This window comes from Amphiura filiformis, chromosome 11 (genome assembly GCF_039555335.1).
Source record: "Amphiura filiformis chromosome 11, Afil_fr2py, whole genome shotgun sequence".
Classification (NCBI taxonomy): Eukaryota; Metazoa; Echinodermata; class Ophiuroidea; order Amphilepidida; family Amphiuridae; genus Amphiura; species Amphiura filiformis.
In genome coordinates, this window is record NC_092638.1 from 7,430,570 (window position 1) to 7,574,748 (window position 144,179).

The following is a 144,179-nucleotide window of genomic DNA, read 5'->3' on the forward strand; positions in this document are numbered from 1 at the left end:
TAAATATTTAGCCCTTTATGCAGTGGCAACGCTTGGCTGAACACATTACAAAAAGTTCTGTGTACTTGTTTATGGTGCCAATGACACTGCTTCATACACTATCAGGATCCTATTGCTGCCAACCCAGAGGTACTGTGCACCACAGCTACCCTGTGGCTACTCTAGATTACCAGTGCAGCAGTACCAGTAAGATTCCAATATGTGTACTCTTTAGTAGAGTACTGCATGATTTTGGTATTAAAACAGACTTTCATAATTCTCAATTATGGTTAAATGCATGTGAAACTCACAAAATAATTTGTCAATATTGGTTATAACTTTTTTGACCCCCTTCTATAAGGTATCCAACTTTTTTGGTACTCCCCGTTTTGAAGACCTAAATTTTTTTTGACCCCCTCCATTTTGCCCAGCATCCACCAAAGTATTTATGAACAGAACACTCCCTTATTCGCCATTCTCTTCCATTGTCAAAACCCAGCACATGAATCAAGTCAATCTGCAATTTTGTACCCACCAAATGCAAGGATAATTTCAGAATTTTATGAATAAGATGACAAAGTTACTTAGCACTGGCATGCGGGAAGTGTTATGGTATAGCCCTGATTAACCCCTTGGGCACTACTACCTTTCCTATAGAACATCTGATTGGTTACTTCTGCTGATATAATTATCAAGGTAACCAATCAAAATAGAGCTTTTAGATTGTCAAGCAATCTTTCCCAGGGGGCACACAATATAAATTTTGGTAGGGGTGTACTATGCGGTGCTGAGCGCCAAACTTTTGGGAACTAAAAACTGGTTTTCAGGGCAAAACAGGGGCTTGATGAACTGAAATTACAGACAAATAATAGGATGTGGAGCTAAAAAATTCCACTTTTTTTTCTCCAAATTTGAATTTAAAGAGCTACAATTGTCAGAGTTTGAGGCTCATAAAACTGGAGCAGAACCAACTGTGGGTCTTAAGGAACTACCAGAGAGCCTTTACATGCGAGTGGCTGCTGGGGCAATTTTAAGTGTAATTCCCTTCATCTGATTGGCTCAATATGTGATATAGATGATAAAGCCTTCTTTGCAACCAATCAAAATAGTTCTTAGAGGCAGATAATTGGTTGATAGTGCCTATGGGATTAAACTGGGTGTACATTATAAACAAAATGGTGGGTAATAGATTTACACCCACAATTTCACTACATAAACATCAAATGTGAAATAACTTACAGAAATTTTTGTATCTCATCTGAGTTCACTCAACTGTTGTGAATGTTGGTTGACTTTGGTAGTAGTGGAGTCATATTATGATCTATCATATGACGTTGATCCACATAACTCCAGAAGTTTCCTACAGGTTGTTGGTTGATGGTGGCTCCTCTTGTCTTTATTAAGATCAGGGATGTTGGTTGCCATGTAAACAACCTCTTTCATTCACCTTGAAACTATCTGTCATCCAGTCAATGTTTGAGTATTTTTATGTGTGCGCTAACTGGAGTGGATTCATGCTTCATTTATGATTTTACTACAATTTGTTTAACTAATTGAAAACGTGGTGTATTAACTCACCTTTCTATTACTGTTACAACATTCCACATTAAGGGCACAGTGGTGCAGCGGTACAGGCTCTGCCTTGCAATCGGTGGATTGCAAGTTCAAGCCTCTTGTGCTCTTGGGCAAGGCACTTTACCTTACTTGCCTCTCTCTACTCAGGGGTGAAATGGGGAGCTGTTATGAATAGTGTCCATTGAGCGCCGCCCATAGGTATGAGCATGCCTTGTGCATTGTATGGCAGCTGACATATTATAATGACAAAATAAATGGAAAGCATTTGGTACATCAGTTTTGTTCACATGTGAAAGGTGCTGTATAAATACCAACATTTATTTATTTGGAGAGTTCCTACACCAAATCTGGAATGTTGTTTGATGACTGGGGTTTTATGTGCCATCTAAAAGGACTGTGCAATTGTTTTTGGATCATAATTTATGATATTATTAATCTATATCATTAATATCGATGTAAGATGTAGAGTTAATACCCACTTGTGTCAAAATAATTTGAAATCTTCCAGACTTAACAAAAGTTATGAAAATTTGTGTGAATTGAAAATTTGCAATTTCAAAGCGATTAAGCAGGGCACAGAAATGTAACCTGGGTTATTTGATTGGAGGGGGGGGGGGGGGTACATTGTGCAGTCAGCCTTAATAGGTCATGGATAGCTGCCCTATGCCTTTGTCCATGCAATCATCTGGTTTTGAAGTTGGTTACAAAGAGGCTTCCAAGATATTGCATTTTTATCATATTTTTGTTAGCTTAAGGACCGCTACATACATATATCATGACATTATTTCAAACATGAAGACTTTTATGGTGAATTTTATACAACTTCAAAACATTCAAAAGTAAATTTCTCATGAAAACACCTAACTAGAAAATTAATAATATGATAAGGTGACCTAATAAGGTGCAAAATAGAGGTTATCATTTGAATGCGATCTTTGTATTTTTAAGTTTTTCATTCATTCAAGTATGAGATTATCCATAGTAAACAGGGCAAATCATCTGTGAAATTCAGGTCATTCAGCATCCTAGCAGGATACCTCCTTGACCGACGTGGGTAGGTAACAATTCCAGCGTCAATTCAAGAAGTTGATTTCTTCAGAAGTTAGTCTACCAGGACAATGAACAGGAATGGTGCTAACACATCACCCTGAAGCACTCCAGTAGTTACTAGAGATACTTCCATCTACCATAACAACACTATTGGAGTCCTTGTAGAGCATCTGAATCTTCTACACAGGGAGTGTGAATTTCAAATGGGGATACCTGAATGGGTGATTCTATTTGAAATCTACGCTCCCTGTGTGGGAGAATAATGTCATGTATTCCATAGGGGTGTACATGTATGGATTTCAAATAGAATAGCCCAAGTTCTTTGTGGCAGGAATGACCTAAAACAGCAGTACCAAAATTTCCAATCTGCATTGGACTGAGCAGATTGTCTTTTGAGAATAAACTTTTTCAAACTGTCAACAGCACTTATTTTCCTGCAAAAGGCTATTCACTGATCCCACTGTCATCTGAAAATGAGGTTCTACCTGCAAAGTGCGTGCTGTGTGTGCGTATGACTGTCAAACGCATGCTTTAATTACTGCGTATACCCTTTGCAAAAGAAAACGAAAATCGCAAGAAACAAAATTACACATTTTGCACATACGTTTGCAAGGAGAACCTTGTCTTGGTAGCAAGATGGCGGATCCGTGCAGAGGGCAAATTCCAGTTGAAATCAACATACCCCCTATGGAAGACATGACCAGCTACACAGGGGTGCAGATTTCAAATGGAGTCGCCCATTCAAGTGACCTCATTTGAAATTCACACTCCCTGTGTGGGGATATTGAGGTCAAGTCTTCCATAGGGGTGTATGGATTTCAACTGGAACAGCCCAATCTATTTTTAACCATATAAAATTCAGTAGTTTTAATAGTCTAGTAAGGAGCCAATAAAGGTTTATGTTGCAGACCCGCAGACAAAATACAAATTTCACAAAAGCCGTATGAAATAATACATTTAGCACAAAATTAATTGTAGTTTATTAAGCACAAAAATGTATATTTATTGGAAAACAAATTCAGAGGTAGCTCCGTATTTTGCAAGAGGCAGTAATACAAAAAGACCTTTACCCATCTAGTCATCTCCATCTACCCATAGCAACAGCAAACAGTGGTACATGTACTAACAAATGAAGCTTTTCAAAATCTTGTTTATTGAAAAAAGGGTGTTTTTTTTTGTAATCCGAGTTTGTTAATTTGTAAGTCTATATATGAAACCTCTAAGGTATTGATACACTGCACAAAATATATCGTCAGCCTGCTCGCTAAATGCCTAAGTCATTCTTATATGTTTCTCATTTGCAATTTTGATTTTCTGAGTAATAAACCCATAATTCATCAAATATATAGCCGCGTTTTTCATTAGCTTGTGGAATACATCTCGTTTGATGTATTCCACAAGTTATTGAAAAACGCGGAAATTTGATGAATTATGGGTTTATTACTCAGAAAATCAAAATTGCAAATGAGAAACATGTAAGAATGACTTAGGCATTTAGTGTAGCAAGCTGACGATATATGTCAATGACCACCACCATCACAGCATTTCCCCTAATGTTGGGCAAAAAAAACAAGTTCTATTGCCCTTAAAGCTCTGAATTCAGGGTTGGTGGGTGAATTTGTGAAATTTAAAACAAAATGAATTAGTCAAAAATTTTCCAGCAAAATATGAGGTAAATGCTGATTTATAAGGTTTGTTAAGCTTGTTTTTGGACTATAACAGACTTGTGTGATACTAATTACAACCAGGATTTTTTTTACTCATGCATGCTTATATTACATACTATCATTTTCACCAGAATTAATTATTTTATGTCAAAATTTACAGGAAAGTAATTAAACTAATAACCAGCTTCATTAAGCCATAGAGGGTTTTAAGATTTGTGGAGTAAGTGAATAATTTACTTTTTGCTCACACACTTTTGGGGTAGAGATAACAATAAAATACAAACAATTATCACATGCCAAATCTTTAAAGTACTGCTACAATATTAAATATATCCTAAAAATTTATCCTAACATTTCAATTTATCCTAAACTAAATTCACCCTTAAAGGACTCTTAAATGTAAAACAAAGTTATAAAACCCTGGTCAATTAAAATCAAGGGAGGTCACCATGGCCAAAGCCTCTGTGGCCATTAGACTTGACATTGGTCCCCCTCAATTTCAAAGCATTCTTTGGTATATAGTGGCCTTTGTGCCATTGAGCACAGTGGCCAAGCGGTGGCCCCGACTCATAATCGGAAGCTTGTAAGTTCGAGCCCCAGCAACGCATCGTGTTATAGCCTTGAGTAAGGCATTTTATCTTGATTATTCCTCTCCACCCAGGTGTATAAATGGGTACCGGCATTCTCAACTGCTGGGAAGGTAACAGACTTGCTATGGAGGAGGTGTAGCGAGTCCCCCACCCCCCATCCACAGCAACATTTCACGGTGGAGTCAGGCATAATCGCTAACGAAAGAGAGATGTAGACTCCATCCTGTAAAAATGCAGATTCAACTCCTTTACACTTTAAAACTTTTGAGCCCTTTGCTCATCACTGGCCTTGAAATTTAGTGCCCTTGAACTCTTCTGAGACCTTGTTGGTTTTATGAGAAATGGTTTTTAGACACAAGTCTCCACATACCTGAATGATAACAAGTGAAAAAATGCACTGCCCATCCAGTATTTGAACCTGGGACCTTCAGATCGCCAGACTGATGCTCTACTAACTGGAGGAAGGAAGAGTAGTACAGACTGATAGTTTGATAACAAGTGATCTGGCTCACTGTGTATTTGGATGCACTCTCAGTCATTGGAATCAAAGTTGATATTCTCAATATATGCTCAAGAAAATATGAATAATATTGTGTCAAACCAGAGGGAATAAACACTTAGTGTAATATCCGTTTACACTCCAATGTAAAGTTTCACTCCACTTCCGAGCAGTACGAGTGATAGATGGGTCAAAATATTCAGCAATCCTGATCGACAGAATATTTAACAATAAACAACTTCTTTTGCTTGACTTCTTAAGATTTGGCAAGATATGCACAAGCATATTATATATCGAGTGCTCAGAAACAAAAGGACGTATGTCCAATTTTTTCAAAAATTAGATTTTGGAATCAACATTTTCAGAATGAAATTCTTTTTCCAGTAACAAAAAGACTCATCTCCAAAATCCATCTTTTTCAAAGTTATAAACCACCATAACAAGCTCTCATCATCTTCAATCACAATTTTCTCAAAATGGTCAAAATGGACATAAGGCCTTGTGTTTCAGAGTCTTCGATATGATTAAGACATTACATAGTACTCTGGATGATAAGGATGTACAAGTTTTTTATCGTTCCCCTGCAGTGGCCAATGCACATAAGGACTGAACTAGCAACCTTTGGATCTCGTTTGACCACTATGCCTGGAGTATTGATGAAGCATAGATTAAGAGAGTGGTCAGCCCACTTTCCCAATATGCTTTTCAGTGTAACAGTATAACTGAATAATGTGCACAAAATCCATTGAACTTTCAATTACTTATCACTTTGTTTGACATAATATGACCCCTAAAGTATTGTGAAACTATCCATAGCTCTCAGTATTTAAGCGGTTTTTACTTGTATACTTTACTTTTTTGTGTACATTTGGCTATGGAGTAAAGAAGATCTTTGCAATGCATGATGGGATAGTCCCTACAACTGCTGTGGGTCAACCCATATAAATGTTGAAAAAAAACCCAAAATATTCCCTGTGCACCAAACCACTCTGGGGAACGATAAAAAATGCATACATATATAAATAAATCTGTATTAAAAAATATCTGAAGGCACATTATATGTTAGATCCTTTCAAAAGAAGACCAATCTCTTCAGCAATATTAAAAGATTATCATTTGCAATATTAAAAGATTATCATTTGGTGGAAACATGTCAACTGATAGTATGGTAGTAGATAGATAATTCACAGGTGACATTGCCATGTAATTATTCCTGTATACATGTATAGATCTGTATTAAAAAATATTTGTGTAATTATTAAAGCACATGATAAACGTTGATCCTTTCAAAAAAATAACCACTCACAAATCCAGTGTAAAGTTGCGCAAGCTTTAAAATGATATATCACTTGTCATAACTGCTTGGGAAATAGGTGCTCAAAAATCAATTTTGCTCTTGAAATTCCTTTGATTTCTGTAATGCTTATTGGTCCATATCTCTGAATGAATAAGCACTGGCGACTTTACACTGGGTTTGTGGTGGATGGACACAGACAGAAAATTCCTGAATATATGTCTGTATTAAAAAAATACTTGAGTGATCTTCACGGCACACATTAGATGATCAACCACCTCAGCGAATGAACACAACTACAAAAGATTATCATTTGGTGGAAGCATTGTAAGGTAGATAGATGGTTCCTGTATTCAAGTGAATATATAATTATATACATAATACTTGGTGCATAATTATATGTCTGTATTAAAAAATCTTTAAGGAACATATTAAGTTGATCTTTTTAAAAGAAGATCATTCTCTTCAGCAAATGAACACAACATCAAAAGATGGTGGAAACATGTCACCTGGTAGTATGGTAGATAGACGGTTCACAGGGTCGCGTCCATATAAATTATTCCTTGATGATGTTTGGTTTGAAGTCTCTTGCTGCTGCTTGAGTAAGCACCTCCCCATACATATCATATCGCCCTGTCATCTGTAAAGATAGTACAATAGATTCCATACATTCTTTACAAATTTTACAAACTTTTTGATCTCAATCTTATCTACAACAATGTACAGAACATGACATGATGAGTTGTATTATTGTATGACTCATTGCAACATGATCTACACCAAAATGCATGAATCTTACACAAATGTGATCGTACACAGCCTTGGTCAATTTGTTTTATTTTGTGTTTAGAAATATATATCATAAGCTTTAAAATGGTATATCATTTGACTTCAAACGATATCCAGAAGCGGGGTTATGGATTGTTGAACTCTGCTCCTTCAACAAAATGGTACCTTTTTTCGGTTCTACATGTGTCTCTTTTTCCACATTGCTGGTAATAAATATCAAACAGTCATAATTGCCGGTCATTTCAAATCATCCTCAAGTCAAAGAGGTTCAGAAAAGTACTCTCATTGTTAATTGTTGGTTATCTAGACAAAATACAATGCTTTGTAGCCCACCACTTGAACAGGATTTAGCCAAAGCAAACAAAGACTAGAGCTATTTAATGATTCTACAGAAATAAGTAGAAGTTTATTATCCTCTTCAGCAATTGATTGGTTTAAATGGTGCAAATGAGATACTTGTCACAACCTATGAATACGACCTTCACACACATTTTACATTGTAACTCAAAATACAATTTGCCGACTTTACGGCTCATTCGTAGTGTGCGGCCACAAATAGGGGAAAGGTTATGTCATCAACTTATGGTAGAACATACTTTAGTTGTCTGAGATTATTCAGAGAATGATGGAGCATGACTTTGGACAGCTTATATGAGATAACAATGGTTAAATGATAAGATTATGTTCCACCTTATACTTGACATAACTACATTATTTACCCTGGTGTTATCCCAAACATGTACCTCATTACACTACAAGTGTTTTTACCTGCAAACACCAGCGATCTCGCACCTGTCTGCACAGATTCAAATCCAGTTCAGTCACCAGCAACCCATCACGTGTACGACTCAACCCCTGCAGAGAGCAAAAATTTTCAAATTGTTGATACCAGATATTATGATGCAATATTCACTTTATATATTTCATATTATTACAGATAGATTAGTAAATTACACAGCATGTAAAATGTGTCCAATGCCCGAAGGGTGGTTCTTGGGCTTTCATGAAAAAAAAAAAGTTTTGCAAAATGACCTCAAGTGACCCTAGACCTCACACCTGTTGATATCACACATGTCAATGTACCTACGGGTCATTGTGTCCCATTGAAATACATCGAAGCAAAAGAACATTATGGTAAACATTTTGGTCAACATTTGTGCATTATAGACACACATTGGAGCTCATTTTACAGCCCTGTTCCAAACTGCATTTGGCAAAAAATACCTGCTATAGAGTACTTACTGGAGTTCTGCTTCCATCTGGTGCTGCTATATAGCTGGAACCTGATGAATTAATAACAAGAATAGGGAAAGAATGATATAACATCCAACTATGGGAAAACCACACAAACACAATCAAAATTTGATATTTCCAAATAAGATTTTACCGTAATAATTCCTAAAAGCTGTTGGTCTTGTATGTAGAAGAGTCATCCCTGTGCATGTTTAAGTGTCATACCTGTACCACTCCCTCTAATGGTCTCAGACAGAAATAAGCTAGCTTCACAGGAGGCTTTCTTGGGTTAAGCAAGGTTGCCAAACATAGCTTGGTGTTCTGATTGGATAATTGAATCATGTCATAAAAAGTTGTAAAACTTCCAACACCTCATTCACTCACCAAGCCACGGTAGCTTTGCATGATCATAGCCTGCCTCTGTTCATTTTACGTGATTAAACAGTGCATGTCATCAAGTGCAAAACTTCCTCGGTATTATCAAATTCTTGATCATGAGAGCACATACTTTCTTGCTGCAAACACTATGTCAAGTGCACTTTTTGTGGAATAACATGATTGTTACTTACCATTGATTGACTTAGCCTAGAGATGGCTCTATTTGAAAACAGTGATTGGTCAGTTCGTAAACAGTCATGCTTACTCTATAAAGTATGATTATTGCGTTGTATGCTCAACACAAATATCTATGTGGACCAAGTGGGCACAGATGATCAAGAATTAGATATTTTAATTATAGTAGGTGTAAGGACCAACAACATATATAAGCAAAATATCTAATTCCCGATCTGGAGAGCCAACTTGTGTATGTACAGATATTTGCGTTGAGTGTACTACACAAATACCACAAACTGAGAGAGTAGGCACAGCTTTCAAGAATTGGTCAATCACAGTCTTCAAATACGATTGTCGCTAGGCAAGGTCGAGGTTTGGTCACATAGGTTGTGCGATTGTGTTATCCCACAAAAAGTATGCTGACGCAATAGTACACTGAAGATATTTCCTCTCATGATCGCAAATTAGATATTTTGCCTATTATAGTGTGTGTCGTCATATTTTGGAATTTGTCAAACAAAAAGTGTGAACTTACCATAGAAATGTCCAAAATCATGATGTGCTGCAACAGCAATTACAAAGAAAGAAATATCAAATTTAATTGAATTGCTCATTATTTTTCAATTGGTTTCTATTTTTCACTCATAATTACTGAATTCTTTTTTTTTTGACAGGGCTTGTGCTGGCCGAACGCCTACCCATTTCCAAGGGTCTTTTTACCAATAATAGGGATCCATTTCTAAGGATTTTTATCCTGTAGGTCTATATTTTTCAATAGTTTCAATTTTGTTTTTACATACATACATACATAAACAACATTTAATAGGGCGCCTTTCCAACTTGATCAAAGCGCCGTAAAAACAAAGCAATAACAAAAACAGAGTCAATATGATGGATAAAAATGAGACTTCAACACCTTCTTGAAACTAGGCAGTGTGCATGCCTCCCTGATGGTTCTTGGGAGGCTGTTCCAGAGTGTGGGTGCCGAAACATAAAATGATTTATCTCCAATGCGATTTTTCCCGACATGAGCGGTGAGAAGAGTAGTATCGGAAGAAGAACGTGTCATGGGTCCTGTAGCAGGTTTGAGTTTATGAGTGAGAAAGTTTGTGAGATAAACTGGTGCATTACCCTGAAGACATTTAAAACATACATGCATATCTTGAATTTGATGCGCTCCCGTATGGGCAGCCAGTGTAGAGTGTCCAGGAGAGGTGATGGGCTATCACGTCTGTCAGCACAGAAAATAAGTTTAGCGGCTTTGTTTAGGAGAGATTGTAAACGGTCCAGGTCCTTTGATTTGGCTCCATACAGGAGTGCATTGCCATAGTCCAGGCGTGAGAGAATGAGACAGCGAACGACATGATGTTTTGTGTCCTGATCAAGATATTTAGCGATGCGACGGATGTTCCGTAAGTGAAAGTTGACAGAAGACATGAGACTGTTGATGTGCTTAGTCATGGACATATGATCGTCGAAAATCATCCCCAGATTGCGCATCAAGTGCTGGGCTTAATCCGTTCATTACCAACTTTGAGTTCAACAGGAGAGAGTTTGTTCAGTCCTTGGGTGGTTCCAGCAATGAAAAATTCAGTTTTACTGTGATTGAGTCTTAATTTATTCACAGTCATCCAATTGCTGAGTTCAGTGATACACAATTCAAGTTTTGATAGAGCAGTATGACATGCTTCTGGTATTCTAGGGTCAAACGAAATATACAATTGAGTGTCATCAGCATAAACATGGAAACTAAGTCCATGCTTACGTATGATATTAAGTCCATACTTAAGTCCATGCTTACGTATGATATTACCAACAGGAGATGTGTATAAAATAAAACCCAATGGTTTTAATTGTCAATAGAGACCCATGTCTGAGGTTTTTTTCTTCAAAACATAGGCCCATGAAAAACTATCAATTTGAACAACACATCCCTGATCCCTTATGTTTCATATAAGCCCCCCCCCAAAAAAAAAGTCTGACTCTGGTGCAAGAGATACTGGATCTGATCCATGGCGAAGATGAACACATTACAGAAATATCGTAACACTTCCATAAGAGATAGGATTGTATTTCTTTTACTCAAAAAATGTGCATTTTCACTGTCAGATTTTAATTTTGACCCAAGCAGATGAGGCAAAACAAAGAAAAGTGCCATTTAATACCAGTTACCAATGTGTGTCACTTTAACTGTGACTGAGGTCAGTCCTTTTGATGTTTTATGACTTTTCCCGCACGCTATTTTAGAAATTTAGAAAGAAAATGATGATTTATTATCCTCTTTTGGTTATTGACTGTGTGACTTTTCAGGTGCTCCCTGCATTATTATATCTTACCTTTCTTGCCATCTCCTGATGTAAATTCATCTGGAAAGGATTCCTAAAAAAGAATGTAGAGGAGAGGATGGCTACTTTAAAAATCATATAAATACCAAGGAAATGCTAAAGCTGGATAGTTGTAGAATGAAAGCGAAAAACACACAGGACGGGCCACTGGTCATTGACTAGTGGGTATCATCAGTCAACAAACATTCTCATAAAAAGGATTGAGTTAGGCACTGGTATAATCAGAGGTTTTGTGCTCAAATCCCCTGGCATTCTCATAATCTCCATGATATCTCTTCAACAAAATTGAGGTATTTATCATTTCTTGTTCTTGAACGATATGAACAACATATTTGATACTTACTATTTCCACTCTGTTAAAAGCAGCTATGAAGTAGCTATTAGCAAATGCTGCATTCCTCACTTTGATTGGCTCAATACATGGTACAGCCCTCGTTGTAAACAATCAAAATTGTTCTTAGAGGCCGATAATTTGGTCAGTTGTGCCATAGGGTTAATGAAATGAAAAACATGTATAATACTTACTGTTCCAACCCTATTGATAGCAGCAGTGAAGTAGCTATTAGCAATGGCTGCATTCCTGGCTTCTATTGGCCACAATGGCTCACTGAAAAACAAAAGAAAATCATCATATAGTTTACATTATCACAATTAACTGGTTTATTGAGCTTGAGGTTCAGGATGAGCAAGGAATATGTTTTAAACTCCTCAACCTGAACAAACACCCACAGCCTGTCAAAGGTGTAGCGTCATATATAGGGGCACCCAATCAATTTGAAAATTGGGTTTTTGGGTGTAAATGCAATGGAGGAAAAAAACATGTAAATCAATACAGCATTGATTTGCTAAGAATTGAACAGGGCACCTGTCTCATCAAATCACTCCAATAGCTCTTTGAAAGTGTCAGGTGTCATCAAAGTTGGAACAGATAATAATATAAATAATATAATAATAATATAAACAGCTGTTGCCAGTTATTGCACCGCCTATTTCTTTATTAGTCTATGCTTGATCCCTTTTGTATCCCAAGGGAAATGGTGGCCATCCTTAGTCCACATTGTAGAAGGCTGCAGAATTAGCCTAGAGGTAGAGGGTGGTCATGTAGTTTGGTGTGCTATCGGTCGGAAGGTTGTAAGATCATGAGCTTTCTCATTTATCCTCTATCCCACTCATTGTGGCCCCAAACATGCAGACACCAGAGTGGGTGCATAGCGTGCCGTGGTTCGGAGAGTCACATAAAATGGTGGTCCCATGTACCAGAAGAGCAATATCAGGACATGCAAAAGTTGCAGGCCTTTTTTATAAAGAGCAGGGGATCAGCCCAGGCCTGTTGTCTGCCACACTCAGCATTGAGGTCAACTTGCGCTGCCCTTTGGGGCTTGGCAGCATATCGACCTGTGGTGCGCTTTGAGGAATCTGAGTATTCAGAAAGTGCGGATAAATGCCGTTTTATTATTATTTTTATTATCAAGCAAGCTTTATTATACAGCAAGCTTAGTGCAAGTGATTAGCAATATACATAGTGCATTTACAACACTGACTCATCTTACTATAAATAGGGGAATATTGTGGGGGTGTGGGTGTGCGGGTATGAAAGTTAAAGGCTCCGTCAGTTTCGATCTAAGCCAAATTCATATGGGAGATTGAGGAATATACCGAGACGGTAATGCGAAAAGTTTGTTGAAGAATTGGCCTCAAAATCAGTGAAAATATGGGTAAAAACGTTTTTTTTGTTATGAAAATCGGTTTACAGCTACGCGTCACTGCAGCTGGCCGGTAGCGCGTCGGCGCCGCGGCGTAATGGTCAGACGACGCCAATGCGCGCAGTAAACGGCGACTTGCGTAGCCAGAGACCAGTGGACATGATAATACAGAAAGAAGGAAAAATAAAGGACAAAAAGGTACATGGACGGGTCACGGGATTATGGTAACGAGTTTTAACACGTGTTAAAACACGTCCGCAGACACGCTATGAGAGGACGTAATAAAAACGGGGGAAAGACGTGTGTTGTATAAACAACATGAAGCGGTACTATAAAGAAGAAAAAATTAAAATGAGGACAAAAAAAGGTATGAGTAGGCCTAATAGGCCAACGGGTTAAAGTAACTAAATGAAACGGGAACGAAACAAGAAGGAAAGAAACTAATCAGGAAATGTAAGAAAAAAAGAAGCTAAAATAATGAGAACAGAATTAAGTAAAAATCATGGAAACGGGAAATCACAAGCAGCAAATAAAGAAGAAGCTAAAAGGGAAATGTAAGAAAGAACAGATTTAGAAAATAATGGGAACGGGGTTAAATAAATAAATAACATGGAAACAGAAAAACACAAGCTAAGCAGAAGAAACTAAAAAAACCGTAAGAAGAGACAGATTTACATAAATAAAATGTACCTTTTCAATGATTCTACATGTACCTGTTCAGTAATTCTTCCTGTTATAGTGAACGCTCCTATTTAGGCCTACTCATCTAGCGGGTATCCCGCTAGTTAGAGTAAAAATAGGCCAAGAGAAAAAAATAGTGCAGCAAAATTATTTTGCTTAGCTTACCTCAGCGATCCTACCGTAGCAGATGGATTAAACACAATCTCAGCTCCATTCAATCCATACGCAAGCCAGTTCAGTGGATGATGACGACCAAAACATATATTTATGGCAACACGGCCTAAACACAGAACATAAAGACAAGAATTTCTATTAGAATTGATAGGACTGTGCTTCAAATTATGTGTTGTATCGTATCTTCTGAAAAAAAAACAGTCACCTTAACAAACTGAAAACCAGTGAAGTCAATTATTACAGTATTTTGTTCAAAGACATAAACAAGTTTGCATGTGTTTTTCTTGTTGCATTGGGGAAAAATGCATTTCATATAATGCCAAAAAAAACCAGTGTGTTGCAAAGCTTGCAAAGATTTTAGAAATCCAGTGTGGAATGTGTTTTTCTTTTTTCTTTTTCTCAAACTAGGTCAAAATAAGTTTGAGATGCTTGAAGCTTTCAAAACTTACATTCTTATACATATAACGATATAGTTTCTGTTTCACTAATAGAAAGTGCTAATCACACAATTCTACCAAAAAATCCTTTAACATTTTTTACTGATATCTTTGTAAACAAAAAACAAAAACACAGGACAAAAATTAAATTAGCTGATTTCTTCATGACAAATGCACATCGCAAAACGAACATGTGCAGCAACTTTTAAACATGCTTTTTTTTTTACCTTAGACTAGTTCATTTTTTTTTTGGCCTTTTTATACAAAAAGTCTGCTGTATCTGCCAGTTTCATTCTGTTGCTCTTGTTCACTTTGCCATGTTATTGCTTTTATGCACTTTGATCTTGGTTGTTACAGATAATCTGGCTGATAAGTATGGTCTTTGATTTGTTTTTCTATTCCTGTTTAAAGTTGTTTCCTGAATAAATAAAAAAATTCTGTTCGTACAAGACCATGATATGGGAATATAATAATTCCTTTTCACTTGCCAGTTTATGAATAAGATTGCCACATGATTACCTTATCAACCAATTGAGTGCCATGAATTTCAAAGGATAATTTCAGATATTCCTTGTTTTTTCACAAAATTAAAAGAATTTTCCCAAAAATAATGAAATTTCAACCAAAACTTAAAATTTCATTTGGACAATAAACTGGAAACTAATAATCCATTTTCACTGGCCTTATTTATGAAAAATGTTGCCACATGGTTTACATTACCAACCAAATTGGGTTACATGAATCAAATTTAACCTGGATAGATAAAAAAAAATCCTTCTAAAATATGTGCTTAAAGCATGCTGCAAACTCCAAAGGGTCAGTACCCACTACAAAAGCAATGACTTGCTGTGGGTGCCATTTCTCTGTTTTGCCAACCCAGTATGCTAGTACCCAATTATTGTATTAACTACCAAATGCCAGTCTCATAGTGTACAAAAATTGGCATTAAAATGTTTCTTTTTTTTGTCATCACAAATCAGTATTACTATTTCCCCGCCTAAGACTCCAATGCGGTGATTTCTTATAAGTTGTTGGCCAAAGGGCTCAAATTTATCATCAACTGGGTTTTTTTTTTTTCAATTACAACACAAACTAGACTTAGCTGTGGTCTAAGACCACGAACACAGCCGTGTTGTGACCCCTTAATGACCTTTGACCCCAAAATATATGAAAACCCCATAGACATTGGCTAATGTCAATGTATGTGTGCACGTGGCATCACTTTGCCATGTTATTTGTGGCAGAAGGGCATTTTGAAGGTTTTTCGTCTCAGACCGGAAGTGACCCCTTAATGACATTTGACCCCAAATAAAAAATACCACATATGAATTGGGTAACCACAATTCATGTGTGAGCATACTGTTACTGTCCTATGTTTTTCTTATCAAATAAAAAAATTTGAAGGTTTTTCGTTTTTTTTCTGAAGTGACCCCTTAATGACCTTTGATCACAAATCTATGTACACCTTATAGACACTGGGTTATAACATTTCATGTGTGCAAGTGGCGTCACTGTCCTACAGAATCTGTGGAAGAAGATGCATTTTAAAGGTATTTCGTTTTATACCGGAAGTGACCCCTTAATGAGATTTGACCCCAAATAAAAAAATACCACATATACATTGGGTGACTGCAGATCACGTGTGAACATACCGTTACTGTCCCGTGTTTTACTTAGCTTATAAGGTTTTTTTAAGATATTTCGTTTTTTACCGGAAGTGACCCCTTAATGACCTTTGACCCCAAATCTGTGTACACCCCATAGACACTGGGTAATAACAATACATGTGTGCCAGTGGCGTCTCTGTCCCACATAATTTGTGGAAGAAGATGCATTTTAAAGGTATTTCTTTTTATACCGGAAGTGACCCCTTAATGAGCTTTGACCCCAAGTAAAAAAAAAAAATACCACATATACATTGGGTGACTGCAGATCATATGTGAACATACCGTTACTGTGCTATGTTTTACTTAGCTAATAAAATTTTTGAAGGTTTTTCGTTTTATACCGAAAGTGACCCCTTAATGACCTTTGACCCCAAATCTGTGTACACCACATAGACTCTGGGTAATAACAATGCATGTGTGCAAGTGGAATTCGCTGTCCCACGTAAGTTGTGGGAGAAGATGCATTTTAATTGAAATCACGTTTTTGACCCTGTGACCCCCTGCGTGACCTTTGACCCCATGAGTTTCATGTGACATGTAGGGGCATGGTCAATGATTATTGTGACCAAGTTAGGTCAAAATCGATGTAAGCATGTGAGTGCTAGAGCAAATGTAATGGTTGACAGAAGAAAGAAAGAAAGAAGAAAGAACCTGTAAGAAAAAAGACACAGCCGTGACTAACGTCACGGCTGTGTAATTTGGTGATTTCTGACAAATTGTGGTCCAAAGCAGCCACATGTGAGTGTTTATGAACTGTTTTCCTCCCAATTGGGTGATTTCTAACAAGTTCTTGATCAAAGCACCCAGCTGTTTTTATTTTGCCCAAGTAGACGCAAATTGGCTGCTATATCACAAGTTGCTGATCAAAGCACCCAAATTTGACATGTAGGTAGTAGTTCCTTTGGACTGAAACTGAGCTCTTTAAAAAAAATATTTGCCACCATCTTGACCCTAGTGTCAGCCATTTATTTGGCCCAAAATAAGGCAACCCTGAACAAACAATAAAACTTGGCACAACCTGATATATTTCACGCAGCCACAACTGAGGCAATCATTATTGTGCCAACTTACATGAACAACAAAGCAGCAATCCAAAATTTGGCTAGACATTCTGTATCAAGATTTTTGTCGTGCGGGTAAGTTACTAGTATTAAAAATATTTAACTTTCAATAAATTTAAGACATTGAAGCTGTAGAATCAAATCAACAAAACAGCCAAAGGTATGTCATCTCATTTGTCATTGTGGCCCCTCACTGAAAAAAAAAAGATTTAAAGTTCTAATTCCCACAGTCGGCAACAAGTTTTCTTTTGGGACTGATAAGGCAAATTTTCAGATTTTTACTACCTCCCAAAAAAAAACACCCAATCATGCTGTTGCCACTTACAACAAAATTTACAAGCAAATTCAGTACAAATTTATTAGTGCCTGGTCTATTTGTAATCTCAGATTATGGCTTTCTTAAAAGTGTCCTGATTCACTGCTTCTTCCATTGACAACACCCTCAATTACTGGGTGTGACAGTGATCATAGTGATACAAGCAGTGTATTTCACACATTCTAGACGCATCGTTCCCGGAACCACCGCTAGGTGGCAGCACACAACGAAAGCTTTGATGGAACACCTTAATTACTTTCATATGCGAAGACCAAGTAATGCTCTGAGATGGCCCAGATATCTATGATGTAGCCACAATTTTGACATTGTAGCGCATGGAATGCCTTAGGATGGTTTCAAAAGGGTTGGAAACGCTGACAAATATACGAAACAGCATAGATCTGGGCCAAAAAAGTGCATTTAATCAACAGCTCTACTAGACCCGTGAGCCGGGTATAGTCCCCTTCATCTGGCCAGACGCCACGGCATCTATCTCTAGTTCCGAAAAACTCTGGGTTAATTATTATACATAGCAAGTGCACCTGTAGCTGTAATGGCCCTGTAGCTATTAGGGCACCACCAACTGCATGATAGAGATACTGCTTGATCCCTGATGACCCTTTTTGACTTTATGACATGTTCCTGACATATCAATGATTCTTTTTACCATGTTTAAAAAAATAACATTTGACCCCATACGACCTTTGACCTTGAGTGACCTCGGTTTGATTTTGTTCATGCTCCTGTGATATGGAGAATACTTTTAGCCAAATTGGGCAGTTTGAAATTTTGTCCCCAGATGACCTTTGACCTCGGATGACCTGATGTAATTTTTTTCATGCTCCCCTCATACGAAGGATTCCACCCACCAATTGGGCAAAGTTTAAATTTAGCCCCTAGATGAATTGACCTCAGTTGACCTCAATTTTGCTTCGCACATATATTCCCCTCATATCAAGGATTCCACCCACCTGATAGGACAAAGTTTGAAATCCATGACCTTTGACCTTGACCTCCAATGACCTTCAAAACCACATGGTCAACATGCTTTTCCTAATACCTATCTATATCCAAAATTTCAGTGTGATGCACAGCCGGACAGACAGATAGAGACCGCTTAATGGCGCTTATTATTTTATTAGTACTAGTTCACCCGTAGCTGTGAGAGTAACTGATAGTGATGCTATTTAACCCCTGATTACTCCTTTTGACATTTTGACATGTTAATCATATCGAGGATTCTTTTTATCACTTTTAAGACCAATTTGGCATACTAACTCCATATGATCGGACAAAAATAGAAATTTGAACCCCTGTGATGACCTTTGACCTTGGTTGACGTGCTTTTATTTCGCGCATATATTCCCCTCGTATCAAGGATTCCACCCACCAAGTTTGAGCCTGATCGGACAAAGTTTGAAATTTGAACCCTCCGTGATGACCTTTGACCTTGGTTGACCTCAGTTTTATTTTGCACACATATTCCCCTGGTATCAAGGATTCCACCCACTAAGTTTGAGTCTGATCGGACAAAGTGTGAAATTTGACCTCTCCGTAATGACCTTTGAGCTCAGTTGACCTCAATTTTATTTCGCGCATATGGTCCATGGGGCCAAAGGCGGCAAATTTGAAACTGAGATAATGGTAAAAATATGGAGGTAAAAAACAATAAAATACATAAGAAAATAGACATCAAAAAATGTCATAACTTTAGAACCAAGTATGCTAGACCTTTGGTGTTTTCAGTAAATGGTAGCTAATTCTATATATAAAGTAATAATTACAGTAACTACTTGGGTTAACTGGCTGTTTTATATTTTATTTTTTCAGTTACATTCATTCATTCTCCAACAAGCCACAAGCTTACTTTCAAACATGATTTGGTCAACGATGGTCATTATCATTTCCCTATTCCTTGCACCGCTAGTCCAGTGTCAGGCTAAACAACCCACTCCACCTTCAACTGACCAAAACACAACTAACTGTAACCTGTGCTGCCAATGTCCAGCTGAAGGAGAACCCAAGGGAAATGGTCAGAATGGTGTACAAGGTGCCCTTCCAACAGCTGGTGGTAAATCTGCCTTTACTGTGAGATTATCAGGGGAAACAGCAGCAAATCCACAAGCTGCGATATTGCGATTTGATCAAGTTGTCACCAACATAGGTGACGATTTTGATATTAATAGTGACATATTCACTTGTCGTATTCCTGGTACCTATGTCTTTCATTACACAGTGGCAATCATAAACGCTACGCCTGGCCTTACATTAGCCTGGTGGTCAATGGAGGTATAAAGGTTTCTGCCCATACTGGCCATATTCATCACGCTTCAGCCAGTAGTATGGCAGTGGTAGATTTATGATGCCGTTTGGTTACAATTTTCTTTGGCCATCCACAAGCGAGTAACAAGTGAAAATACCTTCCCATTTGTGTCATTCTCTGGCTTCCTCCTTTATGAAAATTAAAATTAAATTTTGATGATGAAAGAAATGATTATAATCATCTGATTAACAGCATTTGTGTCATAACGAAGATACCTGTACAATTTCCAAAACAGCAATGTTATTGTTAACGTACATTCAACGTACATGTATGAAGTTCCAATTGTGACATATATTAACATGTAATGTGTGAGCGTGCTTCTGTCTAACAGCACTCACACATAGGCCTACATTTATTTGCAAGTGTTGGTTCATCAAGGTTTAACAATGGCGTACTCATGTACAAAGAAATTGGAAGAGTTGTTGAACATGAAGTATGGTGAAGTCATGTTACGTCTTTTTTGCTCTAATAGTAATACAAAGCATTATGATGTATTGGTTAACTTACCAAACTGAGTTTCAAAAACTTGATGACCTGTGTTTCCTTCCATATAATAAGTAGACTGCAAGAAAAAATATTTTTAACAAAGCAGCTAGTTAACAAAGGTGCATATTATCTTATAGATGCATAGCTTAATGCCAATGTATCAGTAGCTTTCTTCATACTATAACAATTACATGTAACATTGTAAATACTTAATATGGAAACCAAGATTTTCAAGAAAGGCCTATACATGTTACTATACATGTAATTCATTGAATTTGGGGATGTATTTATTCATATATCCATTTACAACGCTTTTAATTTGCACTTTTCTTTAGCAATTTGAGCCGTGAGAGTTTCCTGATAGGCAGAATGTCCTAACACTATGGTCGGTATGTATCCACATGACAGGTTTAACGTAGGATCGGGTCCAAGTAACATTTTTAAACACAGGCTTAATGCTGGTTTCATACTTTCCTGCTGCTTGCCACTTTGATACGATTTTGCTTCACTATGCAGCTGAGGCAGAAATGCTAGCGGTGACCAGCGGCAGGCCAATAGATTGATCACTCCACCGCTTTGCCCTAGCGGCAGCATCGCTTGGAGTTCAATTCAAGTAAACTCGGGAGTGGTGCTGCTCTGACGTATGAGAACATGATATAAAGATTTTTGGTGATGCTGAGTGGCAACATTGGCTTTCATAGTCATGCCGCTGCCACTCGGCGGTGTGCCACTCAGCGATGTGCCGCTCCACTTGCAGAAAAGTCACGCCGCTCACTGGCAAGTGGCAGAAAGTATGAAACCAGCATAAGAGGTTTAACATTAGCCAGGGTCAAAAATACCACAGAAAAGAATGTCTGTGTTTTAGATTAGCAGCCATCTTGAAGTTAAGACTAAACAGTTTCACATTCATTTTTTATTTAATTGTGCAGCTCATACTATTAATCTGAGGTAATGCACTTAACTCTTGTGACTAAATGTCGAATGTGCCAGTGCAAATTACTATTTTAGTCAGTTCCACTGAGTACACAAGGATACTCTATTGGACTGTGTGTAAAGTTAGACACAGGTTTCACTCTAGTTAGACACAATACTGTTACCTCATTGAAGTCTCCCACTCGTGGGATGTGATTCTTCCTGGATTTACCCATCACAGCTCCACTGTTAGAAATCACAACTGTATAAAAAAATAAAATGTTAAAGGATTAAATATAGAATGCATTCATAGAAATACAAAATGTGTCAGAACTGTAGAAGATTGGGCAATTGAAGAAGTACACCAAGAACCAGGAAACAACAAAACCAAGTAAACACAATGAGGACAACTGCACTGGAATACTTTTTTTGTAGACCTACACAGTGGCGGTGCCAGGAAATTTTTTCGGGGGCATTGGGGGAAAAGTGAATCTCAGGGGGCAAAATCAACAAATTTTGCGCAAAATTGCAGCAAAAAGTGGTATTGTTCGTAATTTTTGGTTTTTACTGGGGGGGGCAACACAGGGGGCAAGGGTTCTGACTGACAGGGGGGACAAGGGTCCCTCCCCCCGTGGTGCCGCCACTGGACCTACATCTGTTACTTGTTTTGATCACATGTTTGTTTAATTTCCATTAACTTGTTGTAGCTTTAGATGTTTCTCCTCATCAAGTTGTTATACCTTTCTCTCTCTCTAATTTTCCAAAGTTGATTAATTGAATGCAACAAAATATTCATAAATTATGTGAATCAAAGTTTGCTATATGCATAATCCAGAGGTACATTAAGTGGCCTCCATGAGTGACATACAGACATAGTGGAATCAGTACTCTTTAATTCTACATCATTGATATTTACACATATATGAGAAAAGTGAGCATTAAGGGGTACTACACCCATTGCATTTTTTTTGCATTTTTTTGCATTTTGTGAAGAAATGAGAAAAAGAAATTGGACAAAGTGGTATGCAAAATGAAGGGGCAAATCTTCTCGTTCAATTGGTGGCATCAGTATCAATGACGCGTACATGCTTCTAATGGTATAAGCCAAAAAGTGGTACATCACTGATGTTTTAAATTCACTTCATTTTGGAAAGCTTACTATCAACGGATTTCGTTAAAATTTTGGATATGTGTTGCTAACACATTAGGGAAATAATGTTGATATGTAAAATGGGAATAAGTGGTCCCTCATTTCTTTTATGACTTCATGAACTTGGTGCTCCACAACTATCAAAAAAACGAACCGGTTAAAATGCTTCTATTTTCAATGTTGAGCTATATTTTGTATTTTGAACTTGCGACACTATGTCACTGAAACACATAGGTAACAGGTTACCACAACCACACTACAAAAAAAAAAAAAAAAGATTGTATTTTTGTCACCTATACCACCATATTAGGTAGTTTGCCGAAGCTTCATTTTGTGATTTTGGTAACTATTTTATATTTATTTGCCCAATCCATCTCAACTAGGCAATCTAAATTGTACTCACCATTTACATCCCAAGGTATTTTAGTATATCCACCTCACACATTTCCATTATATATCCAGTAACAGACAAAATATCAAAATTGATGCCTCATTATGACATGTATGATATCACAGACTATCACATGTATTCAAAATTGATGCCTGAATTTGACCTGAACCAATTGACCTATAACCTGACCTTTGCTGACCTTATAGCCTTTTTTAATCTCGTTTCCTACCAACACATTATAAAAGATACATACATGGTGTAGTATTAAATTGTCTATGTGGAAGAGATTAGGCCTATTTAATTTATTTAGTGTTATAATCAGTGAGTACATTTCTATAGATAGTATAACAAAGGATTTAATGTATTCTATTCATGTATTCTACTTGGACATGTTCAATAGAATAAATTATGGTTTGTTATAAAACACACATCTCAGTTACCAGGATACAGTAAACAAAAAAAATATATAGGGCTAAAATGATTTTCTAAAATGGTTTAAAACCACTTTGTATGTAGAGATATTTTATAAGTTCAGGACATGAGATGATGAACATATTTATATACTTCATAAATTTGCAACAAAAAAAAAGAAGATGGGTACTGATGAAAATCAGGGTATTATATCGCCTTAAAGGATTAACAAATATTGGAATAGTTAATCTTAAAAGTGTCATTGTTGTTACTTACTTGATTAGAGTGTATATACACAGTACGGCTGTCAGTACTAAACATTTAAATGTTTAAATGCCTGGGGAGCTATTTAAACGTTAAGAAAAATCGCTAAACGTTTAAACGTAAAAAAAATTACTTGTTATTCAAGGTTATAGATAGATAGAAATCTTTCTTTATTGAGGGTAAAACAGCTTCAGTGACAAGCACTGCTTTCCAAGCAGGCCCTCATACAAAGTACATTATAATATATACAGACATAATTAAAATTTACACAAGATGTACACATTAAAAAAAAAAAAAAGAAAGGTATCAAGTTACTAGAAATACAACAAAAAGTTATGTGATAATAATGAAATTGAATGAAAATTACAATATACTCAAGGATAAACTTTTCAAACAGGAGCTTGGTAAATTTTTGATTTGAAGTCTAGGTTGGAAACCAGAGAAATATTGCTACTAAAAAACAAATTGCCATTTTTTTTAACAAAGTTGGATAAAGTTGTACATAACTTTTGCTTCTATTGAACAGTTAGGGACACATTGAATTAGTATGCATTGCAAACTGTTCAATAGAAGCAAAAGTATTTAAAATGTACAACTTTATCCAACTTTGTAAAAAAATGTTGGCAAGAATTTCTTTTTTTTTAGTAGCAGTATTTCTCTGGTTTCCAATCTTGAATAACAAGTAATTTTGGGCCTATAACTTGCTTTTTTGGCCAAAAATGTTTTTTGAAAATTTATTTTTTATTTTTACGTTTAAATAGTGCTGTAATCGATTGTCGTAAGTAACGATAGTCGGAAAATACATAGACTTCCGACATGTCGAAACACTCAATGTCAGTATCGATACACAAACGACATGGCACACATGCTTAGATTATCTCAAATCAGGTCTCAAATTACCGTCAAATACTCAAATTACCGTCTCCCAATTTAGTTTTAGCTGTTAGGCTTCAATACACTTGTTGTTAACTTGTTTCTGGAACTTACTGATAATAAAATTGGTAAACTCAAATCTGTGTTTCAAACTGCGTGAGTATCGATAATAGTATCGACATGTCGGATGTTTGCCTCAGAAAGATTAGCAGCCATCTTGAAGTTAAGACTAAACAGAAAGCTTATCGATTACAGCACTACGTTTAAATGGCCGATTTTTTTACCGTTTAAACGTTTAGCCCATTAAACGGAAATCGGCAGTGTTAGTATACAGTGATACATTGTCACCCTGTTCGGTGTTGAGCGAGGTCTACGAGGTAGCCCGCTTATCTCCGACTCTGCATTTCAAATGTTTACAGAATGATATATTTACCTGAAGTATTCCAGAGTGTTTCACTGTGAACTGCATCTCGCTCCAAGATAGACGATATAATGACCATGTTATAACGTTTGGCCAACTGTCAAAATCAAAATAGTAGAATAATATTACAGGTATATGTACATGTACCTGAAAGCATTCAACAAATTACAAATGAAAATTCATGCCTACAAATGTATGTGTTAAAAGTATTCTGTCCAAAATTCCAAATTGCCCTTATGCCATCAATATTTTTACTCAACTAATAGCACTCTTAACGCGGGTCTATTTTTTGGCACAGTGGTAAAAGCCTAACATTCCCCGCCTATTATGAGAGCTGATCAAACTATAGAAGCACTTTTAATTGTTATAATCAGGTCTCTACATCACCTGCACAACTGTGGTGGGAAACTTTGATGTCAGGTGTGCAGAATTTCAAAAAATATTATATTAGTTTGAATAATTTAAATGTCCTGACCATGTTTGTAGTCACATGTGAACTACTGGCCTTTTTGGCAATTGTAAAAGTAACTTAAGCCTTTGTCACAGACAGAATGATATTATAGGATAATCAGGAATCGCCACCATCTCTATTCAGGCATGGTAATAAGTTTGGGGGCATTTGATCAAAGGCACAATTTCAAAAGCTTCATGGCGAAAATCACTGATTGAAGAGACACAAACATGTTGCCTATTTATCAAGCACTCAAATACCCCCAAATTTCACACCATATCTGATGGATAATAGGATGGTATATGGAGTTTGAATTCTCCTCCTCTATTTCTGTGGTCTGCATGAGATTGGTTATAACTTAATTTGTCACTTGTTGATAGAGACATTGGACTCAATGATGCATGTGCTGAGATGTGTCTAATGCACAAGCCCCACAGAAGGGAGTACATTTGACACATCAACATTCAATGCAAGTGCATTATTGTGTTCACCTTTTCAAGCAACAAGGGATCTACCTTTTTACCTGTTTCATACATGACAAAGGATTTTGGAAATTTCTTCTATTTTTTATTACAAACAAAATACTCAAAATATCAGATTAGACTAATATCAGTGCACCCACCCTCAACCAAAATGAATCAATCCTGCAAGACATCAGCGTACAGTACATTATTAGTATGCCAAACTGCTCGCAAGTGCACTTATACAATATTCATGTACTCTGCACAGGGTCTTAGCTAGCAATTGAGGGTTTCCCGTCATTTGAATAAATTTGCCTGTCCTAATTTGACCTTTAAAATATTTACCAGACATCTATAACCCATTGGGGGGTTCAAAGAGTTCAAATATGTGCTGATATGGCCTTGTTCTACAATTTGGGTCTACTAAAAAGGGCAATTAGCTTTTCAAAACATACATATTTATGATATAGCATCTGTCAAAGGCATTAATTTTGCCCGTCCCAGGAGCAAACTGGCCGTCTAAAATGACGGCCAGACGGGTGGCTAGCTAAGACCTTGACTCTGCATACTTTTTCAATTACCGGTACCTTTTCTGATTGGCTATGTGGTGCTAAGAGCATATGAACTGAATTTAGGGGTATTCTAACAATTTTTTGAAATTTTTCTCACCTCCTGACAAAACTTTGTGGTTGGTCCATCTTCAGCTGATTCAGCAAACTCAGTCCATGGATGTTTTTGTCTCGTACAGAAGGCAAATGGCATATCTAGGAAACAATAAACAATATCATGTTTTTCTTCAAGAAGTATTTGTTTGACATTTTTAGTAGATATCCACAAAAAAACTTATTCCCAAAGTTTCAGTTCATTCCGATATTGCATATAATTTGCGAGTTATGCGTGATTATGTTTACTCCATATAGGCCACTGTATTCTAATTTTGTTCTGTTAATAGAACGTACATACAAATTTGGCGATATTTTTGCCAAGCGCATGAATCTGCAATAAATATTTTGCATATAAACATTATGTGGCCAGAGGTTTCTGGTTTCTTTCTTTTCTTTTTTCAAGTGGGGAATGATGCTGTGGATCCCAAAATGCCCCTCTAGGGTGGTCAGGTGACCGGAGAAGTGTAATCACTACACTGAATGAAGACGCCGTGATGGCGTCACAACCTATGTCGCTGCTCAATACAGACTCCGAAAAGGTAACTTTTTAAGCTTATATAACAACAACAAACACACGAAAATATGTGCTTACTCCATGCCTCCTGGAAGCAGATGATGTTGACTCCACAGAGGGCTGCAGCTTCTACTATTTCACTAATTCTGTTGTAAAGTGATGCAACCTGAGAAAAACAATAACCACAGTTTTACTTGCGAAGCCAACTTGACAGTAGGTACATGTATTATGATACAAACCAGAAAAACTTACTGAAGAAATATTGTCACTTAGGGATTCAATCATGTTTCACCATTGTTCATCACCGTTTCACCATCTGCGCGGTTTACTTTGGGAGGGCAGCTTTAGCTGCTCGAGCGAAGTAAACCACGCAGACGCACCGGATGTGAGTTGTTAAACGGTGATGAACAAAGGTGAAACATGATTGAATCCCTTTCAACAACGAAATAAAGCTAAAGTCTTTGGTTCAACTCGTCAACGCTTATGCGCGGTTGTGTTGCAAGTCAACTGACACACCTCCAAGATTGGAATATTAAGATTTTTACTCCCTCTCCCCTCTAGTGGGAAGTATGCAACTTATTCAGACAGCCAATAAAGAAATTGCATGCCACTGGTTGATGGGCAGGGGAACATTTTCACGGGTACACCCCGTTAGTCCGAAAATCTAATTGAAAAAGATGTCAACCCTAACCCTAGCCCTAATCTTAACCCTAACTGACAGTGATTCAGATTGATGGTTTTGAACTGACGGGGAGATCCCCATTTTCACATAGAAAAGTATGATAGAATAATAGATTTTTTGAGGGGTAAGGGAGAATGGGATCCTCTGTTGTCATATTTCTGCTATTTGTCATTCCTCACATTTTTGGCCAGACCTTGTCCCCACTCCATTTAGGATTCACTGATCAAACTTATCACATTTTGGGTGCACAATTTCCTCAAATTTAAGGCTATACAGGGAAGGTTTACAGTAATCTGGTAGGGTGTGTAGGGCAAGTTACTCCATGAATTATACAAGGACGGTCTATAGTAATATGGTATTCATTAGTATGCCCAAATCAAATGATATGACGACTCACCTGATCTTTAATTGGAGCTGTTGTCGGCAGGACAATTTTATTTTGGATGACACCAATACGTACAATCTTGGGTTGCCTCCGCTGTTCTGGTTTTGCGCCGATGGCATATCCTTGTAACTCAAAGTCATGCTCTGAGGCAAGTTTGGTAGCCTCACCAGGTAAATCTAGAGGACTAAAAACAAATGTACAAATAAAACACAATAAATAAAATAATGATAAAAACCAACATAAGATGCCCATTTCAGAATGTGTGGAATTATACAAAATGGTTGGTCATCACTTATTTTGTTCTTTGGTACCTGCAGTATGCGTGTATTAATTACAAGTGTGGCATACTTTTGACATTCCCAAACACTACCATCCCCATCATCATTATTTTTTTACCCAACAAGCTTGAAATTCCTCTGGACAAGGAACTTACTGCTCATTGGCTCATTGCAACCTGTTAGTTGAACCTGGCTGCAAAGGTCAATTGTGGAATGTCTAGGGTGTGCGCTTCTAAGCATCAAAGTCCCCGAGTTAATGTTTTAAATGGTTTATGGAATGATTTGAGGCCGTAGTGGTCAGCGACAACCTGTAAATTGTGCTAAGGCTTGTGGATCAACATCTAGGCATTGTGCCTCTGCGTAGTGCATTATAAATCATTGTTTTGATTGGAGCTTGTGTAGTATTTGTCATTGTCATAAGTACCCAAGCGGTCTTTTCTAACTACAGAGTAGTTAGGGGGTACAATCTCAGAATTGCTAACACTATCATCCAACCAAGATTCAGTACCAATCAAAACATCTGGCTGATGATTTTCAAGGCAAACTGCAAGCTCAGCAACTTTGTTCCAAACACTTTGAAAATTGATCACCAATAACCTTGATTTGTTGACAAGTCTACTACCCAGAGCTATAGACGAATCCAAATACACGCATTCCTACACCTGACTAGCAGCCTTTAGTTGGGTCCCCGTCGGCTACAATGCATCCAAAATGTGAAATGATTCGGCCTTGGCGGAAATTTTAAACTGCATTCCATCACCCGTTTTACACCTTCACACAATGCAGTTCCAACAGTTGTGCAAATAAAAGCCGCCTTACACCTAGAGAAGGTCGAGGAGGGTTAATAGAATTAAGAATAATACAATAGAGATAATTCCGCAGGTAATCCCGTCGCATCTATTCATAGATACAAATGGATGAACAAAAGGACTATGTATGAATAGATGCGACAGGATTACCTCTATTGTACATATTATTCTATTAACCCTCCTCGTCTTTGCATCTTCTCTAGGTGTTAGGCGGCTTTTATTTGCACAATCGGGTGCTCAAAACACCAGGTTGGTGCTTGCGGGAAACTAAAGATGGCCGACCAAATCCTGACCATGACTTGGCTCGTTGGATTCGTCATACACAACCAACCACTTTGCTGCAGAAATGAAAATGGAGATTTAAACACTAAGATAAACTGCAGATTTTTAGCTTTAAAATGACACCTTACTTGTTGAAATCAGATACAGTAAAAATGTTTTATGAGGCAAAACAAGCTCAACTTTTTTATTTTCTTCAAATTTTCTCATTTCTTTCATTGTTATAAAGCCAGCCACAAAGTGGTCGATTTTGATGTGATGGGTCCACAGAGCCTTATTAAGCTCCATGGTTGGGTCACATTTATAAAGAAAAATAAGTGCAAATTTTGGTTATTCCTTCATGTGATTTTACACAAAATTAGGGTTAGGGTTAAGGTTAAGGTTAAGGTTAAGGTTAGGGTTAGATTAGGGTTAGGATTAGGGTTAGGATTAGGGTTAGGGTAAGGATTAGCTTACACGAAATTATTACATGGAGGATTTTGCACTCCACTTTGACTTGATCCCTGGTAAAACTTGTACCCCGGGTATCCAGGTAAATAGCCCAAAAATCACAACTCTATTTATCATATGGGTGTCTATTCGTGCAACGGTGGGGAGGTAATACTATACATGTAAGTATGTTATACATTTCGTGCTGTGCACTGTGCTGCACACAAATTCAAAAGCGAGGCAACAAAGCACTTGCAGGGGAAAAGCAACAGAAATTCCATACAATGCCATAACTTTATTTAAATAAGAACTTTTAAACTAGGGGGCTGTGCAATAATTAAGAGCCCTGGGAAGGTAAAATTGGGGTGGGGGAAAGAAATTTTTGGCAGCCCAAAGGGGGAGCAAGCAACTTTTGGCAAACTGGGGGGGGGGCAATTTTTGGCACACATTCGTGGGGCACCTTTTAAAATAAAATGCTCAAAAACTAACGGAAATGCTTTAAAAGCAAAATTTCCTGCTCACTGCACTCGCAACATAGTACTATAAGACTATTATCTAGACCATTTAAGGTTTGCAAATTGAGATGCCAAAAATTTGGCATGTGCAGAGAAAAGTGGGGTGGGGGCAAAGATCTTTTGGCAGGCCAAGCAATTTTTGGCAGGCAGAGGAGGGAGACAAGAAATTTATCCCCCCCCCCCGCTCATAATTATTGCAGTGATAATTAGATGTTCACTGTTCGTATCTCTGTGCTAATTAAGAAAATTAATGTTGTCAAGACATCCGGGCCCTACTCTCAGTAGTCAGTACTCTGCCAATGTTTGGCTGGGTAATGGTAGGTCTATACATGAACACGGCCTTTTGTGCCTAAATTAGTCATTGTGTAAATAAAGCTGAGTTTATACTCAAGGGTTAACTCATCATCAGACTGAATCATTGTTGTTTACAACTGCACAAGTTACAAGTTATGTGTGTAATGTTAGTGAATGTTGAACTTGACCCACAGAGGGTGTCAGATATAGGCCTACATGTCGCTCTTGAAAAACAGCGAATCATACACATGCTCAGCATGCAAATATGACAGCGATTTTATACTGACCATGCGTGCGAATCAGATAAATTTCTGAAAAACCGATTGAGTATAAATTATACAATGTATTAGCTAGAAATGACCGATGATTGTGTGTTCTCAACTTAATCTCAAGTGGGTTTTATTAGTGTCTGACCGATCAGGTGCTTATCTGAATCGGCCGATTGACCGATCAATTCCCTCTTTGATCTGCCGATTCGATCACCGATTACCAATTCCCCAATTGTAAACAATGGCTGCCTTCGCCGTGAGTAAATTTCACCCGTATGTTGAAAGGGTACTTGTACACAAAGTATTACCATAATTATGTATGCTCTGAGCACAAAAAACACACTCCTGTATTCATTTAAAATACTTTATTTGTCCATGATTATTCTCAGTTCAATTTACCTTTTCCCCCTGATGTCCGAGTCTGTTGAATCATTCGATCGCCCCATTTGAATATTGTGTTTACGTTCAAGTCAGTGTGAGTTTTGCACACGGCTCGTAGCTCTCTCCAATCTGACACATGTTTAACCCGAAGTAAGAACTACAATTGTACATGTTCATCTGTTAGCCGTACGGTGTACGTACATGTAGATATGCGGGAAATTACATGATTATCTCAGCTGCGTGCCTGAATCACGGTATGATTGTAGGTTTATCGCCTACAAAGCTTAATTGTTCTTTTGCTAAATTTTGCTTGATTTAACTAGTCTAATTCGAAGAAATATACCAATAAATGAATACTTGTTAACCTTCAACAATTACTTTCATGATATTGGGTGATCGGTGCATTACATCGGTGGATGAAGGAAAATCGACCGATGCAGATCACTACCGATAAGCTAATAATCGGTCCGATTCGCGATTCGGAAGCTACCGATCGGTCAGTCTCTAGGTTTTATTAATTAGCGACAACGAAGGGCCACTGAGGCCATAACCTCCGGACGTGCCCTTAGACTTGATGCCTCAGAACTGCTTCAGGTTTTTAATCATTCTTCAGCACTAAATCAAATGACATTGGTGTCTTTGCAAAGGATTTTAATAATTGTTGATATGGCCTTGAATGGGTGCCCTTCAGAAGTCCTAAATTTTTTGAGTCCGACTCGGAGCCCTGGCCTGACACATTGTATTGCTTCGATCAAGCATTGAAACTTTCAACTTTTGTACTAGATTGTTCAAGCATGCTCAATAAGTTTTTCAATGTTGATTTAAAAACGGATACTATATGGCTAGAGTTCTCTATAATTATTGATTGATTGTCATGATGATGATTGTTACAATTTTATCATTCTAATTTATACAATACCTGAATGCGCCTCCATATAGAATACGATTAACTTCTTTTAGTTTTTCAGCAGGAATATGCTCCTTTAAAATATTGTCGATATTTTCAGTTTCTTCTGCCATATTTGCTTTCGAAAAATACAGCTTCTCTTTAAAATTGCAAATGTGGCAATGTTGTTTTGTGAAAATTGATAGCCTACGGACTTTCTGTACGGTACAGACAGCCTTCTCCTTCTCATCCCTATTTTTCCTAAACGGTTGCAAAGTTCGTGTTATTTCTAGGCTATGCGCTGAACTGTGGTGGTGAGTTGAGGCTATACAGGAAGACATCGCTTCGGCGTTCCCAGTTCCCACAATTCTGCCTATTGAAGCATGGCGACTTTCGCTACGTGTTGCTAGTGTTACAATTTCAGCTAAAGAAACGCCTCAAAAGAGGATTTATTTCAACTTGACAAGCGTTACGAATAGACCAGGACACATATTTTTTCATCTGTTAGTGAAAACGGTAAGGTGTCTTGATTAAATATTGTAGAAAACATCGTCAATATTTGGACTCTAAAAATTCACTTGCAAAATCATTAAAATCCAATGGAATGGATGGTAAATTCAGTTGAATTGCAAATCACATTGCGCTGAATCCACAGGATCAGAATATTGCTTGTAAAATAAAACTGTCCGCTACAAGCTTTGCACCGCCGTGTATAAAATGACCTATATTCTTCAAACATAAAATAATGTGACTGAAGCATGTGAAGGAAAAACATGATTTTGGCTGACGAGCAAATTTCACAATGATCTGATAAATGCGCTGTGGATGCGCTTCATAATTTACAGGTGTGAAACTGACTTTATACCACTCGCTCGCTTTCGCAGAAAAGTGAACCTTGTGGTACTGGGGCATGACGTCATGGACGTGTGCAAAACTTCCGACGGGCGCCATTTAACCCGTTTTGTGATTGGTTGCAAAAACCATTAATTGCAATCGTAAGCCAATCAATGAACGCGACAACCTTTTACGGTACGGTATTAATTAATGTGACCCCCATGTGACCCGCCAGTAAAGTACATCTAACCTGATTGGTTTACAAAACTACTTTGATAATTGCTAAGCCAGTAAGCATGCTCGATGCTTAACAACCTCGTAGAGAGGCGAATTCACGTGATCCAGCGATCGCGTATAATGCACAAATCAATTGTAGTCCCGGCCCCCCAGGGGCCTGGCAATAGCGGGTCCGAGCCGGGACTTGGCCGGGATGTAACAGCTCAATGTGGCCCCGCAGTGCGGGGACGTAGTGGGGGTGTACGGGGATGTAATGTCTCTCAAACAGGCCGGGATCTACCCCGGGAGTGTACCCGGGACGTAATAGAAGAGTACTCACAACTGTGCTGGGTCGTATGCGGGGAAACACTCGCGGGGACTTGAACATGGTGCCCGGGGCTAGGGGCGGGGACTTGGCCGGGATGTACCCGGGATGTACACAGAAATAGTGCCCGCCCTGCGGGGACTAAGCCGGGACTGTAACATGTTTGTAACAGTTTCCAAAATTACATCCCCGGGTAGGTCCCTGCTATCCCCGGCCCCCGGGGGGCCGGGACTACAATTGATTTGTGCATAAATTCAGCTTGACAACTGCATGCTCGCGGGTGCAATAACAATACATGGACACAATCACTGACATTTACACAATAAATTTAATGAATTATTTATGACATGCATGGGCTGGATTTTACGATCGAAGTAAGGTTTTCGGCCTGTCCCTGCGTGAATCCTTAGTTTTCAACATCGCTTCGGCGTTCCCAGTTCCCACAATTCTGCCTATTGAAGCATGGCGACTTTCGCTACGTGTTGCTAGTGTTACAATTTCAGCTAAAGAAACGCCTCAAAAGAGGATTTATTTCAACTTGACAAGCGTTACGAATAGACCAGGACACATATTTTTTCATCTGTTAGTGAAAGCGGTAAGGTGTCTTGATTAAATATTGTAGAAAACATCGTCAATATTTGGACTCTAAAAATTCACTTGCAAAATCATTAAAATCCAATGGAATGGATGGTAAATTCAGTTGAATTGCAAATCACATTGCGCTGAATCCACAGGATCAGAATATTGCTTGTAAAATAAAACTGTCCGCTACAAGCTTTGCACCGCCGTGTATAAAATGACCTATATTCTTCAAACATAAAATAATGTGACTGAAGCATGTGAAGGAAAAACATGATTTTGGCTGACGAGCAAATTTCACAATGATCTGATAAATGCGCTGTGGATGCGCTTCATAATTTACAGGTGTGAAACTGACTTTATACCACTCGCTCGCTTTCGCAGAAAAGTGAACCTTGTGGTACTGGGGCATGACGTCATGGACGTGTGCAAAACTTCCGACGGGCGCCATTTAACCCGTTTTGTGATTGGTTGCAAAAACCATTAATTGCAATCGTAAGCCAATCAATGAACGCGACAACCTTTTACGGTACGGTATTAATTAATGTGACCCCCATGTGACCCGCCAGTAAAGTACATCTAACCTGATTGGTTTACAAAACTACTTTGATAATTGCTAAGCCAGTAAGCATGCTCGATGCTTAACAACCTCGAGAGAGGCGAATTCACGTGATCCAGCGATCGCGTATAATGCACAAATCAATTGTAGTCCCGGCCCCCAGGGCCTGGCAATAGCGGGTCCGAGCGGGACTTGGCGGGATGTAACAGCTCAATGTGTCCCGCAGTGCGGGACGAGTGGGGGTGTACGGGGATGTAATGGCTCTGGAACAGACCGAGATCTACACCGGGAGTGTACCCGGGACGTAATAGAAGAGTACTCACAACTGTGCTGGGTCGTATGCGGGGGAAACCCTCGCGGGGACTTCGGCCATGGTGCCCGGGGCTAGGGGGCGGGGACTTGGCCGGGGATGTACCCCGGGATGTACACAGAAATAGTGCCCGCCCTGCGGGACTAAGCGGGACTGTAACATGTTTGTAACAGTTTCCAAAATTACATCCCGGTAGGTCCTGCTATCCCGACTTCGGGGCCGGGACTACAATTGATTTGTGCATAAATTCAGCTTGACAACTGCATGCTCTCGCGGGTGCAATAACAATACATGGACACAATCACTGACATTTACACAATAAATTTAATGAATTATTTATGACATGCATGGGCTGGATTTTACGATCGAAGTAAGGTTTTCGGCCTGTCCCTGCGTGAATCCTTAGTTTTCAACATCAAAGATACTTGCGATGACCAGTTTTTTGCGGACACTTTGATAACAGGCAAATTTTATATGTCATAGGGTAGAAACGATACACAATTGTACAAAATATACATTTTGTTATACATTTGTAGGCCTAAAATGTTGTGCACAAAAATGTGTTTCCGTACATTATGCAAGTCTTGGGATGTGATACACGTAACGTGAAATCACCTCTCGAAAACCTCAACATGGTTGTTATAGGTATGCTAGGTGAATTCAAATTTGCCATCAAACTGCATCATTTTTTTTTTATATCACTCATACATAAATTCTAGACATTTCATTGGTTGATTACCATTTGCCATTTTTACTATCACCCTCTCCGTGTGATAGTCTTTACCATCATGTGCTCTGGCGTTGCCAGCGCCTGCAAAGCCGCCGTGCGCTGACTCTTGGACTCGCCGATTTAGTTATGGGTGGACCCCAAAATGTGAAATATATCACGGCAAAACATGGTGTTATGTTGATGAAAAAATGTATTTCCTACCTTAAATAGTATTTTAGTGATAGAATTTATGCATGAGTGATATAAAACAAATATTAACTGTCTTAAATTTGTAATGGTGAAATATAATCACTTTCGGTGAAAGATGTATTATTCCATTTCACTCGCCGTTCCGGCTCGTGGAATGGAATAAGCCATCTTTCACCTCGTGATTATATTTCGACCATCACACTTATAGACAGTTAATATTTGTATAATATATCAAATTAAAGCCCTTGAGTAAAAAAAGCCAAAACTGAAAACCTTTTTTTCATAGCACTTTCCGTAGCAAAGTTACATGTACATCTTGTCAAATATTGACTTTCATCAAAAAGATTCAGCTAGCAAAATTCCCAAAAAAGCATTTAGGTGGTGTTTCTAGATCTTAGTCTCATGTTGATAGCAGCTTTTTAATGGAACTGCTATCAAAATCCTCTAAAATTCCATGTGCGAGTGACTTATCACCATAAAAAATCATATATTTGGGTTAAGTGAAGTATAGACAACATTACATATTTATGTAGGTTTCCTTGACCGGCCAGTTCTTTTATATTTCTATGTACATGTATAATATATGTATTGTGTTCTAGGCGAATTTGGCTGACTAGCAAATGTGTTAATTAAGGTTTGCCTGGCATACCTAGTTGTTACATGTAGAAGTCGAGCATTGCAATCTCATCTACAGAATACCACACCAAATCTGAGTATCGAGAAATTTACATAAAATTGCGTATTTTTAGTTAAAATGGATGCTCATTTCAATAAAAAAAAGCCTCAAATATATGCAATTGATGCATTGTTTTATAGTTTCAGTGGGTGTACAATATTTACTCTTGATTCCAGAAAAATACAGTGCTAGTACATGTATACAATATGAAATAATTTAGATTGTTTCAGGACAAAATGCGGAGAATTCAATTTACAACTTTCGTTGGTACCATTCACTTTTCGTTGGTACATGTAAGCTTTGGGCTACATAACTTTCGTTGGTACATGTACAATTTACTTTTGTTGGTACATGTATACATGTACATGTAAGCTTTGGGCTACATCCAAACAAAAATATATACATCCACAAGACCACAACCCACTCCAGCCATAAAACACGGCCCTGCAAGGTGCTAACACTTCAAAGTGTTCATAGTTCTGGTCGCTTGGGTTCAACTCCCCACACATAATATGTATCATGTTCGCTCCCATCTAGCGATCAATAGCTAAATAACACACAAGTAATCCAATTCAATACACAAGCTCATACGCATGGGATTCTTTGATGTCAGCTGCAAACAATAGAAACCTTGATCAATAATGAACGTTGGTCAAAAGACGAGCTTACTGAAGTGAAAAATTTTGTACATGCAGAATCATGCATATTGGCTTGAAAATCATAAAGCGATTGCTTGATGAACTCAAATGATTTCATTAGCATTATTTATAAACCATATTTCAATATTTCAAAATGTTTTATATGCTTTTTGACCCAGAAATGTATGAATTTGATGGAAATCGTGATAAAAAATAAAATTTTACTAGTCAGATTCAGAAAGAGAGAATCTCATTACACACGTTAATTACATCACAATCCAAACAATAGATGGTCAAGTTCATGGAGAATGTTACAAATTGTTGCATGTTTGCTATCTCGTTTTTTCTGCAGGGAATATGTTTTATCATTAAAATCGGATATGGAAAACTATCAAAAATACAGCATAAACGGACATCACTATTTGTATTCATAATAGTACAAATTATAAGAATTATACAGAAGTGACATAACACTTAGAGAAGCTGTATCTTGAAAAGGAAATTGCTCTGATGCTTAAATTTCGGCAAGGAAACTCAGGTGAAATGAAGAAATGTATTTCTGATTGATTTTGTGTGCTTTTTGAGCGTTAAATGTTTCAAAATGTCAAAATGAACAAAATGCGAGTAACTATGATGTCATCAACATGACAGTAATATTCATGAGGTGTAATTATTGCTTCCTCAAGAAAAAAATGGTTAACAAATGGTTGATTTGCATTGCACGACCTTCTAGTAACTGTATCTACAAATTTGTGAAAGTTACTTGTATATTTTTACCGGAAACAAGCTTTTTCTATGGTTACTAACCAGCTCATTAGCGTGGTTCATCAGACATCTTTACCGCGGGATTACTGCCCTCTGTTGTTGACAGGGCTTCGAATTCTTATCAAGGTGATATGAGAAGTGTAGAGCCGTGAAGAGGGGGAAGAAGTGATTAAATTATAAACAAATAAATAAATAAATTTAAATGAAATAATATAACATTTTCAGAATACATTATTTTAGGGTCTATGATTTTAGAGACAAATAATCATGCGGAAACAAAATCAGAATTTTTTCTTTCAGCATGGTTAGTAATTGATACCTGTGGGAGCATCTTTATGAAAACAATTTAAACACTCTGGCACTATACTAATTGCAGTTGTAGTGGGTCAGCAGTCAGATGAAAATTCATTTCACTAATGATCCGAAAGATTGACTTTTGATTGCACCAAGTAGTGCGCGTACATAGCTATTTTTAGCAAAGCGAACGTTTGTTGTTTTGATTAATTGATTGACCATGTTTGCACGTTTGCATAGGGCGTCATGATATCGTTTTCAGCCACACGGAGACACGGACTATCACTTTGTTTCTTTTTAGTGGTTTTGTTTCCTTTGTAGAAACTTGTTCTTTTGTTTAACGACAGTACGACTTCTTCTCAATTTGTTTTTAAAATCATTTTCAATCATTATTTAATTTTGTGTTCCTTGTTATGTTTTTAGTTTTGCTAACTTGAGATGCTTGTGTGACGTTGTTTTCCTGTGTGCATACTGCGGTTCGCGGTTCCACTTTCTCATGTTGTTTGTTTAATTACCGTACCCGGGTTTTATTATTACAGTTAAAATTTACTCATAATTTATACTTCTTGAATTTCTTGTTTTTACGCTGTTTTCCTAACATTTTGCACCGCAATACTTTACTGTTGCAAGGCGTGGGCCTAGGCCTATACACCTTCTTGCAATACAGTTTGGTTTTGATTCGTTTGGCTAGGCCTTAGGCCTACTAGTCTTTCATCTTTCATTGATGTTATTCACAGTTTTCATATTTTTTTACTTGGTTGTTATTCATCTTTTAATTTGACTTACCTGTTTGATATGTGTTTTTTCGTTTGTTTGAGTAGGCCGTATTTTGTTTGTTTTTTAAACATTTTTTCTTTGCTTATTATACTTGAATGATTGGTCACTTATTTAAAGTAAATATTTAAATAAGTTACTAAACAATTAAAAAGTAAACTAGTAAAATATAATACACGTAAATAAATAATAATATAAAACTAATAATAAATTTAATAAAAAGCGTAAAAATTAAATGAATAAAAGTGGGGTCCTAAAATAAATATTAGCTATAAAATGACCAATCATTCAAGTATAATATGCAGAGAAATATGCTTAAAAACATACAAATGCAGGCCTACTCAAACAAATGAAAAAACATGTAAGCAAACAGGTAATCAAATTAAAAAGGTAAATAACAACCAAGTTAATGATAATTATTAGCATTCTATTATTGATTATTTTACATAGGCCTAGGCCTACGAGTACTATTCATTTTTTAGGCCTAATACACATGTTTACTTATTTACTTTCTTATTTGTGTAGTTTTTACTTGTTAATTTAATTAGGCCTACCTATTATTTTATTTACTTGTTTATTCATTTATAAATTTATTTAGTCAGTTATTTACTTAATTAATTTTACTTGCTTATTTCTGAACTTGTTTATAATTATGTATTTTGTAGGCCTATTTACTTGTTTACTATTTTCTATTATTAATTTATTATACTATTAACATATATTTGAAAAATAATAATAAAAAAAGAAAGAAAGAAAGAACAAAAATCCCTAATATATCCTAATAAAAGCCTACAATAAAGCTAAATTGAGAAAAATAGCATTCAATCTGGCAACAGATCATCACGCATTTTTTTTACGGAGTACCTCTAGAGGTACTCCGCTATAGTCTGTCTCTACGGGAGGTACACCGTGGAAAACCGGATAGGAGTAGTCCACGGATTTTTGACTCGCGTTACGGTACACCGCTACAGAGTAGCCCTGGGGGTAATCCGGAGTAGCTCCAGAGTACATCCAGTGAGAAATTGGATGTGTACTGTACAGAGGGTAGTGGACTATAATATTTGTTTTCATGAAAATTTCGTGAATCAGGTGCACTTGCAAAATTCACAAATGTTCATGCATGCAAACATATCATGATTTACAGGCCTATAATGATATTTTGTACACTTTTTAATGCAATCCAAAGTTTTGTTTAAAAAATTTGTTTTTTAAAACACTACCCATTGCATACATACATTGTACTACTACCACCATGCATATTTTGGTTTGACATCTGTCTCCTTCACTTGCATTAATACACATATGGTTGACACTGATCTGAGTTATCTGCTTAGTCATGTCCCATTTAATTCACATTGCAGCCTTTCAATTTTCAATTTAAGCATTTAGGGCTATAATTTGTGGGTCTTCAGTTAGTATAGCATAGTCATGATTAGATTGAGATGTGATATCAATAATATTGTAGGAGAGAATATTTTCAGGCCATTATTTAGAGAATAAACAATATATGTGACACGGTCAAGAGGAATGAGTCGGATGTCACTAATATTGATTTTGAGATTTTAGCAAAGAAAGTGTTAAAATTCTTTTGTTTTATATTGTTTTCAGCGATTGATAAATTGACGTAACTTCGCAAAGAAAACTTGTATCAGCATGAGGTTTTCAGTTTCTGAAAGCTCTAAATGTCCTTTTTACAAACATGTGTAAAACTCATTTTTGACCAGGGTCGATATGTGACTCATTCCCCTTGATCATGTCAAATATATGATTTTTTTTGCTATCCTACACAACACATATACTATGCTTTACCATTGTTTACTGTGTGATAGACGACAAGTTCATGTATTAGTCCAATATTTTGAGTGTTGCGCCAGCATCCACTACGATGGTTACTTCTTCATGTAATTATACACGAAGTTAGGGTTAGGATTAGGGTCAGGATTAGGGTTATGGTTAGGGTTAGGATTAGCTTACACGAAATAATTACATGAAGGATCGACCCATTTATTCTCATTCTTAGTTCAATATCATCTAAAATAATAACACTAAGTTATTTCAGAAAAATTAAGTTAACAAATCTCCCCTTATTCTGAAATGAACGAAACACTAGTTTTAGTTGTGCGTACTGCGAATTACACCCGGGGGGGGGGGAGTCAGTCCCATTGTGGCCTGTACACCATCCGCGATAATCAACTTTTGAAAAGCACCCTAAACACGGATTTTTAAATCGGTTAAAACCCTTGGCTAAAATGATACCCTAAACAGGGATTTTATTCCTTGCATCAAATTTCATACCATAAATTTCATTTCCGCGTATTAGCAATTGCAATTTTGCTACCCTTTTTCCCAATATTTCATGTTTTTGACACCCTAAACGTGTTACGCACGTATCGTGCCTACCCACGAAAAACTACCCTTTTTACGCGTTTTCATTATCGCGGATGGTGTACAGGCCACAATGGGAGTGACTCCCCCGGGGAATTACACTCTACAACTGGCTACATACGCAGAACATGGCAATGACGTGACTGCTGCCGTGTTACTGTGTGGTAGATGGCATATCAAGGAACCAATGAAATTCAGCGCTTCCAAGCTAAACCAGCCAATGAACCACTGACTAAGAATATCCAGTATTACAATTTTTAGCAGTTAGGTTTAGTGTGCATGAACAATGTACACGTGCAGATGCAAGATGACCTTAAACTTAATTAGGATTAGATTTGGGTCAATTTCAATTGGAAGGCCAAGTTAAAAATATTTTGTTGGATAGCATAGGCCACAGTCTGTGGATTACTGTTTTGGTCAAAATATAAAAATACTAGAAGTGAATATATTTTGCACTTGTGTGTGGGGGTGTGTGTGTGTGAAGGGGGGGTGCATTTGTTTTCACCAACAAACGTGGCCCCACCTATGACATATCACTCATAAAGTGTGGACCCACAGCAACCGTGGAGAGTGGCAGAGGGTGTTAGATACCCTAATAATGCATATGGGGTGTAGGTCCCCCATATGCAGGTATAATACCAGGTCCACAGTTTAGCAGTTAAATGTATATCTTACCACAAAAGTCCCACCTTTCAATAGCGAAATGTTAGTCGTAGAGTTCCATGGATACACTGTTAACTACATAGTTCATTGTAGGAGGCTCATAGGTTCCACTTTTGTTGGTGAAAATATGTAGGGGTGTGTGTGTGTGAGTGTTTGTTCTTAAAAGCACCATCAAATTAAACAAAAAGACACACTGTGGACACACAGAAACTGTGGACATCTGCGGTTTCTGGACAGTGTTTCAGATTTAATTATAGTCAAGGACTGCATTTGCCCGCATAGGGTCAAGCCACAGACCCTAGAAAGAATTTCTTTCAAAGGTCTGTTGTCAAGCTGCACTTGGATAGTGAACTTAACTTTTAACCATGTAGCCTACATGTTAAGGGGGTACTACACCCATGGCCAATTTTGTGCTCATTTTTGCATTTTTCTCAAAAATTATAGCGCATTGGTGACAGGTAAGATGTATATTATAGGGGCAAATACTACAACTACATGTACTGCACTGAAAATTCAGCAACTCAAGGCAAGTAGTTATTGATTTATTGATCAAATATTGGTTTTCCCTCATTTTTGACCGTAACTCCACAACTGTTGTCTGTGCTGAAATAAAATTTCCAGTGCAGCAGTAGTTGTAGTCCTTGCCCTATAATTATCTTTACTTGTCACCAATGTGCTATAATTTTGGAGATAAATGCAAAAATAGGCACAAAATTGGGCAGGGGGTACAACTCAAAATTGTGTGTGTCCATAGTTGGATGAATATTCTGAGCATGTGTCATCGTCCATATCTGCTGGTGGCCGACAGATGAAATGTAGTAGGGGTGCACAGGTATGTGTGTGATTGATTAGACTGTTCCAGTTGAAATACATACATCCCATATGGAAGACACAATCTTAAGCTTACACTCAGTGGGTGCAGATTTCAAATGGAGTCACCCATTCAGGTAACGATTACCCGCATTTGAAACTCACACTCCCTGTGTGGAAGATTAAGGTTATGTCTTCCGTAGGGGGTGTATGGATTTCAACTGGAATAGCCCATAGTGCCTCCAAGTATTAATGAGCCTGCATGAATTATTCTTTAGAAGTAATGCAGAGAATACCTAAGATGTTTTCACAAGTCATTTCTCTGTTCAACATTAATGTTGGTGTCTGCAAGACTTGTGTCTGTTCTCATAAATATTTGAAATTTTGTCTTGAGGACTGTATTATTTATATCATATAATTGATGTGTTGTTGCTATGCATGTAGGAGCATGCATTATAAGCTATTATATCAGTGAATAAATGTTCAGGGTGGACCAATATAATGCAAGCATATGAATGGTTGGTTTGTGAGCATTTTGCTGGTTTTGTAGTGTCATGCTTGTCATGCCGGCTTTGTGATTGCCGCCTGCAATTAAATGCAAACGACAGACACCAATTGGTATGCTCAGTGGTACTGGCTGGACTATGAAATTTACCGCTCTGTTCTCATTGGCCAAAATCATGTGCAGTGCCAAACGTCACAAGTGGCACCACACTGAGTTGACCTGAAGTCAATTCCTTTCTGATTTACCGCTCTGGGCAAAGCAGCAGGGTGATCAATTTATTCGCAAGGCGCAGCTTGGTCACCGCTACCGTTTCTAGTGTGATTGCGCAGTGACACGACCAATTTGAAAGAATTTGACCCCTTTGGAGGACAAAATGTGACCTTTGACCTTTTTTGCATATAACTCGAGAACCGTACATCACAGATAGGTTTTCAAACTATACTTTTTCTGAATCCTTAATGACTAGAGTAGTTTTCAACAAGATACATGTGAGCAATTTGACCCCCATATAGTTTTGATGACATTTTCCAGCCATCTTAGAAAGAAATTTGTTTAAAAGAAGCATATCAAAAGCAAGAAATCTATGCCAATATCTGTGCTTTTCCGGAAAAATGCACAATAGGTTTGATATGCTGAACCTATTATTAGATCCATTTTCCCAGAAATTTTTAGTATGAGTTACTTACATGTATATACATTGTCTTCATTTACAATTTGATGTATCTAGATGCAACTTATATAGCCGCATATTGCTAAAAATGTATACTGGGATGTGCTGAAGGAAGCTTACGGTGGATGAATTGGAGCGCAATTATTTTATTTCACAGTTTGGCTGGTTCCCACAAGAGTCACACATGTGACAAAGCTATACATTGTAGATATATAATTGGCTGGAAATCGGGGATTATTATAACATCAACAGATTACCGTACTAGGACTGTAAATTTGAGAAATGACCCATATACCAAATTAGGCTTAGAATCTAGGTAAGCATGAAAGTAAGTGTTGATTCAAAACCAAGATGTTCCACTTTCATCAGTTGTTGGAGTAAAAATAATATCATCTAGATGATTCATTACCTCATGCACATAGAAAATAATCAAACATTCATTGAATGTTTCTCCCAGGATGTTTATGCTAGCTACATAACTACATATTTAGACCAGCATACAGACAGTTTGTCAATTTTTAAACGCTTTCTACTTTCACATTAATTTGCTATCATTGCCTTCCACAAGTTTTCATCATGGGCCTCAACCCTTGCATTGATCAAATCAGTTCATAGATTTGTAACCAGACAAATCTATATCAAATTACCTGTTAACCTAGAGCCTGATGTATGTTTATACCTCCATGGCAACACACCGCCAGGTAAATTTTAATGCACCCAGTGTTTTTTCCTCCACAGCTGAGAAAATCCAGAATCCTTTGCAATGTGATTCATCCCCTCATTTCTGTAGATCCTTCATGTAATCATTTTGTGTAAGCTAACCCTAATCCTAATCCTACTAAAAATGCAATCCTAATCATAAACCCTAATCCTAACCCTAAACTAACCCTAACCTTAACCCCGACCTTAACCCTAATTTTGTGTATAATTTTCCCCGCTCATTTCATCAAAAGACACTCTCATTACTTTGTACAGGTTCCCTTTGTTTTCATTTTGAAAATAGTTAAAAAGTTAAATCCTTCCCAAGCCTTTCGGCCCATTGGGCGGTGCCTATCTCCGTTTCATAACCCTAGGCCACATGTCTGCAAGCAGAAAAGCTACAGTAGGGGGTTAGTCCACTGGTAGCCATATGTTTAACTTTCCCTACTCCATTCTTTCAATGCCGAACGCCTGGCAAGAAGGCATTAGGTACCATTTTAAAGCCTTTGGTATGGCCCGGCCGGGATTGGAACCCGCGACCTGCCGATCGTGAGGCGGACGCTCTAACCACTAGGCCACCACGCCGGTTAAACATGGGTAGATATAGCAAAGAAATAAACATTTTGCAAGATGTGGATGTGCTCTGTTTATTGAGGTATGTTTCGTCACTATCAACCCATGTTGCCCTAGAAAGCAAATCAGTACAGAAAATTGAAATGAGAGAAATGCATTATGGGAAATGTAAGATAAGATATCTGCCTCCACAGCATGAAACAATTCTAAATATTATCATCCACAAGCCACGCCTACAGTCAGAACCAAGATGTTTGTCCTCAATGATTTTCTGTAGTGAAACTCTGATTAAATCTCTGTGGACACAGATTGTACAACATTTCCCCCCCCCCCCAAACAAATTGTATACATGCACTAGTCTGTGTCAAAGATGGCTCTTGAGTCTTGACCTTTACCAAATGGGCGAGCAGCAAATTAAGCAGAGTGGTGAATGCGCAACAATGAGCCAAGAAGGGTATTTTTTCATAGGAAATAACCAACATGCCTCTCAGAAAGGCTGGTGAGCCACCTTTTCCATTCCTCTATATTTGCAAAAATCTCAGGGGGGGGGGGGAAGGAATTTCAAAGGTAAAAGTAGTCTAGAAATTACAACGGTAAAGCATGGTAAATCATGAAATCTACAGGTGTATTTGGTATTTGGGGTCGGGCCAATATTTGGGAATTGTGGGATCCCTACCTGATGTACATGTGGCATTGCAACAAGTGAAGTTAATATTTCCATGCCAAGTAGATGTGTGGTTTCTATTCATTAGATTAAAGTTCATTTGTCACATGAAATTTACTGGCAAATTAATGATGAAGATAAAATATAGGCAGTTGTATAGGATTGGTGCACTTAAAATGCTTTATATAGGGAGTCTGGAGGCTACAAAAATGTTTGAGGCTACAAAAATGTTTGTTTTACACAGAGATTATATGTCTGTAATTAAAAAAAGTATAGATTGGAAATGTTGAAAATGTAAGCCAGAAGTTTAACAAAACCTTGTGGGTACTTGAATTTTGTTTGACAGAGCTGAGTGTGCTTCCTGCGAAAATTTTACTCAAAAAATTCCTGCCTGTCAAAAAGTCCTCCCCTCCCCCATCTTTTGCACACTATACTAAATTTTTGTGAACCCACTTTTGAAACCTTTTATGGTAACAGGAAATTTTAATTTTGCTATAATTTAATGTTTCTATACTGTTTTCCTAAGCTTTTATAGAGTATTTTGTTTAAAAAATGCCCCCTCTCTTTCCACTTGCCAAAAATTGCTTTCCTTCTCCCTTAGACCCTCCCCCCCCGCCCCATTTTAGCCTCCCGATGGCTCATAATTATTGCACAGCCCTAAATACATCCTAGCATGCAGGACTAATTACATGTTCATGTAAAGACTAAACATTTAGCACAAAATGTCAATACTATCTCTGAATAAATAAACATGGTTGTTATGTTTATAGATCTGTTACTGACAATCCAATATTACTGGTGTATATCTGGCATGACTATATCAACTAGATACACATGTTGTGCTGTTTAGCTATATGTTTGAACTAAAGATGTCTGAAACTATGTACATGTCTGTATTGTCATATCTGATGCAATGAAGCTGAATGACTCTGATCAGAAATCACTTTTCAATTTCATTATATATGAGCCATTCTCAATGCTTTATTTTGCTGAAAAGCCCATTATAATTAGATTTTACGGTTCCAGAGATATGGCCCTTAGTGTTGCACAGAACAATCAAATACAAAGGAAGTTGAATACTATTATTGGCTGTTAAAAAAAAGGTGCAGTGATTTATAGTCCGCTACACACAGGCACAACACCTATAGACGTTGATCCACAAGCCTCAGCATACTTTACAGGTGTATCTCAAAATCAATATTCCCTACATCCGTCTAATTTTGCTTGATCACATCATTTGTAATTGAATACCTGAGTGGAAGAAGGGCCCAACTCCATCAAAACTGTTTTTGAGATATTAAGAAAAAACTTAATATTTGGACAAGTTTTATAGACAGAATGTTTTCGTCTTCAGTGGACCTTTAATACATGAACATACAATATTACATACATTCGAAATTATATATGATGTTTCCATGGCAACGGTACAGGTCTTAATACTGAGCTGGAGTTGGGCCCTTCTTCCACTAATATACTGCAAGTGCCAGTTCTGTGTTATAAATAGCTACAGAAATTAGGTAATCACCATTATGCACAAGTAGAACTCATGTAATATGTTAGCAAGAAAGTTTATTGTAGTGAAAAGCAGATTTCATGGATGAACAAAATTTCTCTTTAACCCTATATTTGTGGAAGAAGGGCCCAACTCCATGGAGTTGGGCCTTTCTTCCATGAAAACCATGATTAAGTGTACGTGGAAGACTATTTAGAGAGTGGATTTTGGCTCATCTTTCACACACAAGGAAGAACAGTCTGCTGGCAATAAAATGCTGGGTCTAACTCATTTTGTAAAAAATTGGAGTTGGGCCCTTCTTCCACTCAGGTATTCAATTGAAAGTTTTTACATATTGTAAGAAAATTAGGGAGACACTAAGATTATTGTGAATTGAAATAAACCTTAATTAAAGAGACTTTCACAGATTTTAAGTTTTAAACATTTTTCCACAAATTTAGTTTTATGGTGACACTACTTACTACTTACGCAGTTGAAATGTCCGTTATAAAACAAAATATCGTTTTGACATGTTCTATGGATCATATCATCATTGATTGCCTTCAGGCCCCATGCTGGGATTCCAATTGTAATTATACTTTTTATTGGGGTTGTAGCTTGTTGAACACTTGATATGGCATGAAATTGACAAATCAATTTTGCTCTGATAGAAATAATGGCAACTGCCATAAACACACAAAATTTACACCTGTAACGCAGTGCATGCAGCAGACTTATGCCAATTTTTGAAGGAAAAAAAATCCCAAGTGAAATTAATTTCTTTTTTCAAGTATGTATTTTGTATGGCTTCATTGCCGCTCCCAGAGTTCCTTCAGTATTAAAAAAACTAAAATTGTTCACTTTGCCTCCCACGCCCTTCCCCCCAAAAAGTTTCTGCTGCCACTGGTACTATCATTTGTCAGGTTTATACCCTATTATTTATTCCTAGTGTTTCTTCATTGGAAACTTTTTGATTTTGTGGGAAGATGAAACGTGTGTGTTGTAAAGTTCAGCCAATTTAATGGGGCGGTAATGCTTGGTAGTAGCTGTATGATGTAGAGACAGACAGTGGGACGTGAATTGATAATGTTAAATGTTTTTGGTCTACTCTGTGTAAGACAGCGTTCAAGCTTTGACTTGCGTTTGGCGGACAGAATGGTGGAAACTTAATGTGAAAGATATCCTACTTAAAGGAACATTTTCTAGGGCGAAATTTTGTGTAGAAACTGAATCTGACATAAAAAAATACATAATTATCAACTTGAACATTTTCCCCATAGCACTGTACAGGCATATTTCTGCCCGAAGTCTTCAAATTTGAGCAAAAATTGGTGCAAAAAAAATAAGTCCTTCAAAATGGGGATACTAAGGGCTAAACAAAAAACATGTTGCTCTAGAGGGAGGCATTGGTAAGGGCAACATGTCTTTTGTTTAGCCTCAAGCCTCCCAGTTTTGAAGGACTTATTTTTTTTGCAAAATCCGTGACTTTTTTCATGCCCTCAAAATGCTTAGGGGTGGGGGTAGCATTTTGCAAGTTATTTTCTTTTCTGTATATCTAGCGTACTTGTTTGATATATCACCATTTAGCTATTGAAATACTGAGCAAACAAACACTTAAAATATCCCTATAGCTCATACCATTGTGGAGATATGGCCTTTTCAAATCGAAAATGATGCGAATATTGTATTTTTTTCTAAGTCAATTATCACCCGAACCCTCAAGTTTCTGCCCCTGCTACAAAAATAAAAAAATTTATGGATCCCATTCAATGCTTTTAATATCACAACTGTACCCTTGTTACACAATTAGCATAGACAATTAGGCACTATTTGATAGTTTTCATGTTCATACACTCACAGGAAATCTGCAAGTCAAAATTTTTGTCACCCCAAAACGGCTATTTTCGGCCAAAATCGGACATAAAATTGAATTTTTCTTGAAATCTATAAAAGATAGGGAGTTTTAAGTGCCAAAATCTGAAACTAGATGATATTTTACCCTTGGAAATATATTTAAACAATCAAGAATTTTTATTGTTTTCACCCCTAAATACTTTTTTCACATGCGTGTCCGCCAAACGTAAGTCAAAGCTTGAACGCTGTCGTAAGATGATGCTAGAGTGTAACCACACTTGACCAATTTTACAAAATAAGCCAGACATTTTGATGTATGTGACATTCATCATAGTCTTATCTACAATGTGGAGGCACAGGGGTAGGGGTGTCACAAAGTGATTTGCTATCCACTCGCAATCTCGCATTGCAAAAAGGTACTGGCGAAAAATGACACAATTTTCATCATATGATGGAGTTGCCAATTCAGAGTTGCAACGAGTCAAGTCATTTCATGGGCGAGTCGAGTCATTTCTAGCAATAGCTTGAGTCAAGTTGAGTCAAATGACTGGAGTCACTGTACAATCTCTATGGGGAAAATTTCAAGATCCGAGTCCAGTCATTCCATTTTTTGAAAAGTCGAGTCTTAAGTCATGACTTGTTACAAGTCTGGTTGCCATGTTTTTCAAATAGTGAATATTATCAGGTGGTGAATACCTTTTCATCAACAAACATTTATAAGATAAAGATCCCTCACAACATAAATAGATTGGATATTGAATGCTTGTTGAAAGTATTATTCAATGTTCACTGAAGAAAGTCTAAACCAGCGCTTCTATGTTTGTTACCATGATCATACATGTAGTTCCTGCTTTTTGTATACTTGAACCCAGCATTTGTTTGTTCTGGTTTACTTATTTCCTTCTTCATAACAATGAGTCAGTGACATACTTGCATAAAGCTGTGGAAAAATTACTTGTTTGTTTGGATCTGAAATTGCAGTTTTGTATGCATGGGAACATGAAAATGTGTAGATTTTTGGAATACTTCCTATTCTTTATATTCACAGTAAAGGGTGTAACTTTTGATTTTTAGGGTCAAAATTTCAAACCACTTTTAAAAATATGTTTCTGTTTACTGAAATCATGCATAGAAGCAACTTAAATTCCAGTAAAATAATGTTTCAAGGCTTAAACCTTTTGATTTCTAATAAAAATTTGACATTTCCATAACATTTTGGTTAAAATCTAAGAAAAATGTATTTTACATAACCTCAGAAAATTATGACATGAAAGCTGGAATACATGTGAAATCCCATTCCAAAGTAAGTCAACAGATATAAGTTAAATTTTATACCATGTTTTGCTATGTTTGTAATTGCAGTTTTGAAAATTTTTAACATCAAGTGTCATTTACAATGGAAATTTCCAAACCTTAAACATATTTTTAAAGTTTTAATTGGGTTCCTAAAATAATTTGAATGTCTAACTTCATGTACAAATACTACTTGATGAAAGGAACCTCCCAGCCAAGTTTCACAGAAATTGGAGTTATTTTTAGAATTGGCAATTCAAGCGATTTGTGTTTCGGAGGCTTCAGTTAACAACACAGGTGATTATAAAAGTAAAATATTTGGCTAACTACTACAAGTTGACAGAAAAAATAGGTAAAAAATATCACAATTACCAATTTTCATGCTTTGCTTCTAAGTATTGAATTTCAGTTGTGACAAAATTAAATTATCACAGCAAGTCATTTTTTTGTTTCGCAGGCTTCATGTTAACAATTGTTAAACATTGCAGAAGTAGTTTTTTTGAAAACAACAGTGTTGGGATCATCTAAGCTGTTATTTTCTTGTGTGTATTGAATCAATGATTCTATGCGGCAGATATTGTAGATTTATCACATGTTAATTTTTTCACCCATTTGTTAAGTATGGTGTTTTTTGCATGTGAAGCCTCCGAAACAGGCTTTTTGGGGTATCAGTATATTTTTCAAACATTAACCATAATGTCAAAAATTTTTTGAATTTATGACATTCTGCACATATCAAGTAATAATTACAATGCAGATATCAGTATGAAACACACCAATTTAGATATGCATAGATGATAATTAATCTTATTGTTGTTTCGGAGGCTTCATTTGTTTCGGAGGCTTCAATTGTTAACGGAAAGTTTGTATTGGGTCCCATTTTCAAACGGTGATATATATCTCCACGATTTAAAAACATGTGACTTGAGGATCTACTTTGCTACATTTTGATAAATAGATTGGATGAGCTCTTTTATTTATATTTGCACAAGCTTGCTGAACAGTTTGTTTCGAGGCTTCAAAAAGTTAACGGAAAAACGGCTCTTTGAAGTCAAGATTTTATAAAAATTTTAAAAGCTTGCAAATCGACTAATTGTTGTTACCCATTTCAAGTTAAGATAACAACTGTTATGAAACCAGAAGAAGTGAAGAAATAACCAAGAATTATGAACCAACTCTACACCCACAAAGTTTGTTAACAATTGTTAACGGAAAATGAAGCCTCGAAACGACAAATATCAAGTCCGGTTCTCAAAAATACAGGGCTGTTTACAATTAAATCTAATGTGGCAGTGTTTACTGAACATATGACTGTACTTTCAGGATAAGAAAAATTATCCATGAACTAACTGAAGAAAACACAGGGTTTACAAAAATGTTACTGTTTTTTATAGTTTTTCAAAATGGCAATATTAAGTACATTTAAGCCTGCTAAAACTGAACGCAGTAACTCCCAAAGCTGATTATGCTACCCAAGGTAGCTGCTAACTAGATGACTTATGTGGCCAAAAATCATGGAATTCTGTGGCTTTATTAGAACACTACAGATTAAAATGTTAAAAATCCAAAGTTACACCCTTTACCGTGAAAATGACCATATATTACCAAACTCTTTCCTTTCTCCCAGAAGCTTCAAAATATTTTTGGTCGGGGTCTGAGCAACGGTCAATCCATTTTTCCATGGCCTAAGCTTGTACACAAGGAGAGGTGATTTGTATGACTTCTTTCTATGTAATTTCTACAGACTGGTCAATTAATATTTCTGATTTGTATGTTTATTTCAACTGTCATGTGGAGACAACACTTGGGTCCTGATGGGGGGACTTGTTAGTCAGATCTTATTCAAAGAATGGGTGAAGATGAAAAGATTATTTGATGTCAAAATCATGTTTAAACTGTAAAAAAAATATTTGATCAATGCAATCAAAACTAAAAAATACAAATGTCAATATGATGAACTTGGATAAATCAGTTGCAGTTGTCGCGATAAAAATATTAAAAAACATTGAACTTTGCAGAATTTTCTGTTATCAGGCCATCAGGGTTAGCATGCTATTGTGTGCTGTCCATGTCTACATTGATCATATCTAGATAAGTGAACTAAAGTGAAAGCGAACTCGAATAAAACATGACAGGCATAAATACTTATTTAAAGGGTGCCTGGGGCAATTCTGCAAACTTCATAGAAGCATACTATTTCAATTGTGAATAAAACCTGTTTTCATCTAAATTTAGCTTTTTAAATGATACAAGAAAACTATAAACTGTGCAGGCCTCCAGAAAATTTTCTGCTTTCTGGGAACTTGATGACAAGTGCTGGAAATTTTCTGTGAAATGACTGAAATATGTGCACGTAACGGACATTACGAGCGCGAAGTCCTAACGGCCAGGGGCCAGGGCTCGCTCAAGTGCCCTGGAAGCTCGCAGGGTTTAGATGCTCTCTTGTGTAATCTGAGCCTTATTTTGGAACAGTTTTCTATAAAAAATTTACACCCTTTTTCAGGATCATGATTCATTCCATTCACAGTTAATTTGAAAAAAAGGAAAAAATTAGAAAAAAATTACAGTTTGTTATCCTTATTATATGCAAACCATTAACTTGTGTTTACCTCTTCATCTCTCACATATTGTAAATGCATGGAAAACCAATGCATCTATCATGATATATGAAGAGGTAAACATTAGTTAATGGTTTGCAAAAAAATTGAATTTTTTTTAAAATTTTTTTTTGTGACCTCATATTTTCTGGGAACACCGTTCCCTTGTTCCGCGGTTTTTAGAGGCCTGAACTGGGATGAGATAATGGTCAGGTCTTTCTTCAAGAAAGGCTCACAAAATTCATATTTCTTTCATAGCATATATGGAGTGCTTAGAGTCAGATCAAAGTACATGCAGGATTGAGGGTGACCCCCTCCCATTTCACATATATTTTTACAGCTCTTGTGGATAAAATAAACTGGTATAATTTGCTACATTTTTGGTGGGGTCTGTTTGCCTGTAACAAAACATGTTGTGTTGTCAAAATAAATATGATGTTGCAAATTTCATTTTGTTATTTCATGGTGTATTAGTTTTAAGGGGTACTACACCCCTGGCCAATTTTGTGCCTATTTTTGCATTTTTCTCAAAATTATAGTGCATTGGTGACAAGTAAGATATGTATATTATAGGGGCAAGGACTACAACTACTGCACTGGAAATTCAGCAACTCAAGGCAAGTAGTTATTGATTTATTAATCAAATACTGGTTTTCCCTCATTTTTGACTGTAATTCCCTAACTGTTGTCTTTGCTGAAATAAAATTTCCAGTGCAGTAGTTGTAGTCCTTGCCCCTATAATATACATCTTACTTGTCACCAATGCGCTATGATTTTTGAGAAAAATTCAAAAATACATGTAGGCACAAAATTGGACAGGGGTGTAGTACCCCCTAATAAAGGAAGAAAATGAACAAAGACGTTGTTTGTTTCCCTCAGCATTCGAACCCAAGACCCCTCGGGTGCCAAGCATGCCATCGGCGTCCGGTAGCACTGTGTTCGCTGGCTTGACCAATGAATCGGTGTGTATGACTTTGGGTAATTGTGTCATCAAATCACATGGAATGCATGCATGCACATTGGCTCCGTTTTGTAAGATATTGTAAGATTTAGTAGCGTTAAGGTTAATGTACATGTACTACACCATAAAGTCCAAATAAGGGCATAAATCCGGGGGGTGTCACTCTGATTGTGGCCTGTACACCATCTGCGATAATCAACTTTTGAAAAGCACCCTAAACAAGGATTTAACCCTTGGCTAAAACAATACCCTAAACAGGTAACACACACCTCTTTTTACACCCTAAACAGGGATTTTATTCCTTGCATCAATATCATATCCTAAATTTCATTTCTGCATGTTAGCAATTGCAATTTTGCTACGCTTTTCCCCAATTTTTCATGTTTTTGACACCCTAAATACGATACGCGCTTATCATGCCTACCCACGAAAAGCTACCCTTTTTACGCGTTTTAATTATCGCGGATGGTGTACAGGCCACAGTGGGAGTGACCCCCCACAGATAAATTCCCACAAAATCTTAATAACTCTTTAAAATACCACTAATTGCTAATCTACTGTATAAACAGTTCTTGATTTACCAGTAATCTGGACTTTTGAAATTGACAGTACCAATGTTGATCCAGCTTGTTTAAATTGGTTGAATATTAAATGCCAACCAAAGAGGCAGATTTTATGAATGCAAATTGCAAATAATTTCACCAATTTCAATATTATGTTGACTGTGATTTCCTGTCTATAATATTGAATAATTATGATTTGCTGTGTATATGCATAGAGTGTGATTTGTTGTGTAATTGCAGGTGCATACTTTAGCAACCCAACCAAACCATGCAAATTAACAGTTCATTGGAATTCCATATAACAAATTACAAGTAAATCAATACAGCCACCAGAAATTAAATATCACACCTCCGATTCATCCATCTGTGAATCTAACTGCCTACCTATCTATACAAGTACAGGAAAAAACACAGGCTTCCTCGTTTTCTGCTACTTGAATCCGAGTCAATAAAGAAAAGTCATCATTTTGATGAACACGGCACGTGGGTCTACACCGAATGTAGACAAAATGTATGCACACAGGAATGCAATGGCTCCTTTTTGTGTATTCATATTTTACTAACTCTGAGCAAAACTCGCCCGCAAATTATTTTCAGATATGTCACTTCTATGAATTTAAGCGGAATTCCAATTTTTTTAGAGTTTCCTAGCAAAAATCTGGTGTTTTTGTTTTTTGCATTTTAGGGTAAATATTTGGGAAAGAATATTTTTCTCTCTTTTTGATTTTTCTTTTTTTCATGTGGTTTTCAAGAGTTCCTGGACATAAAGCCAAGTGGTAGGATCATTTGGAAACAAGTAAAATACAGACTCAATGGTACGCAGAGGGGGACAAAAACAACAAATGTAGGCAAAGAAGTACAGGAACCACGGGCGGATCCAGGCATTTTCAATAGAGGGGGCGGTGAGCTGCTGCTGCCGCGGCTCAGCGTCCACACAAAGTCAGGCGTCGCTCTGCAAAAATTAGAGGGGGCGCGCACCGGGTGCGCCCCCCTCTAAATCCGCCCCTTTTGATAACCAAAAATTACCAATTACAAGGCCCACAGAAGTGTTAAACTTGCAAAAACAACAAGGATCAATGGGAATACAAAAGTGCACTAGAAGAAGTGATGAAAATCACTGTGCACATAAGCAGATATGATAAACCAAACAATGAGTGTATGCACAAAAACAGGCAAGGTTCAATGGCCAAAAAATGCCGATTCAAGAGCCCACAGAAGTGTCAGGAAAACAGTGCAAAAGTACACTGAAAGTGATGAAAATCACTGTGCACATAAGCAGACAAACAAAACCAACCAAACAAAAAAACAACAAGTGACATGCTGTAGTTTATAAATAAATTCAAGTCAATCACTGAAGGCAAGTTCAAATAGAACTCAGTAGCAAACAAGACAGCAAGCTCAGTGCAAAATAAGCTTTGTCTTTTCTAAATAAAAGCAAGTTCACAAACTTATTATAACTACATGGTTACAGGAAAAAACACAGGCTTCCTCATATTTACCACTTGAATCTGAGTCATTAAAGAGAAATCCGTTATTTTAATGAACACGGCATGTGTATTGGTCACACCAAATGCAGCAGAGATGTATGCTTAGAGGAGTGTAATTGCTGCCATGTTTGTACTGAGTACACTTGGAAAAAAGTTGTTAGTAAATTCATTGTTTGTCCCAAATTTCAAGAAGTTGATGCCAAATTTGCATTTCTTTATCCCCCCCCTCCATGTACATGTAATATACTGCGCCAATAAATTATCCTTACACTTGGAAAAATAATCACAATTTCAAAACTGAACAATATTGGGGTAAATTTGTTTTTGTAATAGATGCAATATCTAATCCTGCATATTATGACACCACATTGAATCCAATGTGACCTCTAGAAGTAAAGTTACAAGCAATTGAATAGACGAGGGTCCAGTTTTAAAAGTGACAAACTGGCCTATACAAGGCGCAAAACGATTCCAACAAGCGAAACAAAGAGACAACACAGTTTCTTCAATGAAGCGTTATTTAAAGCAGTTTTTATTTCAGTTTGTACTTCTCTATATTTTTCATAACTTTCATTTTATTTGTCAGTTCTTTTGTTTCAGTTTTCTTTTGTTCCTTTTGTTTAAAATTAAAGCCAAACACATAAATTAGCCATTCACCACTCTCAAATCTTTGTCTAATCAAATGCTTGTAACTTTGCTTCTTGAAATCACATTGGATTCAATGTGGTGTTATAATGTGCAGGATTAGGTAGTGCATCTATTAAAAAACAAATTTACCCCAATATTGTTCAGTTTGGAAATTGTGATTATTTTTCCAAGTGTAAGGATACTTTATCGGCGCAGTATATATAAAAATAAAGGCAAGTTAGAAGCAAAGTATAAGTGAACCAGTTTGGTACCGGTTTCATATTCACCCCTTGCACGGATCCGCCATCTTGCTACCAAAACAAGGTCCTCCTGCAAACGCATGCCCAAAAAGTGCATTTTTGTTTCTCAAGCTTCTCTAGCAACATGCCAGAAGGCTTTACCAGATAATTCTTGCCCTCTACCCCCAATTTTACTCTCCCCAACTCTCATAATTATTGCACAATTCCTAAAAGAGGTCTGAAGAAGTCATTTGTGCAAGGCAGCTATTATTCTATGTGCATCTTTGGTGCGTACACCTACAAACCAGTTTGACTTACAGGCCCGGGATGTGCGGTAACAGCTAATGCAATAATAAAAGTAACAAATGACTGAAATGGTGAGGGTTTGGATTAATAGGAATCCAATGTGTGGAACTAATATGATGTACATCTGACAAATTTGCGCTGTAGGGCTCTTTCAGTTGAAATCCCTATGCCCCCAATGTATTAAGACATTCATAACCTTTATCTCCCACACAGAGGGTGTAGATTTCAAATGGAGTCGCCCAGCGTTCGAAATTTTGGTTGTCCGTTCGCCAGGGACAACTAAAAAAGTCGCCGGACAACCAAAAATACTGATTCGGTTGTCCGCCGGACATCCATAAATCTGTAGCCAAGTCACCTTTGTAGGCCTACGGACAACCAAAAACTTAAATGTAGACGGACAACCAGAAATTTCTAATCTGGTTGTCCGTGGTTAATTCAAACACTGGAGTCACCATTCGGTCGATCCTTCATGTAATTATTTCGTGTAATCTAATCCTAACTCTAACCCTAATCCTAACCCTAACCCTAAGCCTAATCCTAATCCTAACCCTAATCCTAACCCTAATCCTAACCCTAATCCTAACCCTAAACTAACCCAAAGTCTAACCCTAACCCTAACTTCGTGTAAAATTACATGAAGGAATAACCCACCATGGAGGTAACCTCCTTTGAAATTCACACTCCCAGTGTGCTAGATTAAGATCATGTCTTCCATAGAGGGTGTATGGATTTCAACCGGAATAGCTCATTTTGGCTAGTATCATATCAACTCGCATGTTAAAAAGTGATATGCTGATGCGGATTGTTATTGTATGGACGTTATTGACGGGTGGAGTGTGATGCAATCGAGAGAGATGCATATAGTAGCAAGCTGGTGGTATTCTTGCTGATGGATTAATTTGAGTGAATTTTGCTTTATATTCCATCATTCCTGGTATCTGTCGACTCATCTGATGCTAAAATGATATGGTGAAGTAGTGTTTGTTTGATTGTTTATAGCGTTGACAGCTACATATAGTATAAGTGACAATATCAAGATATATTGCCTTGTGCTTGGTATAAAGCTGTTATATGCTGTAGGTGGCGAGTTTATTTTTAGTTGAATTTTATTATTGCTAATTGCCCGGGTGATAAAATGATGTGAGGGAAGAAAGTTTTTATTTCATTGTAGGGATATAAATAACCGGTGGAGTCATAGAATCAGAAGATGGTTTTTGCTGTGTATGGTTATGATTGGTTGAAGTGATGTGGCTAAGAGTGGATGACTGTAGGCGCCAATGGGAGCAAGGAAATTGATAGAAAATTTAATTGTTGTAATCCAACTCCAGACAAGTTATTTTAAGTCATGATTTTCTTAAAAGTAGAGTTGACTGTATTTCACTTTTACTAGTTTCCCCTCATTTTGGAAACATTTTATCATGTCAAAAATCTGGCTTTTCAGGTTGATTTGTATCACACATAGGTTTTTTGTAGCAAATTACTTTTTAATCGAAATAAGTAATTTTAATTACTTATTTATTTTTTGTTTTGTTTTCAAACAGCCAAGCCTTAACTTAAAAGTTAAGGCTTAGCTGTTTGAAAAACAAAACAAAAAATGTGTCAAAAAATATGGTTATATCAGGTTAATTTGTATCATACACAGATTTTATTTGACAAATTGCTTTTTAATCTAAAACAGTAATATAGGTCTGTATAAAAAAGGTGTCTGCAAAATATGTTATTAGAAATATAACTCTACATACATGTACATGTAGTGATACTGTAGTCATCATGGTTATTCTCTTTTAACTTTGGCAAAACTTGTTAGCAAAAAAGAAGTGCTCGTAATTAAGACACACAGTGAAAACAACATTTTTTAATGGTAGCGAAATGTGATATATGATCAGTTTCACTGGAACTAAACAATGGATACATGTACATGATGCACCTATGAATCACAGCTAGTTGTGCCCCAACATTGCTTTTGTTTTATGTTACAATGATGCACAGACATGTACATGGCTTCACAACTGGGCTAATGGGAATCGCTAGAATCATAACATGTTCATCTATCAGGACACAGTTCTTTAAGCCCAATACATTTGTACATTCATAGAATGACCTCTTGAAAATTTGGGTACAAAAACTCATACTCTGCAACATGAGGTCAAATTTTGAGCTTGTATTGTTAAATGAGGGTTGTTGGACTATGCCATTGACAGTGATGCCATTTTGGTTTATAGCGCATATCGCTTGAATCATAACATGCTCATCTATGAGGACACAGTTCTTTAACCCAAATACATTTGTACATTCATAGAATGACCTCTTGAAAATTTGGGTACAAAAACTCATACTCTGCAACATGAGGTCAAATTGTATGCTGGTATTGGTAAATGAGGGTTATTGGACTATGCCTTTGGCAATGATGCCATTTTGGTTTATAGCGCATATCACTTGAATCGTAACATGCTCATCTATCAAGACACAGTTCTTTAACCCCAATACATTTGTACATTCATATAATGACCTTTTAAAAATTTGAGTATAAAAACTCATACTCAGCAACATGAGGTCAAATTTTGAGCTTGTATTGTTAAATAAGGGTTATTGGATTATGCCATTGAGAGTGAGAGCATTTTGCTTTATAGCGTATACATGTATAAAGCAGATGGGCATGTGATGAGAAACTATGACAATCAATAACTGGCTGCTGTGATATATGCGACTAACCAGCTACATGTAGCTTGCTGAATGAAGTTGTACAATGTACAGTCCACACGGTTGATTGTATATGAGGGTAGCTAGCTCTGTTACGTCATGCTTTGTAGAGATACCTTTACTAGGGTAACGCTATTAGCAAGGAAGGGAGGCAATAGGAAAGTGATGAAACAACAATCAGTGCTGGTTGTGATGAGCTCACCCGATCCAGCCAGCCGGCCAATGCAGCCAGCCAGCTAGTCGACTGATTATTATTTGTGATACTATACTGATAACATGTGCTGAGGCACGTGGCTGTTGCTAAAATTGGAATGGGACTGTCGCTAATTTGAAATCAATAGCCGAGTGTGTTAGATGTTTATCAGAAGAGACTGGTGTATGCACTTGTACTGATATCGCTGAATAGAGGCTAATTGGGGTAGTGGTTCTTCAAATGGAATATGCCAGGTGTGGTAGAATTGATGTGTAATTGTGTATACAATGGAGACCATGAGTTAGTGCTTCTTTATTTATACTGTGTGAATTGGTATCATGTACCGTGTATACATCCACCCATTGAATGGTGAGATAGTATTGGCATGGTAGAGTTGGCTTGGAGGTGGTTAGCTGAGTTTACAGGTGAGTCTGGTTGCTAGCAACTGATCTATTGCATGCGTGTATAGATCTATGCAATACCTAATATAAAGGATTGTGATTGTGTTACACCGATTGGTCGTTTTCAGTGGGTGGTTAGGATTACTGGCATGGATCCTGACCGATGGGATGACGTACATTGGATTCAGTAGCGGGGTTGGCCCCTTGGTTGCTGCTACATGTTACTAGTTATCTACCTATTGTGTGTGTAGATGCAATACCTGATATAAAGGATAGTGAGTGTGATTGTGTTACACCGATTGGTCGTTTTCAGTGGGTGGTTTAGGATTACTGGCATGAATCCTGGTAGATGGGATGACGTACATTGGATTCAGTAGCAGGGTCGGACTGCTGGTTGCTAACTTGTGATCTATCTATTGCATTCATGTGTATGTGTGCAATACCTAAAATGAAGGACATATAGTGAGTGTGATTGTGTTACACCGATTGGTCGTTTTCAGTGGTTGGCTAGGATTACTGGCATGAATCCTGATAGATGGGATGTACAATGGATTCAGTAGCTGGTCAGATTATCTATTGCATGCATGTGTAGATGTGTGCAATACCTAATATAAAGGATAGCGAGTGTGATTGTGTTACATCGATTGGTTGTTTTCAGTGGGTGGCTAGGATTACTGACATGGATCCTGATAGATGGGACCAGGAAAGTTGAAAAAGACAACTTGAGGGAGAACGGAATTATATCCTTGAGATAATCCCGTAGGTAATCCTGTCGCACCTATTCATAGTCCTTTATTCTCAAGTAGTTACACATCTACTTGAAAGTAGCCTTTGATGTGATGTGAGTTGCCGACTACGGTTGATTAATTTTCACTCCAGAATTGAAACCATATCCAATGTTTCTATAGAGAATCCCTTGAAAGTATGACACGTGTGTGTTAAGTACCTGATGTTGCTCTGGAGGGATGCCACACGTGGATACTATAAGAAAGAAATGTAGTTTTGTAAAGATTACAAAAAAATCCGCCCATTTTGGAACATATATTAATTATTTAGGAGAGTGTTTTAGGATTTTGTTAGAAAAGGGATGATTTTTGATCATCTATATTTTATTGTTTTATGTATTTTCCTGTCATTTCCTGCAAACCTAATAAAGATATTTTGATAATTGAAAATAGGCTGTATCATAAATCGTAGAGGTTGAAAGCGTAACCAAGCGTGCAAAATTATTATTTGCCATGGAACTTCGGGTCATATTTTATTTGAAATAAACTGGATGTTAGGATCTGCATGCATGGTATGCATAGTATTGATGGTATACAGACACTGACCTTTCCCTAAAACTAGTAAGCAGCAACTTGTGTATCACACCCGTCATGGGTTCGAACCCTTTTGTTGTATTTTATTGTTAAACCTAAATAGCGTGATTGCTTTTGAATGAGCGGCAACACACATATTTTGTTTGAGGATAGCTGGATCTATCTCCTTTCTTTACATCTTCTCTGGATGGGACATATTAATGGATTCAGTAGCAAGGTGAGACTGGCTCAATGTAGTTGTGCGAGAAATTTTAGTTGATCGACCCTGGTAGGAATCTTGTTTTGCACACATATACATCTGTGCCAAATAGCAGTGAGAATACATTATGTTCAGCAGTGTTGGAAATCAACCAACTTTTCAAGAGCCAGTTTGGCTCTGAGGGTTTGAAATTTACTGGCCCTCATCAATTTTCATGGTTCCTGAACGTAAAATTGTCAAATTTAACCCCATGAGAACTACCTGTCGATTGGCCAAAATGAATATTGTGTTGAATTTGAAACCAATCAAAAAGGGCATTAAAAAGATCATCTGCAAATGCAAGTTTGATCATAAATAGCTAAAAGCCTAGTCATAATTGGCAATTGAACCAATCAGAAAAGCTGTTAGATGACCAGTAGTGTCCAACTTAAGGAAAACATTGCACATCAGTGATATTATTGCCTAGTATTGCAAACCAAAATATATAAAAAATGTCAACTGAAAGTGAAACATAAATAAAATATTGTCCAAAAAAATACAACTGCAGCCAAAAGGGGAGCTTTGCACTGCAAACACATGATGTTCTGTACTTCTTATATATAGCAATAATAAAATCAGATATGGGCCAAAGCTATCTATCATAAAATCTTGCAAGCTATAAACCAGGTGCATTGGAAGCTGTTATTGCATAGAATTATCATTGTGCATCACTCGTTATAATGCCGCTAATGTACAAGCTGTACAACATGCCTTTCAGTGTAGTACTTAAAGCTGCATAAGTTGTACTTCCCAATAGCATGATATGCAGTCATTTGGATAAAAAGTCCTTTATTAGTAGTGTAGTTTGTTACATTGTTTTATAACCAGTTTTAAAATGCCTCTGGTGTTTCCTAGGACCTTGATTTTGAACAGGGGTGGGTAGTACAGTGGGTTTTCCTTCTTTTTTTTCTGTAATTTATCCACTGTACATGTAGTACTTTTAAGCAGATCCAGATTCACAATTGGACTCTTCAGTGGCGGTGCCAGGAATCTTTTTGGGGGGGGGGGGCAAAATCAACAAATTTTGCACAAAGTGGAAATTTTTGTAATTTTGGATTTTTACTGGGCGACAACAGGGGGGAAAGAGTTCTGACTGGGGGAATTTGCCTCCCCCCGGTGCCACCACTGGGACTATTCAGTAAAACTTTCATTTGAATGAACATAGCATGACAAACTCACGCATACACTGTATGACAACGCTCTCACAGAAGTCAATTCAACTCTGATTGGCAGGTAGTTTTCTGATAATATCTTTTGATTGGCTTGATCAGTATTTTCATCTGAAATATGATCACGTTCTGCTGTGTTCATTCAAATGAAATTATTACCATAGCGTGGAACTTTATACATACACGAGAAGAGATTTACAAAAGATGTTACAAGAAATATAATTGCATAACAAAATATAAAAGTACATACATGTAACGTGGTTCAGAATGTTTTTGTGTCGCAGCAATATACAAATTTGAACCTATCCAGTATTCCAGGATGTTTTACTTCAGATCAAATTACCACTCATTTGACAATTCAGCTAGGCATCTCAAGAATATGATCCAGACATTTCCCAATTAAATATGCATAGTGGATATCAATTATCATGTCAAAAAGAATATAATATATGCCAGGATATTGTGAGGATGGGTACTTGGTGAGTTAAGAAGGGGGTGAGTTGGTAAAAAGGCGAGCTGAAATGACGAGTTACCACCCATTTGACAAGACTGTATATTCCATCAGCTAGGCATCTCAAGAATATGATCCAGACAACTTTCAATTAAATATGCATAGTGGATATCAATTATTATGTCAAAAAGAATATATGCCAGTATATTGTGAGGATGGGTACTTTGCGAGTTAAGAAGGGGGTGAGTTGTAAAAAGGCGAGCTGAAACGACGAGTTACCTCACGTACCTCTGGCAGACTTAATCAGTTTTTTACAAGAAGTCCTTTGGGCAAGTTGTGAATGAATGGAAAGTCCTTGCGGTGAGTTGGTTGTTTCCGTCATTCTGTCAAGTTCATGCGGCATGATGGATATTTCTTGGAAAGTCCATGAGGCGAGCTAGTCGCACTGGCGAGTTACAGAAACACTAGCGAGTTCCATTGACCAGTTATGGAAGCACTATTATGTTTTACCAGCGAGTTATAGTCTGTAGAAAATATATAACTATCTCGAAAATATAGAACTACACACATACATATATATATATATGCCAGAATATCTAGCTTCTGTAACTCACTGAGACTTGCTGGCTTTTCCGTACCTTGCCTAAGATACTAAATATACAACTTCATTGTAATTGACAACAGCGTATAACATCATGATGTGCAATTCGCCATTTTAACTCACCTTTTTCTAACTCGCCTATTTTTCAACTTGCCCATAACCTGCTCTCGCATAATATATACATGTACATAATGATGAGCTGTATATAGAGGAAAATGGATTTGGGGTCATTAATATAATTTCTTTTACATCTGTTGCTTAATGCAGTTATACTGACAAAACTAATAAAATCTCTGAAAATGGATTTGATTTTGATGGCAGTTCAACAGAATGAAATCAGCAATACATGTATTTATAACATCCAAAATTTCATACGTTCCCAATTTTTGGGAAGCATGGTGCAATAGTTAGGTATCTATTCACGTGCGGTACATCATGTCCTAGGTTCAATTCTTGGCAGTACAAACTTGCTGGGACTGGGGTACCATATTGAAAAAAAAGTATGAATTTATTGCAGATATGCAGATTAGGCTCAGCCTTTCACTCTCCCATGGCTCATGGGTAACTGTTCCTGCCGGTTCAATCCCATGTACAATGTATACAGAGTCGTAAAAAATATTGCAGTCGGCTAGAAAAGTGTAGGGTGAAACCCCAACTTTCTTCATCTTTGCAGTTTCATCCAAAAGAGCTAGGGCCCATATGGAAGAGAAGCCTTTATACTTAAGATCAGGGGGTTCTCAACTTTATGTAACCTAGGGCCATAAGGAGTGAAACACATGAAAACATAGGCTATATGTTTGAGGGCTAAATACACAAAAAAAGCGCAGTGATTTTGAGGGCACTAGTGCAGCGCTACACACGGGCACAACGCCTAGACATTGATCCACAAGCCTCAGCACACTTTACAACAGTTTCTTACATTTTCTTTTTACATTTTAGAGTTAGTAAAAATATATCGCAGTCAGCTGGAAAAGTGTAGGGTCAAATGTTGAGAATCCCTGAATTAGAGAGCATATTTTGGCCACACAATTTGGTAGAAAGATGATAGTATTATTATAATTTGGCCGTTTAATTGTTTATCTGAACAAATTGAGTCACTCCTTCATGAAATTACACACAAAATGTAGGGTTAGGATTAGCTGAGGCTTTCTTTTACGAAATATAACATGACGGGTCAACCACAAATTGATTTTTAAAATGTACGCTGACAACGATGAGATCTGTTTAATAAATACAGAAAACGGCCATTTATTTTACTTGCTACATATCTATGTACTATGGATACTATTATGTTATATTATAGATAAAGATGCAGATGTGTTCAAATGCAATGCTATTCACTGGAGGTTAACTTCGATCAAGCATTTTAATATTATTAATGCTTTCATTAGTGTTAGTGCTAGCAAACTCACTGACAAGTCAAACAGCTATTTTTGAAAGGTACTGTTTCCATCAATCATAGTATAATGCATTAACTCAGAAGTGATGAATGTGAATTGAAGAATGTCCTCTGTGATTTAAACACAGCAGAGTGAAGCTGTCATGTTATGTGCGTGTAAACAGAGCTGATTGCTGGATGAGCGTTATTAGTGTACTTGAAATGTGGGTACTATCAATTGTCTGTTCCGTATGTTGCAAAATGCAACTGAATGGTTAACCTTCTCTCCCCATGGGTGTTGTCGGCTGCAGACGACAAGTTCCAAATTTTCTTTAAAAATCCAAAAAATTTCAGAATTGTACATGTTCATGCCCATATTTTGAATCGGCATGAAAAATGCATTAAAATGAATGCAAACAAACACAGTATTCACTGAACAGTTTCATCTGTAGGATTGGTTTGGTTATCAAAGTAAATTTAGGTAGACAAATCCAGTAAATAACTCACGTTCTTTAGCTTTCGCCATCTCGGATGATGGCTTTCTCAAAAGTGACTTGGTTCATTGCTTCTCCCGCGGAAAGCGGCTGTAGCCTCATTCCCAGAGTGTGATGGTGCAAGCAGTGAGTCATATACGTGATCTAGAGTGTATGAGCCTATGTCCCGGTTCATGGTGGCGGCCCCTTTCTCCTGATCCATATGGCCTCCCTGACTTTTCTTTTCAACTGATTTGCTTCCTTGTCAAGTATTGTAGCTCCCTCCCAATCTATAACATGGTTGTCGGCAGCGACATGGTCCGTAATTGCTGATTTGTTGAATTCTGTGGTAGATTCTTTCCGTCTTGCGCTGGTGTACTTCTTGTTTTCCGCTTTTCTGCATCTTTCTGGTGCTCTTTCAACCGTGTGCCAAACGCTCTCCCTGTTTCACCTATGTATGATTTTTCACAACCCTTGCAGTCGATGTTATAGACCACCTCGCACATCTGGTTGGTTTCTCTCTTATCTTTAGGGTGCACTAATAAGCTCTTAATAGTGTTATGAGGTTTCATGGCTGTTGCGATTTTGTGCTTCCAAAAGATGCGCTTGAGCTTCTCTGAGAGGCCTGCAACGTACAGTAAAACTACCATACCCTTTGACGGGTTATCATCGGTGCTCTTCTTTGAACTGTTACTCTTGATCTTGCTTGTTGACATTTGCTGCTTAACACGGTCCATTGCCCACCTTGGATAGCCACAGTTTTGAAGTGCGGTTCTGATCTTCTTTTCTTCTTCCTTTTTATCTTCCTCCTCTGTCACTATGCTATCCATTCTGTCAAACAGTGTACGAATGACCCCGAGTTTCTGATGCAGGGGATGTTGTGAGTCAAAGTTCAAATATTGATCCGTGTGGGTTTTCTTTCTGTATATAAGAAGCTTTATGCTGCCATCTTGTTTACGGACCACTAATGTGTCAAGGAACGTATGTATGCTACAATCCTTCTCCTCCTCATACGTGAATTTAATATTCCCCGTTTCGTCCACCTTGTTTAGATGTTCAGTTAGTTTCTCTGTGGTGTCCTTTTTGATGACCTCAAGCACGCCATCCACGTAACGGCGCCAGTATTTTGGTGCACAATCGAGTGGAGCCGTGGCAATCGCTTGCTGTTCTAGCCATTCCATGTATAGGTTTGCCACAATCGCACTAACGGGACTACCCATAGCTGCTCCAAACTTCTGGCGGTAGATGTTACCTCTGAAGGAGAAGTATGTCGTCGTGAGAATAAATTCTAAAAGCTCCATGATGTCGGTAGCATTCAGTCGGCAAAATGCGTTCGGGTAACGTTGTGTCTTTAGTAAGCCGGTCTCTTATGATCTCTAAAGTCTTGTCTATTGGTGTGTTTGTGAATAGTGAGACCACATCGTGAGAGTTAAAAATGTCTCCATCATCGATGAGTACACCTGTAAGCTCTTCAGCGAGTTGTTTTGAGTTGGTGACATGATGTTCGGTTGTCCCTACTAACGGCGAGAGAATCTCTGCAAGTGCCTTTGATGTTTGGTACCCAATACTACCTATGTAATCCACAATTGGCGGATCGGGTCACCTTGTTTATGTATTTTGGTGGTGCAATACAGTCTCGGTGTGTTTTCTGCAGTGGGGTACAGTAGCCTATATTGGCCCTCCTCAATCTTTTTCTCTGCCTTGAGCTTTTGTAACATACCAACCAACTTCCGCTTGTAAGTAGGTGTTGGGTCTTTCTTGAGTTTTTCATAAGTTTTTGTGTCACTTAGCATGGTTTCAACTTTGCTTTCATAGTTCTGGATTGTTTGCACTGCTGTGCATTTGCCCTTGTCTGCCCCCATGATGAGCAAATCTTTCGATTTTTGGAGCTCCTTTATTGCCTTTCTCTCCTCTTTAGTGATGTTAGATGGAGGAATTTTAGCTGTTTTAAGTGATCCCGCCACTTCCATACGGAGGTTTTGTGCCTCTCCCGGTGGTAGCTTGGCACATGCCGACTCACAAGCGACAATAAATTCATCATGAGGAATTTTGTTGACAGATACAGCAAAACCTAACCCACGCGCGAGTAAGCTTTCTTGGGGATCAGTAAGGTCTTTTTCTGACAAGTTTTTCACCCACCTTTCACGCCATTTCTTCAGATTGGTTCCACTCAAGTCGAGCTCTGTGTTCTTTTTGTCTACAAACTTGGCTTGCTCTTTCTTTTTTAGCCTATCCAACTTAGCTATGTGTCTTTCTTTCGTCTTCTTTTCTTCATTTTGCCTTTTGTTTACGATATGATTTTCAATATGGCGGCGCACATCGGAATCATGCTCTGTGTTGTTGTTTACAAGCAGTGTTTCTAGATCGTTATTTTGCAACTCCCGTTTTCCCTGGAGATATTTAATTTTATTACTCACGACCCTGATGCGTTCGTTAACCAGCTCTTTTTCCGCTCTTTTAATGATGTTTCTAGCCTTCTCGGTGTTAATGGGGCAGCGGATCTTTAGACTCGATGGTGTTAGTCCATTATCTTTACATCTGTGTGTAAACGTCAAGTGTTGCCGATGGGAAACACAGTATTGGTTCAATGGTTCTTGAGATAGCTTTTGATATCTTGAGAAAATATCTCAAAACTTTTTCCATTTGAAATTTACACCCCCTGTGTGGGAGATTTAGATCAGGCCCGTAACCAGGGGGGCTGAGGGATGCCCCCCAAATCCCCCAAAGTCCCCTTTTTGACCCCAAAAGTCTCATTTGTGAACCTAGCGAGCGAAAAAATAGGGTTTTTATGCCTTTTTGGTCAAAAAAGGTCCAAATTTTTGAAAAAAAAGTCCACTTTTTCAAATTCCACCCACCCATATTTTGAAAAAAAGTCCAGTTTTTCAAAACCAGCACCCCCAAATAAATACTGGTTACAGGCCTGATTAAGATCATGTCTTCCATAGGGGGTGTATGGATTCCAGTTGGAATAGCCCAATCAAGTGGGTGGAGAAACTTGAAACAAAAATTAAATGTGGTAGGTGTTATATGTACTCATGATATTTCATCATTTTCAACTTGATTTCCCAAGGCAAGTTTCAAAGTAAGAAGGAATTGAACAGTATCTATGAATGTGCAATTCCAGTTGAAATTCATACACCCTCTGTTAGAGGCATATACCTTAATCTCCCACACAGGGGGTGTAGATTTCAAATGGAGTCACCCACTCAGGTAGCCCCAATAGATTTAGTTCATGTCTTCCACAGGGTGTGAGGATTTCAACTTGAATAGGCCAATGTCTTGTTATGTCGGATCAATAACATATGTTATGGACAAAAAGTATTTGAAATTCTATTTTCTTGAAATTATATTTCTTACTGTGTGAAACTGGATATATTTTGATCTTTTTATTTTCATTGCTCTTCAAATGATTGCTAAAAGCAAAAGCAGGATTGTTGTACCGACCATGCTGACACTAAGCTTACAGAAGGGTTGGATTTCTTGGGTAAATCAAATCCGGGGGTGGGGTCTTTGAAAAATGTGTATGGGGATGTGCCACACAGACTTTCTGTATACCTACTTTTTGCTGTTTTTCCTACCTATCTGTATACAATTGTTCACAAAAGCACCCAAATTTGCCCTAAGACACTTTGCCAAAATACTCCCAACTTTTTAGATAAATTTCAGAGAAATACTGGAGGAAGATCAGTCGGTATTAGCGGGCAAATGCTAAAGGACTGCCTTTTCTACTGGGCTTTTAAAATCTTTAAACCAGAATATTCTGGCTTTTTACCCCAATAGAAAACGCTGATTTTGCCAATACCATTAGACAGCATGTATTTTGGTGCTGCTAAAGTGATCATTTTTGTGTCTGAAATTTTTCGCAAATTTTGCTGATTCTGAGCGTTTGGCTTTAAATTGTTTAATTTGTAATTTTGAGTTTTCTTATATATACCTAGATACATAAAAGAATGTGTGCATTTTTATTTTCACAATAACTATTTAAAAACACAAAAATTTATGTTATGCGAAAATGTCAAATTTTACAGTATACGTTGACTGTAATTTCATTTGGTTAAATTATTAGATGTTTCCGTTGTCATATACTCAAGGATCTATAGTCCAAGCTATATGAAGGGGAAGGATTCTGTGCACTCAGCATTTCTAGATCATGGCCGTTTTCTTATGGTTTTGGCGTGATCAATATTTGTGAAAAGGAAGAATAATATTTGTCACAATAGTATTATAGTAGTCTCTAATTTTGGAAACAAGCTGATTTGACGTAGAGTGTGATATAATAGGCATTAAATGTAAAGCACTGGTTTTATATATTACCAGCTGTTGTTGATATTTTAAATGGATTTTTGATCTCGAATGGGGAGAGAAAATGATTGAATTACTGAAATGCATGGGTTTTTTTTGTTTATAAGTCGGCATTAAGCATGGATTTGAAACAGGTGTTGTTCTGATATTGCAAAAGTCACTTCACTGGATATGATTCTTTATTTGCCATCATAATACAATAAAATTAATTTGCACTTTAACTTCAAAAAGTGTCGCATCATGTTGGTTCACTCTGACACCAAATCCACATTTAATGTGTAACATTATTAGGAAAGAGAGGTCATAATATCCTTTTGAGATATTTTGCTTTAGAAATCCAAATCATATGTGGATCCGGATCGCATGCTGTTGCACATTTATTGAGGGGATTTTTACAGGCTTTTATTATTGTGTTTTCACAGTTAATATCAGAAACATGAAATTAAATGCCCCATATGCTTTAATATGTAACTGTTTGTAATCACAAACATAAGAAGCTGCAAAACTGCTCCAATCAGTTCAAAATAGAGAAAAACTCTACCTTCACCACAAAAATATAATGTATTGATAAATGGCGTGCACGCAGTTGGGTGCAGCACTTAGCTAGTTGTGTCTTGCGTAATATGTGACTGGCTCACGCATCACTATCACGCTTATGTGAATTTGCGCGAGCGTGAGTTGGGTTTATTGACACGCGCAGTAACAAGACCCAAATCATTTTTGCCTATTATAAGCCAAACAAACTTTAAAATCGGCTCTTTCTGCATTCTGTTTCCCCTCTAATCGGGACAGTTTTCACAAAGACCAAAATTTAGACCCTTGGAATGTGGAGGCTGGTTACGTGCTTGTGGTCCATGCCAGTACCACATTGGTGTAAATTAATGCGAATCTGGCACCCCCATGTTAACCCGTACCTGCCAATTGGCCAAAATAAAGTTTTCATTATCAATTGGACCAATCAGCAAAATTGTTAGAATAATTTCACCACACAAAAAAATTGGGGTGAATTATTTGCAAAGCTCCATTCTGATTGGTGATTAAAGTAAAGATATCATGCAATTGACCAATCAGAGGCAATGTTAGATCGGCAGGTAGTGCTCGGGGTTAAGAGCCGCATTATATTTTATGCAATGAATGGCAGTGCTTTGTGATATGAATATCTCAAAGACAATTTTCGCTTAATTGCATGACAAATGGTCAAGCTAATATTGCATGAAAAAATAACTCGGTTTATTGTCAATTTACATGAAGAAATAACTGGCAATTTTATTGTCCAGTTGCTTTGTATCAGATGGCTTAAGTGTTTCATCATTCTAGCATGTAATATTATTATTATCTTTGTGTAATTTCATCGTTTTTAAACACAATGATAACTGCCAGTTTGTGTGTATGTTATTAGTGTTTATTTATAGCCCATCACAGGGAAAAAAGGTCATTTGGGCATTTGCAAGGGATAGCCAGGCAATTCAAAACGATTTGAAACAAAAAAACACATTTTAAAATATCGCCATATTCATTGCGGCCTTCTTTTTATGGGACACTGTTTATATTATCTGAATAAATAATATAATATTATGTAATATAATATTATGTGACCCACCCATTTAGAGGTGAGCCAGCTGGTTAAATACTAGTCTTAATTTGATCAAGCGGTCACTATATAGTGGGTCATCTACGCAGACCTGTCATATTAAATTCTGATCACTGCATTTCTTATTACATTATACAGGGAAATACAGGTATGTAATTGAAACATGCCATGATTTTTTGCCTGTTGTGACTTCAGTGATACTTTCCACAATAGATAACACTTTTTTATTTGTGCGTATATATGAAGCTCATTCCAGGGAAAGTTTGGGATTTGGAGGGAAATGTGTTTTTTTTCTACAAGAAATTGTGGAAAATGTTACTATGTTGAGGTGAAATTTTGCTTCTCTTTCTGAAAAAAAAGCATTTTTGCAGCCCCATATATCAATTAGATCATGTTAATTCTGCTTTCTACTGAAGATAGCTCATATCAGATTGTGTATTCCTACTTTCTACCAAAGATAGCTCATTAAATTATTTTGTGTCAATGCTGCTATCTACTGAAGATAGCTCATATGAAATCATTTGTTGCCGCTATCTACCGAAGATAGCTCATAAAATTATTTTCTGTCAATGCTGCTATCTACTGAAGATAGCTCATTTGAAATCATTTGTTGCCGCTATCTACTGAGGATAACTCATTTTAAGATAGTGTATTGCTACATTCTACTGAAGGTAGCTCATAAAATAATTTTGTGTCAATGCTGCTATCTACTGAAGATATCTCATATGAAATCATGTGTTGCTGCTATCTATTATTATATTATTATTATTATTGAAGATACATGTAGCTCATATGAAATCATGTGTTGCCGCTATCTACTGAAGATAGCTCATATCAGATAGTGTATTGCTACTTTCTACCGAAGATAGCTCATAAAATTATTTTCTGTCAATGCTGCTATCTACTGAAGATAGCTCATTTGAAATCATTTGTTGCCGCTATCTACTGAGGATAACTCATTTTAAGATAGTGTATTGCTACATTCTACTGAAGATAGCTCATAAAATAATTTTGTGTCAATGCTGCTATCTACTGAAGATAACTCATGAAATCATGTGTTGCTGCTATCTACTGAAGATAGCTCATATCAGATAGTGTACAATGTATTGCTACTTTATACCGAAGATAGCTCATAAAATTATTTTGTGTCAATGCTGCTATCTACTGAAGATATCTCATATGAAATCATGTGTTGCTGCTATCTATTATTATATTATTATTATTATTGAAGATACATGTAGCTCATATGAAATCGTGAGTTGCTGCTATCTACTGAAGAAAGCTCATATGAAATCATGTGTTGCCGCTATCTACTGAAGATAACTCATATGAAATCGTGTGTTGCCGCTATCTACTGAAGATATCTCATTATCAGATAGTGTAATTGCTACTTTCTACCGAAGATAGCTCATAATGTTATTTTGTGTCAATGCTGCTATCTACTGAAGATAACTCATATGAAATCATTTGTTGCCGCTATCTTCTGAGGATAAATCATTTTCAGATAGTGTATTGCTACTTTCTCCCGAAGATAGCTCATAAAATTATATTCTGTCAATGCTGCTATCTACTGAAGATAACTCATATCAGATAGTGTATTGCTACTTTCTACCGAAGATAGCTCGTAAAATTATTTTGTGTCAATGCTGCTATCTACTGAAGATAGCTCATATGAAAATGTGTGTTGCTGCTATCTACTGAAGATAGCTCATAAAATTATGATCTGTCAATGCTGCTATCTACTGAAGATAACTCATATGAAATCATGTGTTGCTGCTATCTACTGAAGATCACTCATGAAATTGTGTGTTGCTGCTATCTACTGAAGATTACTCATATGAAATTGTGTGTTGCTATCTACTGAAGATAACTCATATGAAATTGTGTGTTGCTGCTATCTACTGAAGATTACTCATATGAAATTGTGTGTTGCTGCTATCTACTGAAGATATCTACTTATCAGATAGTGTATTGCTACTTTCTACCGAAGATAGTACATAATATTATTTTTGTCAATGCTGCTATATACTGAAGATTACTCATATAAAATCATGTGTTGCTGCTATCTACTGAAGATATCTACTTATCAGATAGTGTATTGCTACTTTCTACCGAAGATAGTACATAATATTATTTTTGTCAATGCTGCTATATACTGAAGATAACTCATATGAAATCATGTGTTGCTGCTATCTACTGAAGATAACTCATATGAAATTGTGTGTTGCTGCTATCTACTGAAGATTACTCATATGAAATCATGTGTTGCTGCTATCTACTGAAGATAGCTCATATCAGATAGTGTATTGCTACTTTCTACCGAAGATAGTACATAATATTATTTTTGTCAATGCTGCTATATACTGAAGATATCTCATATCAAATTGTTCAAACTGCTATCTTCTGAATATACCTCAGATCGTGCTAATGTTCTAATCTTATTATATACTGGAGATAGATGGCAAACAATTGAAATTTTACCCATCTTCCCAGGATATAAACATTTTCAAGCATGTGGGGGTGTGTCCTTCCTGTTTACACAAATACATCATGCAGATTTAGCCAGTTTAGATGCATCCCTTGTCTGCTGATATTGACATAACCTTGGCCTGAATAGCTTCAGAAATCTTTACATAGATTTGTCATGCTGCTTAAGCTTTTTGTACCTAGTGTTTTTAGTCCGGTGGCAAAGGGTCCTGAACTAGGAGTCCGTAGATTTTTGATGATTAGAAGATGCCACCTATCTGGATATGTTCTACACATGTCTAGGAACAGGAAAATCTTTGTTGCCAATTTTGGAAATATTGCAGAGGGCGGCCATCTTGGATTTCAAAATGGCCGCCATTTTCACTATATTTTGCCCTATATCTCAGCTTGTGAGCAACATACAAGGTTAAAAATGGTGGCAATACCCATGTTTGTGATACCAAGGATTCCATAAAAGCCATTAACTTAGTTGTAAGTAGTTTAGTTTGGCGGCGGCCATCTTGAATTTCAAAATGGCCGACATGTTAAACATACTTTCACCTATATCTCGGCTTGTGAGTAACATAGAAAGCTAAAAATGGTGTCAAAACCAATGTTTGTGATACCAAGGATTCCATAAAAGCCATTAACTTAGATGTAAGTAGTTTAGTTTGGCGGCAGCCATCTTGTGTTTCAAAATGGCCGAAGTGTTAAACATATATTCACCTATATCTCGGCTTGTGAGCAACATAGAAGGCTAAAAATGGTGGCAATACCCATGTTTATGATACCAAGGATTCCATAAAAGCCATAAACTTAGATGTAAGTAGTTTAGTTTGGCGGCGGCCATCTTGAATTTCAAAATGGCCAACATGTTAATACTTTCACCTATATCTCGGCTTGTGAGCAACATAGAAGGCTAAAAATGGTGGCAATACCCATGTTTATGATAATGATAATGGCGGTTGCAAAATTACGATCCCATAAATATATGTAACAATGGTCCATTCGCTGCCACCATGAATTTTAAAATGACCGTGCTGGTGAGAGCCATTTTAAACACCAGTGTCATACACATCTATGAATAACATACAGAGTAGTAATTTTTAAACTGGTGGAATCTAGATTATATGGATTTACATAAAGTTGTTGCAAGTCCTGCTAGGCTTGTTAAACATCATCATCTCTGTATGAGAAGGAGCATAGTTATTTCTACCTACGGCATGTACAGAAGTCTGTGCAAAACAGTCCATTAATTTTACACTTGCATAGTTCACTGGTACACCGAGTCTGACCATATCTGCATTTGACGGCATCTGGAGTTAGAGGCAAATGTGGTGTCACTGGTGGCTTCAGAAATCTGTCACACCAAGTTGGGAAAACCCTATAATGATCTCATGGTTGGCATCCAAATTATCTAAGACCTTCCAGCATGTTTTATTGCCTTTGACGGTAAACTTCCTAGTAATTTCGGCTCCAGACAAACCCAGGAAGATCTGCCGCTTTTGATAGCCCTAAAACATATTGGTCCTAATTTTATGTTTCTATGGCTCACTCAGAGTTATCACACTTGTGTCAGCTGCACACGATTTGGATAGCGTCTTACAGCCAGTTAAAAGACGTCCGTGTCTGGATCAAGATGTCTGGAGTCATAGCGATCAAAGACTAGGTGCACTTCATTGTAAGTGTTATAGTTTTCCCAGAAACGAAAAAGGACAAGAACAGAGTTCGCTACATTTGTGTCTGAAACGATAGCAAGCAACAAGTTTAATTTGCGAGTACCCATGATGATAGAGAAACTCCACACGTGGTCATCAAGTGCTATTGCAGTGAAAGGCAAGGATGGAAGTAAATTGATAGAGCTGAGAGAAGACAGCGCATTATTTGCACGGCTTTTAGTGATATCCAAAGCTCGAGAGATGAGTTATATGTAGTACCCAGAGCTCTCTTTGCACCAGATGGATCACTTTTCATCACTTTCTCCAAGATTGACTTGATGCCCCTCCTTGAATCACTACCTTCAGACACCTCTATCTAGGATGGAGGCTATGGATAGATCATCTAATACTTTGCCTGTTCCTTCCTTGCCTGGGGACCCAGTAATGACACATCTTCTACTGTTCATGTAAATAACTTGGATGAAGTTAGGAATACCAGTCCTGCAGCTGTTATACCTGACAGTTGCTAACATGTAACACTAGTCGATGGTAATTGGTATGGCTGATCTACAGGCACTGGACAAACCAGAGTGGGTGAAAACATGTTCAGAATATTGACCTGTCACTTTATTGAACGTTTCTGGGAGAAGTACAATACTTACGATGACGTGCACGGTGCACCTAGTATGGTCTTTGATCGCTATGACTTTGGTGACATTTCCCTTAAAGTTTCAACATGTGAACGGCCGCTAGCTGGAAACAAAGCTGTGGCTTATCACATAACAGATCAACATCAATTGCAATTAACCGAAGGTATGCGAAAGGTACTTGCACATGTTAAGACGAAATATGAGTTGACAGCTTTAGCAGAGAAGATTCTGCAGCATGCTGCTATGAACGGAAAGCATGATGTAGTTACGTGGCACAATAAAGAAGAACACTCACACAGGATATTTAACCTAAGTAGTTTACAGGGGAAGGCAGACACCAAGCTCATGCTGCCCCGGGCATGCTGCATGGCATTGAGGCCACCAACAATGGTGGTACCTCATTGAAGATCTTCTTTCCAGACACAGACGTCTTGGTCCTGGCTGTAAGGGGCTATATCCAAACCTTGCAACAGACACGGGAGTGAGCCATAGAAACATAAAACTAGGACCAAGATACAATGCTTCGGGCCATCAAATGCAGCAAGTCTTCCTGTGTTGTTTGCCTTAATTGTCTAGAGCCGACATTACTGGAATGTTTGCCGACAAAGGCAGTAAGGTCTTAGATACTTTGGAAGCCAACCATGACATCATTATTGCATTGTCTTGGTGTGACAGATACTGTTTCTGAAGCAACCAGTGATGACACATTTGCCTCCAGCTCCAGATGCCGTCAAATACAGGTGTCAAATACAGGTGTACCAGTGACCTATGCATGTGTAAAATGAATGGACTGTTTTGCACAGACTGTACATGCTGTGAAGAGAAATAACTATGTGACAATGCTCATTCTCATACATTAAGTGACTGTGACAATGAAGAGGACAGTGGTGATGATGTAACAAGCCTAGCAGAGGTAGTAACTTGCAACAACTCTATATAAATCCATATAATCTAGATGCCATCAATTAAATTACGACTCTGTATGTTATTCATAGATGTGTAGGACATTGAACAACTGGTATTTGAAATGACTCTCACCCGGGCTACATTTTAAAATTCACGGTGGCAGCGAAAGGACCATTGTTACAGCTTATGGGATGGTGATTTTGAACCCCCCAATATCATAAACATGGGTATTGCCACCATTTTAGCCTTCTATGTTGCTCACAAACCGAGATTTAGGTGAATATATGTTTAACATTTCGCCATTTTGAAAGTCAAGATGGTCGCCGCCAAACTAAACTACTTACATCTAAGTTAATGGCTTTTATGGAATCCTTGGTATCACAAACATGCATGGATATTGCCACCATTTTTGCCTTCTATGTTACTCACAAGCCGAGATATAAGTGAATATATGTTTAACACTTCGGCCATTTGAAACACAAGATGGCCGCCGCCAAACTAAACTACTTACATCTAAGTTAATGGCTTTTATGGAATCCTTGGTATCACAAACATGGGTATTGCCACCATTTTTAGCCTTCTATGTTACTCACAAGCCGAGATATAGGTGAAAGTATGTTTAACATGTCGGCCATTTTGAAATTCAAGATGGCCGCCAAACTAAACTACTTACAACTAAGTTAATGGTTTTATGGAATCCTTGGTATCACAAACATGGGTATTGCCACCATTTTTAACCTTGTATGTTGCTCACAAGCTGAGATATAGGGCAAAATATAGTGAAAATGGCGGCCATTTTGAAATCCAAGATGGCCGCCCTCTGCAGCATCTCCAAAATTGGCAACAAAGATTTTCCTGTTCTTAGACATGTGTAGAACATATCTAGATAGGTGGCATCTTCTAATCATCGAAAATCTACGGATTTTCGCTTGCTCCCCTACTATTTTGCAAAGTGATAAAAGGTGACTATTGTTATAATCAGGATAAGGCAAGCCAATGTGTGTGTTTATTTCACACGGCATGTTAAAACAATATCAAGTTGAATATTCTTATATAATATTTTTGTGTTTATTTCACACGGCATGTTAAAACACAATATCGAGTTGAATATTTTGATATAATATTTTTACCATTTATTTATTTATTTATTTGTTATAACCAGGATAAGTCAAGCCAACGTGTTTGTTTATTTCACACGGCATGTTAAAACAATATCAAGTTGAATATTCTTATATAATATTTTTACCATTTATTTATTTGTTTGTTTGTTTGTTTGTTTGTTTGTTTGTTTGCTTATTATTTTATCTTTTTGTTTGGGTGTATTGTAAAGTGTGCATTAAATAAGAAATATTTATAATTATTCTTCTTGCACAATATGGGTATTTGAAATCTGCCATACCCCTTTGGAAGATTTAAGAAATGTCTCCCACAGAGGGAGTATGTTTTTCAAATGGAATTGGGTAGAGTTATTTATTTTGAAGCCCATACTCCCCCGTATATTTCTTTACCTATTTCTCTCACAACTGCAACTGTAAGAAGTAACTCAACTATCTATTCTATTTGAAAACTACTCCTCCTATGGAAGACTAAATCTCCCAGAGGTGGAGCAGATTTCAAGTGTAATAGCCCATTGTGTATATTTTCTATGACATAAAAATACTCCAATTCATGTGAATTGTGATGAACTGATGTGTGTTTATTTTTGCATTTATTTATCGGATTTGGGAACACAACAAAAGATCTACATGTATAAAGCCCTATAGACATAACTAGTTTTAATACACAGCTGACCCCTCCCTAACTTATGTAACGGAAATGGGAGAGGATCAAAATTAATTGAAATGTTTTCTTAAGCTTTCAGGAGATATGACTCAACATTTTAAAATGCTCTATATCCTTAACTGAATTTTGTCATTGATCTTTAAGATTGATTACCAGTGGCTGCTTACTATACGTCACTGTATCATGGTAAGCTGCTTGAAGGACCTCCAAGTCAAGGGATAAACATTTGACAAATTACTGGCAGTTAAAAGACAAAAGCTAAATATATGTGACATGATCTGGTCCTTGGAGGCCAAAGGCAGGAAATATAAAATTGAGATAAAGGCAAAAGTATAGAAATAAAATACATGAGATAAAGACATCACAAAACTTCAGAATATTATAGCTTTATCTCTAAATGTATTGATAAGTATATAAAAGTAAACATTTTTAGAAATGCAAGAAATCCAACTAGAACAGCAGATTCTTGTAAAAATGAGTAGTTTTTGAGAAAGTTACACAATATGATTTTACTTTACTGCCTTCAGGAAGGTGTACAGGGTATAGTTATTAATTTGTTAAAAATGCCTCTTTTGTCCTCCACGGACCAGGGGTCCATTTCACTAAACTTTTAACCCTTCAGTAACTCAAATAACCGTTCAGTAAAAGTTACGAATACCCAACTACTAGACGTAACTTTACGAAGGGTCCCTGTAGTAAATCCCTATTACTTATGAAGGGTACCATTCGTAAGTAAGTTTAGTGAAATGGAACTTACAACTCGTCGTAAATTACGAATGGTTTCGAGACTTATGAAGCTTCGTAAAGTTTAGTGAAATGGACCCCTGATCATGTCACATATTACAATTTTGACAAAAGTTTTGTGTTCTATTGCTTGTAGATGACATAGCTTGCATGTTTTATTCATCCACTAATTACACTTTATTTTTTGTCATCTCACTACAGGTTATCCAAGAACACACAAAGCAGCAGATGTTACTGCAAGAAACACAAATGTGAAAGCTACGCACTGAACAGTTTTGGAGATATCCTAATAAGCTACTATGTAGCGAAATATTTTGCAGTTGATGCGATAGAAAGCGAACACATTCCCAATGCAACTCACACTCAGCAATAAGAGATGACACAAATGTTGAACAACAATTTCATGCGTAATCTTCTCGGGGCCATCAACGCTCCGAAAGGTCGCAAAGTGTGCCTGGCGATCTTCATCGGCCTGGTCTTCTTCGGCTACCTAGGCCCATGGGTCATCAATCATGGCAAGGCCACTCAGATCACAGTGGAGTGCTTGGAAGTCGTACTCAAAGACTACGACAGAAAATATGCCGAAAATGAATACCTTATACATCAGTCACCTAAATCTCTGGAAGAGCAGGTGCACCCATTTGTGGGTAATGGAAACATTGGGTTCACCGTCAACTATTTCTATCCAGCTGGATTGATATTAAGACTCGGGTCGTCATGGACCAAAGATGTGCCGTATCGACCCATGGTAAGAGCGAGACTGGAAAGTTTGAATGATCAAAGTGCCTCTATTATAAATTATAAAAATGGTATGGTAGAGAGATTGCAATGTTATTCTATCGATGGTGCCTGTGTGCTTATGTCCCTGAAAACATTTGTGCATCGAACAAGACACTCGCTCTTATTACAAGAGATCAAAGTGGAAAACAAAGCAAATACACCTGTTACATTGAAAATGGAGCGCAATGGGCCTTATTATTGGAAGGGATCCGCTACTAGTACTGAAATATTGGAAGTTGAGGGAAATCCGCATGAGTACACTCTGTCCAGTGGGAAATTCAAAGCGCCTTACGAACGTGACAGAACCGGTGAATACTTTGTCGCAATGGTCATCGCTGCCACAAACTTTGCGAAAGAAGTCACCATCCCACCAGGAACTGTACACACCGAGCAGGTCATTGCGGTTGTGAAGTTTTCTCAGCCGTTCTTGGACGCTCACAAGGAGAATGACATCAGTGCAGAGCTCGTCGATAAAACTGAAGAAGAGTTGTTTTCTTTGCTGCACATGGATTTTAATATTCTTATGCAGGAGCATGTTGAGACGTGGTCTCAGCATATCTGGAGCAGCAAGATGTGGTTGGAGCCACTCAATCTCTTACAAGAGGATCAACCAAAGAAATCACACCCACCATTGCCTGTTTTACTACAACCCCAATTATCACCCCAACTGGTCGTCGCCACTGTTTACTATGTCTTGTCATCCGTTGATGCACCTCTTTTTCTGCCTTCCACTTCGCAATTAACAAAAAAAGAAATGTACAGTGCCTTAAAAATGCCAGGATCATGCTTCAACGGCCAGCCTACTATCTTTGAGGAGAACCTATGGAAGCCTATCGACAACACCGCCGATATGTCGGATTTAGTGTCCCATTGGCAGCATACCTTGTTCAAACATGGCTGCCGAAGCCTGCTGAATCTCGGAGTGACCGGGTTTATGCAGGCGATGATGTTGAGTCTTCTCGGGGCTCAGTTTCACGAATACGAACTTGCCTTCCACGCCGATCCAACTCAAATCCACACCAAAGTGCAAATCCACAATCTCCTCTACAATGCATCATTCGTTGATATCGACGTCGATCCAAGCTCCGAAAGTCGGGAGATTGGACTGAGCATCACCACAAGCGAAGCCATCAAACAGAGCAGTCAGCCGCTATTGGTGTTTGCTTGCGGCGCCGGATGCGAAAGCGAACCGATAGAGTTGAACTCCGAGCGTCAGGTCGTGGATCTCAAGTGGACTGATCCGCAGACGCCGGTTCTGTACTTTTCTCACGATCGAAAACATTTAAGTTTTATGAAGAAGAGTATTATACACTACAAGCATATCCGTTGGGTAGATGACGTGCCCCACGAGGAGGGGCAGCACCATCATGGTTTGAATCTACCTGTTGCCTTCTGGGTTATCATTATTGGCCTCATATTTGGCTTCCACTTATTTCTATTCAAACTTATATATCAGGAGTATTGTGTCGGAGGTGGGAGTAGATCGTCAGAGAAGTATCGCCGGGGTAAAGATGGCAACAATAGCAAAGTGTAATTTTTTGTATACTCTTGGTCAAAAATAATCCTCCTTCGCTCACTGGTGAGTGATTTGAGAACAGTTTTGTATGCGGTTCGTTCTCATTTCTTCTGAAACAATCTCATGATATTTGGTGGGCTTTAAAGCTGAGAAATTTCAGTTTAAATGCATACACCCCGTATGGAAGACATGACCATAACCTTCCACACAGGGAGTGTGAATTTCAAATGGGGCTACCTGAATGGGTGACTCCATTTGAAATCTACACCCCCTCTGTGGAAGATTAAGGTTGTGTCTTCCATAAGGTGTATGGATTTCAACTGGAATATCCCAGTTTAACAGCTGCAGGTAAGCAAGTTACGTAACACCATGCAGTTTGATTTCTCTTTTAAAAGCAGAATTCTAGAGGTTTTTTTTGACAGGGAGTATATTTACCGAGTGGCTTAATCACCATTAAGTGGTATTTTTGCAAAATGTATTAATGTTATATAATTTCCAGTTTTAACATGTCTATGAATCCATCCAAACAAAAGTGGAACAATATGGGCCAACAATAAGTGTTCTATCGCTTTTTGCAAGAGGAAATTTGAAATTTGTCGCTCCACTGTGGAAGATATAAGCAATGTCTCGCACAGAGGGAGTATGTTTTCAAATGAAATTGGGTAGGGTTAATTATTTTAAAGCCCATACTCCCCCTGTATATGGCTTTACCTATATATCTTTCATAACTGGAGTGAGTATTTCAAATGGAAGTTAACCATTGTCTGTTCTATTTGAAACCCATACTCCCTCTGTGGAAAACCACCTTAATATTCCACAGGGGGAGCATAGATTTCAACTGGAATAGTCCAATGGAATCATACTGATATCAAGCAAAAGTCGGGGAAAACTAAAATGAAAAAGGGGATCGGTGTGAAACAATGGACCAGAAGCACTAATTGTCCCCCATTTGCATGTGAATGTACACAGGTTATGCATATGTGACCATCCAGCACAACTGAGCCCTAAAGTCGCCAATCATCATTTTTGAGATATTCAACCAAAATATTCTGCTTGAAATTACCTTTAAAATGATGTATATAATGTCTATACTACTTGACATCTAAGTAGTGAAAAATCAATAAAACAGTCAATAAATCTTTTGTTTCCTATTGTTTATTGTTAAGTTCAATGGAGCATATCTCAATAGTGGCACTGGCGACATCCGGGCTCAGTTGTGGTGGATGGTCACATGTATGTGACTGTAAATTGCTGTGAGCCGAAATATTCATTTAATTTCCAATGGCCTCTGTTACTTTCATAGCTCTTTAATACATTGACCTCAAATTGTGGAATATGAGGTTTAGTACCCACCACATAGAGAGGTCATTCTATAATGTGCAAACATATTGAGGTCAAAGAACCGTGTCCTTACAGATTGGCACGTTTGAGTCAAAATGGTAAATTTCCAGTCGCATAGTTCAATAACCTTCATAGCTCTTATGTTAACCTCTAGTTGTGGAGTATGAGGCTTAGTACCCAACACATTATGTGACATAGAAAGGTCATTCTATAATGTGTGCAAGCATACAGAGGTCAAAGAACTGTGTCCTTGCTGATTGGAGTGTGTTAGATGCAAGTGATAAAGATATACCAAGATACTTATAATGATGTTCTTGTATTCTGCAAAAAACATATCATGATCAAAGGGAATGAGTCAAATGTTTTCAATTTTCAGTTACAAGTTTTTTCATAATTTCCTGGCAGTTTACGAATGCTGTATTTTGATGCAAAGCCCATTCAAAATCGGACATCTGGTTACAGAGTTATGAGCTATTTATCAATGGCTGAAAACAATATAAAACACAAGAATCTGAATAACAATATCTCAAAAACAATACTAGTGATACCCGACTCATTCCCCTTGATCATGTCACATTTATGTCACTAATTCTTAATAATTACACCAATTTACTTTTTAAACAAATTGGTCTCAATGCTCCTGTGCTCATTTAGTTAAAACATTCCTCATTTACTTTCCTATAGCTTCTACTACTTTATTCCATTCCTTAAAATAGCTGGTAATATGTTTTGTACAAATTCTTTATAAATAGGCCAAATAGGGAAGAAGAAAAAACAAGAAAGGAACAACAAGTTTGTCTCAAGGCTTATTAGGGATGAAATCAAAACTCGACCGGCGGTTGAATGGCGGTTCCGTCCGGTTGCTATTGTTCTAAACAATGCCAACCGGACGGAACCGCCAATCAACCGTCGGTCGAGTTTTGATTTCATCCTTTAGTGAAAACATCTCATATTAATTTCCTGTAGCTACATTTGTTGTCTCCATTCCTTAAAGGTGGGTAACCTGATTGACAGCCTCATCGCCCACTTCACCCCATCAAAATACAGATTTTGGTATCCGTTGAAAGCTCATATTTTTCTCATTAACATTGAAATTAGGCATTCCAATTGAGTTTATTTCTGAAGAAATCATCTAAAAACTATCAAATTAGTATTGGCTCTGGTATACCACATTTGAGACTAATTAAACAGTTTTTGGTGATATCTTCAGAAATACACTGAGTTGGAACTTCTAATTTCAATATGGTACTGAGAAAAATAGGATCTTTCGTTTGAAATCAAAAAGTATTCCATGATCATGATGATTATTATTGATATAAACACTGTAGAATGCCAATATCACGCTGTACATCTATAAAAGTCAGTAATTCCACAAGGAATTTGTCACATTTAAAAAAAATATTTATGTTCTTTTTGCATGAATGCTTGAAAGAGATGACATTTTATGTTATACCTAAGTATGTCCCAAATATATCAGATCACCTTCCTTTAAAATCCCTGGTAGGCCTTTGTACAAATGTCACATCTTATAACTGTTGACAAGAATTATAGCATTGAAATACCAATTGACATTACTGGAGATGGTTTTCTTCCATTTGCTGAGGGTTCACTTTGGGATATTTTATAATTATAACACGGAATGGGGCTCTATGAGGAAATATATATCTTGCAATGAAATCATACATAGTACTGTAGCTTTTTCAACTGTTAAAGAATGAACAGTATTTAAATTTTATATAAATATTCCAAGATCATTGGATGAGAATGGCCTCAAAATGTAAAAATAAGGGACAAAATGTACAAAATCTAGGTCTTTGCTCAAGAAGATGGTGGTATACAAGGCATAAGTAAACAAACAGAACGTACAATACATATAAATTACTATAAGTGTTTATTTTCACTCACAGATATCGTCACAATTTTCAAAGAAAACTTTTGGATTGTTGATGTTTTTGCAGAGATTGAACCATATGAATGTTATCATCTTACAAAATTTCATATTCGCACATTGTTAAATTTGCGATATAACCTCTATATGGGAAATTCATTTAAAATTACCATTTATACAGTCGGAAGCAAAATACAAGCATATATGGCCTATATAGCCTACATTGTACCAAGCAAAAATGGTCTATACATAGCCAACTTAAAGGTAATATTTTGTCAAATGCTGCAAATTATCCATAAGTAGCATAATCATTAATTAAGCACAAAGACAGGTGTTAAAAATTCACTTATAAAGAAATCAACTCATTTCTAAACAATTGATAAATGTTGTACATTTTTTGTAAGTTTGGACTTTGACTGCAGATGGGTATGATATTAATGTGTGCTATTATGTAAATGAGTGTACAGCAAATTTGGTAATGGGCCATTCCAGTTGAAATCCAATCCATACAACTTCTATGGAAGACATAACCTTAATCTTCTACACAGGGAGTGTGAATTTCAAATAGGGTTACATGAATGAGTGACTCCAAGTCTACACCCCATCCTACTGACTCCTAGTTTACATGTAGCTTCTAGTTGAGCTCTCAGGATTAATTAAGCCAAGTATCAGGGGGTGTATGGATTTCAACTGGAATAGCCCAATTGCTCTCTAAACAATATAGAAATCTTGAAATGCCTTAATTAGGCTGTTCCAGTTTAAATTCATACACCCTGCATGGATGACATGACCTTAATCTCCCACACAAAAGGTGTAGTTTTCAAATGGTGTCACCCATTCAGGTAATAATGTGGGAGATTAAAGTGGTGTCTTCCATATGAGTTTCAACTTGAATAGTCCAAGAAATATTTACACAAGAAAGAAGAGTAAATTAAATGGATTAAATGAAGTTTAACCTTACCAGTCCTTTTTGGTAGCTTCTTTACATCTTAGAAGGAATCTGTTGCAAATTTTAATATTTGACACTCTCTGGTTCATGGAGGCCAAATTACGCATTTTTGAAAATTGAGTTACTATAATCATTACCTTATACATACGTTAGGCTATAGTGAAAACACCAAAGGCCTAGCATACTTGCTTCTTAGGTTATGAAGTTTTATGTACATGTCTATTTTCTTTTGTATTTTATTGGGGTTTTTTTTTTACTCCATATTTTTGCCAATAACTCAATTTTAAATATGCCACCTTTGGCTTCCATGGACCATATTGTGTCACATATCTGCTCCATGGGGACCAAAGGAGGTATTATTTAAAAATTGAGTTACTATATTACCTTTTATAAACATATACAAACATTAACCTATTATATACTGAAAACACCAAAGGTCTAGCATACTTGATTCTAAAGTTGTTAAGTTTTGTGATGTGTATTTTCTTGTGTATTTTACCTTTTTTTACTCCATAATTTTGCCTTTACCTCAATTTCAAATTTGCCGCCTGTGGCCCCCATGAACCAGATCATGTCTGTGTCACATATTCCCGGGGTACTCAAGTTTGGTTTTGGTAGGGACGTGCTGCTGAAGTAGACCCATAAATATACCAATTTGTCAAGAAATTTGGACCCATTGATATACCAAAAGTCAAAATTTTAGGCCGAATTTACCCAAAATTGTCTTAGTTTTGACAAATTTTCCCAAAATTTTGGGAAAATTTTGAAAATTATGGCTAGATTAAGGAAAAATTGGGCTGTTTTCCGAAAAAATTGAGAAAATTTTGAAAAAAGGACCCATTCATATACCAAAATAGGCTTTGAAAAAGGGGTTATTGATACACCAGCAGGCTGAAAATGCTACCCATGTTTGCAGCACCTCCCCGTATGGTCATTTGTACTGAGTACCCCCCCCCCCCGGGCACATATTACACTCACCGTTCTGTAGGCCTTGTGTTTATTGGTCTATTCCAGTTGAAATCCCCTAAGGAAGACATGATCTCCCACATAGGGGGTGTAGATTTCAAATGAAGTGTTTGAAATTCTCACTCCCTCTGTAGAAGATTATAAAGTCATGTCTTCCATAGAGGGTGTATGGGTTCCAACTGTAATAGTCCATTGTGTTACCATGGTTACGGCAAAAATAAGTGCCACACCTAGATTCACAGGATGTGATCAGCTGAAAGTGCATAATATGAATTTGAGCATATAAATGAGAAAAAATGTGTTACATTTTATACCGCTAATGAGCTTATTAGAGTGATCTAAAACATAAAAGCTGGATGGTGACTCATCACCATTATGCTCTGTATTCTCACCATATGCATAGGCTTCAACATAAAAACTCAAGATATTTTCTCAAAATATTGAGCTATCTCAAGAACCACTGAACCAATACTAGGCTTGTTTGTATTCATTGTAATGCATTTTTCATGCCGATCCCAAATATGGTCATGAAAATTTACAGTCGAATTTTTAAAGAAAATATAGAACTTGTCGTCTGCAGTTGACGCACAAGTAGAGCGGGTTAATATTTTTATAGGCAAAATCCCCTCTAATTAGCCACATACATATACTATAATGGGATATTTTACCAGTATTGATTTCCATGCTTTTTAACTGTCCTAAACAGTTGACATTTTCAAATATTTGCAATTTCAAACAGCTACACATACCCCCCTGAGTACTACCTGTCAATCTAACATTGCCTCTGATTGGTCAATTACATGATATTTTCACTTTAATCACCAACCAGAACCAATCAGAATGGAGTTTTGCAAATAATTCACCCGAATTTTTTATGTGGTGAAATTATTCTAACAATGTTGCTGATTGGGCCAATTGATAATGAAAACTTCTTTTTGGCCAATCAGCAGGTAGTTCTCATGGGGTTAAAAAGCCGGTATGTCAAAAATATATACATGTAACACACTTTGTAATTCACAAATCACGCTTCTGATCTAACCATATACTAAGTGCAACAATAAAACCTTGTGAAAATTTCCTAATTAATGACTAATTGCAGTTAACATTACCAATTAAAAGTTGTACAAAATATTTATTTTATTTTCCTAATCATTTACCCACCCCATTGTGATAGATTAGGCTAGTCCAGTTGAAATCCATACACCCCCAGGAAGACATTACCTATAATTAATCATCCACACAGGAGTCACCCATTCAGGTAACCCCATTTGAAATTAACACTCCCTGTGTGGAAGATTAATGTCATGACTTCTAAGTGCAACAATAAAACCTTGTGAAAATTTCCTAATTAATGACTAATTGCAGTTAACATTACCAATTAAAAGTTGTACAAAATATTTATTTTATTTTCCTAATCATTTACCCACCCCCTTGTGATAGATTAGGCTATTCCAGTTGAAATCCATACACCCCCAGGAAGACATTACCTATAATTAATCATCCACACAGGAGTCACCCATTCAGGTAACCCCATTTGAAATTAACACTCCCTGTGTGGAAGATTAATGTCATGACTTCTACATCAGGGGTGTATGGATTTCAATTGGAATAGCCCATTATTGTACTGAAAGCACAGGGTGTTTTGTGAGTGTATATTGGTGTATGTATTAGCATGGTGAGGGAATGTATATAAGGGAGGAACAACAAGGATGTAATGTATAGTACATAGCTGTCTTATAATAAATGCACATACAAGTAAAGTACATGTATCATTGCACTAAGTAAGGGGTGATTAGGAAAAGAAAAAACATACTCAATACACTTTCAGTGGCTAGGTCACCATCCAGAGATGAACTCTTCATATGGGTGATGAGATAACATGTTATATTTGTAGGACAATTCCAAGTATTTAGATTAATAAAATGACCTAAAAGAATGTATGATAGGTACTTTAAAAGTACTTTCTGTGGGAAAAAATTACAATTTGTTTTAACAAGCAAAAAACCAGCATTTATACAAGGCTGCAGAATTTGGCACCAAAAATTACCAACCATATTGGATTGGTGTACAGCATTAAAATCCAAGATGTCTTTTCATATTGAGTTAAAATCAAAGGGTTCTACAGATTGATGGGAGAAATTTATTCTGCATACTTTGATACCTCACTCTTTCAGTATGACTTGAATATGCTGTAAGATACTGACATTTCAATAACTGCAAGTTTTAAGTATGACATGATTTGTCCCTTCTAAGCACGTCTCTGCCCTTTTCTAAGTGGGCTGCCTGGGACGTATTCATTGTAATTTGACAGTACAAGAGGCTTTGTGCTGTGCTCATTATTGTGCTTGAAGGATATATCTTATGTAAACTTTGTCAATTTTAAATTTTACTCTTTTTTATACAAATGCATTCTGACTCGGAGGAATGAATTCTGACTCGGAGGAATGAATTAAGTCGCATTGTGCCTAATGGGATATGTACAAAACAAATGTATTCATCTGTAGAATTCTTTGATATTGAGTAGAGTTCATTTATTCTGAGGTTTTGCATCCAATATTGTTTTAATTTACATGTAACAACACTTGTGTGATGTACAAGTTTCCATATCAACATATAGTACTAGTCTGCACCTGAAAGCTAAACATATATTATCGTAAAGTACAAAAACATTTGAGTGCACTTTTCAAAGGGATTTACCTTCAGTAAGTCAAAAACAGAATCATTTTGTGTGATTATGCAAGGTTTTCCTTTAATTATCTAAGAACATGGATCTAATTGGAAAGAAAGCTCTAGTTATCTTTAAGGCTGATTGTGTTATGAATATAACATTTAAAAATGGCACAGTTTACATGCACTTTGATAAACCAAATCTTGAGCATCTTCTCAGGATATTATTTACCAATTTAATAATTTGAAAAGGAAGTTCTAGTTTTGAGATCAACATCCTAAGATGTGACCTTTGTGTCACTGATAAATACCTGTCTATTTGTCATAGCATTACACATCCATGGGGTTATACAGATAGTGTGCACTATGCTAGTCAAATGGCTTTGATATTGGGCTGTTCCATACAATATCCACACTACCCCTGTGGCAGATTTTGGAAACATCTTCCACAAGGGGAGTATGAATTTCAAATGGAATTAGCGCATAACCAGCTTTATTGAAAATCGCCCTCTGTAGAAGATTCAGGTTGAATCTTTCTCAGAGGGTGTATGATATTCAAATGGAGCTGCCTAATGTGCTATTCCATTTGAAATTCATACTCCCCCTGTGGCAGATATTTCCAAAATCTTCCACAGGGGTAGTGTAGATTTTGAATAGAACAGCCCATTTGTATATTTTGTAAGACAGCTATCGCATTTATTTTACAGTACATCTTTCTTGTTCACTTCCCAGAGGTGAGCTTTATAAATATTCAAATGAATTGTATATAATATTTTTCCTTTTTTGATTATTATCAAGCGGTGCCTAATAATTGCTAATTGAAAAGTAATTAACATATGTGTTATGTTTTAAATGATCTGGTGATTTATACATGTATTATATACCAAAATATTGGGGAAGGGAAGGTTTAGGCTTTGGCAATTAGTCTGTATGTATGTTATTGGAGCATACTAATGATCCTGATGAAATAACATTTTTTGTTTGCGTTTGGTTCACACACTAAATTTATTCTAAGAACATGTATATTATTCAGAAATCACAGGCTAAAATCAGGGTCAAAATGTTTTAGTACATTTTTACTGATGTGATGTAGCCTATGCATCATTGTGGCGCTGATTATAGTGTATCAAGAAACATTAGCATCAGATCACATCATCACCCAACCTCTTTTCACTCAGTATTGATGATACATTATACTCGTAATATGTGGGACTCCTAATATTGAGGATTGATATAGAATGCATCATCTACGCGAAGTGCGTATTGCATGACTAAACCGCCCTTTTGTGAATTTATGCGGGCATAATTTAGGACTTGATTGACTCCTGCAGTAAAAAAAACCAAATAATTCTCGCCTATTACGAGCTGATCATAGTATAAAAGGCTATTGCAAGTTTCCAGACAGTGATTTTATTAACCTGTGTCACCTTTGGGAATCTTCCCATACATATTGTGACTCGAAGCAAAATATTACCTCCTACATACTGTCTACATGCATAACTTTACATCTAGAGCTTGAACACAATAGGTTATATCTGCAGGGATGCTGGTTTTCAGGCTATTGCCTGATTTCCTACGTATTATTATTCCAAATTTCCGCACTTTTATTTATTTGAGGCTTTGTATACTGTATAGCCCAAATTCAGGCAATTTTTCAAGCTTTTCCTGCAAAGTCACTTCAGGCCACTGGCATCCTTGTATCTGATAGGTTTACAAAAAATGTATGTATATGTCAGTAGTCTCCATTTCATCCTGTTGTCTGTACCTGCAAATTTAATGCATATAAAAACAACTCAATATCAGTATGTTTGGTCATAAATTATGGCATCATTACATCAAAAGCAAACTGAAAAATACATGCTGTGCAGCAGGTGCGTGTTGACTTTGATAAATGCTGTACAGCTTATAAATCTAATTTCCATACATTATAAGCTGAATGGTAATTTATGCAAATACATATTGAGATGTGGTACTTATGTGACACTATATGCCTTGATGAGGAGCTCTGTCAGATTCTTTTGGGCTGAACCAGATTTTCCTGTCATTATCTTACTTTTGAAGCATATTCAGGGGTTTATTAATAGAATTGAGGGCATGATCGATTGTGTAAATAATGATCATTCCCTCAGTTATAACTATTTGTTGTTAAATTTGCGGTTAGCCATCTTTCCAGTAGTATCAACAAAAATGATGGCTGGGCAACGGTCACACGCGTTGCTTGCTATAGCCGTTCTGCTTGTTGGCACCCGAGGGGTTGGTGGGTCAAATCCTGGTTGGGGAAAACAACTTTCCTCTTCATCTTCTTTCTTCCTTCTTTCCTCCTTTCCTTCCACTTACGCAAAAAGCAGAACAGGTGTTGGGGTTAAGATAATATATTTTAGAAACCATGCAAACAACTGATGAGATATTGGTAGAAGTTTAAAATGTTACAACAAAATTTGTTTACTTACGTCAACTTTCGACTGCTGATATGATATATAGAATGAAATGTAATGAGAGTGCTATCAATGACTACATCACACTATCCATTGCCAAAGCCTAGACAGATCTCATGAATAAATTAACAATATAAGTTACAAATTGATTTGTATATAACATAGGGATTATATAGATGTGTATACAGTCCAATCTCTCTTATCTGGTCATGATGGGACCAAGCATTGGCTACATAAGTGAAGAAGCTTGCTAAGTGTGCATAATTCTGTATTGAATGTCCGAAGAGGTCAAATTGGTTCAACAAAGTATTACTCAATATTAATACTTCTCATGAGTGTTGCATGCAACATGGAAATGCTTCAGAGCCTAAAATTAAGGTGTCAAAGCATTAAAATCATTTTCCTATATAATTATAAAGTTCAACAACAGTTTTGAGCTGTACCATAGCACTTTCTCAAATTGAATGACCAGCTTTGACCTTTCTCGTCTGTTGCTTCCTATTGGTAGCTGATGTAGATGGCGCTGTTAGTAACTGGTCATATATGTGTGTAAAGAAGTAGTTGAAGTATTTTCCTATGAAAATCACACATCCGGATTACGGTGAGATGCGAATAAAAGATAAGGGAGGTTGGAACCTTTGGACTGTAACAATTTTTGAATGATCAGATTCTCAGTAGATTGAGATGAAGATAACAGAGCCAGATAACAGAGATCCGGATAAAAGAGGTCCAGATAAGAGAGGTTAGACTGTAATTTGATTACCATTTTGAATGATACAATTCTCAAAAGATTGAGATGAAAACTGTTTTTTGTCAATGATGCCTTTTGAAAAGATAATGATATTTTGAAGTTATATTATAATCAATAGTTTTAATTTTGTGTTGTTTCACCTGTCTCTATATAAAACCATCTACATTTATTGTTCTATACTCACACACCAGGTTTACTGTGTACTACATCCATATCTAGTACTCGGTTCAAATGTCATGGATAGCCACATGGGATTGCTAACCCATGACTGTAACCCACCAACATGCATTATGTTTGTACATGTATTAATTATCCTTATATACCGCATTACCCATAATATGATTAATGTCACCAGGCCTAGTAATCTGTGACAGTCCATGGGAATCCATTTTGATTCTCCATAAGAATCTTACAAGAATCCTTAATTTGTGCCAATCCTAATTTAGGATTGGCACAATTACATTCCCCCCCACCTGCCTGATATAATAATAAGAAAAATACTGCCCTCTAACAGTCACTCATGAATAATGAAATTAAAGATGGCCGATCAGGAATTTAACAAAGGATTTACGGTACGGAATGGCCATGTTTTGCTGTTAGAATGCCCTATAAAATCAGTATTATTATAATATTGTAATGATGATTGAAGTAAATTAGACCATAAGTCGACATTTTAAGGATTCATTTCCAGGGTTCATTAACCTCAAATATTAAATGCTGTTGAAGTTTTACAAGCATCTTCGCAGATTCTAGGCTGGCCACCATATAAAATGATATAATAGAGATAAGTACATAGCAACAGTACTTTGTACGTACTCTTACCTGATGAGAGAAGCACGTAGGTCTACTTTACATCTGTGCAACCCAAAAAGCAAGTGAAAAAAGGTGTGTTTTTTGGCCTCCAGGGTATATTCGTCTCAGGTAGCATTAGAGGGTAATTAAAAGAGATTGATTCTGAAAAGATGAATATCTGTTAAGATGTGTGTTTTGAGGGTAACATTATTGCGAATCTGTTTAGGGGCACCTGTGGCTGGTGTTGCAAAAATATTTTATCATGCGTATTAATTTTTTGATAAATTTCAATCTTTTCCTTTGACAAATTGAGGGTTTTTTTGCTCCAAGACATTCTAACAATGGAATTTTTTAATTTTGGCTTAAAATTGATGTACATGTAGCTGTACAAAATAGTGCATTAAAAGTGTAATATTGAGATTCTTTCAGTATGCTATGCTCCGGGAGCTTTACGGAATTTATTCCATGAATACATCAGTTACAGGTTAGCAAACAAGCTATGCTCCAGGAGCACTACTTGTGGAAGATATCTCAAATATAGTACTTACCGGTGGTTTGACAAACTATATTATACAACCAAATTTCAGGGAAGAACCACAGTTCTATCCAGTACAAAAGCATAGCAGAGCCTGATCAGTTTGTCATGGACGGACATTTTCCAGACTTTGATAGATTGAAAGGCTGTAAAAAATATTTGCATGAATTTACATGACATATTGGTGTTTCATATTGAAGAGTATTGTAGACTTGGCAATTTGTTCATAAAATTGGGTTGCCATCGTTTGTTACTAAAAATAGAATCACCATTATGTCCGCGTCACGGACGGACATAGATAAATTTGCAAGTTTCCACTTTTCTACACTCTTTTATAATTTCTATCCGTCGCTTTGCAGATTTACAATTTTACTCCTGTACATAATGTGACTATGTAAAGTGGCTTGCATGCCAGATAGAAAAAGTTTTCTTACATTCTTTATTTTTGATTATCGACGTAAATAAAAAATGTCACGGACGGACATTTTTCAACGATACGGACAGACACGCAAAGCTAACAAGAGAGGCAACTTCAAAATTCATGAACTTTTTTTTTTTATTAATAGAAGACCACCTAGTACCTTCATCTCACCCTGGGAATGATTTTTGAAAAATCCTTAGAATACTTAGTTTACAGGGCAAAAACTAACTTTGTCACGGACGGACATCTTTTTGTCATGGACGGACAAGTGAGTCTAAATGAACAATTGAGAAAGATTGTTGACCTTCCTACCAATTATTCTTATTCAACATAGGTTTTAACATCTAATAAACTCTTTAATAATGCTTTATATCATACTTACTGTCAATTACTGTGCTACAATGTACCTTTTTAATCAATCTTTGAATGCCAATGCTCATTTAAGAGCCCATTGTAGAAAAGTATGATTTTCTGATTAATGAAATGCAAATATTTCTCAGTTGAAACTTCTCAAAATTCAATTTTGACTCCTTATAGTTCAATTTGAGGAAACTTTCAAAATATATTGTGCATGTAAAAGTTTAAGGTATTTTGCACACAACAGTTTATAAAACACAACTATAGCTGAAGTCCTACATGCAAGAAAATCCTTCAAAACTATTTACAGAACTCTTTGACGCGTGTGGTCCAGTTCAAGTTTATGTAACATATAATGCAACACTGCTAAATGGACAAACTGAACTGAACACAGTTTATGTTTGCTTGAATTTCTCAAGTACTGCTTTCATGTTGAAAGTAAATGTTTCTCTGGTTGCTGATCCTTGAACAGCTGTAGGAGGGTCCAGCACAGCTATGATGCTGGGTAATGGTTCCTTGAGTAGTCATCATCCCGTGCCCATCTGTATACCATGCCATCATTGTTTACAGCTTCCATGTACTTCAGTTGGACACATTCTTCAAAGTCTTCTGGTAGCGGAGTGATGTCTGTAACCTGATGAGAGATCAGCAACACAGAGCTCATCAATTAAAATGTTTACTATGAATTAAGGGTCTAAATTGATTTTGAAAGCAAGATTCTGCTAAATTTTGTCTGAAGTTTTGGCACATGATGAAATCTGTCTCATAAGATTCACTTCTTATTTACAAATAAAACTGCCAGCAGGGAAAATAACAATGGATAAATCAGAACAGAGAGTTATAGTATTTACCTGGGCTACATAGAGTTTTTTCTGCTTCTTGCCAACTAGGATGACAGCAACAAAGTCCCCACAAACTGGTCTGCATGTGTTCTCAGTCTGTAAATGAATGAAAAATTGGACAAAATAATATAAAAAGTTTTTATACTGGTTGATTTTTATTTTATTATTGTATTTTAATTCATTTTTATTTCATTTTATTATTTTTATTCGATGATAATGAATGATTGATAAATTGTTAATTGAATACATGAATACAAAAGCCACCTAAGTCCATGGGAAGTGATTTTGAGAGAAAAACCTGTGTATCATTTTAATTCCTTCAGTTAGATTTACCTGGTCAATATGGTAAGTTTTACGTGCAAATGAGTGGATTAACCTGTATTAGGTATGACGATTAGCATTTCAGGGACTTTGTGGGGTTCATTTTAAATTTTGGACTTAGGTGGTTTTTGAATCATATACAAAGACAACAATGTTAGAATGAGATTACCACTAGTAAGATAATACAAAATAAAGCGCACAGGTATGTATAATGTTGATAAGCATTCTGCCATGTAATATAAACCACACACTTTCCTTTATTAAACCCATTTTTCTTCAAACGTCACTCTCTAGCAATGAATGTGTTACAAGTGGACTTTTATACATACTGGATTTTAATCAATGTGTTACAAGACTCAAATCATGGAATTGGGTGATTCTTTCATACATGCTATTTTTCACATGCTCAATAGACACAGAGGATGAATTTGAGTTGTTCTTTCATACATATGACAGGCCTATGTAAAGGAACACTTTCCCATGCTTAACTCAATTTGGTTTAAGTATGGACTTAGGTGGCTTTTGTATTCATATATTCAATTGTTAATGGTTGCATTTTAAGATGTTTTTAAACTTACTTTGTCATCATCATCATCATCATTGTCTCTGTCACTATCACTGTTTTCTTCCGCTTCACTGGTCTCTGTGTCATCCATGGCTGTGTCACTGTCTTCTCCATTTTCACTGTTTCTCCCTGTATCACTATCACTATCTGAATCGTCATCATCATTGGTCGCTGCACTGCCACTGGTTCCTGGTTCATCTTGGCTGTCAGCTTGAACATAGGGTGTGTAAGTTGCTGAGAGTTGGCTGAAATCATATGAAGCTGTGCCAATTCTGGGCTCTGCTCCTGGGGCTTGGAACTGGGAATTCTTGAAGAGGTGAAGTTCACAGACACCATCATCACTTATCTTGCGTTCCACATAGTGGACTGTCTGCGTTCCTGGTACTTTAACTACTGGATCTATGTCAAACACAGCAATGCTGTCTGCAGGAGTAAAAGAAACATGAATTCCTAGAGTGCTGTCTGCATATGTAGCAAATTGCTCTGCTGATTCGATTACCACCTTGTTTGCACGCACATCTCTGTACACTGACGACTTAACAGTCCCCCAACTGCGTCCACTGCCCCTTTCCATGATGACTCTCAAAATAGCTCCACGTAACATCAATGTTGTTAAAGAGAGAAGCAATCAGAGAAAAGCAATATCTTGATTTGAATTGGGCTGCACAGCCATCACTGAAGAAGTTCACCTGCTTAAGTCCTGGCACAAGTTGCTGTGCAATGACTATCAGCTGTTTGTTGTATTCAAACGCATGGAATTTGTTGTGTTTGGTTGTGTTGGATGTCATGGCATATGAAGTCACCGTATCAGATGTAGCATCACGGTACCAAATGCAAGCGGTGTATATGGAAAAAGCCTGATGACCAAAATATGCAGATTGGATCTCAGCTTGCTGTCGATTCTCATAATTCTCGCTGAAGTCTACTTGGATCAACACTTCTTCCCGACTTAAATTTTGGCGCAAATAGGTCATCTCTGCGTGTTGTCTGCGTTTGTTGTAGTGGTGGCGTTTGTATTCAATTGCTTGCTTTAAGAAAGCTCCATTTCCCTTTTCACCTGAGCTCTGCACTCTCACTTTCTCTGGGTATTTTTTCCCTGTTTCTTCCATTGATAGTAGCTAAGATCATCAACTTCACAAAGACCATCTAGACTTCCTGCTAATGCTGCTAATCCAGGACACTGGGGACACTTCCCATCAATGCAATCTGGCGCTTTCTAGATTACACACCATCATGCTGAGCAGTTCAGTTTTTGAGGATGATGGTAGATACTTCTCTTTTGAATTGATGGCTTGAATCAGAAGATCCAGGTTCTCACATTTTGGGCATAGGCAGGAGAAGTGGGGGATCTGGCCAAAGTGCTTAATGTGCTTGAAGCTTGTCATGAGGGTTTGAAAGGAACCATACCCAATTGAAGCACTTTCACCCAGTTCTTTATCTAGCTCTTTGTTCAGCATTGGGAGAAGTTCCTTGAAAGTCCACAGTAGGTAATGTTTCTCTTTGTATACCTTTTCACCATTCTCATCTTTTCCACAATATACAGTGTCTTTCTTGCCTGGGCATGTGTATGAAATGTCGTTGCGTTCCATAAACTTCTCTGCTAGATCTTTGCAAGCAGGTGTCAACTTACGTGCCCTTTTCTCTGCACAAGGGCTTCCCAAAACATATTTTTTTCCAGGACTGAGGTCATACACTAACTTCTTTAACACAACTACTTTTTTCCGTGGGCTTTTTGGGAGGGCAAGTAAAGCTCTTTTTAAACTTCTGACCAGTGAAGGTTTATGTGCATAGGAACTGGGAGGAGTTGATCCCGATCCAGCCTCTTCAACTGCCGGATTATTGGTGGCCTGCTCGCCAGTTTGTGCAGTGTTATCTTTCTGCAGGCGTTTAGCCTTGGCTCTAACTCTCGCTTTCGAGCAGCATCTTTCTTTTTACACTCTTCCCAAAGCTCTGGATTGTTTCTTTTCATATCGATTCGCTTAGATTTTTTCCGGTAACGATCTTTACTCGTCAATCTTGCATGATGCCGTCTATAATACTCCTTCTGTCGAGTTTTCTGATCTTTAGCCATTTTGTTTGGTTGAATTAATCTGAAGAAAAATTTTAAAAAATCATCATTCATGACTTAGACTTTTAAATATATCGTATTTTATGTTCAATGCTAGTGTAGGCCTAGTACCAATTAGGCCCTTCACACTTAATTTTTAGTTTCTTGTAAAAAGGTTTCAAAAAAGGGACAAGGTGACTTTAAATTATAATATTAAATTAAATCTATTATTTTTCTTTATTAAGTTTTAATTATTACAACCAATTATCAACTCATTTTCACTAAAGCGAGCATTTATAATTATTTCACAACAATGTAGGGGCCTATTTTATTTTACAAATAAGTTAAGGGTGGAGTTGTGCTCTTTTTTTTCCCATCATTATTGTTGATATAAAGTCAGAAAATGGCAAATAGAAGTAATTGAAAGTCATTTTAAAGGAGAAAGTCCAAAATAAATATAAAAACAATCATTTTGTAATTTGGAAGGGCAATGTTAACAGGAATTTACTAGTTAAGAAACAACTGCAAAGGGCCTTATTGATGATTATTTCTATTCATTATTTTATTAACAATTATTATTATTATTATTTCATTATCATACATATAATTAGGCCTATTATCAAATAATAATCATCATCATTGCCTTCACCTTAATTGTTAATGATGATTTATTACTTTCCAACATTTAGAATGAGTTTCAAGCAGAGATTCCTCACAGCAGGAATTAAATAAATAGGTCTATCTTGCGAAGTAATATAAACAACAAACCTTTTTTTGGCTTTTAGAATGTCTCCATATCCACCATGCATGCATGTGCTTCTGGCAATGGCTGCAGGCAGAAAGACTGAACATGCTAGAAGGGTTTGTGCTTCACTGCACACAAGCTCAGCTCAATGTGAAACTTCCTCATTTGCATATGGGTTTGTCCACTATTGAGAGGGGTGGCAGGACCATGGCACGCTTGAAAATGTCCGTCCGTGACAAATTTGTTGTCCGTCCGTGACATACATATATTGTGAGATTATATTAAGATGGATGTATTTTATTTGGTTTCAACCTTGGTCAGTGATGACTAGGTACTGGTGAGATAGTTCAGCAGGTTTGTTTTTCTAAATATTACTAAGTGGGGGATTTAAAAAACTTTTCGTTTATTTTTCTCGTCACGGACGGACAGCACAGCATCAAAATACTAACACGCGTGTAGTATGTTTAATTGAGAGTTAAAATTTTCCAATTTTTGTTGATATTTTAAAGAAATAATATTGAAACTATACATTAACACACTCAAAACATCAAAAAAATTATAACAAGTTTTATATTACCATACCATAAAAAAATTAAGCAAATGTCCGTCCGTGGACGGTGTGTTCTGGACCCCTACGAACAAAATGGTGTGTTCCAAATCAACGCAACCACTTTCAGATTTTTTTTTCTTGTTCCATAAACTGCAGATGTGTGCCAAAAATATAAGATAGGTTTCATCATAAGAAAACAAAATTTATTTTTTCTCAACCATGCTAACCCTTAACTGATCAGGCTCAGCATTATTATGAAGGATATTTTGTAAGCAGGGGCGTAGCAAGCGGGTGGATAAGGTGGACGAAGTAGCAAAAGCGAAAATGAAATAATGGCTAATAAAGGAGATGTTTAAAGGATCCCACACTGCTCCTTGTCCATCGGCCCAAGAAGCTCTTGCTACGCCCCTTTGTATAAATGACCAAAATCTGTCTCTTATGTGTGATGAATATTTGTAGCTGTTTTTGGCCTTTTTAACATTATTTACAGACCCCTAACACTAAGAGTGTGGTTCTTCCAAGCTTTTTGGTGACTTAAGGTGGTACGAAAGGCAAAATCAAGTTGCTCTGATTGAGATTAAAATAGACTTGTTGCAGAGAGATATGCAAAATAATCTTAATTCTAAAATTTGAGCCAAATCGGACAAACGGTTTTTGAGATATTGCTGTTGAAAGATTTTTTGTATTCTATTGTTTTTGCCAATATATTGATGAAGTTAATGAAGAAAATTGGCAAAATGTGCTCATTAATATTAATTTTTGCCAATATTTTCCCAATATTTTATGAATAAACCTTCATACTACTTTTACCTTTAAATTTTGACCTGAAACTTTGCCAATGCGTCTCTATGACCTAAACCTTTAACATGTGATTTTCCGCAAATCTAATTTGCATATTTGCATAATTAATTAGCCTTAAGTATAATGCTAATTAATTATGCAAATATGCAAATTAGATGGGCGGGAAAATCACATGGTAATGTTTTAGGCCATAGAAACACATTGGCAAAGTTTCATGTCATAATCACATAAAATAAAAGTTATGAAGGTTTATTCATAAGATATTGGTATAATATTGGCAAACATGAATATTCATGAGCACATTTTGCCAATTTTCCTCATTAACTTCATCAATATATTGGCAAAAACAATAGAATACAAAGAAACTAAAAACATGCATATCTTGACAACCGTATGTCCAATTTCCTTCAAACAAAAACTATTTTGCTCAGTGTATTTAGCTTAACTTATTCAATCTATTCAAATGGTTCTAAATTCAGTTTCTGTTTTCCAGAAACATCGTTTCGAACCACCTTAAGTTACTTTGTTTGCCTCCTGTCTAGTGTCTACCATGCTTGGTTGGTCTTGGTGAAATCAAGTGTAATTAATCTGTTTCAAAGATTGATGATATTTTTGTAAATGAGTTATTAAGTTTCACTTTTTATGCAAGATAAATGTGTTATAACAACCTTGAACTTGTTATGGGAATATAGGTGTACATTATATATAGCAGTTAATCATTAAGCTTGTACCAATATACATGTATATTCTTTGGTGAATGACGTGACATCTTAATTATGTTATATCAAAGATTGAGTATTTCCCTCATTTTACTCACACTTGTCAAAAGATATTTGAATTTAATTTAAAAATGAAGACAGGCTCAAAAATGCTTCTGCATTTACGAAAAGACATGCAAGATATAAATTTGGGCATTTCCTTCAAGTAAAGCAGTATTCAGACTTTTTTATTATACGTACAATATTGTATGCAACATATCTCGTTGTTTAATCTATTGCCATTCTATTTCCAGTAATGTTTAAGTTCTAACGAATGTTTGATGACGTAAAATCGATAATATATTTCTACTAGATATTACATGTAACATATTATCGATTTTTCGTCATCAAACATTCGTTAGAACTTAAACATTACTGGAAATAGAATGGCAATAGATTAAATAACGTAGATATGTTGCATACAATATTGTACGTACAATACTCGGAGTCTGTGGAGCGCTTAAGACATGCAGAGTAATTAAGACTTAATTGAGGGATTATACAGAATAAAGCTTATAATCCCTCAATGAAGCTTTCACACTGATACTAGTTTTGGTGATTTCTTACATGAAGGATGAACCCAAATTTGCTTTCAGGCAACCCTGCTGGATGAGATTCAAAAATTGTTCTTGAAGAAAAACTACTAGAATGTTTTATAAAAAATACTGGATGAAAATAATTGTGACAATATGCACTTTAAGGAGACAAAAATGATCTAATTGGAATACAACATGGACAGTTTTGCTTAACCCCCTGAGCACACTACCTGCGGATGTAACATTGCCTCTGATTGGTCAATTACATGATATCTTCACTTTAATCACCAATCAGAATAATTCACCCCAATTTTTTGTGTGGTGAAATTATTCTAACAATGTTGCTGATTGGTCCAATTGGTAATGAAAACTTCTTCTTGACCAATCGGCAGGTAGTTCTCATAGGTTATAACAATGTGGATGACCTGGGTGGATGACTGTGTAACACATTTGGATTGTCCAATAAATGCACAAAAATGGTGATTAATTTCAACCCAGACTTCGAGTTAAAGGAGCATTTTATGATCCACAGCCTCATCCCCAACTTTTCTTTTAAAAAAAGTAACCTGTGGCTACATAATGTTTATGTACAAAAACTTTCTTGCAGTATAATTTGTTTAGCAAAAATATTGTCAAATTTGAATTATGTTCTGGTACACCAGTACGTAATTACAACAAAGTGGCGTATGGAGTAGCTTAATACACAAAATCATGCATAATTCGCATATGCAAAATCGGAATCAGCTTACATTTTGGGAATAAGCCTTTTTCATGGATATCTTCTGAATTTTTTTTTAAAGAGGATGCTTTGATCACAAAATGCTCCCGTAACATGATGTCATTACTGGCCTACTTACTATCTGCTATTATCATTAAGATTGAAAAATTGGGAATTTGTTTTAAATTATTTATTAACTTCCGTCTCTGGATGGGGTAATTAACATTTCCATTTTCCATTCCAATTTGATAAACTAGTTCATGTCAATTATTATGTGGTTGTTTTCATCTTTTACCATCAGCTGTAGAAATTGAGTGGTATATGAGTACATTGGGCTATTAAAGTTTCACCCATTGACATTGTGTGTGTCGACATCTGCTAAACCAAGTGGCTGCTGCCTTTTTTCAGGCGGAGCGGTTTTTAATGGTTCTTGGAGTATAACATGTTTAAAAGACCCAATGGTATGGTTAAATTGTAGCACTTTTCTACCACAATAATTTGCAATCGATGTAAAAGTGGAAATTTTCATGTAATTATTTTTTTTGCTTTACCTTTTAAAAATTGTGATTCTAAGCTTCCTGCATTGACCTATATATACAATAGCAATATAGTTGTGTGTTGTTATTTTCGCTGTAGACTGCTTGGAACACAAAAACAGCAAAAATAAATGTACCACGAAAATTGTCACTTTTACAGTACCGTATTTTGTCAAATAGTCCCCCCCCCCCCTCAAATAAACGCCCCCACCACTTTTTTCAACCAAGATGTTTAAAAAATGCTGATATTTCCATGCTATCTTGTGTAGTAAGCTTACCAAGTTGCCCACATGGTTGATAATTTTGTCACTTTTTGGCGAAAATCTGGATTGGAAACCCAGAAGTGAACCAGAAGTCAGTGTTTCTAGTTCATAGTTCATCATTTTAGCGTGAGTTTTAAGTTTACCTAATGATTTTAACGGGAATTATCGTTCTAAAATTGACCTTGAATAAACGCCCTCCCCCCTTGGGAAAATGTAACGCCCCGGGGGGCGTTTATTTGACGAAATACGGTATGTTTCTTTATAAGTCAGAATTTCAGAATTTCTTTTTCTGGGAAAAAAGGTTAACTACAAGCCATATTTGGAAGTGAAGATTAATTGACCGTGTGATCCATTGGTTAGAATTTGACACAGCCTGTCATTGCATAGATTGACATTGAATTGAGTAAGAATGCAATTTTGTAGAGTGTGGTGGAGACAAATTGTGCCTTAGTTTAAATGGGATATAAATAGGTTGAAAGTATTTTTGACATATAATAGTCAACTTATGTATGCACTATATATCTTGGTACTTGTATGGTTTCATTTAAAAAGCTATATATTCTGTTGGTATATTTTAATGGATAAATGTAAAATGTGTAATGATGTTATCCTTCAGTTTTAAAATACTAGTTTTAAAAGGCAAGAGTGAAATCCAAATATAGGGTCCACAACTTAGAAGTTCCCCCCTTAATACTTTTAAAAATAAGTCGAAAAATATTTGACAAAATTCAAGCGTGTAAAAGTCATGGGTAGCCGTATTTGTTTTACACATATGGACCAAATTATAGCGTCATTACGTCATTGCGTTCAGTCACAATGGTTCATTATGTAAAAAATGAGACCGTTTTAAACAGTGTTAAAAGTTGCATCTGAGTCCATAGGAGTCAGCTCTCAAACAATACAGTAGGCCAGGTCTATTCATGTGTTTGTTTAAAAGAAAGCCTGACTGCTATGGACTCTGGTGCAACTTTTAAAACGGCCTCTTTTCTTACATAATTAGCCATTGTGGCTGAACGCAATGACGTGTGACAATATAAATTGGTCCACTTGTGTAAAACAAATAGGGCTATACTTATCCTTTTACATTTTTACATTTTGTAAAATATTTTTTGACTTATGCTAAAAAGTATTAGGGGGAAACTTATAAGTTGTGGACCTTATGGAATAGCCCAATTACCTCCTGTGTTATGAATGCTCCTTTAAAGGTTGCGTTATCTCTGGAATTATGGAAACTTTTGGACGTCATTACTATTAATGTTTTGTTCTAAAGTATATTTAAAAGCCAACAATTTACCAATCCAACTGGCACGTCATATTATGTAAAAATTATCAGTTTGCAGAATATCATATAGCATGATTTGGGGTTTAATCATGTACCCTCTAAATCACAAATTTATCATAGTTATTCACATGATATTAATCAACTGTATTAAGCAGGGGTGTTGTTCTTAACGTGTGGGGCTGATCAATTTATACACATTAAGAAATAAGGAATAAGAGGGATTAGGGCATAGCCAGTGGGTGCAGGGATGAGACGCACCACTCCAAAGGTCCATTTTGTTGGGGGAAAATGTAAAAAAGGTACCCAAGAAGTTCAAAATTATAAAATTAATCAACAAAGGGACCACTTATTCATGTTAGACTGTTCCTGAGTCCATTTTCATGGATGTGAATTTATTTAGGAAAAAGTTCACTTTTTGGAAATTTCATACCCTTAGAAAAAAATCCTGGCTGCACCCCTGAGAGGAACACACAAATTGTTAATTGTTTGTAATTTTGTTTGAATTTTTCACTTCTTCCATAACCCCGACATGATAATATGGAATAGTTCCTTTTTCAAATGGGTTATTCCAGTTGAAATCCTTACACCCTGTATGGAAGCCATGACCTTTAATTGTTTACACCGCAGGGAGTGTAAATTTCAAATGGGATTACCTGAATGGGCTCCTTTTGAAATCTACACCCCCTGTGTGGGAGATTAAGGTGATGTCTTCCACAGGGGGTGTATAGATTTCAACTGGAATTGCCCAGACATATCCTACAGGTGTATGTATTGGTTAAGCTTAAATGATGAATTCACGGTGGTCTTTATTTCTGTTCCCTATGTTCTTTTTTAAAATTGTTATTTATTGGTTGTAATAAAATCATTAATAAAATATTTTGTGTTTTACAATGGAATTTTGTAAACATTGTTGTCTGCATCTTCTATGTTGTCTATTTTTGTTGTGGTAAAACGATGATGTGTCCTCATATTTCCGTGAACATAAATTGGTTTGGGTGCTTATTGACCTATTATTAGCAAAGGAACATAACAAAATGTTTCCAAGCACACTAGTAACCCCATGAATGCTAACTCCCAAGCACACTAGTAACCCCATGAATGCTAACTCCTGATTGGTTACAAGAAGATGATAATGATTTATTGAGCCAATCAGCAACATGGTAAGAATAGTGGTTGGGGTGAATAAGATTGACCTTAAAATATCCAGAATCTGAATTTTAATTGGTCACTCAGATGTATATATCGCTTAATTAACCAATCAGGAATGCTGTAAGTAAGACAGTGACAATCCAGATGTGCACTATAATTTTCTCCTTGAGGAGTGACATAAAAATATGATACGTGACCCGTTCTTAGAAAATCGTACATCGTTTAGGCCAAGGAAAGTTGATTTTGAGTTTCCCGTCACCCGCCCTCACTTCATTTTCTGACCCTCACTTGAATTCATTATTGTGATTTTCGATAAAAACTGGTTATATTTGCAAAAAAAATTATGAATATTCCTTTATTTTTTGTGGAAAAATCAAAATCAAAACATACATTTTGCTGTCAACCTTGCAGACTCTTTTTAATATACTTTTGAATCTCATTTGGGCTAAACATCCATCTTCAAGTGAGTGAGCGGCAAATAACAACACATTTTACATGCGTGTTGGTCATAATGAAAGGCAGAAAAATAATGAATAATGAAAAAGTTACCTCACTTGTTTTCAGAAATTATGTGACGGGAAACTCAAAATTGACTGTTAGGGGCCTTAGGGGTCAAAAATTAGAAAAAATTGTATGTTTGAATAGGCAACAAACATGAAACATCAAAAATTGGAAAAAACACATACTAACTACTTGTACAGGCATGTGTAGGTGACAAAGACCAAGCTTCATTTGTCTTCAATAATATCGTTATGAATACGGCAGACGGCCGAATCCAGATTCGGCTTTTGGTAAATTCATTTTACACATGCATTAATTTGAATGCGAGAACAAGGGATCAATGCTATATCTATAGAGGGCAGCATATCGATTTTTTAACGGTTGCCGTCGGTGACCGTACTGTGATGCACCGTCAACTAACCTTGTATGCTGCCCTCTTTTGATTACTTATTTATGCTGTTATCATCTGGTCTCCGTTAAAAAAAATGATATGCTGCCCTCTATCATGTACAGCATTGATCCCTTGTTCTCTAATTCAAATGTAATGCATTCGTAAAATAAATTTACCAAAAGACGAATCCGGATTCGGCCATCTGCCGTATTCATAACGAATGATATGAGACTAGTTACGACTACATTTGTACTCTTATGCTGTCAGTTAATATTGGTATTTCTAGCACTTAACTTTCACATGTTTTAGGAGTGAGTCTGGAAATAACAGATTAGCATTGTATGGTGACAGCTCCCATTCTTTTTATAGCAATATCCCGGAGCAATATACGAGGGGGTATCCAAAAGTTTTCACCAAGAAATGAAAGAGCTATACCGATGAAATTGTGTCAGTGTAATCACTGGTCCTTATGTACATTATGGTCCAAAAATGGTCTCCTAAGTATGTTTACTTTCTTTACAGGTGGCGCTAGATGGGCAGTAGACGCATAACCTGCAAGATGGTGAAATTTGAGGCACGCAGCGTGATTAAGTTCCTGCATTTGGAGGGTTAGGCCTACAATGCTCAGAAAATCTATGATGAAATGAAAGCTATCTACGGTGATGATTGCCCATCATATGGCACTGTTGCTTTTTGAAAAAGGAATTTCCAAACTGGCCACATGTCCCTCACAGATGAGCAAAGAAGTGGACGTCAATCATTTACGGATGATGCGGCCACAGTGAAGAAACTCAAGAAAGTGGAGGATCTTATCATGAAAAGGTTATGCGCCTATTGCCCATCATAGCGCCACCTGTAAACAAATTAAACATACTTATGAGACCATTTTTGGACCATAATGTACATAAGGACCAGTGATTACACTGACAAAATTTCATCAATATAGCTTTTTTCCTTCTGGGTGATGTCAAAAACTTTTGGATACCCCCTCGTATAGTGGAGTAGAAGTGATAAAGCATTAATATTGGTGCATTGGGCTATTCCAGTCGAAGTTCACACACCCCTATGGAAGATCTCTCACACAGGGGGTGTAGATTTCAAATGGAATCCCCCATTCATGTCATCCCATTTGAAATTCACACTCCCTGTGTGGGAGATCAAGATCATGTATTGCACGGGGGATGTATGGATTTCAATTGTACATTTTATTGTTATACGTCGCAGTATGAAAGAACCCACAAATCTTCAGATTTTAAGGAATATCTCTACAGGTTAAAATATATTCCTCTCACCCAAGTGGAACTGTATTGTGTATCCAGTAAATAAATACTCTACACACCCACCAGTTCCACTTGAATGAGAGGGTGTTGAGGCATCAACACACACAATGTCTATGGGATGAAACCTAACACCCCTCTTAGGGGCCGTCCATAATTTTCGCCATTTTCACTTACGTACAAAGCGTACGTAACTTTTTACCCCCCTCCCTCCCTCGAGTTACGTACAAATAAAATGGCGAAGGATTTCCACGAGTAGGCCTACTACAGTTTAGGTTAAAGGTTCGATTAGGTTTATAGGGTTATAATAGTGTTCAAGGAGGACAGCTGGTTCTGGATTGATGTTTTTACAGACAAGTTGAGGAATGCTAAAACAACTTCCTTTTAAAACCATATTTTTAATGAAAACGAAAGCCATCAATAAATTAAAATATAAAATTTCAGACTGAATCTAAACTATATGACTAATGCACTCCAAAATCTACTGAACACCTGTACTCTCTTTTCCACTTATAACACCTGGGATCACATCATATATAGGTGGACCAGTGGAACACCCCTTTGGCATGATGATTGGTGTATGTTCTTGCAATTAAACTATGGTTTCATGTCTTTTGTCGTACACATTGATCCTAGCGCAGATAGAAAATACTTTTTTCGAGTATTTTGGAATGAAATAAATTAAACAAAATGTAAAATAGGACCACTGTGCATATTAGACCCATAAATTAAAGAGAAAACCATTGTTTGGATGGCATGTTCAAGAAATTGTTAAAACGAATTGAACAATTTTAGGTCAATCGGTTATAACTTATGAATAAAATATTGGAACATACCATTATTTTTCACTTTCATTTTTTTTTATTGCTGAAACAAATCGCCATTTTTCGTACGTACACATGCCCAGGATTTTTACCCCCTCCCTCCCTCTTACGTACAGTACGCTTTGTACGTAAGTGAAAATGGCGAAAATTATGGACGGCCCCTTACTCAAGTAGCACAGGTTAGTGTATCCAGTAAATAAATACTCTACATACCCACAGTTCCACTTAAATGAGAGGATGTTGAGGCATCAACACACATAATGTCTATGGGGTGAAACCTAACACCCCTCTTACTCAAGTGTTACTGGGTGTTGAAGTAAATGGATACTCTACACACCCACCAGTTCCACTTGATTGAGGGTGTTGAGGCATCAACACACACAATGTCTATGGGGTGAAACCTAACACCCCTCTTACTCAAGTGGAACTGGGGGTGTATGCAGTAAATGGATACTACACACCCACCAGTTCCATTTGAATGAGAGGGGTGTTGAGGCATCAACACAAATAATGTCTATGGGATGAAACCTAACATCCCTATCACTCAAGTAGCACTGGTGGGCGTATTGAGTTAGATAAGCACATAACATGCAGTTCTGATCAAATTGAAAGCATTTTAAATTTAAAAAAATTTTAAGCAGTTCAACTGGAATAGCCGCAAAGAGTAGGGATTAACAAATACAGCAGCAAGTAGGGATTAAGAAAAGTCAAGAGGCAATTATTGATTATATAATCCCCCTTTTTCTGAAATACATAACTTTTTAAATCCATAATGTATGATCTTATAATATGAAAATGGTTGATTCTGTTGAAGAGTTAAGAATTATAAAATTAAACTTGGATTAAAATCGTATACATGGTATACGTTATGGCTTTAAAAGTATTAGACGTGTAAAAATTAATGTGCTTTGGTTAGTATGTTGGATTGCACGTTCAATTTACTCGAACAAGTCAATTTTAACGTTTTGATTCTTTTTTCTTTGGGCATAGACAAAATGGAACTGCATTCACTTTTAAAAATACAATGTGAACTGATCCGTCGGTTCAACATTAGCAGGTCTTGTTGTGGTCTAAAAACCTCTGTCATGTCAAACGTGTACATCACCCTGTTTCCGATGCACTGAATCACGATTTCAATTTTACTTCACCAACAACACTACTAACAAGATTCCACAATAGATTTACCAAAGCATATCGTTTACCAAAGCAACGAGATGAAATCTAGGACAGAACTTTTTGAATGACCCTCAAAGCATAGCTAGACGAGTTATATGAACAGTCACCTTATTATTAGAGACTGTTAATAGCATTAAATGGTATCAAATTTTCTCTCGGGCAAAGATAATGTTTCTAAAATAGGATCACCTCGCACGAGACAACGCTGCTGTGATACTCTCCTGTGTTTATTTTAAGGTCTAAATTTTGCTCTGCTTATAAGATATAGGTCAGTGATGTAGGAGGTATAAACTGGACAAATAATAACATATATTCTGTTTACGTGTGTATATCTCATATGCTTCGTTTTGTAGTACTTTTCCCATTTTGGACTTTGTGTTTCAGAGTAGCTATATATCTATCTATATATCTGTCTATCTAATCTATCTCACTCACTATGTTCCGCTCACTCTACTGCTATCAGATACAGTTTTAAAATACTGAAGATACGGTAGGTAATATAAAATTGGGTTAATACTGCTATCTACCACTGAAGATAGCTCATATCAAATCGTGTTAATGCTGCTATATAGCTATATCAAATCGTGGTAATGCTGATCTATTGAAGGCAGCGCATATTAATACTGCTATCTACTTAAGACAGCTCATATCAAATTGTGTTAATGTTGCTATCTCCTGAAGACAGCTCATATCAAATGGTGTTAATATTGCTATCTCCTGAAGATAGCTCATATCAGATCGCGTAATTTTGTTATATACTGAACATAGCTCATATCAAATTATGTTAATATTGCTATCTACTGATGATATCTCATATCAAATTATGTTAATATTGCTATCTACTGAAGATAGCTCATATCAAATTGTGTTACTATTGCTATCTACTGAAGATAGCTCATGGTAATATTGCTATCTACTCAGATAGCTCATATCAAATTATGTTAATATTGCTATCTACTGAAGATAGCTCATATCAAATTGTGTTAATATTGCTATCTACTGAAGATAGCTCATGGTAATATTGCTATCTACTGAGATAGCTCATATCAAATTGTGTTAATATTGCTATCTACTGAAGATAGCTCATAGCAGAACCGTTGTAATGTACAAAAATAAGATTTCTTCAACATGTTATGCTCTGGGAGCTTTACGGAATGAATGCCTTGAAAACACCGATCCATCGGATCCATCCACCTTGAGAATCTATGGAATACACCACTTTGAGGTTAGCAAACAAACTTTGCAAACTTATGTATGTAGAATACACCGCTTTGAGGTTATTTTGTAATAAATGCGATATCCACTGAAGAGAGCTCATATCAGATCATGTTAATAATACTATCCAGTGGCGTACCGTGGCCGCCCCTTCCCCGGGGGGCTGAAGAAAAGCCAATTTTGCCGCCCCTTCCTCAACAGCCCGAAAAGGTTGCCCCAATTTTTTTACGGTCGTTTGAAAAAGTGAAGGATACATACGCGCTACCCCCAAAAGCAACACTTTTTTATGTATAGTACAATTTTTTCACATTTTCCGCCCTTTTTTCTTTACTAATTCTTTTTGCCGCCCCTTCTTCTTCCGCCGCCCCTCTTTTTGCCGCCCCTTCTTCTTCCCGCCGCCCCTTCTTCTTCCGCCGCCCCTCTTTTTGCCGCCGCCCCTTCTTTTCCACCGCCCCTTCTTTTTGGCGCCCCAAAGCGCCCCCCCAAAAATACGCGCATGCTATCTGTTTTGTATAATTTGAATGTTTATTTAAGTTTCACTTTCAAAAATCAAGTTGTTTGTGCAGTTCCACCTGTTCAAAATAAACATACAATAGCGCGTTCTGCCTTTTGAGTTCACGGTCGTGTTTCATGCTTACTTTGTTATTTGTCTATTTTGTCATATCTATCATTTCAAATTGAGCGATTTTGTATTTGTACGCTAACATATTCACAATATAGCGTTTTCTATTATTCAATTTATGTAACCAACTGCATATGGAAAATCTTTGCAAACAAACCCTTGCTTACATATTTTCTATTTGTTTTTCTCAATAGTATGTATTTTCTTTCTTGCATTTATCTTAAAAGGGGGTACTACACCCATTGATTTTTTTTTTGCATTTTTTGCATTTTGTGAAGAAATTACAAAAAAAATTGGACAAAGTGGTATGCAAAATGAAGGGCAAATCTTCTCGTTTTATTGGTGGCATCGGTATCAACGTAGCTTACATGCTTTTAAAAGTAGAAGCCAAAAGGTGGTACATCACTGATGATTTAAATTCACTTCATTTTGGAAAGCTTACTATCAACGGATTTCGTTAAAATTTTGGATATGTGTTGCTAACACGTTAGGGAAATAAAGTTGATATGTAAAATGGGAATAAGTGGTTTCTGATTTCTTTTATGACTTCATGAACTTGGTGCTCCACAACTATCAAAAAAGGAACTGGGTAAAATGCTTCTATTTTCAATGTTGAGCTATATTTTGTATTTTTAACTTGCGACATTATTTCACTGAAACATAATTAAGCCCCAGGTAACAGGTTACCACAACCATACTGCAGCAATGTTGAAAAAATTGTATTTCTTGTCACCTATACCACCATATTGGGTAGTTTTCCGTAAGCTTATCTTTTGTGATTTTGGTAACTATTTTATATTTATTTGTGAAATCCATGTCAACTAGGCATTCTAAATTGTACTCACCATTTACATCCCAAGGTATATTAGTATATACACCTTGCACTTCTCGATATATATCCAGTTAAAGACAGAATATCAAAATTATTCCTCATTATGATATCACAGACTCTTACATGTGTATTCAAAATTGATGCTTAAATTTGACCTGAAGTCCTGAACCAATTGACCTATAACCTGACATACGGTGACCTAGCCTTTTCTTCTCCTAACAACACATTATATAATTAAATTGACTAATGACTATTCATCCATTGTGTAAGTGTTTATTTAATTTATTCAGTGTTATATATTTTGCATGCACCACTATAGATTTTCTATAGAGAGTATAACAAAGGATTTAATGTATTCTATTCATGTACCCTACTTGAACATGTTGAAAAGAATAAATTATAGTTTGTTATGAAACACAGATCTGAGTTACTAGGATACACAGTAAACAAAAAATATATAGGGCTAAAATGACTTACTACAATGTGTAAAAGCATTTTTTTTCTTCTTTTTTTCATTTTTTTTATTTCACATGATCCGTGCATATATCGCCTAGCTATAAATGAAAAAATATTTTTTTAGACCAATCAAACCAATATATGGGTGTAGTATGCCCTTAATGCTATATTCTAACATAGATGGCTCATATCATATTAGATAGTTTTAATGCTGCCTTCTACCGAAGATGATAGGTCACATCAGATAGTACATAGCTGCTGTCTACTGAAGATAGCTTATATCTGATCATGTTTGAGCTATTATCTACTAAGATAAGCTTAGATACTTAAGATAGCTCATAATTTATTAATTCGTATCACTGATGCTATCTACTGACGATAGCTCATTATCAGGTCGTGTATTACTACATTCTACCGAAGATATCTCAGAATATTATTAGTTCGTGTCAGTGCTGCTATCTACTGAAGATAGCTCATATCAGACCGTGTTGAAGATATATCAGATCGTGCATGTATTGCTGCTATCTACTGAAGATAACTCACCTCAGGTCGCGCTAATGTTGCTATTATATTCCGGAGATAGATTACAATCAATTATAATCGTTATCGTCGTTATAGTACTTAGATAAGCAATTATTGTTCAAAATTCAGACATATGACATCCCCACTTATGTAACCCACTATTCCGACTCGCGGCTATATCCGTAATCTATTTGTGAAACAGACAGATCCTTACACAGGTCAACGAACTCCATAATATTATACATGACATTGGAAACATTAAACTAACAGACATCCTGTAAAATATTTACACTGCTAAGCTTTCATAATGTCAACTAATATTGACTTATGCTTGAATGATTTAAAGGTAAATTGGACAAAAACGATTGTTTCTTTACTCATTAGGAATACATGTATATCAATGTCGCCACATAACACTAATGGGGTCAGAAAATACATGATGTAGGCAAAATCCGTAGAAATCGTCAATTTCAAGTCATGAAATATTGGTTTATACAATCACTTTGTCTTTTTGTCACCAATGTGCCCATTTATCATATTTGCCTCAACTACAAAAGTCAGGCATGTCACCAGTAATAGATGCGTCATGTCACCAGTAATAGATGCGTCATGTCACCAGTAATAGATGCGTCATGTCACCAGTAATAGATGCGTCATGTCACCAGTAATAGATGCGTCATGTCACCAGTAATAGATGCGTCATGTCACCAGTAATAGATGCGTCATGTCACCAGTAATAGATGCGTCATGTCACCAGTAATAGATGCGTGGTGTTGACACAACGACATGAGCCATATCTCGGTAGAGTATTCAGTTGATCCATTTTCATTAAATAAATGTTCAATTACTTTAAATTAGTGAACAATAAGAGTTTCAGCTGGTCTCACAAAACTTCCTTTTGCGTCCTTCGTGCATTGTTGTCTCTGTTCTTGTTTTTTCATTGTTTGTTGTGTTGAGTGCTATCTTGAGTAGAAAGCATGTAGTTTAGTTGGCAGAAGGGATATTGTGCATCCTCGGATATCAACTTCTTATCGACGTCTGTAGATCAGAATAAAATGCATTAAAACGATAAGCTATGTTAAATTTTGTTTAAATGTCCCTAGGGTCAACAGATTCAAATTCCAAAATTGCTCAGATTTTGTCAAAACTAGAAACAGTATAGTTCAGAAAAGCATAGTTTGACCTATCTGCGACATTCCGTTTTTAAGTTATAAGCAAAATAGTCAAACTTGGGGTCAGTTTCCGGATCTCAGTGGCTAGCTCCCGCGGAAAGTATAGGCTAAAAAGTAATACATAAAGGGGCTCTACATATAAGCGCAACCTTAATGACAATCTTGCTGCAAGCGTATGAAACTAGGACCAAAAACACCAAATGAACGATTGGAAATAGAAGTAACGATTGATTTCTTATTGGGTTGATATACTAAAGTAGAATTGAAATCTATTACGTTGTGAGAGGAAAAAGTTCAAAACTAATTACAATATCACAAGAATATGAAAACAGTGATTGGGGATTAAATAAAAACTCGACCGCCGGATCTGTTCGGTTCCCTCCGGTTTCTATTGTTTAGAACAATAGAACCGACGGTCAACCGTCCGTCGAGTTTTGATTTCATCTTAAAAATAGGTCCTTTAATTAATGTCGACATTAAAAAGTACATTATACGTTTAGGTCCATATAATTTTACAGCTTGAAATATGGGTAAACAACACGGCAATAATAATACTAATTGGCGATGAGCTATCTTCAGCAGATAGTAATGTTAACACGATCAGATATGGGCTGTCTTCAGTAGATAGCAGCATCACTACGATCAGATATGAGCTGTCTTCAGTAGATAGCAGCATCACTACGATCAGATATAAGCTATCTTCAGTAGATAACAGCATCACTACGATCAGATATAAGCTATCTTCAGTAGAGAGCAGCATCACTACGATCAGATATGAGCTGTCTTCAGTAGATAGCAGCATCACTACGATCAGATATGAGCTGTCTTCAGTAGAGAGCAGCATCACTACGATCAGATATAAGCTATCTTCAGTAGATAGCAGCATCACTACGATCAGATATAAGCTATCTTCAGTAGATAACAGCATCACTACGATCAGATATAAGCTATCTTCAGTAGATAGCAGCATCACTACGATCAGATATAAGCTATCTTCAGTAGATAGCAGCATCACTACGATCAGATATAAGCTATCTTCAGTAGATAACAGCATCACTACGATCAGATATGAGCTATCTTCAGTAGATAGCAGCATCACTACGATCAGATATAAGCTATCTTCAGTAGATAACAGCATCACTACGATCAGATATAAGCTATCTTCAGTAGATAGCAGCATCACTACGATCAGATATAAGCTATCTTCAGTAGATAGCAGCATCACTACGATCAGATATAAGCTATCTTCAGTAGATAACAGCATCACTACGATCAGATATGAGCTATCTTCAGTAGATAACAGCATCACTACGATCAGATATAAGCTATCTTCAGTAGATAGCAGCATCACTACGATCAGATATAAGCTATCTTCAGTAGATAACAGCATCACTACGATCAGATATGCTATCTTCAGTAGATAACAGCATCACTACGATCAGATATGAGCTATCTTCAGTAGATAACAGCATCACTACGATCAGATATAAGCTATCTTCAGTAGATAGCAGTATCACTACGATCAGATATGAGCTATCTTCAGTAGATAACAGCATCACTACGATCAGATATAAGCTATCTTCAGTAGATAGCAGCATCACTACGATCAGATATAAGCTATCTTCAGTAGATAACAGCATCACTACGATCAGATATGAGCTATCGTCAGTAGATAGCAGCATCACTACGATCAGATATAAGCTATCTTCAGTAGATAACAGCATCACTACGATCAGATATGAGCTATCTTCAGTAGATAGCAGCATCACTACGATCAGATATAAGCTATCTTCAGTAGATAACAGCATCACTACGATCAGATATGAGCTATCTTCAGTAGATAGCAGCATCACTACGATCAGATATAAGCTACCTTCAGTAGATAACAGCATCACTACGATCAGATATAAGCTCTCTTCAGTAGATAGCAGCAGCACTACGATCAGATATAAGCTATCTTCAGTAGATACCAGCATCACTACGATCAGATATAAGCTATCTTCAGTAGATAGCAGCATCACTACGATCAGATATAAGCTATCTTCAGTAGATAACAGCATCACTACGATCAGATATGAGCTATCTTCAGTAGATAGCAGCATCACTACGATCAGATATAAGCTATCTTCAGTAGATAACAGCATCACTACGATCAGATATAAGCTATCTTCAGTAGATAGCAGCATCACTACGATCAGATATAAGCTATCTTCAGTAGATAGCAGCATCACTACGATCAGATATAAGCTATCTTCAGTAGATAACAGCATCACTACGATCAGATATGAGCTATCTTCAGTAGATAACAGCATCACTACGATCAGATATAAGCTATCTTCAGTAGATAGCAGCATCACTACGATCAGATATAAGCTATCTTCAGTAGATAACAGCATCACTACGATCAGATATGCTATCTTCAGTAGATAACAGCATCACTACGATCAGATATGAGCTATCTTCAGTAGATAACAGCATCACTACGATCAGATATAAGCTATCTTCAGTAGATAGCAGTATCACTACGATCAGATATGAGCTATCTTCAGTAGATAACAGCATCACTACGATCAGATATAAGCTATCTTCAGTAGATAGCAGCATCACTACGATCAGATATAAGCTATCTTCAGTAGATAACAGCATCACTACGATCAGATATAAGCTATCTTCAGTAGATAACAGCATCACTACGATCAGATATGCTATCTTCAGTAGATAACAGCATCACTACGATCAGATATGAGCTATCTTTAGTAGATAACAGCATCACTACGATCAGATATAAGCTATCTTCAGTAGATAGCAGTATCACTACGATCAGATATGAGCTATCTTCAGTAGATAACAGCATCACTACGATCAGATATAAGCTATCTTCAGTAGATAGCAGCATCACTACGATCAGATATAAGCTATCTTCAGTAGATAACAGCATCACTACGATCAGATATGAGCTATCGTCAGTAGATAGCAGCATCACTACGATCAGATATAAGCTATCTTCAGTAGATAACAGCATCACTACGATCAGATATGAGCTATCTTCAGTAGATAGCAGCATCACTACGATCAGATATAAGCTATCTTCAGTAGATAACAGCATCACTACGATCAGATATGAGCTATCTTCAGTAGATAGCAGCATCACTACGATCAGATATAAGCTACCTTCAGTAGATAACAGCATCACTACGATCAGATATAAGCTCTCTTCAGTAGATAGCAGCAGCACTACGATCAGATATAAGCTATCTTCAGTAGATACCAGCATCACTACGATCAGATATGAGCTATCGTCAGTTCCTGTAAATGAACTATGAAATATCTTCATTTAATATCAGCATTAAAGGCCCATTCAGTGATTTGTTCATCGAGACGATAGTAAAAATCATCAAAATTCAAATTTTGGTACCTTTGTTATTGTTATAGATGTGCTAACATATTCTGCTAAATTGGTTCATCCGAAAGTTGTGTAGTTAAGACAAAAATAAGGCATTTTACATGAATCTGTAATTTATATAGGCCTACTGACAGTATATAAATTAGTTACATGTATTTGAATGGGGCTTTAACTTTGCCAATACTATACAGTTGTGTAAGTTCATACGTGCAGGTAGTAAACAAGAAGTAGAAAGATTAAAACATTCAACTGCACTCACAGTCTCTACTCACCAGGTTATTTCCCCAAATATTTCAGAACCAACTGGTTCCTTCCTCAGTGGGTGATGGTGTGTGAGATGTTGCTGAGATCAGTGTTTCTAGAAATGTTTCATTGAAAAAATACCAAATGACAATTTGAATGACTTATCACTCACCTTTAAGCAACTTATAAACCACTTCGTAGTCTCGTAACAGGGCCCTGTCTCGTATCATCTGGCCGCGTTGACTGACGGCGCTGTAACTATTATTACCACACGACCAATCATGGTGATTTTTCACTCGGGGGACAGCGGTTCTCGGGGGATATGGTTATTAAATTCGAAGAAAAAAAAACACCAGGGGAAACCAATAAAGACTGTGAGACTTGTCTACAGGAGATAGCATAAATGAATAAAGCATTAATCCCATTACAAAATGAACACCGATCTACAAATCACACTCAAGTAACACTCAATTCAAGAATGATTTGTCTTTAAATCTTGGATGAATTTCCAAGAATCTGTTTTTATTTCTTATTAGTACCTCATACATATAGCACCGTTACATGATATATCAGACAATTTACATATTTTCGTGACCAAACGTGATGTTATTATAGTAACACCATTGTGTAATATTTCCACCTTGTTTCAAAATGAGCATTTTGTCCTTTTAAGGGCTGTGCAATATTTATGAGCCCCGGGGAGTTAAATTGGGGCCAATCTTTTGAGCAAACCCAAAAGGGGTCAAGCAATTTTTGGCATGTTAAAAAAAGGAGGTGGTGGGAAACAATAGGCACCTATTATATAAAACGCTCTAAAAGGCTCACAAAAAAAAAAAAACGAAAAATTTCGGGTCCCATAATGAAACACTGTTGAAACATAATTAATTAGTCAAACTCTAAATACCGAATGCAGAGAAACACTAATTATTAGATAAACACTGCATTAATATATATTACATAAATGTGATACGATCAAGCAAATATTATTTTTATAAGTTTTAATAAGCTTGATGAGCTTTAATGTTGACTATAGTATACATACATAACATATAATATAGGTAACATGTAACATATAGGCCGAACTGAGTATAGCCTTCTTGGCATGTTAATACTGTTTTTCTTGAGGGTCTCGTATTTAGATCAGTAACAGGAAAAATGCACGGGAAAAATAAAACTTGAAACACAATACCGTTCCAAATTAGTGCAAAAACTAGCAAATACATACGGCACCATTTTCGGGGATTTCTAGGTACAATGCGACTGCTCAGTGCCAAAAGTGGGTAAGTGCAAAATTACACGTTTCTCATTTTGGCAACAAATGGACGGTTAATTCTGCTCTTTATAATAAATGCAAGTGAGTTTGGGGTATATGATTGGTCACTTAAACAGTTAATTAAACGCAAGAGATCATAGTTAACTTAGACCCCAAAGTCACTTACATTTATTACGGAGGGCAGAATTAACCGTCCATTTGTTGCCGAAACGAGTAACATGTAATTTTGCACTTACCCACTTCTGGCACTGAGTAGTCGAATGGTTTACAAAGTAACACAAGCAATAATATACATATTATAAGTATTAAATATAACTATATATTGCACAAATAATGTAATAAAATATTACAACCTGAGAACTTAACAGAGCCAATTTCATATACTGCCAAAGTACCAAGAACTTCTTTAAAGTGATTTTCATTAAGTTTCGAAATTTGTCCCCAATATTTTTTGTGTATAGGCCTATTTCTAAATGATTTTTCCTTATTGTTTTAACCCTGGGCAAATTTGGCAAGATAGTGAAGTTATCAATGTCTTTATGTTTTTGACTGGAATGTACCCCTGTTGGACTTGGTAAGATCAAATATGTTAATACGTCCAATAATTCATGAGTTACAGAGGTATACCAGGGCCGTCGCCATGGTTGTGTGTGTGTGTGTGGGGGGGTGTGATTTAGAAATCGCGTCAGTGAGACTATTTGGCCATTTGTGTCAGTGGGACGATTTGGAAATTTGCCCCCCACCTCCCACAGCTCGGTGATCGCTGTACGCATTTGTACAATGGACATTACTCGTTTGAGCTCATGCTTGGCGCCAACACATGATTAATATAGGCCTACCAGCAAAATTGTCTCTACACGCCCCTGCGAAAATGGTCTAGTGATGGCCATGGGTATAATTGCTGTTGTGTATAGGTTTTCTGCATAACGTTGCACTACAAGAGCAGAGGTTTGAGAGGCCATAGACCAAAAAAGAACTTGAGAAAATTATTAAAAAACAAAACAGCTGAAAACAGCGTAAAATCATGGTAGAAATGCCAATTTTGGGCTGAAAATCAAAGAAATTATTTTGGCAACAAAAAAGAGGACAAGCGTGTTCCCCCCTAAATTTACCCATTCCCCCCGCCATAAATAACGATCGCTCCCTTAGTGTCTTTTAAGGTGGTACTACACCCCCTGATAAATTTTGTGACTAATTTTGCATTTTTCTAAAAGAATAACTACACACTGGTTACAAAACGTATGTATATTATAGGGGCAACAAATCCAATTACTTCACTGAAGTGGTTCATTATATTTTATGTTAAGAAATGAGGTACATTCTAGCGGTACCTCTAATATCATAAATAACGTACCGCTTGTCTTTAATCACTGAAATTCCAGTGTAGCAACTGGATTCCTTGCCACTATAATATATATAACTTTTGTTACTAGTGTGTTATTATTTTTTGAGAAAAATGTAAAAATAGTCACAAATTAATCAAGGGGTGTAGTACCACTTTAATACGGCCACATGCGTTATTGCATTTACATACAGCCTGTCTCCAAAAAAATTGTGCAAGTAAAAAGCGCCCTCTGTGGCAATTAGAAAATACCGTTGTGGCATAATGCTTACATCAACGCCTATGGCATAGTCTTAGCTCTCAAATGCCGTTTAGTCTGTTCAATTTGCTTGTTTCAATCTCGAATTATGCTTACTTAACAGCGAAAGGGTAAAATCGCAATTGTGCCACTTTTACTAGGGAAGAGGGCTGTACATGTAAATCAATGATAGCATCAAGTTTATCAAGAGTTCCTTCGTGAAATCAAAAGAATGCATCAATTACACAACAATACAAAATTGTTTTAGTGTTTTATTATGATAAAGGTATAATGATTCTCTTTTTCCACAAATTAAACGATAAATAAATATTTCACATTCTGCTGTAAAATTAAATGCATGTGCATGTCAATGATTTTACCATGGTAAATACTGTTCTCTTTGTCATTCAAGACATGTTAAAAGACAAACAAATATAATTTGCACACTTATAGGTTAATGAACAAGTTCATGAAATTTGACAAATTAATGATTTGTCAATTAATTAGACAAAATAATGCACGCACGCTGGTGTTGATGGGTCTAATGCACGAGCCCCGAAGGGGAGTGCATTAGACGCACCAACATCAGCTATCATTGATTTACCTTGTACAGCCCTATTCCTTAGTAAAAGTGGCACAATTGTGATTTTACCCTTTCGTTTTAAACTAAACATATCTTGAGATTAAAAAGAGCAAATTGAACAAAACAAACGGTATTTGAGAGCTAAGAGTGTGTCCTTGACGTTGATGTAAGCATCATGTTACAATGGTATTTTCTAATTGCCAAAGAGGGCTCTTTTCACTTGCACAATTTTTTTTGAGACAGGCTGTATATTCCACAGTGGTGCTGAAAGTTACCAAGTTACCTATGCAAAACCTAAAAAATCTTGCACGAAGATATTTAGAATTTATATCCGTCCTCTCTCTCTATGAGTTTAAAGTGGTAATTTCTGGGTTTTCCAGCTACCGGCTACATATGTGTTGTGTGGTAATGCAGATTGCAAGGCTTCCACACCATCAGACTGTATTTGGTTATGAGCCAGGTAAAGCTCGCGTAGGTTTGGGGTGTATTGTAATGCTGATGCAAGGGCTTTAGCACCATCAGACTGTATTTGGTTATCAGACAGGTAAATGTTATGTATGATTGGGATATATTGTAATGCTGATGCAAGGGCTTTGGCACCATCAGACTTTATTTGGCATTTCGTCAGATAAAGTTCATGTAGGTTTGGGATATATTGTAATACTGCTGCAAGGGCTTTAGTACTATCAGATCCTATGTTGTTATCATCCAGTTCAAGTATTTTAAGATGTGTGATGTAATGGAATGTCTCACACAGTGCCATCATACCATCAGATCCTATTTTATTTCCAGACAGCTTGAGCGTTTCAAGATGTGTGACGTACTGTAATGATTTACACAGTGCCACCACACCTTGAGATCCTAGTACATTGTAATTCAAGTTAAGAAATTTTAGCTTTGGCGCATGCTTAAGTGACTCTGCTAGAAAGTCAGCACCACGCGAATCAATGTCATTAAATGACAAATTCAAGTCTTCCAGGAATGGCAACTGTAGTAAGGATAGTGCACTATTGCTTTCCTTTGTCAACTTGGAATAACACAAATTTAAGGATTTGATTTTACTGCCATTTATTCCCTGTATCACTGCCTTCAATGACTTGCCAATGGTGTTACACCCCAGATCAAGATGCTGTAAACTTGTAAGATTTGTCAATACTTGTCCCAATTCCTGAAACATTTCCTCTGAAAGTTTACAAACAGATAAACGAAGTTTTTTCAAACTACCTAAGAACACAGTTGCAGCACATAGTTTGCTGACTGAATTGGCTACAGAGGACACACGGTATAGCTCCTCTAGCTCTTGTAGGGGTAAATGCACAGTTTGTTGAGATGCAATGTTATCACTTGTCTTGTCCTCATGGTCATTACTCATGGAATCATGTGAATTGAGCATTTTACCAGCTTTGATCATGTCTTCAAACATCGTATCTACACCTGCCTGAGGCAAGTCTACATACATGAATTTAACTTTCTCTAGGCTGCTATAGAAAGGTGTCACATATCTGATAACTTTACCCATATCACAATGTTCCGCTTTAAGTACCCTAATTGATCCAGACCTGCTATGGATTGTTTGTAAAACATCTGCAAATATCTCTTGATTTGTTTTTTTGTTAACCTCCATGGAGTCAAAGTGAGGTCTAATATGATGTGGTATTTGGTGTAGGACAGTAGAGATTGTACTTACAGAAAGTTCCTCCCCGAGTTTCTCGAGTAATGTTAGCTCTTCCAATGAATCAATCAATCTATTGATTTGTTTGGTAACATTATGAAACTCTGAATCAAACCTATATTTAGACACGCCTATGGTTAGTTTCTTTATGTGTAACATTTTGTTTAACAATTCTAGTTGCTTCTCACATAAACCAGTGACGGATGTGGATAAATCACACATAATTGTAGCCATCTTAACATGGGTAGTCCATTCATGTTGGGTTTCAAACACATTAACTAAGTACTGAAGGGCAGCAAAGTAAACTGGATCAGCTCTCCTATAACCATTTACATACATAATTATGTTGCTAACTGAAGGTCTTAGAATACTATGTAAAGTGTTCTGCACACCAAATGTGGACTCTGATTCAAAAAGTAAAATTAATGGTAGCCTACAAGAATCTCTCTCAAACCTTGTACTTTTTGATTCTATCTTTGAACTTACATTGGTCAGCTGTACAACATGAGTCAATATAAACTCTGCTGTCTTCTGACTTGTACCACAACAAAACCTGACAACATATTCCATATCATCAATATCCATCTGATACAAATGTGACTGCAACAGGTTCACATCTGTATCAGCTAAGCTTGACAAATATAACGCAGCACAATATTCTTGGAATGTTTTGTGAATGAATGAAACATATTTGATCTTATCAAAGCCACTAACTTTGCTCTCAGATGACATGAAACCAAGAGAGCAGCCATGTTCTACAATTTGTTGTGAATCAAATTCATCTTCTTGGAATATTAATCTCGAGTTATCAGTTAAACCTTGAAAAGCAGTCTTGCCTATGAGGAGCATTGTTTGATTTAATTCAACCTGATCTTTAAACTCAAGAAATGACAATGACTCAAAGTGTGGTTCGCGAGCTTTCCAGTGCCTTGCCGAAAACTCTAAAACTTGTTGATACAATCCCGATATTGTTTTTGGAAGCTCGTCCTTGTCTTGCCAAATTAGACATATCATTCCTAGCAACAGTGGGAAGTGTGAAAGATCTCTTAATTCATTATTGCGTCTAATAATGTCTTGTAGATTTTGTTTTCTCTGTTTATCTTCCTCATCTCCAAAGTATCTTTCTACAAATTGTTGAACACTTCTATCAGAAAACCCATTTAAAAGTACTTGGACATACATGAACTCTTTATGGGCGTCATAAAATTGGTCAACTTTGTGTGGCCGTGTTGTAACAATTACCAAACTACCACAGAGAAGATCACTCTGAAGCACTCTGAAGCCTGCACTCAATTCATCATACCCATCAAATAGATACATACACTTGTCTGCATTAGCACTTAGATATGTTTCTATGTGTTGTTTAGGTACATGTGTAAGAAGTTGGCTTTTAATGGCATCTGCTAAGTCCATTTCTGGTTCAAATTTGCGAATGTCAAGAAGGAAAACAAGATCAAACTTGAATAAGCTTTTTTCGTTAGGTTTCTTATCTACGTTTGCCCATTGGTAAGCAAGTCTAGAAACCATTGTACTCTTCCCTGTACCCCCTAATCCTGATACTACTACATGATTTATACTCTGACCAGATAAATCTTGTAGATTTATCAAATCAGCATACGTGTTTAATTCTACATGTCTTACTTTAGTTGGTAATTTTTGTTCTTTAACTAGGTGTAAATCTACAAAAAACTCATCCGATGGAAATTCTTTAGGAAATCCTGGTAAAAATCCTATCCCTCTTCTTCTACTTCTGTAGATATCTTTCAGCTTTTTCGGCCACAACTGAGGGTCTGCTGGCTCTCCTGGATAGAAAAGCAAAAATGCAAGCAAAGCCAAAATGTGAATCATTAAAAACATTAAAAATACAAATTAGCATTTTGCAAGATTAAAAGGGGTCCAGTGTGCACCTTTATTTGATTATTAATCATTTTATTCATGTTAATAGTGGCAATGCATTTTCGTTGGTGTTGGCGTAGAATTTGTTTTTTAATTTTCGATAATTTTCAATGGAATTCGACAAAATTTTATTTGCGATAATTTTCAATGGGATTCGACATTTGTACGCTACACCATTGCAGGGTGGAATAAGTTTTCCCTGTTAGATAATGGATTTGCTCAGCTCAGACATCTAATCATGGAAGTAATACACATGGAAGCTGGTCAAATACTACATCAAAGTGAGTATCATACTTGCCGCGGTACTGAACAAAAGCAGTACAGTTGAAAGTGGAGCAATTGAGTCATCGCATGGTCAACGTGTACCATGTCTAAAATCAAAGTTCCCGCTTAAAAATCAATAGCAGTACGAGGTCGTGTACTAAGTCCTGACAATGGGCTGTGTTATATTACCGCAGTGCATGACTAGTTTTATGAACACAAACAGATTTTTATAAAATCCCTACGTAATGGTCAAAATGCTATCAGTTTAATTTATACAATTTTATTAAAAGTATGGAATTATGTGAAAACATACCGATTATATGTATATATATGCTAGACTTTCAGATAGCAGTTTTAAAACAGAAAATGAAATGAAATACAATTTATTTTACGCAAAATGTAAAGATAATACCCGACTCTGGAACATTCTGGTCAACAGCAATTTCGGGCAGCCCCGGCCACACAAATAGATGCGGGATTCATTTTATAATGTAAAGCATGTGCCAAGTGCGCATATCAATTATTACCGCTAATTAGCGGTTTAGACGTAAATGCATGATTTCCAATATTTTGAAGTTTAAGAAAATCTGTAAGTATAGGGTAGAAATCGATATTTTGAATGGATTTCTGTAATTATGGATTACAAATCTAACATCCCTGTCACTTTTTTCCCAGTAAAAACAACATACTTGAAACATAATCAAGAAAAACACGATTTTTGCTCAAAATAATAAACCTGTAAATAAACGAACTGGCAATAAAGGCGGCAAGTCTGATCCACATCAAAGACACGCTGACTACATTGTTATCACAATAGCTTGATACGTACCCTCTATAGAATGTTACGTAAATAATTCAATAGGTGTTGGATCGACCAGCTTCCATGTCTCTTAAGCCTTGTTCACACAGTCGGACTTAAACCACTTAATACCGGACTTAAATTACGTCGGTAATAGTATCGGGTATAAGTGGCAGTGTGAATGAGCGTCGGATATAACTATATCCGACGTAATGTGGTTTAAATCCGACAATTTAAATCCGAAAATGACCAGGGTTAAGAGCTGTTAAGACCGATCGAAACGTTACGATCGGTAAAAGTAATTACGTGTGAACACTGAACAGCGCTTTTGGGCTGTCGGATATAACTGTGACCTTTCACCTTTCTGCGTGATTCAGCGTGAAGAACACTTCCGGGTTAAATTAAATCACTCGCGCAACTGATTTGAAGCAGAGTATAAATAGTGTGACCAGTGAGAGATAAAACAAAATCATCATGGATGCAGGTGCGAATATCAAACGCAATAGAGGAATGAACTGGCAAGAGAAGGAGACATTAGCTCTGCTGACCATTTCCGGTTAGTTATGACCGGTAATAGCTCGGATATAAACACGTCGGACATAGAGCTATTGCCGACTCGTCGTGTTCACACAGTCGGACTATTACCGGACTTAAATTACGTCGGTAATAGTATCGGATATAAGTGGCAGTGTGAATGAGCGTCGGATATAAAAAAATTACTATATCCGACGTAATGTGCTTTAAATCCGACAATTTAAGGCTGAAGATGACCAGAGTTAAGAGCTGTTAAGACCGATCGAAACGTTACGTCCGGTAATAGTAATTACGTGTGGACACGCAGCACTATTGGGCTGTCGGATATAATTGTGAGTAGGCCTATATCACTCGCAGAAAATTTTAAGCAGAGTAATTTATGGCTGCAGCTGCAAATATTAATATAAACTAGCGGGATGCAGGCCTTGCCGTTTAGATTTTAAAGGCGAGTGGTTAATCACTCGCTAGCATGATTGTAGGCGAGTGGTCGAATTTTCACAAATATCACTTATTTAGGAAATAATCAAGTAGAGTTTCTGTCTTGACACGGTATTTATGTACATTTATGTTGAAATGCGCGCGAAGCGCGCTAACATTTTTCACTTTCTACGCTTGGAGGGAGTACAGCATCGATTAAATACTGAAATGGCTGATTCAGTGGCTGATTTTGGGAGATTCGCAACGAGTGATATTTAGTGTCTATGGCGAGTGGAAAATCGCTCACTAAAAATCGAGTTTGGGCGAGCGGCGGCGAGCGAGAGCGATCGCTCGCCTCAAACGGCAAGGCCTGGGGATGCGATTATTTTTTTCGGACATCACCGTTAGATGAGTTAGATTACATTTCCCTTTTAGCTTCTTTTTTTATTTGCTGCTTGTAATTTCCCGTTTCCATAGAGGGGTCAATTGGAATGACAAGGAAACATTGGCTATACTCAAAATTTGGAGAGACACGGAAAGTATTTCTGGGATAAAAAAGCTTTGGGAGGAGATAGCCACGCTATTACATGACAAGGGGGGGTCGCGATACGGTCGGGGGAGCAGATACCTGTAGTGATAAAGGCACTGAAAACTCTCCATCGCACCCTCCATGATCGGGTGAAAAATTCAGGCGCAGGAGCAATTGACCATCCTTATTGGGATAACCTACACGAGTTTCGAGTTTCGGGGGGGCAGTATGGCCCGTGATGTAGATGGAGATGAAATTTATTAAGCCATAAACATGATAACAGAAAGGCATGCAATTGCATTTTATAAGATGATTAGGGGGTCCCAAATATATACGGAAAGAAAAATAGGGGGTGTCATAAAATATTTTTGATGACCAAAATGTAGGGAGTCACAACACAGCATGACTACAGATAGTGTGTTTATTTTATTCAAAAAGACTGATGCCTGGTTTTTTTTTTGGGGGGGTGTAAACGGTGGGGGAGTCATAAACTATTTGCTGCCGAAATAGGGGAGGTCAAAATGTTATTGAAGCCGACTTTTTGTAAATTTGGGACCCCCCCACCAAGAAAAAAATAGCATGATGATGGGAGTCAGTGTAATTTTTTTTTTTTTGTCATTTTTCAAAGATGTCCACCATAGTAGGGCCTACATGTATAAAATGCGATATAGAGCTAAGTCTACTGACTTGGGACTACTTCGTCAAACTAAAATAATAATAATAATAATAATAATAATAATAATAATAATAATAATAATAATAATAATAATAATAGAACCTACATAAATACAAAATTGGTCTTAATTTTGGAACTTTTGAATTTGCATTTTCTTACATGACATACCTACCGCATTGTCTGTAATTTGTTCTAAAGAGGGCGTTTATTGAAAGTGAATTTTCAGTGAAAACATTTAAAATCGGGTTAAATTTTCTGATGATGCTCATGTAGAAAGAAGAGATTTATGACCGGTAATAGGCTTTAACGGACATAACACGTCGGGCATACGCTGGCGAAGTTACGTCATTTATCGGATTAATCACCATAGCAATAGGTGAAAACAATTTTGAACATTTCGCGCTGTACTACAAGCAGGTTGCACTCATCACCTGTATGTCTGCAATCATAGATTGAATACAATACCGGTCTTTTCAAAGATACTAATCTTACAGGTGCAACTAATCAGCATGATTCACCTATTGCTATGGTAGTTAATCCGATTATTACGTAACTTCGCCAGCGTATAGCGCTATTGCCGACAAATGTGGACGCACTAAGGGATTAGCGGAAATATTTAATTCGATCGGACATAAGCCTAGATAAAATATTACCGGTAATAAGTGCATGTGTGAACACAGCTTTACTTCCATGATCTAATCAAGCACTTGCCCAATGGCAAGTGTTGTAAAGTGTAGCACGACTATTACTGAACTGGCGTCAAGGTAAACTGTATTGTGGCTCAACTATAAAAAAATTCATGTACATGTGCTGATACTGTATCAGGAACTTCAATAGTCTGCGCCATCAATGGCCTACATTTATTGCCGTGGAAATCATTTTAAAGCGTTTGGACTCCATTACTTGTAACCCAGTTTGTAGATACTGATAAGAATAAAAGAGCGGGCCAGTAGGGATCTGAACTTTGGTTTGGGTGGCACTCCGAAAAACTACCAGATTTGACACAAAACAGATCCAAAATTATACCAACTTTCCCAACTTTCCCAAAAATTAAAAAAAAACTATGAAATATTTTTCATAGTTTTTTCATCTATTTTCCGAGAATATTTTGAAAAAAAAACCACACTTTTTTAAACCCATTTTCATAAAATTGACGGCCACCAGTAAATCAAAAGGGCTGAAAATGCATTCCCGGTCAAAACTTAGAACCCCTGGGGTTAGAGATAAATGAGAACTTGCGGATATTTTGGATGTTAACAAAGCTGTATTGTGTTGAGGAATGGGGAAGGGAAGAGCCTTGTGTTATTTGTGTGCTTCGCGCGGAATGAAATGTGTATCAGTTTTAACTTCATACAGCATAACAACTTAATTTTTCTTGCACTGCATGCACAGATATACCGTTAAATATGGGACAAACTAAGGCTCACTGGGCAATTATTTTTGTAACCCATCTGAGCCAAAAAAAGGCCAGGCATGCTACTGATTAACACCAAGAACTATAAATAGTTTATTTATAGTTTATTAGACATTATGATATCACTCAATTGCCTTACCTTGTAGTTTGTATTGATCCTGATTTTGAACTTGTAGTGTTTGCAGCTCACTGTCATCAGGAATGGAGGTACTTGGTATTGGCTCTGTAATAGATGTGATAAAAACAATGATCAAAATTATGAGACAAATAAAATGTAATGTACACTTGTTCAATGACCTAAAACTATATTTACAATACACGTGAAAATGTCAGTATTCTTTTTCAAATTACAAAACATTAAATTCACTATAGAATAGTCTGTGCAATGATACTCATGAAGCACCCTAATTAACCAGCAAGACTGAATTATGGTATGCATGCGCCAGACGGGAATTTGACATTTGTGAAACCCTAACATCCAAAATGTAAAAACAAAACCTACCTAGACTCATGTAGTGTAGCTCACAGACATGCCCAAGTCTGATAGGAATTAAGTCTGTATTATTGATATCATAGACTATATGACAAGCTTGATATTCTGTCCCTTCTGGCGAGCTGGTCACTACCATGATACCTCTCCTCAGCATATGTGACATCGCTACAAGGATGACCGCATCTGCCCACTCCCCATCCCTAGTCATTGACTCAAGGTAGCTTGTCCAATCAGATTCTATGTAAGATGGGACATCAATGATGCCATCTGGACCCTGCAAAGATATGGGATACAATTGAGAAGAAATAATTGAATATGTACTTAATAAATAAATGCATGACCAAACAAACCTGAGTGAAAATAATGTGTTTGTAGAGAAACAACAAACATTACTTTTTGAATTTTTTTAAAAGTCTATATCTTACTTTGGTAGTAACATTTGGTACAACATTTGATAGTTCTAGGAAAGAAAGGATTGATCATGAATATTGAAAACTATTTTACTTAAGTGCCACCCTCCCCCGGGCAAACCCGACCCATGCATATAATGTGAGTGGACACTATGAATGAGCCGTTAACTCGGCAAATTGTATTCTGAGATACAGTGCAAAATGTACGTGAAGGTCGTATTCATATGTGTCTCAATAAGGCGCGACATGTTTCTCATTTAATAGCGTTTAATAATCCTATTGCTGAAGAAGATAATAAACTTCTACATATAGAATCATTAAATAGAGTCTTTGTTTGCTTTGGCTAAATCCTGTTCAAGTGGTGGGTTACAATTGAATGTATGAATAAAAAAGCCACCCAAGTCCATACTTTGGCCAAGTTGAGTTAAGCATGGGAAATTGTTGCTATACATAGGCCTGTCATATGAAAGAACAACTCAAATTCATCCTCTGTGTCTATTGAGCATGTGAAAAATAGCATGTATGAAAGAATCGCCCAATTCCATGATTTGAGTCTTGTAACATATTGATTGAAATCCAGTATGTATAAAAGTTCACTTGTAACACATTCATTGCTAGAGAATGAAAAAAAAAAAAAAAATGGGTTTAATAAAGGAGAGTGTGTGGTTTATATTACATGGCAGAATGCTTATCAACATTATACATACATGTGTGCTTTATTTTGTATTATCTTACTAGTGGTAATCTCATTCTAACATTGTTGTCTTTGTATATGATTAAAAAAACCACCCAAGTCCAAAATTTAAAATGAACCCCACGAAGTCCCTGAAATGCTAATCGTCATACCTAATACAGGTTAATCCACTCATTTGCACGTAAAACTTACCATATTGACCAGGTAAATCTAACTGAAGGAATTAAAATGATACACAGGTGTTTTTCTCTCAAAATCACATCCCATGGACTTGGGTGGCTTTTGTATTCATGTATTCAATTGCATTGTATTTTGTCTGGGTATGTATAACCAACAATTAACAATGAGAGGACATTCCTGAATCTCGTGGACTTGGGATGATTTGAAATTACCGCCAATTATGACTTTATTACTTGTGGAAAACGAGACACACGTAGAACCGAATAAAAGGTACCATTTTGTTGAAGGAGCCGAGTTCAACAAACCATAACCCCGCTTCTGGATATCGTTTGAAGTTAAATGATATACCATTTTAAAGTTTATGATATATATTTTCTAAGTTTACACGAAATAAAACTAACCGGGGCCGAGTTTACGACTGATTCGCAGTGTCCAGTCACATATAGTATGTTACCGGTATATGGAATCATCTAAGGATATATCAAATACACAATAGAAACTTAATTAACAAATTGCAGGGTTTTTTTCATCAGTAGCTTATTTTGCAAGAAGTTAGGATGTAGTGATTGGTGTAGAGCTCTCAACCATGATAAAACATGGACAAGAGTGAACCACGTACTGAGATATATAATCGGGACGTTTTATACCTAAAACCAGTTGATACCTTACCTGAATTTGTGGATGGTTTCTGAGGTAAGTTACCACCTGATGTCTTAGCTGTGCAGCTGTTTGAATTGGAAGTCCCAGCAGAGATAGCTGATCAGACACAGCATGGAAAAAGCAGTTACCATCTGCTGGGATGTTGCCATGGAATCTAAAACCAGCTCTGCGGCAGTTTTCTGCTAGACGACGCTGTGCTTCATGTTGAGTTGAATACAGATTTTGAAATGATTGGAGGATGGCAGTGATATGAGATGGGGTAGAATGTTTATAACCTGAAATGACAAGACAATGACCAAACACACTCATTTATTATAATAATACAAGACATGTATGTACATGGTTTGGATATATCATATTGGGATATTTGGTTTTCTTTGAAAAAGTTTATCCAATATACAGGATGGTCCAAAAACAATATTTCCAAGGTTAAATCTCAAATTAAAAAGTCTGTTTCAACATGTTGTTGCAACTTACTAAAGTCATTATCTCTATACAGTATTGTACCCCTTAAGATCATCTTAAATTGTCACTGGTTACAACACAACACATTGCTTTCTTTTTCACTCAACCGTTTAGATAATATAATTATTTTTGGAAGTGCACTCAGACTGGTGTTTTTTTTTTTCAAATTAAATTGTTTAGGATGACATCTTTCAGCCACTTCGGCTATCATGTTTTTACCCAAGATCCTATAGTCTCTTAAGATAAATAAAGTTACACCAAAAGACCATTAAGTACCACTCTTCAGCAATTTGTTGGAGATTGTGATGACCACTGTAAAGGTTGAGTTTTGAATAAGAAATAACAAAAATGTAGATGAGTGTCTACATGTTGAGGAAGGAAAGGAGTAATATCCTCACCTGGTGTTATGCTGAGCTTATCCATGTTATCCTGCAAAGACTTGAGAACCATGTCATCTACTATGGGCTTTAGAACCTCTTTATCCTGTAAAGACTTGAGTACCATGTCATCCACTAAGGGCTTTAGGGCTTCTTGTTGTATGGTTGGTGGTATAGATTGGTCTTTGATCTAGAAATAAAAAAGATATGAAACATATATCATAATCATAATAGTAATGAAGAATGGGAAATTTGGACTAGGACATAGGAATGTTTCTTCTTATACAGTTTCTTTCGAATTCTGAGAACAGTATATTAAGAATACTTTGCATTTGCCATTATGATTCGAAGCAGTAGTTATGTTAATACTGCATCTGTAGATTTATATCAATGCAACTAATGATGGTCATATATTCTATGCGAAGGATGGATGCCATACTTGAAAGTGTCTAAGGTTAGTAACATTAGCAATGATATCATCGGCATTTAAGCCCCGGCAAAACAAACAAACAAACAAACAAACAAACAAACAAAACTTAGAAACGGTACCATATGAAAACAAAGAAACTGATGTGTCCCATTCATTGCCAGTAAACCAGAAGAGATTGTTATCAGCGTGAAGAAAAGTCAGCGCCATCATTTTCTTCCCTCCATGAACAATGTATTGCAGCATCTTCTCTTATTGCAACCAACAAGCAGCATAACCAAGGATAACATTCCGGAGAGGACACCATCCAATTGTTTACGGTAGCGTGGTAGCGTATTATCATTCAAAGGATCCCATGACCTTGCTAGGGGGTGCTAGTAATGTCCTGAAGACCAGACAAAGTATATGTGACCGTCCACGGCGAATGAGCCGTAAATTCCTCCCCCGGTTAATTTTGTTTTATTTCGTGTTTAAAAATAAACATCATAAACTCAAAATGGTATATCATTTGACTTCAAACGATATCCAGAAGCGGAGTTATGGTTAGTTAAACTTTGCTCCTTCAACAAAATTATAGCTTTTTTCGTTTCTATGTGTGTCTCTTTTTCCACATTGCTGGCAATAGATATCAAACAGTCATAATTGGCGGTCATTTCAAATCATGAAGGTTCTCTCATTGTTAATTGTTGGTTATGCATACCTATACAAATAACCCACCACTTGAAAAGGATTTAGCAAAAGCAAACAAAGACCAGAGCTATTAAAAGTTCTATAGCCATCTAAGGTAGAAGCTTAATCCACTTCAATAATAGGATTATTGATTGGTGTTGTGACTATCGAAATAAGACAGATGTCGCGCCAGCTTAAGTGACCGATGAATACGACCTTCGTACACACTTTACACCATAACTCAGAATACAATTTAGGGAATTTACGGCTCGTTTGTGCTGCCGGGTCACATATGATATTCTAAAGTGGATGTCCAACTTGTTTTATGTTGGGGTGATTTGATGTTTGCCGCATCTTGTTTAGCCTTCTGTGAATCGGGGACACGTATAGACAATGGACGAAGTATTTGTTCGCTTTTTAGATTGTTAGAATGCTTTTGACAGAATGAGCTGAGTGGAGCGGTTTGACATTCTTCAAAGGACTGGTTGTTAATTGGAGAGACAGAAGATGGATAAGATGGTAGACACGAGAGTGGCAGGTGGAATCTCAAGCCCAAGTGTATTTGGAAGAGAAGTGTGCCACGGTAATATACTGCCACCGGTGTGCGTGCGTGTGCACGCCATCGCTCTGAACACAAGCGATTTGAAGCTACGCATAATTAAATCCGTACTGACGTCACTGCATCAGGGTTGAAAATGGTATAATAGGCTTACCACTCCTATGGATTTTTATACTAAAACCCATATTCAATTTGGTACCATAGAATAGCCATCTCCATACAGGGATTCCGAAATAAGTACCAACGTGGTCCACATTATGGAGCTGTGACATGAGTGCGCCCTGGCAAAATTCTGGCTATGTACAAAACATAAGCTAAGATAAGAATTGAACAAGTCACCCAAACATGGAATTGTCACCAGCTAGATATTTTAATCCAAATATCAAGTTTTAACTCAATACCTCTTACAGAATATAAGAGCAAAACTAAAAATGGCTGGGCCTCAACAACCCTCTCGAACAAATCAATGCGAGTATCAGTCCGACAATCAATAATGAGTTCGATCAGCTTAATGTGTTATGAATATCCAGTAGATTCACGCACATAACGTCTCAGACATACAATCGTGTAAAAGTCTGAATTTTAAAAAGTAATGAGGGAATATTCCTCTGTAAAAATTGAATATTGTTTTTAGCGAGGTTTGCAGGCCCGTAACCAGGGTTCCAACCCCCCCCCATGCCAAAATGCCCCAAAAGCCCCCCCCCCCTTTTTTGGACCCAAAAAGTCCCAATGGCGAGCGTAGCGAGCGAAACAATAGGGTTTTTTATGCCCTTTTGGTCAAAAATACTCGTTAGGGGCCTGAAGCTTTGTAACGTGCGTAGTTATATCAATAAATATAGTGATCCCATCAAGTAAAATATCTGTTAAATATTATTGCTGTGCTTGTGCTTGTGAAGACATGTACCTCAGTTAATTTAGTGATCACATCTTGTGCAGTCTTCTGTGTGAAGTATGGACGTCCTATACCTGGTAAACAGTTGACAAGGTTTGTGATGTCTGTCCAGTAGTTGTTGAAGGTCTGGTCATCAAGATGGAGACTGTTACTGTGTTTTAGGTGAGCAAGGGAATTTCGGATTTGGGCTACCTGAAACGAAATATATGTAACAAGTATAGGTGTAAAATCAGGTTTTAATAATTGAAGGGTGCCAGGGGAAACACTTTCCACAGGCTCCCCTTACCACATACTTTTATACCTTGAGCCAGAAATTTTTACAGCAGCCCAGAATACACCATGTGCTGTATATTCCACTTATGTGAAATTTAACCCTTTCCAGCCAGACCAAACCATGACATATCTTTTATAAACATGCGCCAGGAAGAAAATTACAATTAATTTCATAATTCTTAATTTCTTTAACAGCTACATTCGACTATATTAATAAATACGTATTTATAAATACGCACTTGAGCCATGGGCACGACATACCAAGACCAGCAAGCGTGACCAAATCCTCGTGCCATTGAAAAGGATAGGAACTCTTTAGATAAATATCACCATTTTAGTATAAATTAAATAGCAAAATTATTAAACATGGGGAATTCCGAATTTGTTATAATATTATATTATCAGAACAATATTTTGAAAGTATTTGCCAACGAAAAAAATTATCGACGGAAACGTTTACAATCTAATCACAAAGTTGAACAAAATAGACAGCTTTGCTGCGCAGTCTTGCGTTGTTTACCGCCTTTGCATTCAAATGTACAGGAACCCAGCAAACACAAAACGTTTTCGACATCATTCGCAAAAGGTTATAAAATGTTGTCAGAAAACGTTTAAATGTCGGATTATATAAAGGGTATATTAAGAGTATATACCCGTTTTCATAACCTTAAAAAACATTTTTTGATAATCTAATGCTCAGCAAACAAAAATGTTTTACAGAAAATAAATGTCGGGTTATATTATACAAATATTGACTGCTATGAGGGGCATGGTTAAAATTATAGGCCCAAGGTGATCTCAAAACCATGCTATGACCCTCGGCGCAGATCACCGCGGGCCTATAATTTTAACCATGACCCGAATAAAGCAGTCAATATTTGTTTTATATACCTCATTTATATAGATTTTTGTCATATGATTGGTTAAAAGGCCTATCTTATTGGTCATATTAGGCCATGGTAAAATTTACAAAGAAAGTTTTTCGTTATGAACCGATCGCGTCACCGCAACTGGCAGGCAGTTCGGGACGCACACCGCGTGATGTGAAAATGACTATGCCCGGGGAATAGTCTTTTTACGAAATTTTTAAAAAGGAGGGCATAGCTAATTCAATGACTGCACTTTTAACCAATCAGATGACAGGAATTTATTTATGAGGTATATAAAAAGTATTACCCCTCGTCACGGTATATGACCCACGTCTTCCAGGTAACGAGGATGCGTCCTTAGCAACCAAGTCTCGCGGGAAAAGCAGTGGACCAGTTCATCTGTGATCAAGCCATCAGCCAAGATGGCGAAAGCTCAGATTCGTGAGTAGTATTTCCTTGGATGTGGCTAACAAAGTATTAGTCTCAATCTCAACAATCCCACCAAATGAATCTCTTTACTGAAATACAACATGTTCCATGAGCGTCGGGAAGTAGACAAATCATCCAACACCGCGGGAATAGTAGTTTTGACTACTTCCCCTTAAAAACATGCTGCATTTGTATAATTTCTTACCTTCTGAATATTATCAAATACAATCGGATCCCCATGATGAAACTCCTTGAATTTATCCATAATCATAAGCAGGGAGGCTGTATCAAAGTCATCGAGTGCTGAATACATATTTCTCTGATTTGCAGGCATTCTTAAAACAAACAGTTTGATGGCTTCCAAGGGATCTTTGCTGAACAAAGTTGAATTTGCATTCATCCACTGCAGAGAACCAACATTCCAAGGTGGGTACACCTGAGCTTCGATGGATGTTGCCCACGAAATGCATTCTGGGCATGATTTGTTCTTCAGAGATGGTTTTTTGAAAGGGGGACATTGGGCGGGGTTAGAACACGGTTGGGTGGTTACAGTCGTCCTTTGGTGCCAAATGTCAATAGCATTTTGTAGACTAGGAATTGTGTGGGATAATAGAGCGTGTAGAGCTGCATGGCACCTGACGAAATTGTCTTGTGGTGATTTTGCCATTGTTATGCATTATCTGTGGAAAATGAAAGCAAGAACAAACAAAAAATAACAATAGTACTTACGCATAATAACATTTCTTGAACTGTGTATCATGGCCTCGAGTTTGAGTTTCACCCTTCACAAATTATGAGTTGGGTTCCGAACCCAGTCGTATAGGCCCTACATTGAGGTCATTTGAGTTAATATATCATCCACATACGTACATAAAACGGAAAGGATAGTATATAGTGGTCTGACAAGATATTGAGTATCACATTAGGTAAAACAGTACCACTTCAAAAATTGGGTAGGCCTACATCATTATGTGATACTTGCTTAGGGCATCAACAGGTATATTATTATAAATGCGTTGTTAAGGGTACTTGCCCATCAATTTCATTCAGGGGCGTGTTTGAAAAACGACACAGCGCATTAGTAAACTTTTCACCGGGGTTCGAACCACTGCCAATTGCACTATGAATGCTAAAGATGCCTACTGTGCCACGGTGACTGTGTTTAACATTCGGCGATTTAAAAAGATATACATATCAACACGTTTCTAGTGTATTGAAAATCAGATTTTGGTAGGAATACGGTCATAGAAAGACATATGACTCTACTTGTCTGATTTTTGTTCATTTAATACAAATTAATTTTGATGAATTGAACTGGTACGACTCTTAGGACTCGTGATAAACGACGATTAATTTAGTAATAATAAAATGAAAACGCTGGGTCATTCACGACGTCATTTGTAATTCATGTCAAAACCTGGGGAGGACCACACACATCCGTGTTGCATGTGTACGTGCGCAATCGATACTCAATGATCCAGACAATAGCGTTTGAATAATACCGCCCTTATGTCACGGGAAGATATACTATAGGCCTACCCTAATAGCTTACAATAGATACCCCACCGTAAATAGCTCTCTTCATTACCTCGCTGTCCCAGTATATACGCGCAGCGTACGCACTTTTGAACCATATTTTGTTCAAAAATGATAGGAAGGGACTGTTTTCAGCTAAAATGTTGGTTATCAGCAGCTGCTTGATGATACCGGGAAGTGTTGCAGAAAGGTAAGCGTACTCTTTATTTATTCAAAATATCACATATAAATGAATTTAAATTGGAAATCCAAAAAGGAAATGTCAGGTCAAAATTTTCACCTTAGAATTATTGTGAAATAAAATCAAACCAAATTTAGGCTCCGCAAACAACGTCCAATTATTCCCATTGGTGTTTGCTACACGAGCATATAATAAATTATGATTTGGGGCTAATTTGAGAAGAGTTAATGTCTCGAGTTTCAAAATACACCGAGTGATGTTTTTTGATCAAAAACATTTCAAGACACTGTAAAAACAACCAAAAAGAGCATGTAGCCTTAAAGTACGTTTTCCCTGAGCAGTGCTCTACAATTTACCAGATCGTTTGCAATTCCTGAAAACCTGGAATGCTACCATCTCAGTCGCTCATTCCTGATTATTGCATCCAACCTGTCTACTTTAAGAACCCCTCTGTTTTAACACACATTAGCGTGATTTGGGTTGCTATTGCTTTACATGTTTAAAAAGTGTCTTAACGCTCTTCATAACTCCATCTCAACTATGTCAATACAAATGTTGATCCCTTACCTTCTCGAAGACACATATTGGCAAATTAGATAAATCTGATCAACTAGGTTTTGGCGTATCGATGAAACACAGGCCTGCTCATACAACTTCTGATAGCCCAAGTGACAGCCCAGCAATATAAGCAAAGTTAATAAGTAACTTCAATGATGTCATTAGCCAATATTAGAATTAAAGTAGTGCAGACAAGTTTCATTGGTTGTCAACATTTTTTTTTTTGATCAAATTTTACATTATGTTGTAAAAACATATGAATGTGATTCATGGACATAATATGTAGTGGGTGCATAAACATTACAAGGGGGGGGGGGCGGTCGTTAGACGAGCATATGGGCTTCTTTGGTGTAGTTTTATTCACTGAGCCTTTTTCAATTTCAACTATTTAGCCCCAAATGAAGGTATGTTTTGCTATTTGATTGGCAATTTGATTGAAAAAATTGGCAATTTTGCCCTTTTGGGGCTCAAACATGGTGTTTTGCGTCCGGCACTTTACCAACTGAGCTAATGGGGTTGAGACACAAATTGGCAGGTTTAGTTGCTGGTATATAACTCTGTGTGCCAATGATTTGCTCAAAACCCTTTACACTTTTGTGGATGGGGCACTTTATGTTTGCATGTTTCAAAAGCGCTCGTTAGTAAGCACATATGCTAACTATAGAGTTTATACGGTATGCAATTACGTTCGAAATTTTTTATACTCAAAAACGTAAGCCTCATACGTGAACTGAAATAGCCATTTATTATTTTATATAAGCCTATATTTTCATTAATAATCAATTACCATATCATGATCTTGCTCAATTTCCATCAACTTCCTAAGGGTGTACAGATTGACAAATGCTGGGTTCGTAGGACCACCTTGGCCACTTTTAAACATGTTTATGGGTTAATAATACCTATACCAAAACCAGGGAAAAAACAAGGACCACCACAAAATTTAAGACCCATCATTCTTTTATCTGTAATCAGAAAAATTCTTGCCATAATCATGATCACAAGAACGGCAGAAAAGTTAAATAGCCGCATACCTATAACTCAAACAGCATATAGATCAGGTAGAGGAACAACAGAACATGTATTTACCATCAAAACTCTTGCTGAAAAAGCAATAACATCATCAAACTATGAAATAACTATTCTTTTACTCGATATGAGTAAAGCCTTTGACACTATCAAAAGAGACTTAGGCCTACTCATGGAAGATTTAAAGGAAGTACTTGATGATGATGAATTACACATGTTCTATCTACTACTCAAAGATGTAGAAATCAAATACAGGTAGATAAACACACTGGTGATAACATCATCACAAACATAGGAGCTCCACAGGGAGATTGTGCTAGTGCAATACTTTTCACTTTTTATCTAGCTAAATCCCTACAAGCTGAGAGAGATGCAGATGAAACTGAACATAATTATGCCATCAAGAGAAGTCTCCAATGATACTCTACCATCACATATACAGGATCATTCCTATTTCAAATCCAGCCCAGATCAAACATTTCAAATTGATCAACAATATGCAGATGATATAAGCTGGATAACAACAAATACTGGACAAATCACCAAAATAAGAAAAAGAGTACCACCAAAACTAAAAAAGAGAAATCTAACAATAAATCAAGACAAAACAGAACAATATAAAGTACACAAAGATGGTCCATCAGACTGGAAAAAATGTAAATACCTAGGAACATTACTAGATACTAACGAAGATATAAAAAGAAGAAAATGTCTAGCAATAGCATCATATAATCAACTCAAACATTTCCTGCATTACAACAAAAATGAGAATTTTTAATGCGTATACGTAGGATCAATTTTTCTATACAATAGTGAATTATGGACATTTGACAACAAAACTTGAACACAAAATAGATGTATTTCAAAGAACTCTACTTAGAAGAACAATATCCATCACAAAACTAGACAAAATGACAAATGCTGATCTATATACAAACACAAATGCTGCACCATGGAGCAAAACCATCAAAAGAAGAAGACTAAACTGGGTGGGTCCCAGACTCCCAGAAGAAACTCCAGCACGTCAAGCCCTGGCTGAATTTCAAAGAAAAACCAAGCGTCCTGTCGGACGCCCAAAACCAACGTGGGTGGTGCAAATGCAGAAAGAAGTAGATGAACAAACTCTTACACAGACCAATGACAGATTAGCCTGGAGAGCAGTAGTAGCGTACGCAATGGCAACAATTACATAGCCGGAAAGCGTCTACGATGACGATGATGGGTTAAATGAACATGTGAGACATTATTAATCTCATTTACATCTAAAAACAGACACAATAACAAACGTATGAAAGAACCAGTAAGTACTACTTTAATGCCCAACTCACCTGAACTCTGTATCAATATCATCCGATCAACCCGCCAATCACAGTACACAAGAAATGATTAGTGTTGAAGCTATTGTATATGGTTATATTTCATATCTATATATATATCTATATATATATAAATGTGTAATGATAACGAGAAATAGGTAAACAAAAGAATTACAAAGGTAAAGCACAAAGGTAATATCAGGTCTTTGCACTCTATTCGCCGTCGAAGAGACGTCATAATCGGAATAACTACCATAGCAATAGATGAATACAATTTTTGAATAGCAGATTGCACTAATCACCTGTGTATGTCAGAAAACACAGATTGAATACAATACCGCTCTTTTTAAAGATACTAATCTTACAGGTGCGAGTGATCAGCCTTTCTTTGACATATGGTTCAATGCATTGGTACCTCGTGAACGTTGTGGTGCAGGGCGATATAGTCAAAATTGTATTCATCTATTGCTATGGTGTTTTACCAATTGTATATCATGAAATCATCAAATTCATTTCGGTGTTGCTAGGGAAATACAGCGATTTCCCTAAATTCATAAAAATATTTTATCCACTGATGATTAAGGGGGTACAAACGTATCTACGCCCACACCCACGCGACTATAACTAACGTCGTGGGGTGTGTGTCCAATAGTTAATCATCCGTGGGCAAAAATCTTTTTCATGAATTTTTGGGAAATAACTAAACAACATAAGTAAATTCGATGACTTTTAAAAGGATCATATTGGTAAAACCTTAAACCCCTACTAATGTGTTTCGGAGCATATGGAACAAAATTAACACACTTGGTATTTCATGTTACCGCACACACTATCTTCAGTATGTGCCGAGTATGTGTCATGAGAGTGGCCTCAGCAAGATTTGATATAAATTTTCTATTGTAGATCGCAGCATCAGCACGATCTGATATGAGGTTTT

The 144,179-nt window shown here is 36.8% G+C and overlaps 6 protein-coding genes and 1 long non-coding RNA gene across 7 annotated transcripts; 1 reads left to right on the forward strand and 6 right to left on the reverse strand.

Moving 5' to 3' along the window:
• Positions 1-6,893: 6,893 nt before the first annotated feature.
• Positions 6,894-32,355, reverse strand: LOC140164296 (beta-ureidopropionase-like). The gene is made up of 14 exons (XM_072187568.1): positions 32,178-32,355; positions 28,017-28,188; positions 27,016-27,103; positions 26,428-26,522; positions 24,859-24,943; positions 21,522-21,598; positions 20,446-20,500; positions 14,126-14,240; positions 12,102-12,183; positions 11,568-11,610; positions 9,767-9,793; positions 8,686-8,726; positions 8,212-8,298; positions 6,894-7,294 (listed from the first exon to the last, which is right to left on the reverse strand). The coding sequence occupies exons 1-14, from the start codon at positions 32,276-32,278 to the stop codon at positions 7,211-7,213; spliced, it is 1,152 nt and encodes a 383-aa protein (XP_072043669.1). The 5' UTR covers positions 32,279-32,355; the 3' UTR covers positions 6,894-7,210.
• Positions 32,356-32,512: 157 nt separating this feature from the next.
• LOC140164297 (uncharacterized protein KIAA2013 homolog) lies at positions 32,513-83,315 on the forward strand. The gene is made up of 2 exons (XM_072187569.1): positions 32,513-32,660; positions 80,645-83,315. Exon 2 carries the CDS (start codon positions 80,820-80,822, stop codon positions 82,755-82,757), a length of 1,938 nt encoding a protein of 645 aa, XP_072043670.1. The 5' UTR covers positions 32,513-32,660; positions 80,645-80,819; the 3' UTR covers positions 82,758-83,315.
• On the reverse strand, positions 66,635-67,645 carry LOC140163442 (uncharacterized). Its single transcript, XM_072186756.1, has one exon. It carries the CDS (start codon positions 67,643-67,645, stop codon positions 66,635-66,637), a length of 1,011 nt encoding a protein of 336 aa, XP_072042857.1.
• LOC140163443 (uncharacterized) lies at positions 67,916-76,019 on the reverse strand. The gene is made up of 2 exons (XM_072186757.1): positions 75,844-76,019; positions 67,916-68,882 (listed from the first exon to the last, which is right to left on the reverse strand). The coding sequence occupies exons 1-2, from the start codon at positions 76,017-76,019 to the stop codon at positions 67,916-67,918; spliced, it is 1,143 nt and encodes a 380-aa protein (XP_072042858.1).
• Positions 83,316-96,334: 13,019 nt separating the features above from the next.
• LOC140163445 (uncharacterized) lies at positions 96,335-98,143 on the reverse strand. Its single transcript, XM_072186758.1, has 3 exons — positions 97,583-98,143; positions 96,693-96,779; positions 96,335-96,475 (listed from the first exon to the last, which is right to left on the reverse strand). The coding sequence occupies exons 1-3, from the start codon at positions 98,141-98,143 to the stop codon at positions 96,335-96,337; spliced, it is 789 nt and encodes a 262-aa protein (XP_072042859.1).
• A 23,843-nt stretch (positions 98,144-121,986) lies between these two features.
• LOC140164112 (uncharacterized) lies at positions 121,987-136,431 on the reverse strand. The gene is made up of 6 exons (XM_072187357.1): positions 136,405-136,431; positions 134,526-134,694; positions 133,672-133,937; positions 131,728-131,992; positions 131,365-131,448; positions 121,987-126,498 (listed from the first exon to the last, which is right to left on the reverse strand). Exons 1-6 carry the CDS (start codon positions 136,429-136,431, stop codon positions 123,377-123,379), a joined length of 3,933 nt encoding a protein of 1,310 aa, XP_072043458.1. The 3' UTR covers positions 121,987-123,376.
• A 633-nt stretch (positions 136,432-137,064) lies between these two features.
• Positions 137,065-139,077, reverse strand: LOC140163912 (uncharacterized). Its single transcript, XR_011860431.1, has 2 exons — positions 138,828-139,077; positions 137,065-137,243 (listed from the first exon to the last, which is right to left on the reverse strand). It is a non-coding gene; the product is annotated as an uncharacterized lncRNA (long non-coding RNA).
• Positions 139,078-144,179: the final 5,102 nt, after the last annotated feature.

Bases quoted from the DNA above. Each gene is read 5' to 3' on its own strand.
- LOC140164296 (XM_072187568.1), bottom strand. From the start codon at position 32,278: ATGGCAGAAGAAACTGAAAATATCGACAATATTTTAAAGGAGCATATT. The intron at 21,599-24,858 runs GTAAATATATCA...TTTTTTATACAG, and splicing joins AACACTCTGGAATACTTCAG to TTGTGATTTCTAACAGTGGA. The intron at 8,727-9,766 runs GTAAGTTCACAC...TTAATTCATCAG, and splicing joins TGATTTTGGACATTTCTATG to GTTCCAGCTATATAGCAGCA.
- LOC140163442 (XM_072186756.1), bottom strand. From the start codon at position 67,645: ATGGAGCTTTTAGAATTTATTCTCACGACGACATACTTCTCCTTCAGA.
- LOC140163443 (XM_072186757.1), bottom strand. From the start codon at position 76,019: ATGCCGTCAAATGCAGATATGGTCAGACTCGGTGTACCAGTGAACTAT. The intron at 68,883-75,843 runs GTAAATCCATAT...GTTTACACACAG, and splicing joins AGGACTTGCAACAACTTTAT to ATGTAAAGATAATGGACTAA.
- LOC140164297 (XM_072187569.1), top strand. From the start codon at position 80,820: ATGACACAAATGTTGAACAACAATTTCATGCGTAATCTTCTCGGGGCC.
- LOC140163445 (XM_072186758.1), bottom strand. From the start codon at position 98,143: ATGGAAAGGGGCAGTGGACGCAGTTGGGGGACTGTTAAGTCGTCAGTG. The intron at 96,780-97,582 runs GTAAGTTTAAAA...ATTCATTTACAG, and splicing joins ATGATGATGATGATGACAAA to ACTGAGAACACATGCAGACC. The intron at 96,476-96,692 runs GTAAATACTATA...ATCTCTCATCAG, and splicing joins AAAAACTCTATGTAGCCCAG to GTTACAGACATCACTCCGCT.
- LOC140164112 (XM_072187357.1), bottom strand. From the start codon at position 136,431: ATGTCACAGCTCCATAATGTGGACCAC. The intron at 133,938-134,525 runs GTGAGGATATTA...TTGTCATTTCAG, and splicing joins TAAGCTCAGCATAACACCAG to GTTATAAACATTCTACCCCA. The intron at 131,993-133,671 runs GTAAGGTATCAA...ATATCTTTGCAG, and splicing joins GAAACCATCCACAAATTCAG to GGTCCAGATGGCATCATTGA.